We start from the raw sequence: 144,179 nt of genomic DNA, 5'->3' as shown, positions 1-144,179 counted from the left end.
AAAATGTGAGTACGTTTAAGTACTTGGGTAGTGTGATGAGTAAGGATGGAGGTTTGTAGGGTGAAGTGCTTGAAAGGGTACAGCAGGGAAGAAAGGTTGCTGGTTCTTTGAAAGCAGTGATAAGAAACAGGGAAGTGAGCATGGAAGTGAAAAAGTTACTACATGACAGTATTGTGATACCAACTCTAACGTACGGAAGCGAAGCTTGGACATTGTTGGAAGGACACAAGTCAAGAGTGAGTGCAGTGGAAACGAGTTTTTTAAGAGGAGCCTGTGGAATCACGTGGAGAGAGAGGCTGACGAATGAGGAGATAAAGGAGCGTTGTGGTGTGGATGTGGATGTGATAGGAAGCGCTATGAGGAACACACTGAGGTGGTTTGGCCATGTGGAGAGGATGGAGGGTGAAAGACTGACGAAGAGAGTGTATGTGAGTGAGGTGGAGGGGGGAAGAGGGAGGGGGAGGCCGAGGATGAGATGGAGGGATGGGGTGGAGAGGTATATGAGAGAGGGGGGTGTGAGTTGGGAGCAGGGCAGTGAAATGGCGGGGGACAGGGCGACTTGGAGGCGATTTGTTTGTGACCACCCCAAACGGGATTGAGGCGTCTGGCAATAGCTAGATAGATAGATGTTTTCAGTGAGGTCTCTGAATTTTTGTATTTGCTCGAATGATTTATTTCCGTGCCTGATCAGTGAGTTGATGTAGAATATTGTTCGTCTTATTGATATCTTATGGTCTCGTAAAGTTCCGTTATTTTTACATTCTATTAACTCCCATCAACAGTAACAGCCTTTGCATTGTGAAATGAGAATAACAGTGAGTTTATTAATATTTGTCTACATTTTCCATCTTTTTCCAGTCAGTAATCATTTTCTTCTACTGCTACCCTCTTATTTGTCTTGAATTACCTTCTTGTGTGACACTTTCCATGATGTTATCAGCTTACAAGATGTCTGTGTTATTAAAAATTGATTGGAGAAATCTATGGCATATGTTATAAACTGGGTGGGCCAGATTACACTACCTCGCAAAACCCCCATTTTCTAGTTCTGTAGTTTTACTTAATTCAGTTCGAATTTGGCAGTTCTGTCTGACAGGAAGTCGGATAACAGTTTTTCGATCAGTTCAGGTAACCTAGTTGTTAGAGCTTATGCTGTAAACCAGTGCCAAACTTTGTCATAAGTCATTTGCACATCTCTTAGAACGACATAAACCGATTTCCTTTAGCTCTTTCCCAGTGGCTAGTTTCATATGTTAGAGTTATTGCTGATACCTCTTTTTTCTGAGCTCTAAAGCCATACTGTGTCGGGTGTAGAAAGATGTTCTCAAAAAATAGAAGTATTCTTTTGCTTAATATTCTTTCAAATAGCATTCCTGGGAATTCCAACAGGGATATTAGTATATGATTCTCTTAATTTCTTTTTCCCTGGCTTTGGAATTAGTATTCAGGTTGACTCTTTCCATATATCGGAAAATATTCCGTCGAAAGTGATGCATTGAATATGTATTAATTTCTTGACGAGCTAAGGTCACGCATTCCATCACTTTTTTTTTTTTCTTATTAATACCGCTTTAACTGGGTGTCTCTTAAGGTTTTTACAAGTGCTTTTATTTCTGAAAGGGTGGTTTCTTTAGTCAAAACATTGTTATTTCCTAACTGGGATGTAGTATGGTGAGGAATTATCCAGTGCAAATTTGATCCAGGAAAATATTTACTTTTCTTTCGTTATTGTCATCAGAGTTTAAGTTTTCGTCATTTGATATTTAGAAGAAGTTTTTCCATGCATCTTTTAGTGTTTCATGTTTTTCTTTCTTTCCGTATATATTTCTCTTCGTTAATCTGAACAGTAGGGCACTGTTACTGTTTGGTTTCATCTCAACATGTTCTTTATGGCCCAGAATAACTCAAGGTCTGTATATGATTCTGTTCCATCGTTTTGATGTTGATTTAGTTTATCCTTAAACAGTCTTGGACATTCATTCCTTAGTAGTACTTTCATTGATTTAAATATGGCATAATTTTGGTAGTACCTGCCGATTCTCTGATGTAAGTATTGTTATTCACTATTCACTTTGAGAAATAGGCTTTGAAGTCGTCTCAAACATTCATTATTAGTGTCATGACCATGCAATACAGCATGAGGCCTTTAATGTACCTTAACCCCTTAACCGCGGGGCGTCACTTTCGTGACGCTCGGCTACAATGGATCATACCGCGGGGCGTCACTTTTGTGATTCTGTGTTATTTTGAATTATCCTGGGCTCTCAAGTGGTGGCTTGTATCATATATCAGTCCTGCCAATGTCCAACACTAGTCAGCACTCCAAATCTCATCTGTACTCCCATCCATTGTTGACATTTTAGCTATTTTACCCCCTTCCTGACTCCCCTCCCTACCTGCCCTCCATTACCCTCTCCTCTCACTTCCCACGTCGCGCTGCGCTACGGAAATTTCCCCCTTCTCTTTCCACAGATTTCATCCATTGAAATAAGCCCTATGCCCTATATTTTTACCCAATAATATATACCAAAAAAAAAAAAGGTAAGTGATAGTGTTATACTCCAGAAATTGCCTAATTATCACCTGACAACACCTCACGTGCATTCATTCGCTACATTACCACGGTAATTTCCCCTTTGATTTATGCCTTGTAATCGAAGTCTGTAATAAAAAAATATATCAGAAAGGAAGGGAGAATCCTAATTGACATTTACATTCACCTGGAACTTCTTATTTCTTTATTTATTGCCAAGATTTTCTACCTATAAAAAATTAGCATGTAAGTTAGCAGCAGTAAGCCTAAAGTGTCATTGTCAACCCTTCCCTTCTCAGATAATTTACCCCCTTCGTGACTCCCCTCCCTACCTGCCCTCCATTACCCTCTCCTCTCACCTCCCACGCCGCGCTGCGCTACGGAAATTTCCCCCTTCTTTTTCCACAGATTTCATCCATTGAAATAAGCCCTATGCCCAATATTTTTACCCAATAATATATACCAAAAAAAAAAACAGGTAAGTGATAGTGTTATACTCCAGAAATTGCCTAATTATCACCTGACAAAACCTCACGTACATTCATTCGCTACATTACCACGGTAATTTCCCCTTTGATTTATGCCTTGTAATCGATGTCTGTAATAAAAATATATATCAGAAAGGAAGGGAGAATCCTAATTGACATTTACATTCACCTGGAACTGCCTATTTCTTTATTTATTGCCGAGATTTTCTACCTATAAAAAATTAGCCTGTAAGTTAGCAGCAGTCAGCCTAAAGTGTCATTGTCAACCCTTCCCTTCTCAGATAAGCCGCGGCATTTAGTTCCTTGTCCTCCACTGCAGAGACAACATGTCGCACTCGCGCCCCGCCATTCCTGCCGCTTCTGAGCCCATTGCAAAGGGCCCCGTGACCTCTACCCCCAAGAAAAGTGTTGAGGCAAGCAGGAAAGGCCTCAGTGACTCTGCAGTGGCACGAGAACTTGCTGAATTGTCGATGATAATAACGGACAGCGATTTTGATGATTCCGGTGAATCGTGTGATGAGCCGGGTGAAGTTATCGCGCCAGAAACAGCGACAACAAGTGCTCCTACCAGTGAATCTGTGTCTAGCTCCAAGGGAAAGGAGCCTTTAGTGCAGGAAGGAAAAGAATTTGGGAAGGGAGTGAAAAGGCGGCGTGTTAGCCCCAGAACAATGCCCCCACATGACCCAGCCCGCCATGAGTCACGAGAGCATTCACCTCCCCATTCCCCAAGCCCCGCTTTACTCATCTCGTCATCATCGTCGGCTGAGTTATCTCCGGAGTCTTCGTTGTCGGAGTCACCACCAGCATCAACAGTGAAGGCCGGCCGTAGAGGTAGAGGTAGATCTAAGAGAGTGAGAAGTAGTGTAGCTAGTAGGGTAAGGGCTGCTAGTGCTGTACAGCAACCTAGGGTCAGTGCGAGTGACCTTGACCGAGATAAGCCTCCCTCTCAGCCAACCTCCACCACCACCACCACCACCATCCCTCCACCACCACGCCAGGGAATCCTGGACGCCTTCGCGTGGACGGAAGGGTCAGATTTTGTCCCCGAAAACCTGGTTTTCGATGAGAGCTCGTCAGGAGTTCAGCCTGCCTTCACTATGGACGAAAATGCTGAGTGTGTCGACTACCTTTTGGCCTTCCTAGATGACGAAGTCATGCAGCACATATGTGATGAGACCAACAGGTTCGAATCACAACGTGCTGCTAGTGGCACAGGTGCAGCCAAGATGCAACAGTGGACCATGCTGGGAGTGCAGGAGCTGTATGTGTTCTTTGCCCTCATGCTTCTTATGCCACACTCCAAGAAGCATGAGTTGGAAGAATACTGGTCCATGGACCCCTTACTACCCTCACCGACCTTCAACAAGTACATGGCCAGAGATCGCTTCCGGAACATCATGGGAAACCTGCACTTTGCCGATAATGATGTACCTTCCCAAACCGACCCACTCTGGAAGATCCGGGAGATTCTGAACAGAATGAAGGATAAGTTCATGTCATTCTTCCACCCATTTCAGAAGGTTGTCATTGATGAGTCCTTGGTTCTGTTCAGAGGACATCTTCGGTTTGTCCAGTACATTCCAAGCAAACGCCATCGCTTTGGAATTAAGTTCTTTGTACTGTGCGACTGTAAGACGGGGTACATCCTTGACTTCGTCATATATTCAGCCAGCACTGTCGATCTCGATAAAACACACCCCCTTGGCTTCTCAGGCTGTGTAGTGAAAGTGCTCCTAGAAAAGTATTTTGGTGGGAATCATGTGCTGTATACAGACAACTACTATACAGCACCGAAACTTGCCAAATACCTTTCTGAGCACGGCATTGGCTCCTGCGGCACTGTGAAAAGTAATCGTGCCAACTTCCCCAAATTCCCAGAGGCGGGAAACTCGCAGCGAGGAGACGTGCACCTACGCAAGTCTGAGAAGATGCTGGCAATACGGTGGCATGACAAGAGAGTCGTGCACATGCTCACCACCGTACATAAGGGGGAGATGAGAGACAGTGGGAAGGTCGACCGTAGGACAGGTGAACCTGTGATGAAACCTGATGCTGTGTTGGACTATAATATAAACATGCGGCTGGTGGACAAGTCCGACATGATGATTGGTGAGATCGACTGCCTCAGGAAGAATACTAGGTGGTACAGGAAAGTTTTTCTGCATCTCATAGATATGACGATGCTGAACGCCTTCATCCTGTACAAGATGAAGGTAAAGCCACCCAAGTCCTTCTCCCTGAGGTTGTTCGCCAGGACTTGTGTCCAGCAGCTGCTGGAAAAATATGGTAAGGTGCAAGCAGCAACTCCAAGGCGCCATCCAGTTACACTTCCCGACTGACTTGAGCAGAGGGCGTATATGGATCAGCACAGACTTGAGCTAATGCCTGCCACAGGGAAAAGGAAGGCTGCGATTCGCAGGTGTCAGGTATGTGTGCATACCACACGCCGCACACCTGAGCATAAACGCACCTCTTGGCAGTGCGCTGAATGCCAGGTTCCCCTCTGTGTAACCTGCTTCTTCGATTATCACAGCCAGAAGCAGTTCTAACAGTGCAAGTGTGGAAGCAGAATTATTTGGAAATAATGTGTAAATAATGTGTAAATAGCAGGTGAAAGCAATGGATGTTCAGTTCATATGATTGAACAGTGTATTATAGTTTCATCTTACTGAAAGTGACAGTGAATAACATATTGTAAGTAAAATAGAAGGGTAAATATTGAAAATAGAATAGAAAATGTAAATAGTAATGTAAGTAATTAGTAATATAAGAATATGAGTACAAATAATTTATGTTATAACAGTGAGAGTGAATCCGTGGCTCTCTACGTATTTTACTGACTGAAAAATAGAATGGCTTCAGTGACAATAAAATAATACGACTGAAGGAAACTTATGGAGAAAGACTCCAGATATATATAAGTGTGATATAGTAATAGAAATATAAAGTGTGAGGGGTTTTATGAATAATAAATGACAGAGTGCCTAGAGCGAACTAGCGCAAGTGCGGCGATCAGACGCGCTCGTAATTTCCATTGCTTTCACACTGTTTTTTTTTTAGTATGGATCCCAAACTACTTGAAAATGGTAGAATAGTGTTTATAGTGTTTGTATCTGGCTGTGGTAATCATATAACGGGTTGTCGGGAAGTGTAAAGTGGAGACTTAGTTACCCTACTTCAGAGGTCTCCACAAGTCCTACGGAAACGACGAAGGCTCAACAATCATTCCAGGAGAAAGCTGAAGGTATGTGCTATAAGCATATATAATTTTATTTTTCTAGGACTAATAACTGATTTTTAGCAAATATTTTTTGAGAGTCTGTCGGAGCCCAAATAACCCAGCGGGACACGCAAGTAATTGGTAAACAAGCCCGCGGTGTAGGGGTTAAAAAGCCTTGTAACATTTTTCTAGGTCTTTTTGTCTTCTGAATTATATTCTTCTGTTATTTTCTAGTAAGTGATCAGTTATAATTCTGAAAATATTCCAGTCCATCTTTTTATCCCATATCATGGTGCAATTTGTATTTTTATAGAGGTGAATAAAATAATAATCACAATTGCGATATGGTCTGCTGTCGTCATACAGTGGGATCAGGCTAAATATAAGTGTAATGATAAAGATAATATTTGGTGATCTTGCAATATTTTGCCTTTGTAGTATTGGAAGGTCTGATCCCATATGGAACCCCTTCGTTTCTTGAAATATATACTCCTATTTAGTCCTATCCCAACTGCCTTGTTGTAGCTACGGCCCAAAGTTGTGTTTGTCATCCACATTGCGTATTAAGTACGTTGGAATATTTCTGGAATGTTTCTGTAAATAAATCTGCGAATATCTGAAAAGTGAAGAGAATTATGGTTTTCTTGACCCCCCAGAAAAGACAAGAACCCCGAGAGTCAGCAGCATAACTAAGCAAATATTAACTGAGCTTCCAACAAGAGCAATAGGGATGATGGTAGACATAATATTAGTTAACGTGACCATACCACTTGGATATTTCACAGATATGTTAAAAATTACTCAGCTTAAAATTAATCCTAACCCTAACAAATCTCTGTATTATGTTCAGTACTACAGAGCGCTAAACTTACTTGAAGTTAAAAAAATATTGTAAAGAGCTATTTGTCATAGGCTGAAAGTATGCATGCAGAACAGCCACAAAATGAAATAATCCCAACATGGATTTAGAAAGAGCAGGGGTACATCAACTGCACTCGTCATCATCTATGACAAAGTGTCACAGGGATAGTGTGAGAGAGGGCAATGTTAAATCATACTTCGTGACATACAGAAAACCTTTGATGAAGTCTGGCACATAGGCTTGAAATATAAAGTTTTACAGCTTGGCGAGATGTGTAGCTGAGTCAGCAGAAAATGAAAATTACCGAGTTCGAAAGGCAAAGGAAAATAAAACTAGACCAAGCCAATTTTACTATCATTTCTATAGCTGTACGAAAAACTAAGGATATTGTTGAGAAGCGGGATTTGATAGTTAGGTACTCCAGAAGTTTCTCACTGTTTCCCGATGTTTCTCGTACCGTAGATCCGATACGAAAGTTGCCACTTAGCCTGCTATTGTGAGCGTAGTCATTTCATAAGTTGTACATTGATTTTTATGCTCTTTTTCTCAATAATATTTTATTTATGTCATTGCTTGTTAAATTATGTAATTTAATTTAGATTTGTATGCTAAATAATTTACAGTGTTATGCACAGGGCTTTCACTTTTAAGGTAAATACCTTAGATTGGGTAATTTTGACTCATCTAAGGAAATTTCTGAGGTAATGGAATTTCTAAGGTAATTCTGAGGTAATTCAGTGCAGTATGGTGGTAAAATGTCAGGCAATTTTGTTAGTTTTAAAGTACATCATGCATTCAGTATCATTATATTTTGTTTATTAAAAAAAATCTAATATAATGGCAACGAACAGCGTCAATAAACACGGTTACATCACATGGTGGCCGGGCCTGGCAGACCATACTCCGCACGGTACACGACTACGTCGAACGAGACTGGCTGCTTATCTCTGCTTTCTGGTACACTCGCACTACATTGTCCACGTAGCCAGCCAGTGCAGTTACTGCGCCGAGTTTCAATCCCAGGTTCGCAGGCTTTACAGCAGCAGTGTTATGGTGTACTGATCTTTAGTGTACTGTCTTTCCTCCTGCATTTTATGAAGTCTTTAGGAAACTGTTTAGTGAGCAGAATAATGGCAGTGTACTGATGATTAACAACAGAATGATTTTAGGTAAACATACACTTTCAGCCCGGACTATTGTACTTTTTTTTCTGAATAGTTTAGACTATTCTAAGACATTTATACTGACGAAAACACTTTCGTATTTTGCCACAGTAAATAAGGTAAAAATCGTCAAAACACATAAACCTAATCTACGAATATCAATAAATGACCGAACCTAAACTTACCAACCTAACCTAACCTAACCAAGTCAAATGAAAGTACATAGTCAAGTGGAAGTACTTAACCTTGACATTCTACCTAAAACATACTATTCTGTGCCGTAACCGAAATGCTCAGTGCTCAGCTTCTGTTGACTGATGTTAATGGAAAATGAAGATTCCCCAATCTTTCTAAAGTAGTAGGATGTGCATTAACCTTGCCACATTCAGCTTCTTCAGTAGAGAGACTCTTCATTTAAGACGTATTTAGACTGACCTGAGAAAATATTTAAAGGTACTTAAAGGTACACACTAAATATGGACTAAAAAGAATGGGTGTATCCAGTGCTCATTTGCAGCTGGATAACCATCTTCACCCTGCCATAAAGAATGTAGTAAGTAATGCTGCGGATGATAAATATAGGAAAATTATGTTGGAGAAATTTGGGTGATTTTTTTTCTCTTTGAAATGTTTTCTGGTTGTTGCTTAAAAAAAAAAGAAAAGAAAAATGATATGTTTAACTGAGCTAAGAACTTGAGTGCATTATCAACTAGAAAACAATCAGAGAGTGCATATCTCCGCCAATGTCATTCCAGGATCCGTGGGGGTATTGTGTGGAATACATAGGATCCAGATCCGCCCCCAGATTTTATCAGTTTTTCCTTGACCCATGGCCCAATAAACAAAATTTTATTGGAATTCATTGATAACTTTCGGAGATATTGTGGGGGATACTCCGGATCCAGATCCGGATCCATCCCCAAATTTAATCAGTTCTTTCTTGGCCCATGGCCCACCCTTCTACAAAATTTCATTGAAATTCATTGAGAACTTTTGGAGATATCATACGGACAATGAGACAAACGTTGGTTAATACATTACTTCCAACTTCGTTGGCAGAGGGAATAATCAAATATAAATTTCTTTTGTTCATAAATTTTTATTCTCCTGTTCCCGCTATTTTCACTTGTTCGTGCTCACACACACACACACACACACACACACACACACACACACACACCTATCTATCTATTTTATATATATATATATATATATATATATATATATATATATATATATATATATATATATATATATACATATATATATATATATATTTATATATATACAGTCTATCTATCTATCTATTGCCAGACGCCTCAATCCCGTTTGGGGTGGCCACAAACAAATCGCCTCCAAGTCGCCATGTTCCCCGCCATTTCACTGCCCTGCTCCCAACTCACAGCTCCCTCTCTCATATACCTCTCCACCCCATCCCTCCATCTCATCCTCGGCCTCCCCCTCCCTCTTCCCCCCTCCACCTCACTCACATACACTCTCTTCGTCAGTCTTTCACCCTTCATCCTCTCCACATGGCCAAACCACCTCAGTGTGTTCCTCATAACGCTTCCTATCACATCCACATCAACACCACAACGCTCCTTTATACCCTCGTTCGTCAGCCTGTCTCTCCATGTGACTCCACAGGTTCCTCTTAAATAACTCATTTCCAACGCTCTCACTCTTGACTTGTGTCCTTCCAACAACGTCCAAGCTTCACTTCCGTACGTTAGAGTTGGTATCACAATACTGTCATGTAGTAACTTTTTCACTTCCATGTTCACTTCCCTGTTTCTTATCACTGCTTTCAAAGAACCAGCAACCTTTCCTCCCTGCTGTACCCTTTCAAGCACTTCATCCTCCAAACCTCCATCCTTACTCATCACACTACGCAGGTACTTAAACGTACTCACATTTTCCAATTCCTCACCATCCAACCTCGCTGTACATTCACTGACTTCACCTCTCTCAAAGACCATCACTTTACTCTTCCCTACATTCACTTTTAGATTCCGTTTCTTACACACTCTCCCAAACTCATCCACCAAGCTTTGCAGCTCTCCTTCGTCTTCACTCAACAACACAGTATCATCTGCAAACAACAGTACAGGGAGTTTCCAAACACTATTCTCTCTCACCAGGGCCACTCCAACATCCACTACCCCACCTTGTACCTCTTTTACTACCCCATCCATGTACAGATTGAACAACCATGGAGACATGATACATCCCTGTTTCAACCCAACTTTCAAGGAGAAAAATTCACTTAGTTCACCATCCACACGCACTGCAGCCTTCGCACCATCGTACATACTTTTAACAGCATTCAACAACTTCCCATCTACTCCATATATTCTTAACACTTTCCACAATCCTTGTCTATCCACCCTGTCATATGCTTTCTCCAAATCCATGAAAGCTGCATACAACTTCTTTCCCTTCTCTACAAACTTTTCCACTAAAGATCTAAGAATGAATATCTGATCTACACAACCTCTTCCCTTCCTAAAGCCTCCCTGTTCTTCTCCAACTAATTTCTCTGTTCTTTCTCTAACTCTGTCAATAAGTATCCTACCATACACTTTTCCTATTATACTAAGAAGACAAATGCCCCTATGATTACCACACATCTTTTTCCCCTTTTCCTTTGTATAAGGGAATAATTATACCTGACTTCCAATCCTCCGGGACTCTACCTTCCTCCCAGGCCAATCTGCACATCTTCCCCATCCATTCTACTACTATATCTCCCCCATGCTTCAGCATTTCACCACACACTCCATCAATTCCTGGGGCTTTCCCCAATTTAACTTTCTTCATTGCTTCCACAACTTCTATCCTACTGATTTCTTCCTGTCTTCTCACCTCCCTCCTTCTCGCAGCCATTCCCCAGCCACTTACACTCGCATTACTTCCATCCTCTATGTTCAACAATTCCTTAAAGTGTTCTCTCCATCTGCTCACTTTTTCTCCCTTCACTAGTAATCTACCATTTTTATCTTTCACTCCCCTGCTAACTTCACTTCCACCCTGTCTTACTCTTTTCACCTCTTTCCAGAAGTATATATATATATATATATATATATATATATATATATATATATATATATATATATATATATATATATATATATATATATATATATATATATTATACATGGGATTTTAAAGGTAATTCTATTGCATCTAAGGTAATATTATGGGGGATTCAATGTGATCCTTTCTCTTTGTTGTGAGAGCCTGTTTATGCAGTGTAAGAAAACTCTGGCATGTTTTAGATGTCTCCGAGTTCGTAACTGTTGTAACCGATGCTCTCTCTCTCTCTCTCTCTCTCTGGAATACACTAGAACTGTGGAGAAATGTAAAAAACTCTAGAATATAGGAAGCTTATAAAAGGTTGGGGAGGAGACTAGAGCAAGTTCAGTCGGTTTTCAGTTCAGTTTGAATGTAGTGCAGTGTCAGTGAAGCTTGTGTATCATCGGTACTTGTGAAAATAGTAAAATGTTGTTGTCAGGCACTGAGTGCAATTGCAGTTAGTAAAGTTTGTATAGATCCAGTGCATGTGAAAACAGTGAAGTGAAGTTGGAAAGCATTAAGTGTAATTACTTGGAAAACAAAGACATTGAACTTAAGAAGCCAGTGTTTATGCACCACACCTGAGCTGATCTAGTATACTGTACACCGTAAGGCTGCCTCTAGGAAGAATAACCCACTGGGCAACGCCCTTCCTTACTGTACTACTGCTGTTGAAGCCTGTGGCAGTGTGGTGTGGGGACGTAACAGTATCATGGTTGAAGGTAAATGAGTGACATACGAAACTATAGGTAAAGTTCTGGGGTTAACAATCTGAAACTGGGGTATTCAATAATCTATCAAAGAACTGGCTGGTAGAGGCACGCAAGCTCTAGTAGAGCTACAGAAGCTAATATCCCTGCCAGAATATATTAAACTACATTTTATCAAAGCTCTAATCCTACCAGTTATAGAGTACCTAATTGTTCCTTTAACAGGCGGTGTAAAATGCAGCACTAAGATATACCTTCAGTGGAAGATAATCCTACAGACATAACACCATAGAACTACATCATGAATGTAGAGTTCCTTAAAAGTTCCAGACAAGTTTGGGAGAAATCTGAGCAGTCAAATGATATATATTACGAAAACTTACAAGACAGTTTATAAGAAAATGATCAAGGCTGGTTCCTGTAAGTGCTAAAGATACCTCAAGAAAACCCCCCTAACCCAATATATTTAGAAATACAGTATGTTCAGGTTAAATATGGGAGAGGAGAAAGAATATGAGTGATTGAGATGACCAGGTACAGATAGTGTGTCTAAGGAGTGAGTTGGTGTGACTGGTACTAATAAAATAGGAATAAAATTATTATTATTAACTATGAAATTAATGAGCTGTGAACGAGGTATAATAATATCATGAGACCTGGTCCAAGTATAAATCATTTGAAAGGTGCAAATAGAGTCGTTGAACCGAATTGTGTTGGTAGGTGTATCAAAAGGGAAAACATCAGTTAAAAATGTGTGTAAAAATTCAAATACTGTTTACAGAGAAACTTTGCTGTGTATTTACAAACACTCGTTTAACCCCTAACCACTGGCTGATGTGTATAGCTGTCACGATTCAGGGTGCGGCAAGCCACTGGCTGACGGGATATACCACAAGCACCTTGCCGTCACCATTTGAACTCATGGCCATTTTCTGTGACAACCATAGGGTAGGTAGGTACCCAAGGTACCTACCTACCTTATGGTTGGCTAAGTCTGTACGGCACTGGTAGAGTGCAGAGTGATGTCTTTCTAATCCTCCTCATCTGATTCCGTCCCTCCATGCGTGAGGCTGATTGCATCATCGACCCCTGCAAAAGTTCTGCCCTTACCATCGAGGAAAGGGCTCAGTGACTGAGTAGGTGTGTGGGAAATTGTAAATAGTAAACAGGTATGTGCAAGTTTTTTTTTTTTTTAATACGTAAGTGATGTGTAAGATACTATAAGTTATATCTAGTAAGTGTTATGAAATAAGTGTTTTATAATAAGTTTTACAAGTGCATTGCAATAAGTGTTACTGTTTATGGTTACGTGTGAAACAATGACTGGAATTACCTTGAGTAACCCTATCTAGTACAACGAAAGAAAATTAAAAGTGCATGAGAGAGAAAGAAATTATCTGTTTGGCTGTAACTAAATTTTTTCCCTCGTTACTCATAAAATAATGTTGAATATGTGAGCATTAGCGTATTTGTGATATGAAGTAAAAAAATGTAAGCTGTGTATAACAGTAATATTTTCACATTGCCCCTGATCAGTACAAATTAGACAATTTCTGTACAAGTAATTAACAGTCAACCATAGTGCATGAAACAGCCAGAGCATTTACTTCTCAAAGTTCAATTACCCGTAATCAAGATGTCAAGTCCAAATATAAGTGCCGTAGAAGAGGGAAATTATTATAAATGATGCAAGAAATGAGTGCTGAAATAAAGAGCTATTCTTTTCCCGTACAAATACGAGGCATGGTGGCACTATGAAACGGGTGGAAAACCCTATGGGAAGCCACATGGAAGGGGTGATGACTCATCCTTATGACGGTGAGTAAAGTGGAAAAAATTATTGGCATAGACCTATCCCGAGAGGCTGGGCTGTGTTACAATCACCACTCCAATCAGTGATGCCAGTGCTAGCCAGCAAGTCCAAGGCCACTGGCAGTGGCACGCAACTGGATTAGCCCGGCAAAACACGGAAAACCAGTCATCTTTAACTTATCCTTACTCATCAACGGGACCACCTGGAGACCTAAGGATACTTCCATTTGAAAGAGGAAGAGCTGGTGAGTCTCAAGTATACTTGTTTCTCTGGATATAATACTTTGGCAAATATTCGGGCTTGAAGTAAGGGTATTTTTCCTAAAATCTCAAAAATTCCTCATAAGGAGGAGTGGGCGATGGGGGAAAACCCCCGGTGGATAAGGGTTAAAGGCCTTCAGTGGCCTGTCCACTCGATGTCAAAAGGCCAGAAATGAGTCCTAACTCATGAACCAGTGGCCTGATTAGATTGGAAATTGTTTTATTCTCCAACTTTGGGTATTTTAAAGGAATCCTCCTATAACAAAAATCTCATTACATTCCGTACTTGTGGCTGTGTTACGGTAACTTCATTGCCCACAAAAGTGATCCACCTGAAGGCTGCCGAGTAGAAGGCCAGAAGTCATAACTCGGAAACCAGTGGCCTGATTGGACTTGAAATTTTTAATTTTTCAAGTTAGAACATTTAAGTGGTACTTTGCTCTAACAAAAATTGTGCTACAATGCGCCATTTTTGCTCTGTTGCGGTCACATCATACAAACCAGCATACATACAGAATACATCACTATGTAGACTATTAGGGTGGAGTGAAAATAGGGCACCAAAATCAAATCACGGAATTATTGGATGTAATGCCTACCAAAAGTTGCCACTGCTATTACTCATTATTGATATAAAATTTTACTGAAATAGGACTAAATTTTCTTCCCTCTACCATCTTTTTTTTTTTTTCAAACCTGTGGCACAAATGACACATACCCTTGGCGCTCATTGCATTACACAGTATTATATACAGTTATATATTATAATATGCAGTGTACATATGTACATGACCCAATAATGTGCAGCTTAAGCCTGCTAGCACAACACTTACAACAAATCTAAATAGTTACTGTGTGGTGCGATATTCACTCATAGTGTAGAGGTTGGCATCATAGGTTGAGAATGTATTCTTGGTCGAGTAAAGCCATCCCTTGCTTCTTGTCCAATAAACGGATATTGATGCCGCTGTGACTGCCTTTACACACTTCTCCACTTTGTGTATGACATAGAAAACTTGGAATTTCTGTGGCAAGAGTTGTTTCGTTATGAACCACACTTTCCAGGTCAGCATTGGAGATTGATTTTGTAAGTGGAGGAGTGTTGCCACCAAGATTTTTGGGAAATCTGATGTTGATTGCCAAAAAATCTGTAGATTCCCCAAATGACCATTCAGTGAAAACGACTATAACACACTCTGCAACATAATTGGGAAATGGAGGACTTGAATTTTGACATATTTCACAGCTCCCCCTAGATACCCTCAAATCTGACTTCTCCACTGAGCCCTTTCCTCGATGGTAAGGGCAGAACTTTTGCAGGGGTCGATGATGCAATCAGCCTCACGCATGGAGGAACGGAATCAGATGAGGAGGATTAGAAAGACATCACTCTGCACTCTACCAGTGCTGTACAGACTAAGCCAACCATAAGGTAGGTAGGTACCTTGGGTACCTACCTACCCTATGGTTGTCACAGAAAATGGCCATGAGTTCAAATGGTGACGGTAAGGTGCTTGCAATATATCCCGTCAGCCAGTGGCGTGCCGCACCCTGAATCGTGACAGCTATACACATCAGCCAGTGGTTAGGGGTTAAACGAGTGTTTGTAAATACACAGCAAAGTTTCTCTGTAAACAATATTTGAATTTTTACACACATTTTTAACTGATTTTTTCCCTTTTGATACACCTACCAACACAATTCGGTTCAACGACTCTATTTGCGACCGGAGGCCAGGGGAGGCCATTAGGCCTTGCGGGGTCTCTCTGGTGTTGGGAAGCCAGGCGTCTGTCTCATGCAGGGGGAATGTCGGCACCTCTGTCTGGCCGTAGGGCCCGGCAATAGGCCAGGGCTGTGTGGGAGAGTCAGTGCACCTCTGGTGTCTCTCTCCAGAGGCCGTGGGCCCGTCTCTTCTGCAGGAGGGGGGAGCAGCAATGGGCCATCTCAGGGGCAGCGCCTCTAAAGCGGCAATTGGCCGCCTCCTTCGGCAGGAGGGGTGAGCGGCAATAGGCCATCTCGGGGGCAGTGCTTCCTGAGCGGCAATTGGCCGTCTCCTTCGGCAGGAGGAAGGAGCAGCAATCGGCCGTCTCAGGGGCAGTACCTCCAGAGCGGCAATCGACCGTCTCCTTCGGCAGGAAGAGTGAGCGACAATCAGCCGTCTCAGGGGCAGCACTTCTGTACCCCCTCCACAATATGTCTACCCCCGATGTATATATGTCCCCCCCCAATGCATACATGCCCCCACTAAATTTGCTAGGTCAGCATGCTCTCCCACGCCTGAAGACGGCGTTATTGCATCAGTTCTTAGCAGACAGCCGACACGGGCAGACTGTTTTGCTGTGAGCTTGTAATAAACTCCTTATCTAGCTGTTTGTACATGGAGTTTCTATCACCAAAGTATTGCAAGTTACATTTGGTAGCAGCGGTGTTTCAAACCATCACATTCTGACCGCCTCCTTGGATTTTTAGTGATACAACAAGATACACGACGACTTGCATCTGCCAGCCTCGCCTCTCCTCCGTGCCTCTATACCTTGGCTGTCCTTTTCGAGTGTACCATTTTTCTCACCAGTGCTCACCTCTCCAACAACCGCACCCATACACCTTGTTCCTGACCGCACGTGTCGCCGTCGCTGACCTACGCACCTGTTGCACCTTTTCCCAGCACCTGTTCTGGACTCATCATAGCTCCTGTCCCTACGGTGCCACTTATCACTGTCTGCCCGCTGCCTGCCCACCACCATTCTCTGCATTTGCAACTCACCAGCTCTACACCTGCCTTGCGCCGACATCTGCCTCACCACCCAGCACCGGCCTCCGCCGCCACCTGCATCTGGTCTGCATTACGGAGCCTCCTAAGACTGCCACTCCCTGCCGGTGATTCATCGCGGCGTCTCTTCTCCTCTCCGCCCAGCTGTCTCTCCACCGCCGCCTCGCCCCGCCCCGCTCAGCCACCCTGCACGTCATACATCTCAACACTCCCATTTCTACTGTGTAACTATAGTATATCTTTCCTTTCTATAGAGATTATCCTCGATTTTCTCTACAGATTGGTTATTGTAAATATTCCATCTCATTTCCATTACCCCGTTTTCATCTTCACCTACGTTATTTATACTCCATCTCATCCTTCGCATTTTATTTAAACGATCCATGCCCGCACCTTCATTCATTTTCACACCTAGTGTATTCCATTCTCTCATTGTTATATATACATTTCCACCTACGTATCCATCTTCATCCTTTCATCTTCCATTGCCGCATTAAATGTCATACTTTCCACGTCAACCGCTTACCACCAGCCCTCTCGACCCGGAAACATCACCTGCTCATACCCCGTCTGCCGACTCTAACACAATCACTCATTTACGAAGTGGCAAAGAGTACCACTGCCCTGTACCTGAGACTCCCGTTTCACTTCCCGCAGAATCACTTACTACCCGTCCTACCCTCGTAAATCCAGATACCTCCTCCTCTACTCCTGCCTCTACACTCCCTTCTTCTTCCTCTACTCCTTCCCCTGTCGTTCCCTCTCCTGCCTCCCTTCATACCCCGTCTTGCCCGCCCTTAACTGCCACTACCTTCTCTCTCTCCCACACCTCTCCTGCCACCACTTCTACACTTCCAGCCATAGCCAACCCTCCACAGTCTATCTATCTCGACGATGCCAATCGTCCCAAATTTACCGGCCAGGACCCAACTTGGTCTGTCTATGATTTCCTCAGAGAAGTCGAAACCGAAATAAATAATAGACAAATTACTGAGGAATCACTCAAAGTAGCTTACCTCCTCGGTCGCTTGCACCACGGTAAATCAGACATCGGATCCGCGATCCATGCAGGACATTTTGATAGCATTCGTACCTTTGCTGATTTTCGTACGGAACTCATCAGCCTTTTTTGCCAGCATTCAAATACCGCGTCTCTCATGGGATTCATTAATCTCCTAAACCAACTAGATGAGGACTTGCGCGTCCCAGCGCAATATGCCAAGCTCCGCGAAGCTGCCGCCGCCATGAAAGCAACTAGTAGCGAGATGCTCCAATTACTGGTAGGCACGAAATGGTTAGAAGACAAGAACGGCGTTCCAATGCTTTCACTCACCAACTTTGCTGACTTAATTGGTTACCTCAGATTCCTTCACTGGCTTACTCCTAAACAGCGAGAGTTCGCCTTGGAAATTGGTTTCAGTCCAGGAGATAAAATTATTCAGGTCACTAAAGCCATTCATGAAAGAACAGGTTCGAACTACACGCGTCAGGGCACCACCCAACCCTTGGCCTCCTCAGTCTGTCACACCTCCACTACCCCAGTCCAATCTCGCTCCCGTCCCACCACACGCGGCAGACCTGCCACACATTGCTCTCCTACTGCAGGTCGTGATCAGTCTAGCGCCCGACGGAACAGACAATTTTCGATTCTTTGCTGGTACTGTGGTCATCCTGGACATCAAGCATCCAGTTGCGACCGTACATACAGATGTCCTCACTCCCAAACCAGACAGCGTACGCCTTCCTGCTCACGTCGTTCACACTGCAAATACCACAAATCAAGCACGACTCACGCCACTGAGGAATGTCGTTACCTCAACCGCCCACAGTTGGGGGAAGCGCCACGCCCGTATCGGACCAATATTACGTAGAACCAAAAACCCAACTCCCCATCCGCCATGTAGGTCCCATAATATCCTCGGGTTTAGTCATTCTCGGAAGCAGTCATCACATACCAACGTCATTCTTCTTGGACACAGGATCTATAGTAAATCTCATCTCCGAAAATTCCTTACAAATTATTCATCGCCATCACAGCCACGTCAGTTTCCTAGAACCACCAGACATTCGCCTATGTGGTGTTAACGGCTCAGAGTTTAAGGTTAAGGGAGGAGTCACCCTTGAAGTCAAACTCCACAGAGCTTTGCCCCCTATCCTCATTGAATTTCATGTCACTAATGACTTGCAGTATCCCACAGATGCCCTTATTGGTTTCTCCACCATGGCACAACATTCCATTGCATTATTACCTGCTTGTGGTAGTATAGACATTTCTGGATTCCCGGTTTACACAATGGAATGTCCCCGTCTTGTTCTTACGATCAAATCAGTCCTTCAATTACCTCTGTCCCTATCACTACCAAAAAGTCCAACCCAGCCCAAACCACCATTATCATCATCTGAGAATACAGAGATCATTCCTTTACTGACTGCGAGCAAGGACATAAATTCCTCAATGTCCCCTGATACATCATCTCAGCCCTCGAACATGGCTCTTACATCCTCTCCCGACAACACTATCGCTGACTCAGACATGTCTCAGTTACCTACCTCACACAGTCTGAATGATCTTCTCCAACACGCAGAGACGAAACGTGCAGTAACGAATACGTGCACAATTTTGTTACCGCATGAGTTCACCAAAGTCTCTGTTTGTGTTGCCGGTGCGAAAGAAGGAGTGGATGTACTAACCCTACCTGAGACGTGTTGTGTGAATGGCTTGACTTATGAGTCAGCGTGGTGTACAGTCTTAGAGGACAGTTTATGCTACCTGTACTTGCTCAATGTCACAAATGCTCCACTAAAACTTAAAAGTGGTGTAAAGATTGGAGACTTCCTAGTATACCCAGCGGCCGTAAGGTGTGCCAGGATTCCTCAATTCCTACTATTCAGACTGATGATACGCCAATCGGTGTATGTACTATTAACTCTATGGGATCTGCGCCGACGCATTCACCCGATATGCTCTCACATCTCACTTGCACAGATTTCCCAGAACATACGCCTCAACTTCTCGACCTTCTGACCTCGTACAGAAACGTGGTTGCCTTACCCAGTGAACCGATGGGTAGAACAGACCTTGTCAAACATACGATTGAACTACTCCCAGGAACTCAGCCGATTTACATACCAGCATATCGATTGCCTCACAGCCAGAGAAAGCAAACAGATCAAATGGTACAGAACATGTTAGACCAGGACATTATTGAACCCTCCGTCAGGCCATGGAATAGCCCACTTTTCTTAGTACCAAAGAAGGACGGCAACCTTAGACCAGTAGTCGACTATCGTAAGGTCAATTCTGTCACCGTTCCAGACCGTTTCTCACTACCTGTCCTCACTGATTTGCTAGAATCCCTTGGTGACAATAACGTAGTCTTTTCATCTTTAGACCTCCTCAGCGGGTACTGGCAGGTCGAAATGGAAGAGTCCTCTCGCCCAGTTACAGCCTTTAGCACCCCTTCCGGACATTTTCAGTTTAAGAGACTCCCTTTTGGTCTGAGAAATGCTCCTTCCGTGTTCATGCGACTTATCCATGCAATCTTCAGCGGAATGATGGGACACTCTCTTTTTGCTTACCTAGATGATATCATTGTTGTGAGTAAATCCATCCCTGATCATTTTACCAAACTCCAGCAAGTCTTTGAATGCCTTCAGCTCGCAGGCCTGAAAATCAATCTCAGTAAATGTGACTTCCTGCGAAAGAAAATCAAATTCCTAGGCCATGTCATAGATGCACAAGGCATTCATACTAATGAGGATAAAACTAAGGCGATCATTAACTTCCCAGAACCCACCACTACCGACGCTGTACGAAGTTTCCTGGGCCTCAGTGGTTATTATCGTCGCTTTATCCGGGATTACGCGAAGATCGCCGCTCCTCTGACCCACTTACTCAAGCAGAATGTGCCCTTTGTTTGGACTAATGACCAGTCACAGGCTTTCCAAAAGCTAAAGACAGCTCTTGTAAATGCCCCTATTCTGGCATTCCCTGATTATACCACACCCTTCCTTCTCTGCACAGACGCCTCAGGCACTGGACTTGGTGCCGTTTTGATGCAACTCGATGAAGCATCAAGGAAGCGCGTAATAGCGTATGCTAGTCGCACCCTTACAACCGCTGAACGTAACTACAGTGTCACAGATCTCGAAGCGCTAGCGGTAATCTGGTCCTTGAAGCATTTCAGAGATATAGTCTATGGTTATCCAGTGCATATCCAAACAGACCACCTTCCACTATGTGATTTGTTCAAGAATCGCAACCTAACAGGTAGACTAGCTAGATGGTCTATTATCATCCAGGACTTTAATCCCACTTTTCAGTATGTACCAGGCAAGTTGAATGTAGTCGCAGACGCACTCTCACGTCACGTAGCAGCAGCTATAACATCACTGCAGCCTGAAGTCACTGAAAATACTACACTAACGTCAGAAGTTGTTCAAAACTTTCAACGCCAAGACCCCATGTGGTCCAAAGTCATTTATTTCCTAGAATCTGGCGATGCCTCGACCTTACCTACTCTGCCAGTATCACTAGATGAGTTCATGCTAGATGATGATCTCTTGTACAGGAAAACACTGCTAACAGGCAAAGATATGCCCAATCGCGAAGTACGCCAACTTGTTGTCCCCACTGCCCTGATACCAAAGGTTCTTCATGTTGTTCATAATACTCCTCAAGCTTCCCATCCAGGTAAAGACCGATGCTTGTGCCAAGCACGTCTCAAATACTATTGGCCAACCATGCGCCGCGATATCAATGCCCACTGTGACTCTTGCCTCTCCTGCCACCGCCACAAAGGATCAACCGGCTTACCAGCTCCTCTCTTACAATACCCAATCCCATCACGACCATGGGAAACTGTCTCAATCGATCTCTTAAAACTACCTCTCACAGAATCTGGCGCTGAGTACTTGTTCGTAGCGGTCGACCACTTCTCCCGCTACTGTGTCCTCGTACCCCTCTCCGACAAGACCGCGAAGAGCGTTGCCTGTGCCTTTGTAGATCACGTAATTTGCCCATTCAGTACTCCTCATACCATTCTTACTGACAACGGTACAGAATTCAACAATAGCCTTCTAGATGAGATCTGTGGCCACTTTCATATCAGTAAGTGCAATGTCGTGCCTAACCATCCGGCTTCCAATGGCCTTGTAGAACGCCACAACCGAAAAATCTTAGAGTGCCTCAGACATCTAGGCTCCCATAGTTCGTCCTGGGATGACTGGATTCCCCAAGTGGCATCCTCCATCAATAGTTCCATCAATGCATCCATTGCTGAATCTCCCTTCTTCGTCCTCTTTGGTTTTGACAAGGACCTCACATACTCTCTCTTATCCTCAAAGCCAGAACCCATCTACAACATGGATGATTATGTTAAACTAAAATTGGCCAACTTCCAGACAATCCACCAGTATGTCCAATCCACTTTGGCTTCCTCTCAGGAGGACATGCTGCAGCGCCAACATAAGTCCGCCAGTTCCTATCACTATCAATGTAGGCGATCTTGTCTTTGCTCATTCCCATACGCGTTCCTCTAAGTTGGATGACAAATTTACAGGGCCCCACCGCGTCCTCACTCAACAAGGCAACAAATTTCACCTCCAGGACCTGTCTACTAGGGACACCAGATGGGTCCACGTCGATGACTTAAAGCACGCACCCCGTGGCCTCGTGTTGGAAGAGTCACTTACACAACCTCCTGCCCCCTCTTCCCCTCCTCCCGTCCCTCAGTCTGCCTTGTCTCCACCTATCCCTCAGTCTCCTTCATCTCCATCTCCACCTGCTCATTCATCAACCAATCAATATCGGTCCAAACTGCACTCTGCCCATCAACCTCTTCACGACCTCCCCCATTAACTCTACCCTGATTTTCTAGGTACGATGTTAGCGATCTCCCTGCTGGCAGTGCTGACCCTCCTGGGGTCAGGGTCAGGTCAGGACGATGGTGGAGTACGTCCCGGGGCCTTGGTCGGCTCAGGAGGCTAGGTCTCCTTGCACTACGATCTTGCGCCCCTGGCCGACGTAGCCATTGCCCTACCTGCCTACGCGCACCAGCTCCACGGAATCAGGAACCATCTCACGGCCCTCATGGGGACACACAACCCGAATCAGTATCTCTATAACCTTTTCCTCCCACTCTCCTGGCAGTTGCAATACAAAAGTAACAGATTCACTGAGCTCAATGACACATTTTCCATTTAGACACCCGTGGGTCGTTCTTGTGTGAAACAAAGTCTCTTCGAATTCGGCGGTGAGATTCTGAGTGGCTTGTTTGGCGTTGCTACAGCCCGTGACATTTCTGGCTTCAAATCTGATCTCACTCATTTAGCTTCAGCCCTAGAATCACAACGCCGAGTCCTTAAAATCCAACACACTATGTTACAGAAGCTCACAACCCAACTCAATGAAGTCACGTCCACTCTAAACAATTTCACCGATATCTTACAACCCCACCTTTCAGATCTCAACGTTATCTCTCAGTTCTTCTACCTCAAACTCAACATGGATAATCTCCAACTGGCCGTTGACTCTCTCCTGTCTCAAGTCTCTACCTTGGTTCGTATCCTGGTCGATGCTATCAATGGACGTGTCACTGACGACTTAATACCTGTCTCAGCTCTCCGTTCTGTCCTGGAATGGGCTCACTCCACCTTCGGTCTCTCCCCAGTCCTCCCTTACTCCTCCCTTGCATATTATTATCCTGTTCTCGAAGCCACTCTTCTCACCACATACGTCGTTGTCCATATTCCTCTCCGTTCTGCCATAACCTTTAACCTTTTCCACATCATTCCCTTCCCTTTCCGCCTCAACAACTCCTTGTTACAGGTATCTGTTCCTTAAGAATATTTCCTCCTCTCCCATGATCATCTTTCCGTTGCCTTCCTTTCTTCCACAGCCCTCCAGCAATGTTCCTCCCTTACTCCGACCTCTCGTCTCTGTGCTGCCCACCTTTTTGCTATCTTCCCTAGCAGTGCTACACCCTGTGAGTCTGCTTTAGTTCGCAACCAATCCATCTACTCGGCCTGTTCTTTTGTACCAGCTCCTGACCTCCCGGTCCACCATGCTCACCTCAACCATGTCCAGTACTTCTTCTTTGCTGTTCCCATCTCTGTCACAATCATGTGTCCTGGTTCTTCCGTTCGCTCCGTCCCCGCTAGTGGTCTCTACAAAGCACCTGACTATTGTACCGTCAAATCAAAGTCCGTCATCACTTACGCCACTCGCTATCACCAAGCTGTTCGTAAACACTCCTATGACATCTTTCAACCAATCGACATGCCTTCAACCCTACCTTCTGCCAACATTACCATCACCTCCCCTCACTTGCGCATGCTCACCTTCCTTAATGACAGTGATTTCATTATGGATCAATTTTATCTGGTCTTCAGCCGTTCATGGGTTCACCCAACAGTTGTGTTTCCCCCTGTGGTTATCGCTTTCATAGGTTTTCTACTCATCATCTGTGCAGTGCATTGTTGTGTCAGAAAAATGGAACGTCGACTCCAGGAAATCCGAGTCGCTACCGGCATAGTACGCCCTACACACGACGTAGACACTCCCCGTACTTAGTGCCCTCGCATTCCGTGACTACCATTGCCATCTAACATTTAACCAAACTGTGAACAGCACTCTGCCTACTAGAAAATGATGGTATTTCTTTCATGCATTACTGAGTGACAGTGTATTCTACAGAAAATCCAAAAAAAAAAAAAAATATGAAGGAAGAACAACAATAGAACTCTCATATCTACTCCTTGTTTATCATGTATCAAACTATTATTGTGTACTTCCCATTATGTTTATATATCCCTTCGACCCTTACTGGATTTGTACCTATTATTCCTTGTATATCTTATATGTATATATCCTTCTAATTCCCTCCCCTCAACATGGCCATGTCTCCCCTACTGCCCCTGTATCATACTTATCCCTTGTACGAACCTCCCCGGTCCTGCCTTACTACTATAATCACCCACCATTTAACTCCTGGTGTCAGGAGACACCATCTCAGCTACCCGGGGGAGTAGTGTACCCCCTCCACAATATGTCTACCCCCGATGTATATATGTCCCCCCAATGCATACATGCCCCCACTAAATTTGCTAGGTCAGCATGCTCTCCCACGCCTGAAGACGGCGTTATTGCATCAGTTCTTAGCAGACAGCCGACACGGGCAGACTGTTTTACTGTGAGCTTGTAATAAACTCCTTATCTAGCTGTTTGTACACGGAATTTCTATCACCAAACTATTGCAAGTTACACTTCCAGAGAGGCAATCGGCCGTCTCCTTCAGCAGGAGGGTTGAGCAGCAATCGGCCGTCTCAGGGGCAGCACCTCCAGGGCGGCAATCGGCCGCCTCCTTCGGCAGGAGGGTTGAGCAGCAATAGGCCATCTCAGGGGAGTGTAGGTGGAGGGGATTTCGGCTTGATGTACCATGATGGTGTGAAGTGAAGGGGAGGCAGGACGTGTAGGGGTGTGGGCGTATCGGGAGGGTGGGCATGAGAGTCGGCCGGAGCGGGTGGTGGTGGTTCTGAGGGTGGGGGTGGGTGGGGAAGTGGGCGGGTGAGGTTGGCAGGGTTCGTTAGTATGTGTTGTTGCACGTGTTGGGGCTGCGGCGGAAGGTGAGGTTGTAGGAGTGGGCGTGCGCAGGTGTGGAGGGGAGGGGGAGGTGGTAGTGGGGTGTTCTGTGGTGTGGGCGGGGCATGTGGGTGCGGGTGAAAATGGTGAGGCGGCGGAGGGAAGGGATGAGGGTGAGCGTGGTGAGGTTGGTGTGGCGGGTGAGATGTCAGGTGAGGTGCAGGGGGTGGTGGCGGCGGGGGAGGCTGAGGTGGTAGGGGGGATAGAGGGGGATGGCGAGGAGGAAACATAGCCCTCGTATGTAGAGGTGACAGGTGGTGCGGGAGCAGGGGCAGGTGGGGGGTGTGGGGTCGGGGTGGCAGAGGTGGGCGTGCGGAACAGGTGCATGTGGCGGTTTCGGAGGGTGCGTGGGGTGCCATGGTAATCCACGACAGCCTTGTAGGGGTTTGGAACATGGGTGATCTTGTGGGGTCCTGTAAAGCGGGGGGCGAGTTTGTGGGGGGTGGGAAGTTGGGCGATGACGACAGTATCGCCCAGGCTGAAAGGGTTGGAGGCAGTGTCAGGGCCAAGGTCCAGTGTTGTCTGTAAGTGGTGCAGCCGACTTTTCAGAAGGTGCAAGGGGTCCGTGGTGGGGGTGGCGGCAGGTGGTTGTATATGTTGGTGTAGTGGTAGCAGGAGAGGGGATTCACCAAATATTCTTTCATGTGGGGAAACCCCGTCCTCTCGGGAACAGGAATTCATGCCCCATTGAATGATCTTTACATGGGCCAGCCAGTCATCATCTTTTGTAGCTTCAAATGCTGTACGTAGTTGGTTCATCAGTGTACGATGACTACGTTCACATACGGCGTTTCCCTGTGGCCAATAAGGTGATGAATGGGAGATCTTATATCCAAATATCTTGGCAAGTTCCCTCCAGATTTTACCAGAGAACTCTGGGGCATTGTCAGAATGGATGGCTTGGGGGATGCCAAAATAAGGGAATATGTGTCGGAGAAGGGCATCGGCGACAGCGACGGCTACAACAAATTTTGAATATGTGTCGACAAACGTGATCACATACTTATACCCAGATTTGGCAGGGAGGGGGCCCACTACATTTATTGCCAGGAGTTGCCAAGGTTTATGGGCGGTGATGTGGCCCGAGGGTCTGGCGGTCCGGGTGACATCCTTCCCTAGCGCACATGCGCGGCAAGTTTGAACTATCTCCTTGGCGAGGGTGGAGGGGTTTGACGCCCAATAAGTGTCGTTGAACACTTGAACTAGCTTCTTGGTACCCAGATGGATGCCGTTATGGGCATGGAGGTGGCGTAGGGTGTCGAGTGCTGCATCGGGAGTTAGTAGAATGTGTCCGGATGGAGTTAGAAGATGATCGCCCTGTTGGCATAGTTTGGTGAACAGGTGGGCGGGAATCCAGGGCAACCGTTCTTTTCAGTGCCATAGGTGCAAGAGGTCCGAATCTGACTGTACTGCATGAATGGGAAGGCGGGAGAGGGCATTTGCGCTGAAATTCTTGTAGGATTTCGCACCACCTGACGAGTTGAGCATTATGCGAGTCCGACTGACGTAACCACTGGAGAGACTGATGGTCAGTGATGATTGTGACCTGGGTTCCGGAAAGGTAGGCCCTAAAATGTTAGAGGGCCCAGATTATGCCGAGGCATTCTCGTTTGGTTGCAGCATAATTTCTCTCAGGTGGATTTAAAGTGTGGCTGGCACAAGCAATAATGTGTTCTTGGCCGGCTTGTACCTGGGCGAGCACGGCGCCTATTGTGGTGAGGAGAAACGTCGGTGTAGAGGCGGAACGGGTGGGTATAATCGGGAAAAGCCACGATGGGAGCAGAGACGAGTTTGCCTTTCAGTTGTTGGAAGGCCTCTCGTCTTGCTTCAGTCCATACGAATGGTTCCCCCTTCCTGGTCAAATCGTGCAGAGGTTTCGCAATTTGGGCGAAACTCTTCACGAAACAATGATAGTAGGACGTGAGTCCTAGGAAGGCGCGGACGCCGTGGACGTCCTGTGGTGGTGGTATGTCCGCTATGGCACAGAGCTTGTCAGGGTCGGGGGAGATTCCTGCCTGGGAGATAACGTGTCCCAGGAAAGAGACAGTCCTGGCGGCAAAACCACATCGTACCATCCTTCTTTCTTACTAGAACGAAGGGGGAGGACCAAGGGCTGGTGGAGGGGGAAATGACGCCGGCCTCGATCATTTTGCGCAGTTGGTGGTCCTCTTTCTCCCTTTGTCAGGGGTTCTTGTGTCGGGAAGGCTGTCTAATCGGTGGGCCTGTCGTATAGATCTCGTGAGACAGGTATGTGGTATGCCCTATATCTGTTGGTCCAGTCATAAATAGGTCCTGGAAATCCAGGAGAATGCGACGTAAGGTATCTGACTGGTGGGCGGAGAGATGGTCATGAATAGGGGATAGGGGGCAGGGGGAGTGGGAGGAGGTTGGGGCACAGGTCTCAGCTTCCTCCATCTCTCCAATAATGAGCCCTTTCGGGAGGGTAAGGGGGGAAGGGGCGAGGCCGGCTATGTGGACAACGGTGTGGTGAAGGGGAAGAAAGGTGGGAGATAAAAGACAGGCAGAGAGGGCTCCCGAAGGAAGGAGGGGGGAAAATAGTACAGAGGGACCGGAGGGCCGGTTCAGGGGCACCCAAGCCTCATGGTGAGAAGGAATGGTAACAGAGGCGGAGACAGTAGCGGGGAAGGAAGGGGCCAAGGCGGTGGGGGGAAACACTGGGAAAGAAGGGAAGGGGGGCGGGAGGGAGGAAGGGGACGAATCCTCCGGCCGGGACCACGGCATGCAGGTGCAAACGGCCTGGGTAGGGCGGGGTAGGGGGTGAAACTGGAGCTGTCGGTAGCAGCAGTCAATGGTAGCTCCGAGTTTTTGGAGCAAGTCCAGTCCTAAAAACCCGTCGTAACTCCGGCAGGAGGAGTCAAAAACAATAAACTGCTGCTGGGTGGACACCGGCTGGTGGGTGTTGACCCGTACGGCCCGAGTCTCCCCATGGATGGGCAGGGGGCCATCCCCCGTGTCCAGAAGGTGAGTGGTGGTAGGGCGGAGCGGGCCAAAGGTCGACTTGTGATGGGAGAAATAGTGGCTGTATAAACAGGACCTGGCTGCTCCCGTGTTGACTAGCAGTCTGGCCTTCACACTGTTTAATTTCATCTTGTGATACACTGGGGGGTGATACTTAGGGGTAGTGGCCCCCGCCACCGTGGGTTGGTGCGGGGGCTGGCCTAAAAATCCAGCTGTCTGGGGCTTTCACTCTCCTGTTCCTGCCCCTGTTCACCTGCATAGGGCTCGTCCACAGGTGCCAGCTCGTCCTCTGGAGCCTCACCCTCCAAAGAGGACACCTTACGTGAACCCGGGGCTGTGGGTCTGCGGCAGGCAGCTTTGAGTTGGTCCTGTATATCATGTAGGGGACAGAAAGAACTGCAGGCCGTGAACTCCCACAGGTTGACCAAAATCAGGCTTGGATTTTCCCATGGGGCGGGTTGCCGGCGAGAGGGATGTGCCCTGGGTGGGCTAGGTGCCGGGGTAGGGCTGGTGTGAGGCATGGGCGGTCATGGCATGGTTGGAGGGGCCAGGGGTTGGGTGGGAAATCTCATCACCACACTGATCGGCTGAGGAGTAGGGCAGGCGGTCAGAAAGCGCCGTATTAGCTGGATGTCCCTATCCATCTCTCCAGTTGGGTCATTGATGGTAAAGTGTTGTCTAATGACATTCGGGAGCACTCTGAGTAGAGTGTTAACCCCTTAAATGCAGGGCATCACTTTCGTGACGCTTGGGAGCAAGGGATCATACTGCGGGGCATCACTTTTGTGATTCTGTGTTATTTTGAATTCACCTGGGCTTTCAACTGGTGGCTTGTATCATCTATCAGTACTGCCTATGTCCAACACTAGTCAGCACTCTAAATCTCATCTGTACTCCTATCCATTGTTGACAATTTAGCCATTTCTCCCCATTCTTGGCTCCCCTCCCTACCTCCCCTCCATTACCCTATCCTCTCACCTGCCCGGCCGTGCTACGCTAAGTAAATCTTCCCTGGAATTTTTCACTGATTTCATCCATTGAAATAAGCCCTATGCCCTATTCTTATACCAAATGATATATACAAGAAAGAAATAAGGTAAGTGAGAGTGCCATACACCTAGAACTGGCTAATTATCACCTGACAACACCTCAAGTGCACTCGTTCGCAAATTTTTGCTGTTTATTTCCCCTTGAAATATGCTGTATAATCTATTTTCGTAATAAAAATACATATAAGAAAGGAGGGGAGAAGCCTAAGTGATATTTACATTCACCTGGAACTACCTAATTATTGCAGGCCACCACATTGTATTCTACGCTAAGTTAATCTTCCGTGGAATTTTCCACTGATTTCATCCATTGAAATAAGCCCTATGCCCTATTCTTATACCAAATAATATATACAAAAAAGAAATAAGGTCAGTGATAGTGCCATACACCTGGAATTGGCTAATTATCACCTGACAACACCTCACGTGCACTCGTTCGCTAATATTCGCTGTTTATTTCCCCTTGAAATATGCCGTATAATCTATTTTCGTAATAAATATACATATAAGGAGAGAAGGGAGAAGCCTAAGTGATATTTACATTCACCTGGAACTACCTAATTTATTATGTATTGTCTTAGTTTCCTGCCAATCATTTCATTGCTACATATTAGCAGGTCTCACAAGGCTAAAGTTGGTAGTATTGCACTCACCCAAGCCAGGAGGCCAGGGTTGCCAGGTGCGTGCGTTTCGCGCCAGATTGGGCGACTTTGGAAGATGATTTACGCTTAAATTTGAATGGCTGCGTGTTGCGCTTTTTTGGGTGCTTTTTGAAAAGACTGAGAGCTTTTTGGGCGATTCTGTGTGGATACGATGTTCATCAAAATAAGAAAAAAAGTAAGAGGACACAACATATGCCTGATGTACTAATACTCGTATGACTCAGTACTCCTTGCCCTGCCACTCCCCGAACGCATTGTGAAGCCCAAAGCCAATTAGCATCTCTACCTGACCTGCCTTTCCATGACCCCAAGTGTGTGTGTGTGTGTGTGTGTGTGTGTGTGTGTGTGTGTGTGTGTGTGTGTGTGTGTGTGTGTGTGTGTGTGTGTGTGTGTGTGTGTGTGTGTGTGTGTGTTAGCCTTTTGTTTTAATCCTGAATCCTCAAGGCTCAAGGCTACGCCTTTCTAGTGAGTGTAAATTTAGTCTTCTTAGTCTCTCTTCATATGAAAAGTTCTGAATATCAATGTATCATTTTTGTCATTCTTCACTGCATTATCGAACGAATATAAGTCATCCCTACACGTTGCTACGACAGTGCTAATGTCCATCACTTATGTGTAGTACAATTAGCACCAGAGTCATAATGACCACCCTGTTCCTCCCCTACATCTACCTCTTTGTCTGATCCCCTCACACCCTTTACCAAGCCTGCCCAACCCAACCCTGATCCCATAATTACTGACGACGCAAAGCTCTCCCTCTGCCCCATCTGCCACTCCATACCTTCTGTATTATCCTTTCTCTCTCTCTCTCTCTCTCTCTCTCTCTCATCCAGATTAAAGTTCACTGTCTCCACTCATTACCCCTCCCCGGAGAGCAATTACCACCTCCTTGTAAATGTTTCACAGGCGCAGCCGTCTGACCCTCTCTCACCTGACCCCACTCCTCTGGTCTGACTTTTCGACCGCCACCTACTACAACTACTACTACTACTACTACCAACACACACACACACACACACACCTCTACGGGTTAATAATAGGGAAGAATGACAATAACTGGCTCTCACCACTCCCAAGATTGATGGAGGAGGTGTGTGTGTGTGTGTGTGTGTGTGTGTGTGTGTGTGTGTGTGTCTCATTTTGCTGTCTGTGCTTTTTGGGCACGTTTTCGGGATGGATTGGGCGCCAACAGCACCCACCGACCTGGCAACACTGCAGGAGGCCACCACTATCAGTTCACTGTCATCTTTCAAAGTGAAGGTACGTCTGTTTGCTCCTGCTAATTACCGCCATTTTCAGCCCCATGCAAAGGGCAATGTTACATTTACCCCCTACTAAACCTCGTGTGGAAAGAGGTAAAGGGCTGACAATTGATAAAAGAGTGACTACGATCTTTCTATTGAGTAAAACAGTGCAAGTGGAATTGTAAATAATGTGTAAATAATGTGTAAACAGCAAGTGAAAGTAATGAATGTACATATACGTGAACAGTGGAAAATAGTTTTATAAGTTACTTCAAGTGACAGTGCATAACACAGTGTAAATAAAATAGAAATGTAAGTAACGTAAAGAAAATAGAGAACGTAAATAGAAATGTAAATAAGTAGTATTATAAGAATACGAGTATATACCCTAGGAGTAATGAAAGCGAAAGTTTCATTCTAGCATGTATGAATACTATGAGTTATGAGAGTGAAGGTGAGTGTGACATTCACTCTCAATGCTAGTATACGAGTACAGGACGAGAAAGTGAATGTTACGTATTTTACAGAAAGAAATTGAATGCCTACAGTGACAATAAACTACTATTACTGAAGGAATCTTATGGATAAAGACTGTAGATATATATAAGTGTTATATAGTAATAGAAAATATAAACTGTGTGTTTTTATGAATAATAAATGACAGAACACCGGCGGCGAACTAGCGCAAGTGGGAAGATCACACGCCCTTGTAATTTTCATTGCTTACACAGTGTTTTTTTTTTTGGAGTATGGATTCCAAACTATTTGAGAATCATAGAATAGTATTTCTAGTGATAATATCAGACTGTGATAATCATATTACGGGTTGTCGGGAAGTGTAAAGTGGAGACTTTGTTACCCAACTTCAGAGGTCTCCACAAGTCCTATGGTCCTCGACGAAGGCTCAACACACACCCCAGGAGAAAGCTGAAGGTATGTGCCACAAGCATCTATGATTTTAATATTCTAGGACTAATAACTGATTTTTGGCAAATATTTTTAGAGAGTCTATCGAAGCGCGAATATGCCCGCGGGAGCTGCAAGAAAACGCAAAACAAGCCCGCGGTGTAAGGGTTAAACAAGTGTTGGTCCCGGGTCTCTTCATCTGCCTCCGGGTAGGCAGCGGTAACCAGGCGTCTTGCCTGAATCAGGGTATTGTCTAAATCCTCGTCAAATGAAAAACTATCCAATTTGGATAGAGCCACCACTCTCCGTAATGATGGGGTGATGGCTTGGACAGCGAACTTTGTAAAGTTCTGCCAGGTGAGCTCCGGGACGATTTTCGGTGCTATGTTCGCCGCCACTTTGCCCAATAGTGGGAGTGTGACTGCAATTTTCTGCTGGTCATTCTCAAAGCCAATATCCAGTAAGGGTTTGATTATTGTCAGATATGTGTGTATATCGTACTGGTCAGGGTCAAACCTAGGTAATTGTACGTGCGGTTTAGTTGCCATGTTGCCAAATATTTCTCACTATCTCTCTTCTACGCCCGGGTCAAGAACCACCACTGGCCACAAGTGTAATGCTAGGTGAAAAAGGCCCGACTCCTCAGTCCTAAAACACATAACATGTAGCGGGGTCCTCTTTCGTGACCGGAGCTTAGTGTAATGAAAGAGGCAGGACACAAAAACTCTAGGCAATAACCTTTTACACATATATTTCCACAGTCAGACACAGGACAAAATACAGATATTACAACACAAGAGTGACACAGAAACAAAACCTTACCTAGGATATTAGTATCTCACAGGATAGTGACTTAACCACTACGGTTGCCAATACAGAAAGTCTAGTGAACAGGTGTACAGGGATCATGGGCGCGCGTGAGAGCGCGGGAGGGGGAGTTCACACGGGGGGGGAGGGGAAGGACTCGTGACGAACCGGAACAGAGTTATAGTAATACTGGGAAAGGACACGTCTTTCTAATTCACCCTTAGTATCACTCAATAGAAAAAGGGTTTTGACATTTGATTCTAGCTTTCATTTATATTATGTTAGTTATGGGGAGGGGATGTTGTAGAGGGGGAGGGAATAGCGGGGCTCTAGATATTTATGGTAATACAAGGGGACGAATATTACTCTCACTTTCCATAGTTTTCTGACGACAAGGGACATATGTATATTTTCACTACAGAGACTTCCTCAAGGGGAGAGTTCTTACTGTTTTCTTACGAGGGCGTCACTTATGAGTCAGAGTTCTTGAGTCTCACTCACTGTTCTCATCCTTACTCACTCTCCCGTGATTTCACCCGCCCTGTTACTGAACATACATTTAGTCAATATCCCTGTAACATGTTTTCTAGGGCAACATCACACTTAACATAATTTCCGTCACTAGTCTTAGGGCAATACCACACTTGACATATATTCACTCATGTTGTGGGGGCGGCAGGGAGACATGCCGGCGTCTATTTGGCTAGGCTAGGGGCACCGCCAAGGAAAGGCGTGCCGAGAGAGCACGGGACGGCTAGCAGGGGCGTCTTTTCTCATCTAGAGCTGCACGTGGCGCAAGGGCCCGTAGTCTCCGGGCTGGGACTAGGGGTGTGGACCTCAGGGCTGGGGCCAAACAGGTCTAGGAGTCTCTGGCTCCTGTCTCGGCCAGAGGTGGAGGTCCGTCGCCGTCTCTTGGGCGTGGAGAGCTTGCGCCCAGGAGTCCTGGGGAGGGCCTGGGGAGGCTGAGGGCTGCAGTCCCCAAAATCAAGGGGGGCCGTCAGGTGGGGGCTGCGGCACCATCTCGTACTGGGGCCCGACAGGTGAGTCTTCTCCAGGGCCAGGCATAGGGACCGGAGGCCAGGGGAGGCTGTTAGGACTCACGGGGTCTCTCTGGTGCTGGGGAGCTGGGCATCTGTCTCACGCAGGGGCGATGTCGGCACCTCTGTCTGGCCATAGGGCCCAGCAATAGGCCTTGGCTGTGTGGGGGAGTCAGTGCACCTCTGGTGGTCTCTCCAGAGGCCGCGGGTTTGTCTTTTCTGCAGGAGGGGGGAGCAGCAATCGGCCATCTCAGGGGCAGCACCTCTAAAGCAGGAATTGGCCGTCTCCTTCGGCAGGAGGGATGAGTGGCAATCAGCCATCTTGGGGGCAGCACCTCTAGAGCGGCAATCGGCCGTCTCCTTCAGCAGGAGGAGTGAGCGGCATTAGGCCATCTCGGGGGCAGTGCTTCCAGAGCGGCAATCGGCCGTCTCCTTTGGCAGAAGGAAGGAGCGGCAATCGGCCGTGTCCTTCGGCAGGAGTGAGCGGCAATCGGCCGTCTCAGGGGCAGCACTTCCAGAGTGGCAATCGGCCGTCTCCTTCGGCAGGAGGGTTGAGCGGCAATAGGCCGTCTCAGGGGCAGCACCTCCAGAGCGGCAATCAGCTCTCTCCTTTGGCAGGAGGGTTGAGCGGCAATAGGTCATTCCAGGGGGGGCACTTCCAGAGCAGCAATTGGCCGTCTCCTTCGGCAGGAGGGTGGAGTGGCAGTCGGGCGTCTCCTGGGGCAGAAGAGGTGAACGGCAATAGACAGTCTCGGCAGAAACACCTTCAGTGCGACGCTTGGCCGCCTGACGAAGGCGGGAGCGGCAATCGGCCGTCTCCAGAGGGGCGCTGATGGAAACTGAAATATCAGTTCCACCTCAGTCTGATTCGGCAGTCCTGCTTTCCGAAAGTAGTGTCCTCCATCTGCTATGGTGACGGTGCGACGGCTGAGTGTGATAAGGGCGCACGGCCCGGGCTGGCTTATGCCGTTGTCGTATTGGATCCCCTAGTGTGGGTGTGGCTACTCCGTGGGGTCTGGGTAGGGGTGTTGGTGTGTTTCTGGGGGCACTACACTGTTTCTTTCTCACTGTGTTTCTGGGGGCACTACGTTGTTCTTCCTGTTTCTCTCTCACTGTGTTTCTGGGGGCACTACGTTGCTCTTCTGTGTTTCTGGGGACACTATGTTGTTCTTCTCTCACATCGTCTCTAGGGGCACTGATTTGCAAGCCACGCATTTCAATTTTATTAGCTGAATACCATATGAAACATTCACAAACACTTAATACCAACTGTATAATTAGCTTAGTTAGCTAGTGAGGCGTTATACCTATTGAACATATGTGCAATGACATATTTGTCAATTATAATCTGTACCTGCCATGTACAGCACTATACTGTAACACCACCACTGTGTCCAGCAGCGCCTTGTGGTGCCTGTAGTTAATAAAGCCACAAATCTTAAAAAAATAAATGAAATAAAATCTCTCTCTCTCTCTCTCTCTCTCTCTCTCTCTCTCTCTCTCTCTCTCTCTCTCTCTCTCTCTCTCTCTCTCTCTCTCTCTAATGATTGAGCCGGTGAAGGTTTATATCCAAGGGATGGTTGGGGTTGATTGCTTATGAAATGCCACTCAGGGATGAGTGATGCTGGTCACTCTCTTCTTAAATGTCGGGACCAACTGCCTAGCCCCAGGCTCCTACGTTCCTCATGGTGCAATGTAGGACTGGATGATGGATGGATGGATGGAATCACTAAAGCTAATAAGTATGTCATGATTGAACTATAAACGTACACATAATTTTTCAACGATGTAGGTAAAACATGTAAGTATAGCATAATTATTATTAGGACAGACCCGTATACATACAGCATAATGTTTCAACGATGATGTATAAGTTTTAGGCAAAATTAGGGTATATAAATATACGGTACTCTAAAGTTATTTAGGACAGAACCATATACATATAATTATTCAATGTATGTACAGCTGTTATGCATAAATAATTTAATAATATGGGAATACTGACGCCTCATAGCAGCAGGCGCGCATTTGTAAATGCGAACCTTAAATGAAAAAAAAAGAAGAAAAAAAATCCTCCGTCATCCGTTGCCAAATCCCTCCGCACCGAGCAACTTGTATCTTGTCTCCCATTTCTAGTGGGAGACAAGATACGACCGAAATCTTGTCTCTGGACTGTAGCGTGACTGTCCAGCGACAGATTTAGATTTTCCTGAGACAGTCGCGCATCAGTCTAGCGACAGTGTCGCGCAATTTTTGCTGGATTAAGTATCTTGGTGTGTACGTGACCCAGAGACAGTGTCTAGCGACTGTTTCGAGACAAATTTAGCTTTTCTGAGACAGATGCGAGACAGCCCAGAGACCATGTTGCGCGACTTTGTAACTTGGTGTGTACAAGGCTTTAAGGGTTCTATCCATGCAGATTCTTTTCTTTCATGACAGGCTTTACCTATACTGTATATCCATGTATCAATGTATCTGTCTATAGTTTGTCTGTGGCCAGACGACTTATCGCGGAGGGGAGACCACATGTAAATTGCCTCCGTGTCATCCTTTCTTCTGTCATCAAGCTGCCATCCTTCCAGTCACCACCACCCTCATTCAAATAGCATTCCAACCCATGTCTTCACTTTTACCTTGATCTCACCCGACCTCATCCATCTCCATCTCATTCACAAACGCTCACCTAGTCAGTCTTTCATTCTTCATTCTCTAACATGGCCAAATAATATCAGCATATTTTTCTCTAACATTTTCACGCACTTTCACAAAAAATTACAAGAAAATACAACGCCCCTGAACTTCATCATTTGCCTGTCTGCTAGTCCTAAGAGCATATTTTCAGTGACTGATCCTTATTTACTTAGGATAGAGGGATGAGAAGACTGGCCTGGCAGACCTGTCCTACTCGAATGGGCTCAGTGCTTATTGGTTTAACGGCGGTACTCAGAGTTGCACTGGAGATTTCGTAGCACCTTTTCCTTTCGAATTTATTCTCCTCACTACACCTCAGCATACTCTTGTATGTCATTCTCTCCGACAAGGAGAGTTTGTTTTCACCCTTGTTTGTTTACTTGTTCTCTCCGACAAGGAGAGTATGTTTCACCCTTGTTTGTTTGTTTGTTTATTAGTTTGTTTGTCTGTAAGCGAAATTCCTCTAAAACTAAGAGAGACTTGGACCAATCCGGTGGGTAGATAGCCCATGTCCCAGGGAACAATCAATTAACTTTTGAGGCCGATCCGGATGGTTTGGAAATTATGCCGCTCTTGTCGGAGAGATGCACTCCATTGAGTGCCCCTCTAGTTAATACAAGCATACATCGCTAAGGAAGCGATGCCACAAAGCCTCCTATGTTACGTACAATACGATCCCATGCCTTCAAAGCATTTGTAATGCTTCCTTTTTAAGCTACCTTACCCGGGACTTTACGTGAGATCAAAACACTGTTGATGAAGATAGGTCACTAGGCGGTTTGATTCTAGAAAAAGGGAAAGGTTGTCTCCTTAACGCATTCTTCTGAACTAGAGGGGCACTGAATGGAGCGCATCTCTCTGACAAGGGCAACTTAATTTCCAAACCGACCATCATAATGGGTTAGGTTTTCTTATCATTGATAAGATTTTCACACACACACACACACACACACACACACACACACACACACACACACACACACACACACACAATGTTTTCCGGATCCAGCATCTGTAATACGGTCCGGATCGGTCCCAAAATTTAATCGATTGTTTCCTGGGCCATGGTCAATCTACCCACTATTTTTGGTCCAAATCTCTCTTTTAGTTTTTGAGTAATCCTGCTAACATACAAACTAACGAACAAACAAACAGGGGTGAAAACATACTCTCCCTGTTGGAGAGAATCAAAACTTTTACGTAACAGAAAAGCTTCCGTCCACCTCAGAATTCCAATAGGATTCGGACGTTGCGCGTAAGGCATGTCGGCCTCCGAACTGGGAACACTACATAAAGATCATCACATTATCAGCATTATCATCATCACCATCGTCGTCGTCGTCGTCGTCCTCATCGTCGTCATCGTCATTCCAACCCAAAATTCCACCTAAATGATACCGTGAGGTAGGATTGAGACACAGGAGATGAGAAAAGCACACATGTTAATCAGTGTTTAAGCACTGTCAATTCTACCTTTACCTCAGAAGTAAATTTGGTTACATAGTCTAGCATTTTCTGTGTAAACTGAAAAAACGAGGCATAGGTATGGATAATGAATCGATATGAATGGACGAATTAAACACGTACCGGTACCGAAGACTATTTGATTAACATCAGGCACCCTTTCATAACTTCATAATTGACGAGATGACTTTCCACACACACACGCACACACACCCACACACACACATATATATACACACACATATATATATATATATATATATATATATATATATATATATATATATATATATATATATATATATATATATATATATATATATATATATATATATATATATATATATATATATATATATATATATATGTATATATATATATATATCTATTTATATATATATATATATATATATATATATATATATATATATATATTTATATATATATATATATACATATATATATATATATATATATATATATATATATATATATATATATATATATATATATATGCGCGGAAGAAGGAAACAAAGGCTAAGAGCTCATAAATTGTTCCCTCCAAGAAAAAAAAAAAAAAAAGATATCAGAGAGCCAAATTCAAGATCTGTTCATTTCGAGATGCCTGGACACAATGCATCTGAAAGACTGGAGATTATAGGCAATAGGATATACAGCCAGATGGAGATTGTTCCAGAGATGACTTGTTGCATACGTGAAGGGCTGGTAGTAATGGTGAACTCTTGCATTAGAGAGTTGAACAAAAAAAAAAAGAAGGATGAGAGTTCGTTGCTAGCCGGGTGCTGTGCACCAGCAGTAGTGGAGAAGGGATGCAAGCATACAGTTCGGAGGAGAAGTGACTACTAAAGTAGCGATAGAAAAGAGGTAAAGATGCAACAAAGCGGCGAAGAGACAGAGGCTGAAGGGAGCCAGCAAGAGGAGGAGAGTTAATGAGGCAAAATGCCTTTGACTCCACCTTGTTGAGAAGAGTTGTATTTTGTGAGCCTCCCAGCAAGTGTAAGTTGCTTGACTCCACCTTGTTGAGAAGAGCTGAATGTGGTGAGCCTCCCAACAAGTATAAGTTGTACTCTCTGTGGGCGAATAAAACCCGTGTATAAAGTCAACAACAGTGCAGGGGGAAAGTAGGCACGGAGTCAGCTTAGCACATCTAATCTCTTGGAAGCAGTTTGTACAAGATAGGTAATATGCTTTTTCCAAGATAAATCCCGAGAGAATGAAACGCCACACTAAAAAATGTACTCCTGCGGAAGATTTTGACTTGTTGAAAGATGTAAGAACTGAGTTTTTTAAGCATTAAAAACAAGATTATTCTTTCCCCAATTAGAGATATGAGCCAAGTCGGACATTAGGTGTGCCATAGCCTCATCCCTTGTTTGTTGAAGTAACTGCTGAGATGGATGGTGTGGGAAGCGAATGGAAAGGTGATAGATTGAGTCATTAGCGTATGAGTGGATAGGGTTAGATGTGCAGCTTAGAAGGTCATTGATGAATAAAAGCAAGAGAGTTGGCGATAGGACAGAGGCCTGAGTAACACCACTATTGATAGCTGTAGAAGAACGGTGGCCTCTACAATAGCAGCTATTGAATGACCAGAAAGGAATCTAAAGATAACTGCTCAGATAGAAGGATAGAAACCGTAAGATTTATGCCAGACTCGATTGAAAGTCTTTGGGGTGTCAAGTGCAATGGCAAAGCTTTCACCGAAATCCCGAAAGGAGAATGACCAGGAGTCTGAAAGGTAGGTGAGAATATCGCTAGTGGTGCATTCCTGGCGGAACCCATACTTATGATCACAAGGAAGGTTGTGATAGGAAAGATGCTTTAAAATTTTTTTGTTAAGAATGAACTCGAAAACTTTTGAAATACAGGATGTTAAAGCATTTGGATGATAGTTAGGGAGATACGAATGGTCACCTTTCTCTGGACAGGCTGAATGAGAGAAATCATTCAGCAAGCAGGAAATGTGAAGCTCATAGGCAAAGGCGAAAGAGGTTCCCTGGGCAGGTTGTAAGCACAGAAGCACAGTTCTTGGGGGCAACAGGAGGGACCCTATCAGGCCCATATGTCTTGTTAGTATTGAGGCCAGTGATGGCAGACAATACATCAACTGAACAAATTTTAATTTCAGCCATCAGGAAGTCAAAGAGGAGAAATGATGGAGGAACAGCACCGGAATCGTCTAAGATGGAATTGGTTGAGAAAGTCTGAGCGAAGAGTTCTGCTTTATCAGTAGATGTAATAGCCACAGAGCCATCAAAGTAGAAAAGAGGGAAGGATGATAAGGCAAAGTTTCTTGAAAGTTTTTTTTGGCATTGTGCCAGAGGGAGCAGGAAGAATTTGAGCTCAGGTGTTCGAAGCACTTAGTGTGAAAGAAATGATTTTTGGCAGAGCGACGAACAGACTTTAGCACGATTCCGTGCAGAAATATAAAAGAGATGAGATTCAGGGGTGGATTGGCTCCGGTGCCTTTTGCAGGCCTTCATGTTGTGAACAGAATTAGAACAACTGTAATTAAACTTTTTTTTTTTTTTAATTAGATAGGAAATGAGAAAGGAATGTATGTTTCCATGCCCGAGAGAATAACCTCCGAAATGCTCAAGGCAGACACAGATGGCACTCGGCCATGGAAGCAATAACCATTCCAGGAAAAATACTATATATTACGTAAAAATATGAAAATAAATTTTACTATAATCCATAAATACCATATACACTGATATAATCTTCAATATACATAAAAGCCATAAATCATGCAAACGTCTAATATTCATAGTACAGCGAGGGATAGTACTTGTGAATAAGATAAAAAAATGAATCTAGTGTTACAGCATCGGAGAGAATATATTCATGAAGGCTTAGATTAATGCCTGTTGAAATTATGAGGTGCATTAAGAAGACAATTCTCAGTAAGTACAAACTTTTCCGTTGACGACTACCTGCAGTCATCGGCTGACAACCAGGTCGCCTGTTGTACTTGTGGGTGAATAGGAACAAGGAGGAAACACTTTCGTCCAACAGCCTGAACGACCCGAGAACCTAACTTGGGTTTTTCCTGTTGTTAGCTAAATGTGCTAGCCAATGCACTCACGAATTCCTCTTATTTACAGGTGAGAGTGGATGCGAGAGCAATCTCAGACTCACCGAAACCCACTTTCCACCATGCACGCACATTACTCTGTGGAAACTCTCTAGGACCAGGAAAAATTCACTCCCTCCCCCCTCCACCCAAAAAATATAGCAGAGGAAGGAAAGGAAAAAACAAAAGAAATTTCATTGTTCCTCGAACGCGGAACAAGCTCATTAGAGAGTAAACATTGCCGGGAGAAAATACTTATTTAAAAATGACGAAGTAAACACAGGAGGCTGGCAGCTTTAAAGGACCCTCGGATGTTATAAAAAGTCTACAATCCACACCGAGAGTTAATTAAAAACTTTGCCGTCCTTGCCACTTTAGTGCTGTGGTTTCCGTCTTGATGATGATAATCATCATCATTTCATTATTATTATCATCCTAATTATCATCAACATTTTGACCCCTCTTTCCCAATGACAGTGGGTTGATGTAGAACCCACCGAACTGAAAAGAGAAATTACAATGTAAAAACTCGCATCAGCATGCACCGTGGAATGATCCACACACCCATCCACACATCATTCTAGTTCCAGGACTCCGAACTGCATCTCACCAAGAAATAATAATGATGGCACATTTTTATGACTTCACTGCCTCTTGATGCTTCGTTCATTGTGAGGCAAGGGAAATATACTCGTGCCTCATTGTGGCAAGTATCATTGTAAAAAAACTAGAGTAGAATTGCTCTGGGACCTGCGGCGAGGCAAGTTTGATTCATCATGTCAATTAACCTTATATAGAACCACTTTTATGTCTCAGTGGGCTTAAATAAAGAGCTTTTACTACAGATGCTGCTTGATGGCGCCACCACTGGTGTCAGCTGACAGCAAATTTCGATTCTCCGTGCCAAATAACCGTTTATGGGACCAATTTTATGTCTCAGTAAGCTTAAATTAAGCAATTTTACTACAGTTGTCACTAGGTGGTGCTGCCTCAGGTGTCAGCTGATGGCAGATTTGGATTCTCCTTGTCAAATTACCAGATATGGTACCACTGTTATGTCTCCAAAGGACTTCTTTTAACAAATCCGCCGGAAGCATAAGAAGAACGCTGGCCACTCATTGACCTGCTGGCTATCGCCGATGGTAAAAAGATGTGATGTGTTTTATTATATGTTGTCCTTCAGGGGCGTATTGTTAAACGTCAACAGCCAGTCCCATACTACCCCTTTCGAGGTGGCCCTCGAGTTACGCTATGATAGTCCAGTTAAGGGTAGAAGTTCAGAATACTTCTCATCGTTGAACCTACAGTCATCGTTTGCTGTTCGAACCTATGCAAGGCCACCATTTCGACTGGGATGATCAATTCATTTGACTTCCAGTTGTTTATCAATGTATTTTATATTGTCTGGAAACCCCCGTTTTTCTCCTGCTGTTAGGACAGCATACATTTAAATGCTTTTCATTTTACCTCAGTTTATAATTGCCAGTTCACTAATATGAATGCTGAGATGTGGCAAGAGATTAGCACTAGAATGTAAAGCTAGTCACGAAAAAAAACTGTATGGGAAATGTGCGGAGTCGTAGTATTATTCTGGTATCGAGCCAAGAGGAGTATCCGGTATACTACAAAATGAACAAAATCTCCGTAATTTATAATAGGATACTCATTTTTACAGACCATTCCAAATATTAAACCAGTGCTTCTTAAACTGGTGAATGATTCACCCAATAGTGAATTAAATTAGGCGAGTGAAACTAGAGTGGTAAATGACGGGTGGCTGAAACATGAAAGGTGAATGACTATATTTAGTCAGATATTTGGATATTTTCTATCTCTCTATCTATCTATATACCTAGGCTGCTTCCTCCAAGGAAAGGGAGACTGAAAAAAAGCATTGCCTTGAAAATGTTTAGTAAGCTCCTATTGTTTTTTAATAACAGTGGTGCTGGAAGTTTGTTATGTTTTTCTCCCTACCTGTGGTTTTCAAATTTCAAAATAGCAGGATTTTCCCACATTCAATTTTGGGGGAGACCAGGCGTGCTATGGAAGCTGGAAAGAGTAGATGGATATTCTGTTATTTTTTCACACCTAGTTTTCTTTGCATATTAGTAAGATCGTCCAAAACTTGAATTTGATAAGCATTTAAGAAATGAGTTGATTTGTGCTATTTCTTCTCATGTAACTATATAAATTATTTATAAACTTGTACTAACGGGATGGTCGGACTAAAATGACCAAAAACATAAAAAAAAAAAAAAAAAGTTGCGCGTGAATGAAATTTTGTGATAGAGACTCGACGGTGACTGACACTGAAATAGAGCAGGGAGCGCTGTATTAAATTTTCTTGAGGGGGCCCCTGCAGAATCGTTCCTCTTCTACAACTATTGCCACTATAACTACTACTACTACAGTACATCTTCTTCTGCTAGTACTATTACTGCTACTATTGCTTATTATTATTAGTCTCCACTTACTGTTGTTTTCGCAGGTACTATCGTTATTCTCGCCTCAGAGTCTCTTAACGATTCCAGGAGAACTGGAGACTATGCCTGGAATCTGAAGGCCCAGGTTATGTGTCATGGCATGAGCCATTGCTGAGAGAAAAAAAAATCCACATCTCCCTAATGGGGTCAAGTTCCCTGTAAGAAACAGTAGCAGACACATGCATTCTTCAACACCTTTGTCAAATCCCTTGCTGATGTTACACAAGAAGTTAAGTCTTCAGATCTTGTTTATACTAATCATACCTTACCGAATGGCGAAACTTCCTTATTGTGGCTACACTCAAAAGATATGAAACGAATAATTATTAGTACGGCATCAGCGTCATCCGACGATTCTAGGAGAACCAGAGACTGCGCAGGGAATCTGAAGGGCCCAGGTCATGTGTCCTGGCATGCACCATCGGTGATAGAAAAAACAAAATCCAAATCTCCCCAGTGGGTTCAAGGTCACTAAGAAATAGTAAGTGGAGACTAATGATTGTCTTGAGGACAGACTTCTAATTATTATTATTATTGTTATTATTATTGTTATTATTATTATTATCATTGTTATTTATTTTTCCCCTCAGTATTCTCTGCTGACATGTTGAAAATGTTTTCTCTCTGGTGTTTCATCGATCTACAAGGAACTGAAAAATTACACTGATGACTGCTACCTTTGCACATGGAATGGACGAGGATACAAGAATACTAAAAAGAAATTCCATATCTGAACCTCAAATCCTCCTTATGGGCTGTTGATCATGAAACAGATATACCCGTCCCAGTACCACCTGAAAACCTTGAAATCATTCATTGTAACTCTGACCAAGAGAGTAGTGGCAACAGAGATTATATACTCTTCCAGTGTGATATCAATAACACTGAACCTACACTCGTATGATCTGGTGAGAGGCATAGGCCTTCCATAGGAGTTTGCTGAAATTCTAGGCTCCAGACTTAAATCCAAAAATCTGTTAGCTCCTGGACATAATTTTCCTAGTACTGTACCAGAACCGAGGAAAAAAAAAAATTCTCCCATATTTTATACAAGAATATGATTTGGTTTATTGCACAGTTCCTACTGGATTAATGGAAGTTTTTGTGTCATTTACTGTGTTGATAATCGGAGACTGTTCACTAAGTCTTCGAAAGCATGTCTTAAGGCAGTTATTTTACACACTGGAAACACCTATGCTCCTTTCATGTAGCTCATTCAGTGCACCTCAAAGAAAGTTATGGAAACTTACTGATGATTTTAAATAAGATTGATAACAAAGACCACAGCTGGATTATCTGTGGAGACCAAAAGGTACTTTGTAGGCAGCTGAGACGATAGTCGGACTACACAAAGTTTCCGTGTATCTTGTGTAAATAGGATAGCAGGGACAGGAATCTCTACTGGTTAAAAACAATGGCCAAGTAGGAGACAACTTTCACCAAAGACAAAGAACGTAGTATGAGAATGCTTGATCCGAGCAGGTTCTTTTCCTCCTTTATATATAAAACTTGGCAAATGAAAGAGTATGCTAAAACTTTGCCACGAGACAGAGATGGCTTCAATTATTTATGCAAGTGGTTACCAGGTGTCACGAATTCGCGCGAGCGTATTTATATAAATTCGTGACATTGTACTTTGATGAGAAAACCACGAACTCTAGTGGAATTCCCACTGGGCATTACTCAGTTCAACCGTCCTTGTAGGCACTTTGGTCGGGATGGTTTTCAGAAAATTTGTCACTGTTTCATAAGTGACCATTCTTATGCACGACATTAGTGCTTTCACTGAGTGATTTTACTGCGTAATATATCGTTAGCTCGCTCTTTCCATTGACCGTTGAAGTTAGGCCATGCCCACTTCTGGTGAACATACCAATTTCTCACGCCTCTATGTCAAGCGTGACAGTTGGAGAGGGACTTTCATAAAGGATAGGTGTGCGCCGCAGCAAGGATTCCCAGGGATTCGACTATTCCCGAACTTTGGGCCTTGTAGCTCGGTGACGCCACTCCGCCCACTCACTAGAGTTAGCAGTTACTGAAGGTCGGCCGAGGGTGTGAAGGATAGCGCGTGTCTCGAGCTGTGGGTCGTCTGTGATTCTCAGAGATCGTCCATCTCTCCGTCGGCAGCCCAGTGAGTGTGGTCGTAGCTGCGGAGGAGCAGACAGGAAGATCATCTTGCAGTGTCTTAGTGACGACTCCGGTCTGCAGCCCCGTGACTCCACATCTCCAATTAACAGTATCTTTTTTCCTGTTTTCTAGGCTTAAGATCATTAGCTAGCGTGACTGATTGAGTGAGTGAATTTGCTTTGAAATTCCTGTAATGTAAATTTACTTTCTTGTAATTAATAAATTTACAGTTCTCTTTGAGCTCAATTAAATGTAACAATCTTGTTTGATTTCTCCACATTGAGCTTACTTAGTTTGCTACTCCCAGTTAGCACAAACTTCTTATATTGATCACGACTTGTAGTTAAGCCAGTTCTTTCATATCAATTTTTAAATCCGTTGTGCCAGCCTGGAGTTTGCACCAGCAAGAACCTATGTCTTTATTATTATTATTAATGATTGTCAGGGGGTAAGGACACTTTCTCAGAGGCCAAAATAGTACTAACAATACAGCATTCGTGAGTAATTAGTCTCCGATGTGTACTGTTGAGAAAGTTTATAACATTCTCGTCTTCAGAGAATTGGCAATGTAGGCCAGTATAAAGTAAAACCTACTTTATCCATAAGTCGATAGCCCTCGTGTCAATGGCGATCCACAGATATATATATATATATATATATATATATATATATATATATATATATATATATATATATATATATATATATATATATATATATATAACCATTAAAACTGGTTATTTATTTATAATCCTTGAAACCCCCCGTGACATCTGGCGACCTCATTCCAGGATATAACTCCTAGCTAAGTTGGTAGCAGTCTCATGCAAGGATAACTCCTAACTTCAAAGCAAAGTTATTAACGACGTAGTAATATACTCACTCACTCACAGCTAGTTATTAGTTATCATTACTAAAGGTTATTGGCACCAGCTTACTGGTGTTTACTGTTAGTTTAGCAGGTCAATTTCTGCTTCATTAACCCATGGAGTACTTAACTCGATTTTAGTATTTTTCTCTTGGTAACGCCAGACGGTTTTATTAGCCCCTGGGAAACCACCGGTACCCAAAGGGTTAATTATTGAGTCTTCACCAGTCAGTTGGTGGATTTCTTTTTCTCGTTTAGCAGTTTTACCACATAAAACTGGTCACCATCAGCTTGTGCCTGAACTCTTATTTAGAATTATTAACAATCGACTGTGAAACTGCACAGTTCGAACGTTAGCTTTAGTTCACTCAGACTGAGAGAGTCTCATGGCTCCTAACGTTTAATTTAGGAAGCCAAGGGTATGGGGTTTAAAGATCCCCAGGAAAGTGAGATTGTCTCCTGCTCGTATTCTTTTTTTTTTTTTTTTTTTTTTTTATGTGACCGACTCTGGGCATAGGCTTCACAGCCTGCTTTCAGGGCCCAGTAGTCCTCCTATGTACCGCACACCTCTACATGTCACCACTTCGGCGCTAACACCCACCGTCCATACTGAATACATGCTAGGGCTGTCTCATACAGGACTGGTGTATTGGTATTAGCGGGGGTATTTTTACGACATGTCGGCGGGTCTTCCGGTAGATCAGGAAAGTCTGATTTAATGATATTCAAATCCTTTAACTGTTCCCTGCCTCAGCGGGATTTGAACCCGGGTCCCTCAGGACTGCAGGCCAACTCTCTACCGATTGAGCCACCGCCTCCCCCTTTCTGGTAGCATCCCCTTTCTAAGCAGGTTCAATAGTGGCAGTTGTTATGCCAGAACTTCTGACCTAATGATAAGGGAAAGTTAGTTGTGCTAAGCATAGTTGCACCCTAATCTTAGTCAGGATGTTGTCTAAGAGCAACAGTCTGACGTTTGTTTGACCGAATTATAAGGAATGTTAGTGGTTCTAAGCATAGTTGCACCCTAATCTCAGTCAGGATATTGTCTAAGAGCAACAGTTTGACGTTTGTTTGACCTAATTATAAGGGTAGTGGCACTAAGCATAGTTGCACTGTAATTTTACTCAAGATGTTGTCCAAGAGCAAGTCTGACCCGGGAATTGCTACACACTTGACACCCGCGTTGGGGCCTAGGTATATTTGGCTGGGGAGGGATAGGAGTGGGGAAATGGCGGCCGGATATTCTCAGGGGAGTTTGGGCAATAGGGGCAGTGAGGGTGCGATGTTGGGGCCTTTCAACAGCATACCGTGCAAACGTCTCTCTTGTGAGCTCCCTCACAAACCCTTCAAAGGTTTTCTGAATTCCTGTTGTCATGGCGTGCAGGTGGTGGCAATTCAGAGCAGTGATATCTAGCAAGTGAAAGAACAGTTTCTTATACCACTTCATCGCGGTCCTGGCACACTCTACCGTTGATATCATGGAGTCTGACTGGTCCACCAGGCGCATGTTTATGTTATAGTCCATGACATACTCAGGTTTCCAAATGTGACGCCTCTTCTCGCTCCGGTAATCAATGGAATCAGTACGGTGCATCAAGGGGCGGTGAACCGTTGACAAGAGGCTTACTTCTCTATTATGGTTCCACACAGTTGCATGTATGTTGTTGGCTTTGAAGAACACAACCTCATTCCTGTCAAGTTTCCACCCTACCTTGACCATGTGACGCCGGTTCACCTTCACGGTTCCACAGATTCCCGTGTCATGCATGTGTAGATAACGAGCGAGAAGAGGGCTAGTGTACCAATTGTCCAGGTAGAGGACGTGACCACGATGAAGGTAGTCTTCTATCATTGTCTTTACCACTGCTCCCGACAGTCCAATACTCCGATCTTCTATTATGTCTGTCTGTGCACCGGTGTACAAGACTATGTCTTGCACATAACCAGTCCTACAGTCACACATAACAAAGATCTTGAACCCAAAACGGTGCCTTTTGCTGGGTATGTACTGCCTTAATGAAATATTACCTCTCCACAACACGAGACTCTCGTCTATGAAGAGGTCTCTATAGGGATAAAATGATGAACGAAAGGTTTGCCTCAGGTGATCAAAGACCAATCTAATTCGCCTCATCTTATCTGTGTTGTTCGCATTTGCAGGATCATCAGCATCATAGAAATGGAGGCGACTTAGAATTTGTTGGAAGCGATTACGGCTCATGACTTGCCCAAATATTGGTGTAAGCATAACAGGGTCCCTTATCCAGTAGGCCGGAATTCTATTCTTTTGTATAATACCCATCAAAAGGACCAGGGCAAAAAATAGGAACATTTCTGAAAGGGAGACAGGGTAATCATATATGATAGAATGCCTGCTCCTTGTTATCAATCTTTCACTCTCACGGCGCTGGGTGCTTGCAAAACGGTTGGTTTGGTCAACAATCTGCTCCACGAATGCCTCACTAAAAAACAAGTAGAAAAAATCCATCCTGGTGGAATTACAGTGAATTCCGGGAGCAATGCAGCCAGTGCGCCCTTGCTCAGTGAAGGGGTGAATGAGGGGAGAAAAATCACACCCATCCTCCCAATTCCATCCCACAAATCCCTCGTCCCCATCATCCCCATCACCGCCTTCGGCTGGGTGGGGAGGAGATGCTGGTGGGGGAGGTTGGGGAGGAGTGCAGAGGGCTTCCCCACTCTCAGTCCTCTTCCCTCTGCCTTTAACATTTCCCTTTCCCTTACCCTTACGGCCTTGAGGAACATTAGGGGGCTGTGGGGATGAAGTTGGGGAATACTGGGGAGCATAAGATGTGCTGGGGAGTGGTTCCTCCCCATCTTCCCCCTCCATCACAACACCACGTGATTTTTCACGCACCCTCACTCGCCCACGTGTTTGGGGATATTGGGGAGCATAAGACGTGCTTGGGAATGGTTCCTCCCCACTTTCCCCCTCCATCACAACCCCACGTGATACAGAACGCACCCGCACTCGCCCACGTGATACACCCCGCTGCCTCACACTACCTAGGGAGAGCGATGACTCACTCCCGTCACTCTCACTTTCCATGCTCCTCCCTGCACTTTCCCTTTCACTCCCCACTCCCTCCACGGCACTTCCTACCTCCCCAAACAAAATACTAGGCCCATACCTGCTCGTCTGGTGTGGTGTGCACTCGGGGCCACGATGAGTAATCACCTCACGTCTGTGCCACGTGGCAGCACGTCCCACGGCTCCATCCTCGTCCTCGTCCTCGTCATCAAATTCGGGTTCCACATCACGTTGGGGCTGGGCATAGGATGTTGCACGTGGCTTTCTGGCCGGCCGCCCCTCTCTAGCAGCATGGTAAGTCACGTACTGCTGCTTGCTGGAAGACGGGACTTCTTCATCACTGCTGGTGGTTTCCTCCTCCTCTGGCTGCACATAATCTTTGTCAACAACCTCGTTGTCCAGTGGGGAATCACTGTCGCCTGTAAAGGCGTCCAGGACGGCTTAAATTTCGACCTCTGAGAGACCTCTCTTGGCCATGTCTGAGCAGGACTATGCTAACAGGTGAGTGAATGAGCTGCGGGTGAGCAGGGGTCAGGCGGGGTCGCCGAGTGTCCCCATCTGGTGGCAGGTATGGGAAGGTCAAGCGACGATATGTACCAAAAATCAAGCGCGAAATTTGAAAATTGTGGAAATTATGCACTTTGCAATTGCCCGGTACGTCGCCGGGACTGGCAAATGTAAAATGTTGCAACATACCAATACGTCGACAGGACGGGGAGGGGGGGTTAACCTACAGTACCTATGTATGTACAGGCCCTGGATACAATGTGTCCTGAGGGGCAAACGAGCAAGACATCAGGTCTGCATCCACATTACCACTGCCCTTTCTTTCAACAGACTCAGAGATTATGGGTGTCGATTCAAACAGCGCAGGAAGGACACATCCCTGACTGGTGGTACATTCACACATGTTGCAGGAATGCACAAAGCTATCTATTTCTTGTCACATTCCTGTCCAGAAAAAGTCAGCACGGATACGGATTTCCTTTTGCCAATGTGACCTCTTGACGCTGAACAATGACCCCATTCTAACACTTCTCGTTGATACTTAGCGGGAACGACAAACTGCAATCAAACCTCGCCCTGGGGTGTTTGTGACTCATGGTACAGCCGTCCTTGTTTACGAAGGAACCTGGCTTGACTTCCCCGTGAATACTTAATCACATTACCCTCAAGTTTCTTATGCACTATGGCAAGTGTCGGGTGAGATTCCACAAAGATGAAGAACACCTGCTATGAGTGCATCGAGTGTGACGTGGGTCTCTGTATTCACCCATGTTTCAGCGAATATCACACCTTGATGCAATTCTAATATGGTGTGAATGCGATAGGACGCTGAAACTATGAAGTAAATGCGACAAACAGATGCTCAGTGAAATTATAAGTCCTGTTGATCTGAAAATATTAGTATAAAGTGCATACGGGTATAACATAAGTGCAAAAATAGTATGTAAGTGTATAAATATGATGTAAGTGGAAACATACCTAGCGAGGGTTTTTTGATGCGATATTCTGTCGCTCAGTGCAATAAATAAGGCCCGTAAATATGTAAATATTATTATGGGAAATGCAAACGGGTATAATATAAGTTCAAATTATTGTAAGTGCTGAAATATATTCTAAGTCAAAATATTCCTAGCGTGTGTATAGAGATGCGATTTCCTGACGCTCAGATGAATGAATAAGGTCTGTAATTATGAAAATAGAAGTCAGCAAGTGGAAAAGTGTGTAATATATGTGAAGAATTTGTATGTAAGTGTTTGAGTATTATGTTGGTCGAAACATTCATTACGAGGGTATTTTCATGCGATATTCTGACGCTCACCTGAATAAATAATGCCAGTAACTATGTATAATGCAGTATAGGGGTGTAAACGTGTGTAATGTAAGTGGGAAAGTATAATTAGAGTGAAAAAATAAAGTAGAAGATAAAACACGAGTGTTTGAGATTGTGCTTGCTACATGAATATGCGCTAGCATTTCGCTAAATGCCCTCGTAATGAATGTAAATAATTGAAAACATTTACAGTGGTGGAGGAAAGCTTCTATGTAAAGAAAAAAATAATAGGAAAGTGATAAAACAATTGGGTATGTTGAAATACGAGTCATAGCGAGTGCGATTAGTAAGCAGATGTGCACTATACTTATGCTGCATGTCATTGTAATGAATGAAAACATGTGAAAACATTTACAAACAGTAAAAATAGGTAAAATGTCAATGAAACAGAAGTATACAAATAGAAAAAATGATATGTTGACTGATAAAAGAAACTTAACACATAGCATGTTACCACTCGGACCTAACTCGCTATGCTCGTGCAAAGGTACAATGCTTATTTTTCATATATATGTGTTTGAAATTCATTTTATTGTTACTCTTATTGTTTATTAGTTCAAATTCAATAAATGTAGAGATGTTGTTTGTTGTTTCTCCCAATATTTCCTACCATAGAAAACGTGAGTGCCTCACACGTCAGTGATAGAATACGATACCTGGCGTGGGGGACCTCACCTGTTCCGACCACTTATGGACCATGGTAAGCCCTTTCTTAGTGATTTTCCATTGTTTCTCAACAAAAACGGAAGTTTTAGCCAAAAAATTTTTTTTCCAAAATGGCTCAGGATTGGGGGGTGTCAGAGGTGTGGAAAACCTCGGGATGTGACGGGTTAAGGGGAAAGTTCTAGACCTCCGCGGAGGCAATCCGAGGCTGTGTTTGAATTACCTTGTGGAGCATCTCGAGCTGTGGGCCTCTCTGAGGATTTCTGGAGAATGCACATTATCCACATGAGTGTTTACACCACGTTGGGTGTTAAAATGTGACCTGCCTGAGATCACATAGGGATTCTCAGCTTGCCGATATTAATCGTAAGTGTAGAGTTAGGTTTAACCAGTAAAGTGCCCATTCTGAGAGATTTAAACAATCCAGGGACTAGCACATTTCCTGGTTAATAATGTAGGTTTAACCAGTAAACAACTGGCTATCCTCAGAGATTTATGCAATCCAAGGACTAGTATGTTTCCTGGTTAACCCGTCACGTCCTGAGCTATTTCGCACTTCTGACACCCCCTAATCCCGAGCTATTTTGGAAAAAAAAAATTTTGGCTAAAACCTCCACTTTTGGTGAGAAACATCGAAAATTCTTAGAGAAATCGCTCACCTGAGGTTTAAAATACTCGATACAGGTAGCAGTACCTCCTTACCTTACTGGGTTTTCTATCAGGCTGACTCCAAAGAAAATGAGTTCTATGGGAGGGTAACTATTCCACACCACTCATAAACGGTATTTATTTATTTATTTGGTATGAATTTATATGTAGTACGAGAGTATATTGGTTTTCAAACAGTAATAGAGGCATTATAAGCATTGTTTCACTCACTAACTCATCAGCATACCTGACCTTTTTTGGCGACATTACCTGATCATCATTTCTGACTGTTTCTTCCTCTAATGTTATGTAAACTTTGTCCTCTATATTGTCATCGATTGGGGAATCACTCTGGCCCTGAATGTCTTTATTGGCCAGGCCACTGGTAACAGGTGAATTGCTGAGACAATGGCGTGCGGGGGGTGGAGGTTATGCAGTGTAAGGCATTGTCCCTGTCTGGCATCTTGTAGAGGAATAGAGGAAAGTGTCCCGCATGTACGTACCAAAAATTATACGCAAAAATTGAAAATTGTGGAAATTATGAACTTGCAATTGCGCAACGTATCAGTACATCGATGGGACTAGCTGTGACAAAATGTTGTGATGTACCCATACGTCGATGGGATGCCTCGGGCTAAGAATCTAGGTTCAACCAGTAAACTACAGGGGTCCTCAGAGATTTATGCAATCCAAGGACTACGTTTTCTGGTTAATAATGTACCCAATAAGAAAGTAATGGCGACCTCGAATGTACAAAGCTTTGGCTGTCACTCAAAGTTTTCAGCCAGGGTATACCTCTTGTAGTATATGCATTGACTACTAGGCTGAGGGTAAATGCAACTTAATAAAAATTGTTTGTCACATTGACACTTTTGATGCTCCACTCTGATTGATTTTACAGGTACAGTTGGTGGGTGAAGCAGTTTTGGTGTGCAGGTACAATGATAGGTGTAGCAGTTTTGTCGTACAGGCCAGCTGATCGTCTCTGCCACACGCTGCCACCTCTTATCCTCTGCCCTCGTTGCCTCTATTATGTTATTAATTTGTACTTGACCATTCTACACGTAGGTGCAGTTACACTACAACTGTCACACCTACACCGTGTATCACATCCACGACGCTACATAACAATTAGTTGTTAATGTAAATGTAGTGAACATCTCGCTCAATTTGACCTGAGTACAGGATTTTTCACTGTTGTCACGGAGTTTTTTCCTCAAGCTTGCTCCTATTAACGTAAATATGAGGTTTTTACGCTCATGGGCGACAGTGATTTTCTCCTGTAGCAGGATAGTACACACACAGCAGTGTGAATCTTGTGTGACTGAGTTAGGATTTATATGTATGTATATCGAAAAATTTTCTGAAGAAAAATTTGATTTTGATGGGGCGTAATGTCACGAATTTGTGCGAGCGTATTTATATAAATTCATGACATTGTACTTCAATGAGAAAACCACGAACTCTAGTGGAATTCCCACTGGGCATTACTCAGTTCAACTGTCCTTGTAGGCACTTCGGTCGGGATGGTTTTAAGAAAGTCACTGTTTCATAAGTGACCATTCTTAAGCACGACATTAGTGCTTTCACTGAGTGATTTTACTGCATCCTATATCGTTCGCTCTCTCTTTCTGTTGACCGTTGAAGTTAGGCCACTCCCACTTCCGGCGAACATACTAATTTCTTACACCTCTATGCCAAGTGAGGCAGATGGAGAGAGACTTTCATAAAAGATAGGTGTGCGCCGCAGCAAGGATTCCCTGGGATTTGACTACTCCCGAGCTGTGGGCCTTTTAGCACGGTGACGCCGCTCCCGTCCACTCGCTAGAGTTAGCAGTTACTGATGGTCAGCCGAGGGTGAGAAGAATAGCGCGTGTCTCGAGCTGTGGGTCGTCTGTGATTCCCAGAGATCGCCCATCTCTCCGTCGGCAGCCCAGTGAGTGTGGTCGTAGCTGCGGAGGAGCAGACAGGAAGATCGTCTTTCAGTCTCTTAGTGACGACTCCGGTCTGCAGCCCCGTGACTCCACATCTCCAATTAACAGTATCTTTTTTCCTGTTTTCTAGGCTTAAGATCATTAGCTAGCGTGACTGACTGAGTGAATTTGCTTTGAAACTTCTGTAACGTAAATTTATTTTCTTGTAATTAATAAATTTACAGTTCTCTTTGAGCTCAAATATAACAATCTTGTTTGATTTCTCAACATTGAGCTTACTTAGTTTGCCACTCCTAGTTAGCACAAACTTCTTACATTAATCACGACTGGTAGTTAAGCCAGTTCTTTCATATCAATTTTTAAATCCGTTATGCCAGCCAGGAATTTGCACCAGCAAGAACCTATGTCTGTATTATTATTATTAATGATTGTCAGGGGTTAAGGACACTTTCTCAGAGGCCAAAACAGTACTAACAATACAGCATTCGTGAGTAATTAGTCTCCGATGTGTACTGTTGAGAAAGTTTATAAAATTCTTGTCTTCAGAGTATCGGGGAAGTAGGCCAGCATAAAGTAAAACCTACTTTATCCATAAGTCGATAGCCCTCATGTCAGTGGCGATGCACAGATATATATATATATATATATATATATATATATATATATATATATATATATATATATATATATATATATATATATTAGTCATTTATAACCATTAAATCGGTTATTTACTTTTAATCCTTGAAACCCCCCGTGACACCAGGACTGTCGGATGCCAAGGCTATATTTGTCGGACCTGATACACGGAAACTTGTCAGGGACGCAAATTTTGAAAACTCTCCCCTTGTTATTAAAAAAGAACCTTGAAAGATGTCGTTAAAAACTTTTTAAGTAACTGGAAGGATCCAAACTTCAGAGATTGTAAGCAGGATACTAGAAAAGTTGAAGGTCTTAGGATGTAAGGTGAGTCAAAAAGTATATTTCTTAAATGCTCCTTTAGACTATTTTTAGGAACATCTGCGAGCTTTCAGTGAAAAACAAGGTAAAAATTTCATTAGGATATAAACAAGATGGATAAAACGTTTCAAAGAAAATTAAATGCTAACAGATGATCGACTGCCGATGTACACTGCACCGAGAGAAACCACCATAAACCTCCAAACGGGGAAATTCCAGGTTCAGTTTTGAAAAAAAAAAAAAGCATGGATTTTTAAATGAAAATATCTATATTCTGTTAGTGGTATGCATTTTGTTTACTTTTATTCGATATTTACAGCTGTACATAGATTTAGAGTCCCGCAGGATTGGAAGTCAGGTATAATTATTCCTTTGTACAAAGGAAAAGGGGAAAAAGAAGTGTGTGGTAATCATAGGGGCATTTGTCTTCTTAGTGTAATAGGAAAAGTGTATGGTAGGATACTTATTGACAGAGTTAGGGAAAGAACAGAGGAATTAGTTGGAGAACAGGGAAGATTTAGGAAGGGAAGAGGTTGTGTAGACCAGATATTCATTCTTAGATCTTTAGTGGAAAATTTTCTATAGAAGGGAAAGAAGTTGTATGCGGCTTTCATGGATTTGGAGAAAGCATATGACAGGGTGGATAGACAAGAATTGTGGAAAGTATTAAGAATATATGGAGTAGATGGGAAGTTGTTGAATGCTGTGAAGAGTATTTATGATGGTGCTAAGGCTACAGTGTGTGTGGATGGTGAACTGGGTGATTTTTTCTCTTTGAAGCTTGGGTTGAAACAGGGATGTGTCATGTCTCCATGGTTGTTCAGTCTGTACATGGATGGGGTAATAAAAGAGGTACTAGATAGGGTAGTGGATGTTGGAGTGGCCCTGGTGAGAGAGGGCAGTGTTTGGAAACTCCCTGTGCTGTTGTTTGCAGATTATACTGCGTTGTTGCGTGAAGACGAAGGGGAGCTGCAAGGCTTGGTGGATGAGTTTGGGAGAGTGTGTAAGAAACGGAATCTAAAGGTGAATGTAGGGAAGAGTAAAGTGATGGTCTTTGAGAGAAGTTAAGTCAGTGAATGTACAGTGAGGTTGGATGGTGAGGAATTGGAAAATGTGAGTACATTTAAGTGCTTGGGCAGTGTGATGAGTAAGGATGGAAATTTGGAGGGTGAAGTGCTTGAAAGGGTACAACAAGGAAGAAAGGTTGCTGGTTCCTTGAAAGCAGTGATACGAAACAGGGAAGTGAGCATGGAAGTGAAAAAGTTACTACATGACAGTATTATGATACCAACTCTAAAGTATGGAAGTGAAGCGTGGACGTTGTTGGAAGTACACAAGTCAAGAGTGAGAGCAGTGGAAATGAGTTATTGAAGAGGAGCCTGTGGAGTCACATGAAGAGACAGGCTGACAAATGAGGATATAAAGGAGCGTTGTGGTGTGGATGTGGATGTGATAGGAAGCGTTAGGAGGAACACACTGAGGTGGTTTGGCCATGTGGAGAGGATGGAGGGTGAGAGACTGATGAGGAGAGTGTATGTGAGTGAGGTGGAGGGGGGGAGAGGAAGGGAGAGGCCGAGGATGAGATAGAGGGATGGAGAGGAGAGGTATATGAGAGAGGGGTGTGTGAGTTGGGAGCAGGGCAGCGAAATGGCGGGGGACAGGGCGACGTGGAGGCGATTTGTTTGTGGCCACCCCGTACGGGATTGAGGCGTCTGGCAATAGATAGATAAATAGATAGATAGACATACATTTATCAATTTAGATTTTCCTTCACGTATAATCCAGTTCATGTGTAATCTTGAGTAATATTCTTCATCATTTTGTGATAACATTCTACGTGATGGAGGATAACTGGTGTGAATTATGGAATCTGCAACTTCAAAATACACTAATTAAGCAAAAATCGCTGCAATGACTTTATGTTACATTGTGGAAACCTGTGTTATAAACTAAGTTAAAATGAACAGAATATAATTGTACGTTGTTCATACAGTAGGAGAGAAAATCGAGTTCCTGGCAACAAGAAAAGAAATCTTGGTAGATAACTGGAAATCTAGTCACTTGATTGCCCCAGTCGAAGTGCGGGCCTTACAACGGTTCGATAGCCAAGAGGTGACTTGAGGTACGTCGATCACGTATTGCCATTAAGGATAATACTGTACGGGACTCAGGTAGCGTAGCTTCAGACTCTGAACCCCGAAGGTTGCAACTTCGGACTGACTGTAACCTTTCAGCGATTCGCCCATAGATGATCACGTCTATAAAAATTCATCACATCTGTTGTCACAATCCGATCTACCACTTTTAAGGTGTATTCCCTGCTTTGAAGATACTCTTGTCTCACAGAAAATGAAGTATCAAGAGGCAATGAAGTTATATAGATGTAACATCATAGCTTCTTGATGAGAAGCAGCCAGGAGGATCGGTGACTGAATGGTGTGTGGATGAGAGTGTTGATCATTTCATGGCTCATGCTGCTGTGGTTTTAAACACTTTGTACTTTTATATTTTTTCACCCCTTTTTCGTGGGTCCTACATCATCCCATCGTTAAGTGATAAACTGAGTCAGAATGATGATGATGAGGATGAACAGCTTTTCCTTCTTGGCCACCATACTACCGTGTCTTCAGCTATGATGATGATGATGATGATGATCATGATCATGATCATGATCATCATCATCACAACAGAAGACACCTTAGTAAAGTGAAAGACTGAAAGACTCTTCATTTTTTACTTCCTAGGGGAGTTTGTAGACTTTTTAACCTGCCCCGTCCCGGAGACGTGAATTCACGTCCTCACATGATGTGCATTCATATCCCGGAGATGTAAATTAACGCGGTAACATAGCAAGGTTCCTAATTTGCACAATTTTCAATTTTCGCGAGTGATTTTTGGCACGTATACACGGGACACCTTCCTCTACAAGATGCCAGGCAGGGACAATGCCTTACCCAGCATGACCTCCTCCCCCCCCTGCATGACCTTTTCTCAGCAATTCACCTGTTATCAGTGACCTGGCCAGTTAAGCCATGTCATGCCACGGTACGAAATTCAGGGCCAGAGTGATTCCCCAGTCGATGACAATGTAGAGGACAAACATTAGAGGAAGAAACAGTCAGAAATGATGATCAGGTAATGTGGCAAAAAAGGTCAGGAATGGTGATGAGTTAGTGAGTGAAACAATGCTTATAATGCCTATATTACCGTTTGAAAACCAATATACTCTCGTACTACATAGAAATTCGTACCAAATAAATAAATAAATACCGTTTATGAGTGGTGTTGAATAGTTATCCTCCCATAGAACTCGTTTTCTTTGCAGCCAGCCTGATAGAAAACCCTGTAAGGTAAGGAGGTACTCCTACCTGGATCGAGTATTTTAAACCTCAGGTGAGCGATTTCTCTATGAATTTTCGATGTTTCTCACCAAAAGTTGATGTTTGAGCCAAAAAAAAAAAAAAGGTCCAACAATGTCAGGACTGGGGCGTACCACTGCCCAGAAAACATCGGGATGGGGCGGGTTAAAATAAGTTTCGAAGCTCCTTTAAAACTCAGGCCAGCCTCCTATATTAACTTCGTCTCTTTTAGCTAAGTAAACCTATAATGAACTTGTTCGGCCTTCTAGGTGTAAGACGTTTTCTTTTTTCTTTCCTTTCATATTTTTTCCTGACATTGGAGAGTGTGCATAAGGTAAAGTGCGTGCATGGTGGAATGTGGTTTTGAGTGCGTCTCAGACTGACCACGCACGCACTCTAACCTTTAAAAAAAGAGTGAGTTGCTAGTCCTGATTTACCTTGCCTTCTCAGAAAATACAAGAATATGCAAACATTTTTGCTTTTGAGTAAAGCTGTTTCACATATTTCCTACTTTTTTTCTTTTCTCATCCTTTGTGTCTGAATCCTACCTGACTACATCTTTAGGTGAAAAAGTGGGATGGATGCCGGAGATGGTGATGTTGATCTGCATTCTAGACGTAGTGTTACCAGAAAAAAGACGGTCATGCCTTACGCATAACAGTTTGAATCCTACAGGTGGATGGAGGTTTTCCAGTTGTGAGAAAGTTTTAATTCATTCAGATGAATACGTGAAGGAGATAAGTTTTTTTTTTTTCCATTATGATAATCAAATCGCCAATAGTGACCTACGTTCGTCTATACATTATTGATCTTACCCGAGCTGCCGAGCGGCGTCACCTAAAAAACATGCAAAAACCAAACTTTCAAACTCGGAACTGTATTTTAAGTGGCATAGGAGGCTTCGTAGCACATATTCCTTTGCGGTGTGTGTTGCATATTTCACCTTAATATTCTAATGTATGTTTCTTTCAGCATTGTAAAAACGACGGTGTTTGTATTAATGACAAAAAAGAGGATCTTCAGGTATAATATTCTGAATGAATTCTAATGTTCAGAATAAAGTGCTAAGGAAAAGTTGATACGAAATATCCAGTGCCACGTATAATACGATCTACAGACCAACGAAAAAAGAAATCATTTGAGAAGGATAGGTCAACCACTCCAGTCAGCTCTTACCTCCGCCGTGTGTCAAAGTGATCAGCTATTTAAAATAGGCTCTTCGAACTAAAGAAGTTACAGTCACCAACAGGACTGGTGTATTGGTATTAGCGGGGGTATTTCTACGACATGTCGGAGGGTCTTCTGGTGGATCAGTAAAGTCTGATTTAACTAAATTCAAATCCTTAAACTGTTCCCTGCCCCAGTGGGGATTTGAACCTGGATCCGATAGGACCTTTAATTACAGCATGTGAAATTACCTGGAAAGACAGACATACTTATGATGAAATTCAGGATCCCTTGTTGTATTGGTATGGATATGCTGGAAAGACTTAGGAGAATTAGGCTACCCAGGGTTGATTTGGCCTCGTGAGAGAATGGAGAATGAGACTGACCAGGAGAGTGCATAGTTATGTGAGTGAGGTAGATGGGGATGGTGTATTTACTTAGTAAGACGAAGGATAAGGTGGAGGCATGGGTTGGATAGGTATATGAATGAGAGTGGTGCGAACTGACGTAAAGACAGTCTGAAGGCGGAGGACAGGCGGCCAAGGAGGAGATTTATATGCGATTCCCCCTCATTGATAAAGCGTTACCAATACCCAGAGACAGATAGACAAAGTGATAGAGCAGTAGATAGATGGAAAGATTAGACAGCCTGTCATTAACAAACGAACCTGCATGGATGGAAACTTAAGATTTTGGTTCTGACCTACATGTCAGCACTTAAGCTGATTACATCAAAGTCCCTCATCGCCAAGAGCCTGTCATCTGAACCATCCCCTTCCCCCTTTGCATCCCTTCCTTCTCTTGTCACGTGACGAACGACTACACAGGCACACACTATGGGACATATTCACAGGCGAAATTCTCAAACATCCTTACATACTCCCTGCCGCATAATTGTCATTAACTTTTGCAGCAGGGACAATGAAAGTTCAGTTTTTCCTTTGTCAGTTTTTCTTTCTGCAAAATGGAGTCTTACTTACGAGACATATGTTGTCATAATTAGGCTTCCATACTGTGATAGAGGGCTATTGTATTTGCTTGATTATATTTTTCATCTTTTTCGTCAAAACAGTTTCGATTTTGGTGATATTCAGTTATTCCCATTTCATTTCCTAGTAGGTACAATTGTTCCTTGGCCAAAAGCCTTAGACACCTTTATCACTGTATTTTTAACCTCTTACCTGTGGCAGTGTGTTTTCTAACCGACGTCATTGGTGCAGCTTATACGGGAAAGAGGGGGTCGATTCACTAGCTGTTTTGACCTAGTTATACTTAATCAAACATTTCAGTCACATAAACTTCAGTCATTCGACAAACCTTTGAAACAAACTGGCTGTCTGTTGGTTGCCCTGGGCCGGAGAGTGAATGAGTTAAATAGGAGGTGTTATTTAACAGTTGCCTAGCGTGGGTCACCCAAGAATGCACAATACAGCATTGTAAGAGCCTATCACGTAACGTATGGAAAGAAGTTTTGGAGGTTTTCCGTGCTTTATTGTACGCGAATATATATATATATATATATATATATATATATATATATATATATATATATATATATATATATATATATATAAAGGGCTACTGCACGAGTTTCTCCAAATAGATCAATTGATTGATGGATAGGAGTTTGGAGATTATGTCAATGGTGGATGTTTTGTTCCGAAAACCATATTGTCTATCACTAATTAAGTTGTTGAATTCAAGATGTTTAACAATGTGCTTATTAATTAAAGTTTCAAATACCTTACCATGAGAAGCTGTGACAGCTATTGGTCTGTAATCAGAGCGGTCAGAGGAACTTCCTTTCTTCAAAATTGGGTGGATATTGGCTTCTTTCCATGAATTTGGGAATGAAGAAGTACGTATGCATAGTTTGAATAATTTAGCTAGAACAGAGGAAAGTTCAGGGGAACACTTTTTCAAAAAAATTGGCGGAATTCCATCTGGGCTTGGAGCTTTGTTGGTAGGTAAATTGTCTAGGAAGGATTTTACGTATCTTCTCTGTATTTTAAGTGGGGCAATTTCGGGAGAGTCAAGTTCTAGTACTGGGACATTCTGGCTGGCATCCTCTATGGTGGAATTTCTGGCAAATGTACTGGCAAAAATATCAGCTTTTCCATGTGGGTCATTTGTACTGTTTCCATCTGAAGGTTTGAGTGGTGGAATGGAAGATGACTTGTTAAAGTTATTATTGAAAGAATTAAGAGTTGACTAGAATATTCTATTGTCATTAGGGTTGTTAAGTAGTTTTGATGCTTGCTTTTGAAGAAAGTTTGATTTAGCTAGATTTATTACGGGTTTTGCACGATTTCTAGCAATTTTCAATTGAGAGAGTGATTCAGGTGTTTTTGATTTTAAGTAAGAGTTATATGCTAATGACTTCTGGGCTGTTACTCTGGCACAGTTGTCATTAAACCATTTTGGAGAGTTCGATCTTTCAGTGAACTGTTGACTTGGTATGAATAAATCCATACCAGCTAGTATTAAGTCGTAAATGTGGGACTGGGTAGAATTCGGATCACTAGAGAAGAAAGACTGCTATGGAATGTCAGCAAGATAAATTCTAAATTCATCCCAGTTTACCCTGTCAAAGTGCCATCGGGTCACTCTGACAGGTTCAGAAAGAGGAGGTGTGGGGGGGTTAACTAATGAGGCTTTGATGAGATTGTTGTGAAAGGATCCAAGTGGTGACAGTACCTTTATCCTGTATTGATCTGGATTATTTGTCAAGAATAAATCCAAGAGATGGGCATTATGGTCTGGATTATCAGGTATTCTGGTTGGTTGCTTTACCAGCTGGGTGAGATTAAACGATTCTGCAAACAGCTCGCACTCTAGAACAGCGTCGTCAATCCTGGCAGAATGCATTAACCATTCAACATTATGTGTGTTAAAATCACCCAAAATGGTAATTTTAGTGCTAAGGGCAAGGTTAAGGTTCCTCAATTGTGTGGAAATGGAATGAAATACACTGGGTTCCGAAGAAGCATTGTGGGAGCAATAAACTACACAAATATATTTGGTAATATTTTGACAATTTAGTTTATACAATGAGTAATCAAAACTGGATGAAGTGAAGTTTAAAATAGTGCCAAATGCATACTGGGATTTGATATAACAACAGGTGCCGCCCTTGTTACGGATGTTTGTAAGGAGATGGTAACTGGGAAAACAAAATCGGGATACATCAGTAGAGAGTGAGATTTGTGGTTCTGTGAGGAAAAGGGCTGAAGGGGATATGGACTGAAGGAAAAAATGAACTGAGTTTAAATTTGTGGTAAGGCCACGGATGCTTGTGAAGAATAAAGCTGCAATTTCACCTCTTCGTTGACGAGCATTACCAGAAATAGCAACAGTCGCTGCCGGCACAGTCGCTTAATGGCGACCGAGAGGACCCTGTGCCGTCAGCCCTACCCTGCCGGTGGTGGCAATCCGAGGTACCACCTCATTTCATCGTAACATTGCAGCGGCCACTACTAAAGAGAGCGAATAGAAGATGTGATGTGTTATGCGCATGTAGTGTGCTGTAGACAGTAGAGGTATTAAGAGAGCATGCTGGCTTACTCTCTGTGTAAGTGAATGCACTGAAAATGTTCAGCAAAGGGGGATGATCAGGATCAAGTCCTGAGGGCTGGTGAAACGGGAGCTCCAGCTCTCCCTATCACCAGCTTGCCATCCACCTCGGGAGTACTGCTCTTTTCGACTGGTGCTACAGTCTACTCCTCTAATGAGGAAAAGAAGTGCAGTACATAGTCTCAGCAAAGTTAGTAACATTTTTTCCTTATTTTTCCACCACGTATTACTAACTATGAACTTACAAGGTCGTTTTCTGTCTCTATAAGTACTTATCTTTGGTCTTATGAAATTATAACAATCCAGAAGAACTTCATAGCAAGCATCACTTTCGCATTCACTAGTACAGGCACGTTGCACACTGCTGATTATTTATTTATTTTCTTCTACATATCAAACCAGCATATTTACCCAAATATAGTCAGTGGGGGCGCCCATCATCTACTTACTCAGTGTAGTGGTACTCTATATCGGGTAACTCAATGAGTGACAAGCCAAATCATTTCCTGTAAGCCAAGAAATCACTTAATACCTTTAAACCAACAAATACGTGTTTCCTACGTGTCAACAAGTGGGTTGGCGGAGGGTCAGTGCTGCTCCCAGGAAAACAGCTAACTAAAGTACAGTACATACAAGAAGCCTCGGATTCGGACAGACCAAAAGGTGACAACCAAGGACCAGACAAAGGATATAATACGGATTGCACCATGGAATGTAAGGGATGCGAATGATAACGTGAAAGAGAGAGAGAGAGAGAGAGAGAGAGAGAGAGAGAGAGAGAGAGAGAGAGAGAGAGAGATCGTCCAGGTGCTTGACATTGCAGAAGTGGACATATGTGGATTAAGTGAGCCTAAATGGTGAGGTGAGAGTGTATAAGAGTGGGAGTATGGATGAGGCGAATGCATGGGAGTAGGTGAGAATGAGAGGGCCAAAGAGGGTGTATGTACTGTTGCGTGCAAGAGATAGAAGGAAAATATAAGAGAATATGGATCAGTTGGTTCAAGGATTGTGTGGGTAAGGTTGAGACTGGAAATACAAACGTGGGAGACTGTATGTGTGTATGCGGCAACGCAAAATTGTGCAAGCAGGGTGAGAGTTATGGTCAAATGTGGAAGTGTGCATGGAAAAGTTTGTGAGGAATGAATGAGTGTTTTTGACTGGAAATATGAATGAAAAATAGGAAATGTGAAAATGGATTGAGTAGTTGGTGAGTTGGGTGTGCCTGCAGAAGTGGATGAGAATGGCAATGCTCTAGTGGACATTTGTGGGGGAGGGGATTGGTGATAGCCAATACTTTCTTTAGGCACAAAATGATCCACAGGTACACATGGCAAATGATGAGAAGGGTGGGTGGTGAACTGAATGAACGCAAGGCAATGATTGATTATGTGTGTGTAGATGACAGAATGAGAAGGTATATAATGGATGCAAGAGCTTACAGAGGCTGGGGGAATAGACTTTCTGACCACAACTTAGTGGTGGTAAAAGCCAAGGTTCAAGCGCAATGGATGAATAGAATAAGAGAAGGACAGAAGGAAGTAGTCCTTACAAGGAGGGTAGAAAGGTTGCAAGAGGACAGAAGAAAGGCAGAATATAAGAGAAGTGCAGGAGGAACTGGGTAAATGTGATTCAGAGCAGATACGGGAGGTAGAAGGTGTGTGAAGATTTTCACGGAAGGAATCTGTGCAGCATGTGAGATGGTGTGTGGGCTAAAGACGAAAGGGGGTGCAAGGAACAGTATGGTGGAATGAAGAGTGAAGCAAACTGTGAACAAGAAGAAAGCAAATAGTGATTGGATGGGAAACAGAGGCATGGAGGAAGTTGAAAGATGGAAGAAATAGTTAAATGAAGAGAGGAAGTGAGGTAATATGATTAGCAAGAGAGATTAAGAAGAGAGTAGATGAGGAGTCTGAAAGAAGTTTGAGTGTAAAGTGAAGGGAATGTAAGAAAATGTCCTGGAAGGAGGTAAAGAGCGTTAGACAAGGTGATAAAGACGTTAGTAGGAGAGTGAAAGATAAAAATGGTAAATTGATAGTGGAGAAAAGAGAACAGTGAACAGATGGAGAGAGCACTTTAAGGAAATGTTAAACATAGGCAATGAAAATAATGCGAGAATAAATGATTGGGGAGCGCCTGGGAGAAGGAGGGTGGTTAGAAGGAAGGAAGATTTCAGTAGGATTGAAGAAGTGGAAGCAATAGAGCAAGTCAAAATTGGGAAAGCCCCAGGAATTGATGGAGTGTATGGTGAATTGATGAAAGTTGGGGGAGAGATAGTAATAGAATGGACGTTGAAGATGTGCAGATTGGCCTGAGAGGAAGGTAGAGTCCCTGAGGATTGGAAGTCAGGTATAATTATTCCCTTGTACAAAGGAAATGGTGAAAAAAGAAGTGTGTCGTAATCATGTTTTTTTTTTTTTTTTCTTAGTGTAATAGACAAAGTATATGGTAGGATAGGCCTACCTACTGAGTTAGGGAAATAGCACAGGAATTACAGAAGAACAACAAGGAGGTTCTAGGAAGGGAAGAAGTTGCGAAGATCAGATATTCATCCATTGATTTTTTGTGGAAATGTTTCTAGAGAAGGGAAAGAAGTTGTATGTGGCCTTCATGGATCTGGAGAGAGCATATGACAGAATGAATAGACAAGGAATATCGAAAATATTAAGAATATACGGAGTACCTCGGAAGTTGCTGAATGACGTGAAGAGTATGGATGAGGGTGCTAAGGCTGCAGTGCATTTGGTTAGTGATCTGAGTGAATTATTCTTTCGGAATGTTGGATTGAAACAGGGATGTGTCATATATCCATGGCTGTTCAATCTGTCTATGGATGGGGTTAAAAAAAAGAGATACAAGGTAGAGCAGTGGAAGTTAGAGCAGCCCTAATAAGAGAGGGCAGCACTGAGAAACTTCCTGTACTGTTGCTCGCAGATGTTACTGTAATGTTAAATTAAGGTGAAGGGGAACTGCAAGGCTTGGTGAATGAGTTTGGGAAAGTAAGAAACGGAATCTAAAGGTGAATGTAGGGAATGGCAAATTTATGGCCTTTGAGGGAAATGAAGTCACTGAATGCATAGTGTGGTTGGATGGTGAGGAGATGGAAAATGTGAGTGCTTTTAAGTACTTAGGTAGTGTGACGAGTAAGGATGGAAGTTGGGAAGATGAAGTACTTGAAAGTGTACAACAAGTAGGAAAGGTTGCTGGTTCTTTGAAAGCGGTGATAAGGAATAGGGATGTGAGCATGGAAGTAAAAATGCCATTGCATGATAGTATTGTGATACCAGTTCTAACGTATGGAAGTGAAGCTTGGACCTTGCTGGACACAACTCAACAGAGAGAGCAGTGGAAATGAATGGAGAGACAGACTGACAAATGAGGAAGTGAAGCTGTGTTTTGATGTGGATGTTGATTTGATAGAAATGAGTAGGAAAAATATACTGAGGTCGTTTGGCCATACCGAGACGATGGAGAGAGAGAGAGAGAGAGAGAGAGAGAGAGAGAGAGAGACTAAAAGGGAGAGATTATGTGAGCGAGGTGTAGGGAGAGACAGGGAGAGGGAGGCCGAGGATGAGATGGAGGGTTGGAGTTGAGAGGTATATGAGACTGGGGTATGACCTGTGGGGAGGGTAGTGAAATGGAGAGGGACAGAGCGACATGGAGACGATTTGTTTTTGACCGCCCCTTATAGGATTAATGCATCTGGTAATAGGTATAGGTGTATATATATATATATATATATATATATATATATATATATATATATATATATATATATATATATATATATATATATATATATATATATATATATATATATATATATATATATATATATATATATATACAGTGTGTGTGTGTGTGTGTGTGTGTGTGTGTGTGTGTGAAAAAAATATTTGAAACAGTTTTCTAATTTTAACCAAACCTGTTGGAATGGTAGAACGGCACCTGGCTATTGTTTTTTTTTTTTTTTTCTTTTTTTAGATCAGTATATCAAGTTAAGTTCACAGGATTAGATCAAAGTTTGGCCTACCAGGATGAACTTGAAGACTTGAAGGGTTGAGTGTAAGACTAGAACAAGGGGAACAGATTTTGAGAACAATCAGTCAAAAATCAAAGTCATAAAGGAAGATCAAAAATTCGGACCGTGTGACCGTGTGCAGAAAAAAAAAAAAAAAAAAGAACGAAGAAGGAACTATAACAGCTTGGATCTGATTTGTACCAATCCTGGTGAGAGTGAATCAGCCAGTAATCTGCCGCACTGTCTACAAAAGCAAAAGTTCATAGGTGATATAACATGGCAAGGTCCACTTAAAAACATCACACCTGAGTGAAACGGTACTTTATGGTATGATTAAGGATAAAGGAATGATAAAGAAGTTTTATGTTGAGAACAGTTAGTCAAATATCAAGACAACAGGAAAAGGTCAAAATTCAGCTAAAACAATTTTGACCCAGTTTGAACCAAACCTTCTGAAGGGATAGAATAAGGTAAGAACAGAAGGATCTGATTTTGAGAGTAATCAGTCAGCAGTCAAGGTCATAGGGCACAGTCAAATGTTCGATCCTTTGACCAATTGCTAGAAGAAGGTGTTACACTTTGCGAGTGCTGCTTTATATATATATATATATATATATATATATATATATATATATATATATATATATATATATATATATATATATATATATATATATATATATATATATATACATACATATATATATATATATATATATATATATGAGCGATTGGTGAAAAAGGTAACTAGATCTGATGTGAGAGGTGTAAGGCTGAGAGGGAGACCACGAATAGGATGGATGGACAGTGTGAAGAGAGCGTTGGATGCGAGAGGGATGTCTGTTGAGCAAGGAAGAGTGGCTGTGCGTGACAGAAATAAATGGAGAGAGATTGTGAATGAATAAGTGATGACGTAGCCCTGAGGGGATATTCTCCCGCATTTGGTCTGATCAGGTAGTCAGGTCAGGTGCGGGTAAGGAGATGGGTCTATTATGATGTGGCAGGGGTAAACCAGCTCTGCTGTTGGGCCCTGCTGCGGATGTCACTGATTGCACTGCGCAGTTGACCCTTGTGCGGTGTGATGCAGTGAGGATCTGTTCCTTCTCCCCTTTGGGGCTAAGATGCGAATGAATGTGTTTGAATGGATGATTAATGGGGAGTGTGTCGTCCTGTCTCGGCTACCTCCCTTTCCTTGGGGGAAGCAGTCTAGGTATATATATATATATATATATATATATATATATATATATATATATATGGGGAAGCAGCCTAGGTACGGTATATATATATATATATATATATATATATATATATATATATATTAGCACTCTGGAACGACAGCTGGTACTGTAATTTGAGTGTGCATGCATGCTTGTGTGTCTGTGTTTGTGTGTGTGTCTGTAAACAGGATACTTCAAATTTTTTTTTTATCCGATATTAATAATACTTTGTGTATACGTTTATGGTTAGGCATGGGGTTGATCTAATTTTTTGGGAATAAGAGTTCAATGATAGATGTCACATTTCTTTGTCAAAGTATGACTTTCCAAGGTAGAATTATACAGTTTTTAACAAATTTAGACTAAGTTTGATGGAACGTTTTACATTCGGGCAAGAATCAAGGGATTTGGTTTTGAGAAGAATCAGTCAAAGGCCACGGTCACATGGCAATGTCAAAATTCGAAATTTGTGTCTGTGTGTGAACAAAGTAAATGAAGCAGTCTTGATTTGATTTGGATCCATCTGGTAGAAGCATTGAAGATCAGCCGTGGGGTTTACACATATGTTTAGTTCAAAGTGAAGGTCATACAGTAAAATTACATAAACAGGTTTTATGCAGGTCAACCAACCTTTGTGGAAAGGTTCTCAGTCAGGTAAGGAAAAAATTGCTTAAATTCTAAGAATGATCAGACCCTAAATAAAAATGTAAGAAAGGTAAAATGTCAAGGACAGCGGGTAGGGTCAGCACCAATAGTTTTAATTCGAATTTGACCAATATTTGTGGAAGGGCTTAGGGCCAAGAAAGATGGAAGGGATTAGTTTTTGAGAATAGCCAGATGCTGGCATTGCATTCCCTGAGTGTTTTTTTTTTTTTTTTTCGTTTTTTTTTTTTTTTTTCAATGGAAAAACAAGGATACAAGAGTGCAGCATTTCCCATGTCTATATTTGCTGCGAGAAAAAAAAAAAAAAACATTCTAAGTTACAGCAGGGAATCAAACATAAATATGTCCGAGGATCCCACCCCAGGACTGTAAGATAAGGGAGAGGTTCATCTGGTAAACAGAGGGGTAGGGAGAAGGTAAATTTATGAGAGACATGTGGTAGTACTAACGTCATATATAGACTGTCATAATTATTTTTTTGGGGGTACACCAAGATGATTTTATTTAGCGTAACCCTTAACGCTCAAGTCTGTCAGGTTGAATCCTTCCCGAATGCATTTTTTTGTCAAAGGTTGCCTGTTTTCAGCTAAATATAGCCCAGCAACTAAAGCAATTAGAAATGACCACTCTTTCTTCTCTTTATTGTACGTGTTCCAAAGTCCCTAGGTGGAAGCATTATGGAAGCAGGAGGTTATGAACGGAGGTAACTTTAGGGGTTACAGCAAGCTGTATTCATATAAGCTGACAGGTTGGAGACTAGGGCGAGCCGGTCGCGTGCTGGTCTGGGCCAGATGGGACTGCCCAGGGCCGGCTCGCGGTTGCTCGCACTCCCCTTTGCCCCATTAGACCTTCCCAGTCCTCTTCACCTGTTCCTGCTATTACCTCATAAATTAATTTCTCACACCCTGTACGAGCAGCTTGCTCATTTTATTCAACCAATTTTTACAGCTGCTCCAAGGTGCCACAGTCATAAGGTGTGTAGGAGGGGAGAATACCAAGTCATATGCTGTACATTACAGTACAAAGTACTTACTACGAAAAAATTACTTTCACTTTCACCTGAGCATGTTTTCTGTTCACGTGATGCAAAAGGCTACTTTAATTTTTTTTTTTTTTTTTTTTACCTGTAGTTTTCCTTGTTTTCTAGCATCTTGCCTTAAAGGGCGCTCATTTCAAAAAGCTTTTACTTCACTCTAGGAATTGCAGTAGGCTATATTTCAAGTTGTTTTTTGTCACAACACATATTTTTACAAATACTGTCAGGTTGCTTTCATTTTCACTTGGTTCGTTTTGTATATATTAAGGTTAATACACTACAGTACAAAGGCACTGTACAGTTCTTCACCCTAATTATCACTTTCACTTTTACTCCAAAACTTATTTCTATGCCATATGATAAAAGACGACTGTACAGTACGTGCCCCGAAATATCAATTCTAGTTTTCAGTCCAACACTTTTCTCTACCAGATGATACAAAACCACTGTACAGGTTTGAGCATAGCACATATTTTCAGTACTGTAGTTTTTCTAATAGTCTATAGTTTGCATATATTATTTCTACAGCATTACTTCGCTAAATGAATATCAGTCCTTACTTTTGTAAGCACTTCTCTACACTGAAATATTCCTCATATCTATATACCACTTGTTTTTTCCCATGTTTATCCAGATTTACACTATTTTGGTTAGATTTCCCCACCGCCTCGTAAAGTATCAGGCTGGGACAGTGTAGATGGTGGTAAGAAGGTGGTGACACACAGTTTCACAAAGGAAATGGAAAGGAGGCTGGGGGTCGCAAAGGGTGGCCAGGGCACGTCACCTTATGCTCTGTATTGTAACGCCCTATCTCAGACGTCGTCTCTCCACTCGGTAATGACGATACTGTCATCTCTAAAACTCTTCCAGTCGAACTGTCACTCATTTCCTTCCCTGCGCGAGTGGGAGGCATGGCAGGGGTGGAGGTGGCAGGGACCAGGTGGATGCTCTCAGCGGCAACTGAATCGGATTATGCAGAATCAAAAATCATCATTCCTTCCCTTCCTGATTCTCGTGGAAGACTGGCAGTGTAGCCCACCCGCCTCCCATAAGACTACGAAATGCACTGGACACCACACTGGTAGAGGACAGCAATGTGGCTATTTACATCTTTCGAGCCGCCCTGAACACCAGTTTATGATGGCTATGGCCATCATCCAAGCTTTAGGGGTTAAGAGAGCACCTTAGCAATGGAATGTTAGCGGAGGCTCTGTTTAAGCTTTGCTTTGAAAGTCCCTTTCTAAAGCGAATGAAACAGCATCGGGATATCAGAATAAATATAATAGATTCAAGGACCTACTCCCTTAAAATATAGGTAATGGATGCTTCCCAAGACGTGCTGGCTTCATTTTGATGGAGATGGGATGTCTGAGAATAAGAGAAATAATCATTATTGTTCAAAAATAATGACTGCAATTAACACTGAAATTAGGTACGAGAATGATATTTCAATTGACTCTAATAATATTAATGCCAATAGTAATGGGGTTCATAATAGCAATGCCAAGAGTAAACTGATCCATTATATCCATTATAATACTTTTAACCAATAGGATCCGTAATAGTTGCAATAGTGATGGGATACGTAACAGTAATGCAGTGGTAATGCTATTCATACTTGTAATGCTGATAATAATGGGATCTGCAGTAAGTATGTAATTGTAATGGAATAGTAAAACTGAGATGTCCAGATCATGAAAGGATGAAAAATTGACAGCCATATCAATAGAGGTGATAGAACGAAAGTGTTATCTATCCCTTAATGGGTGTGCCGACTACACTTTACTGAGTGTGGCCAGCAACTATTCAGGAAGGTCAGGCATGTTCCGTCTTCATCAAATGCTTCCGAAATTATCACACAAATTGTGAGTTTTATCACATCTTTGCACGTTTGCTTGTAGTGAGGCGGGTCTAAGAGTTAAAGTATGTTTAGGGTTAATATTAATTACCTCAGAACGTTGAAATCTTTCCTGTTTTGCTCTTGTTGTGACCAGATGGTTTTGTTCAACGTGGAGGAGCACCCACGCAGCGAAGGGGCAAAAAAGGCAGTACTGTACCTAATACCTCCAATTCAAAATGTCGCTACTGAGCTAAGTGTAGTGGTTCGGTACTAGTCAAAAGTATATACAACATATTTCCACGCAGTAAAAGAGTTCAGTCCCTCGCCTCACAAATTCAGCCCAATTTTTACAGTAGGCGCATAAATTACTTATATATTTATTACTAATTCTTTCACATCAGATATTAATGGTTGGTGGTGGTGGCCATCATCCACTCACTTGACGTAGCACTTCATATTTCTTCCATAATTATCTTTATCATTCATTTTCTGTCTGTTCTCCTCCCTTCCTTTTTCTCCTATCCTTCATGTCACTTATTATAACTCTTTTTTTTCCAATTCAGGTTGCTATGCACTGACAAGCCATATGGCTTCCTGCAGCCCAGGAAACCACTTGCGACCTTAGGCAATAACCATAAAACCAAATAAATGGAAGATGTAAAGCCTACAATTGTGACCTGTTACCTGAGTGGAGACAGACAAATGCGGCATTTCTCCGGTAACCAAATCTCGCGCCTCGCTGTGGCGCAGAGTTGTCTGCCGCAAGCGAGCGATGGTTCACTGCAATGATGGCAAAGCAGAGACGGTTGCTTGTCTGGGGTTAACGGACCTGGTCGACTAGACAGACCAGGTTAGTCAGCAACAACAAATGGCAACAAAAATTTTAAAATCTGACCTTCGCTTACTTCACGCACACACACACACACACACACACACACACACACACACACACACACACACACACACACACACACACACACACACACACACACACACACACACACACACACACACACACATTTATACAGCATTCTGGGCTTTGACGTGTGGTTACATCCCCCAAGCAAAACCATTTATACCTGTACAGTTTTATATTTATATGAACACTTATGGTCGAGACTCCTCTTATCTGGGCTACAACCAGACAATTATACTGGTACAGAATTGGAGTCAGTCACTGAAGCCTTCTAATGCTAACATTGTCTCTTAATCTCATGGTCCTTTCTCCACATGTATTTTATGTGGGCTAACACCAGGCGAGTTTCTTCAGGCGAAAATAGGTAAAAAAAAAAAAATACAGTTCATATGTGTGATATTGCTATCCAACACACACACACACACACACACACACACACACACACAGTGTCCAGTAATCTTCTAAGACAGAAATGTTGCAATATTTTCTTTTCGCCAAACTATGTTAATCTTAGCCTTAATAAACGATTTCATTGAACTTAGAATGTCCTCTGGTACTCGAGATTCAGAGTAAACCTTCTTTAAAAGAGAAAACGGATTGGAATGATGGTGGGTGGTGATAGTATATCTGCAATTCACTACAGCTGTTTTTCTTTCACTTCACAGTGCTGTAGTATATAGATAGTCATGATGTCATGGTATTGCTCTCCGCTTCCACACTCAGACACTGTATTCGTGGCCAGTTTTTCATCAGATTATCTGCATGAGCAGTTATGGAAAAAAAAAAAAAAATTCTTCTGCCACTAATTGCCACAACGTAATCAGCTTTGCATAACAATTCCACATCTGCATGTTATGAGTCCTAGCGCAGTGGTGTTGTGAGCGTGGTGTGCCCTCTTCTCTCTCTCTCTCTCTCTCTCTCTCTCCACTTTTATATCTATGCACGAGTACAGGGGGTTCGTAAAGTCTTTGAATGGTTTTAAATATTTGTTCAGCCAAAACCATTAGGGATAGAATGATGCAGGTTTTTGCATAATAGGGAGTACACAATAGAGTTTTCTTATATGAGTTACAAAATTTCAACGTGGGTTTCAGTTTACTTGAGTTCGCTGGAGTTTAGATGTGCGCCAATTGCACAACGAGAAATTTCCAGGCAGATGGATTGGGCGTGATGGGCCGATGTCGTGGCCACCTCGGTCTCCTGATATTACCTCCTTAGATTTCTTCCTTTGGGGCTATGTAAAAGATGAAGTCTACAAAACACCTGTTCCAAACATCGACATCCTTCGTGAACGGATAACGAAAGCCATACTTAAGGTCATCGGTGATATGCTGGGGGTCATATGGCAAGAAATCGATCGTCGTATGGATATGCTGAGGGCCACAAAACGAGCCCACATCGAACTTTTGTAACTCATATAAGAAAACTCTATTATGTACTCCATATTATGCAAAAAAAAAATGCGTCATTTATCACTAATGGTTTTGGTTAAATACTTAAAATCACTCAGGGACTTAACGAACACCCTGTATATCAAGTAAACTATTGTGTGTGTGTGTGTGTGTGTGTGTGTGTGTGTGTGTGTGTGTGTGTGTGTGTGTGTGTGTGTGTGTGTGTGTGTGTGCAACCAAAATTGGAAAAAGGAATTTGATGAAATTTGACAGAACGTTTGAAACTGGGCCCCAGATGGGTAAGTTTCAGTTTCATGTTGACTGATATTTTTTGAAAGGGTGTTTTGGACTCAAACAAGTGTACGCGCGTGTGGAAAAGGTGGCCTAGCATTTCCCTGGATTTTTATGGTCTTTGGAGAGAGAGAGAGAGAGAGAGAGAGAGAGAGAGAGAGTTGTTCATCTACAGTTCGATATCTAGTACTGCGCTGACGGTACGAACAGACGATTTAATTCAGCGGAATATGGTGGCAGGTGTGGAAGTGGTGGTGATGGTGGTGATGTTGGTGTTAGTAGCTGTGATGAGTGTGGTGGTGGTAGTTGAGGTGATGGTAGTAATGGTAATGGTGGTAACTATGATGTTGGTGGTGGTGGTAGCTGTGATGATGTTGGTGGTGGTAGCTGTGGTGGTGGAGGTGGTGGTGTTGACAGTAGCTGTTCATAAACGACAGTCATTCGGGAAAGTGTTTTGTGGCCCTATCAGACCAAAAGACATTTGCTCGAAGCGAAGCATGGTTCAGAGATAGATCTTATTAAGATAAGTGCTGAGCGACCCGATGGGGACGCGTGGCTCTTGTTTTATCTCTATACCATATCCCTATGGCACATTGGAACCAAAATTCTCATCAGTGTCATTTCACCGTATGGCTGGGTTTCCTTCCTCCCTCTCTTCAATCCTATTTCTGATTCCATTGTGTTCTAGAATACGTGTGTCATCGTATTCAGTAAGGAAATCTAAATATTCCCTCAGACTGTGATAAGCTACCCATCTTTTGCCATCCAGGTCCATGCTGTTAGTTCTATTTACCGAAGAGTTTGGGATAAATAGGACCATGTTGAAAGGCCTTCTGGTCTACCTGGGAATTATTTAATCAGACTTACATATTTACATTTTAAGTTGCAGTTCATCAGCTCTTTTCGGTGGATTAACGCCTGGTTCACATTGTTCCTGCTGCCATCGAATTATTCTGTTTAGTTCAGAAAAATCTTATTGTAGAGAAGAAACTACGGAAGGATATAATTATCGATCCGCCAGTTCGAATTTTTTTTTCTGTGTTGAAGAAAATATTCTGAGAGCAACAAGGAAATTTCAAAAGGCGTTACTGGAACGAAAGGCTTAAAGTGGGATTTTACCTTCAACATCAGGATTCAAGATCATTTTATTCGCTTTCGATAATTTCCTAACCTGCTACTCGTGAGCTAGAGCGAGTGTTATATTTTGATCAGCATTTCCCTCCCACTCCAGCCTCTCTCTCTCTCTCTCTCTCTCTCTCTCTCTCTCTCTCTCTCTGGCCAATATATCTCACAAAATATCTCGAAAATCTTTCAGCACGATTATAACCAGACTTTCTGGAAAGGCCGAGAGCAGTCCCCTGAGAAAGCTTATAGCCTTTGAAATTATTAGATTAAAGGTCAAGAGCACAGAAGAAGGTCAAACATTCACTTAGCAAAATTAAACAGTATTTATCCAATTTCGACTTTTCTTATTGAAAAGGTTGAGCGTAAGGAAACAATGAAGTTATTCAGCTTTAAGAGAACTCAGTCAAAGTTCAAAGCCACACTGCAAGGTCAGACTTCGTCTAGTGTCTGATGATTGATAACGAAAGTTTTGAACCGACATTAACCAAACTTGGTGGAAGGATTTGAGGATCAGCAACTGAGTATGCCTATTGGTTATTAGAACAGTTGCTCAATGATCAAGTCAAGGAAAAGGTCTCCTGAAACAGTTTTCGTTTGTTTTAGTCTTAATTTTGTAGAACAGTTGAGGATAAGGCAAGAGTAAAAGTGTTTGATTTTGAGAGCAATCAATCAAAGGAAAAGATCACAGGTAAAGGTTACATTCTACAGTTACAGGTCAAGGTCAACTTCATCAGTTTTTATGATTTATATCAGACTTGGTAGCAGCGTTAAGGGTCAGGGATGAGTGAATGAATTTAATTTTTCCTCATTCTTCTGCCTACGGGTGACTTTACACTCCCTATTCTGTCTTTCTTGCCTTCATTCTTTCCTCCTCCTCCTGCTTGTGGGTGACTCTACACTGAGTGAGAAGCCAAATTATTTTCTGTACACCAGGAAACCATTTACTAAGCTGGGCGGTAACCATATAGCCAAATTTTGGCGCCTGGTGGTTTAGTGGGTAATAATTGCGCTCCAGTCGGATTGAGCCGGTGAATGTGATATCCAAAGGGTGGATGGGGTTTATTGCTCATGTAATGCCACTCAGGGATGAGTGAGACTGGTCACTCTCATCTTAAATGTCAGGACCAACTTGCCTAGCCCCGGGCTGCTACGCTTCTCATGGGGCAATGTAGGATTAGATGATGAATGAATGAATGATGAAAATTAATCAGAAGTTAAGGTTACAAGGCAGGGCCAAAGGTCGAAATGTACGTCTGTGTGTAGAAACAGGTCAGCTCTGGAAAAAAAAAATTTGTGCGAGGAAGAAGGAACCAAAGGCTGAGTCCACATGAACGTTCCTTCCAAGGAAAAAAAAAAACAATACAAAAGAGAACCAAATTCAAGATTTATTCATTTTGAGATGCCTGGACACACTGCTTTTGAAAGACGTGATTATAGGAAGTAGGAAATACAGACAAAGGGAGACAGTTCCAGAGTTGACCTGTTGCATAAATGAAAGACTGGGAGTAACGGTTAACTCTTGCATTAGAGAGTTGGACAGAAAAGGGATGAGAGTTTGTTGCTAGACGGGTGCTACGAGCCCGTCATAGAGGTGGAGGGATGCAAGCAGACAGTTCAGAGGAGCAGTGACCATTGAAGTAGCGATAGAAAAGAGATAAAGATGCAACAGTGCGGTGAAGAGACAGAGGTTGAAGGGAGCCAGTAAGAGGAGGAGAGTTAATGAGACGAATAGCCTTTGACTCCACCCTATTGAGAAGAGCTGTATGTGGGGAGCCTCCCCACACATGAGAGTTGTACTCTAAACAGGGGCGAATAAAACCCGTGTCTAAAGTCAACAACTGTGCAGGGGTAAAGAAGGCACGGAGTCGGCTTAGCACACCTAATCTCTTGGAAGCAGATTTAACAAGAGATGCAATATGATCTTTCCAAGATAAGTCCCATGTGAATGAAACCCCAAGCATGTTCAAGGATGACGCAGGATGGAGCTGGATATTATTAAACATTAGTGGGTACTCCTGTGGAAGATTTTGACGGGTTGATAGGTGTAAAAACTGAGTCTTTGATACACTAAAAACAAGATTATTTTTACCCCAGTCAGAGATACGAGCCAAGTCAGACATTAGGTGTGCCATAGCCTCATCCCTTGTTTGTTGAAGTAACTGCTGAGATGGACGTTGTGGGAACCGAATGGAAAGGTGAATGGTGGAATCATCAGCGTACGAGTGGATAGGATTAGACGTACAGCTTAGAAGATCATTGATGAATAAAAGGAAGAGAGTTGGTGATAGGACACAGCCCTGAGGAACACCACTGTTGATAGATGTAGGAGAAGAACGATGGCTGTCTACAACACCAGCTATTTAATGACCAGAAAGGAAGCTAGAGATGAAGCCACAGACAAAAGATAGAAACCATAAGAGGGCAGTTTGGAAATTAAAGATTTATGCCAGACTCGATCGAAAGCCTTTGAGATATCAAGTGCAATGGCAAAGCTTTTGCCAAAGTCCCGAAAGGAGGATGACCAGGAGCCTGAAAGGTAGGTGACAAGATCGCCTGTGGAGTGTCCCTGACGGAACCCATAATGATGATCAGAAAGAAGGTTGTAATAAGAAAGATGCTTTAAATTTTTTCTGTTAAGAATGGACTCGAAAACTTTTGAGACACAGGATGTTAAAGCGACTGGGCGATAGTTAGAGGGTTGGGATCGGTCACCCTTCTTTGGGACTGGCTGAATGAGAGCAAACTTCCAGCAAGAAGGAAAGGTACAAGTTGCCAGACAATGGGGAAAGAGTTTACCTGGGCGGGATGTAAGCACAAAAGCATAGTTCTTGAGGACAACAGGAGGGACTCCATCAGGCCCATATGCCTTGTTAGTATTAAAGCCAGTGATGGCAGAAAATACATCAGCTGAAGAAATTTTAGTGTCAGTCATGAGGAAGTCAGAGGGGGGAAGTGATGGAGGAACAGCACCGGAATCGTCTAAGGTGGAATTGGAGGAAAAAGTCTGAGGAAACAGATCTGCTTTATCAGTAGAAGAAATAGCTACAGAGCCATCAGAGTAGAAAAGAGGATGGAAGGATGATCAGGTAATGTTTTTAGAACTGTCTCCCTCTGTCTGTATTTCCTACTTCCTATGATCTCCAATATTTCAAAAACAGTGTGTCCAGGCATCTCGAAATGAACGGATCTTGAATTTGGCTCTCCTTTGTATTTTTTTTTTTTTCTTGGAAGGAACAATTTGTGGGCTCTTAGACTTTGGTTCCTTCTTTCTTTCATTGAAATATATACAGATATAGAGAGGAAAAAACAGACACAGGGAGCTCGACAGACAGACAGGCATAAGAGGAGAGGGAGAGGAAAGTTGGAGCTGGATTGATTATAGGCAATTATTTTAGGCCTACTTTATGACCTTTTTTGGGTGGGCCATAGCACATTCATTTGGTTTAATGGTACTTATTTTCGTTCTAATCAATAATGTTTTTTGTTTATGTATTCATGTTTTGCCATAAAACGGGTTGAGAGCTCAGCAGAATAAAAAAAAAAAAAAAACTTACAAAACATAAAATATAAATCCGGTATTAATTATTATTAATTTCATAGATATGACCAAAATATTATAAGAATCACAATCTACACTCCAAAACCTTTCATAGAAAAAAATTAACGTACTACCATAAAAAAAAAAAAAAAAAAAAGTTAAGGCTGCCAGAATACTGCTGAACTTTGAACCTGTTTTCTGGCTTTTTACGATTTGGCGTGAGATCATCTTACATCACACGACCTCTCAAATATAAAATGCGTCATGTTGCCGCAAGGGTGAAGCACTTCAGACCGACAGTGTATATATATATATATTTTTTTAAGTTATCGAACCGCCAGACCTTTCCTTTACAATTCCTTTGGGTCATATAAAATAATCTCGTTGCAGGAAAAAATGTACATGAATGAGATCCATCCATCCATCCATCATCCAATCCTACATTGCCCCATGAGAAGCGTAGGAGCCCGGGGATAGGTAAGTTGGTCTTGACATTTAAGATGACAGTGATTACAAAATGGCTTCAGCTATAATCGTGCTCGGTAGGTATCCCGCGGGAAATATAACCTCGCCTAGCCACACTGTGCCATGAAGGAACCTCCCCTTACCATTCAGCCTTATTGCTTTGAAACACACATTACACTGGCGAGGAAAGCAATAAACTGGCAACCAATTAACACTAAGCTCCGTGGAAAGAGAGAGAGAGAGAGAGAGAGAGAGAGAGAGAGAGAGAGAGAAAGTAAACAAAGAAACAAAAGAATAATGAACATCTAGCACTAACCCAGAATATAGTTTTATGGCATTATGGCAGAAGGAAGCGGGGGAAATAATTAGATTAAATATGATGTGAAAAGCAGTAAGTACAGTGATAATATTGGAAAAGAGAACAATGGGAGAGTCACCAAGAAAATCAGTAACCCGTGCGGGGCGACGCAAAGAGGACAGGAAGGAAAGGGGAGAACGGGAGACAGAGCATAGAGAGGGGGACAAGAGAGGGGCAGAAAAAGGAAAATAGAGAGATGCAATAAGGAGGACAAGAGGAAATAATGAAAAAAAGTAATGGGGTGGGGGAGAAAGAAAGAGAAAAGATGTGACCGGGAAGGATGATATATTTTTGGATGAGACAGTGAAGAGATATCGAAAGAGGGGAAGGGAGAGGGTGAATGAGGGGGTAAAAAGGAAGATACGAAGTGTTGTTATGGCGAGAGTAACAGATGAGAGAGGGTTTGCTAGGAACGGCGTAAGTAGGATACTGGGAGGCGGACGAGGAAGCATGAAAGGGGAAACGGATGGAACAATAAGAAAAGGGAGGGAGGGCAAAAAGAAGGGGAGAAATTAAAGGGAGGGAAGGGGAATCGGGGCAGCGCTAGGAAGGCGGGGAGCTAGAAGGGAGAGGAGGGGAGTGGGGTATGACAGGAGCGGGAGGTAAAGAAAGAGGAAGAGAGTAGGCGAGAGGGAGATGGAGGAGGCTAGGGAGCGATATGAATGGAGGCAAAAGGGAGTCAATGTCCTCAGTGATGCGCGTAAAATTTTCAGCCACGATACCAGATATATATATTAGTAGTGGAGAGTCTATTTGAAACAAAAAAAAACGATGTTAACTGCCCTGCTTCCATGTCAAATGTTTCCCTTGTGATAAAGTTGGTCGTATTCTAAGTGCCTTTGAGGACTTGGCAAAACCTAGTCCTTTGATGTTTGATCTGTATATTATACCTCAATATCTTCTTGTCTGTTCATGATACGATCTGTGTCGATATTAAGGCAATGTAAAGAGCATAATAAGAGAGTGCTAAAGACGTAGTTTGCAAAATGAATAACTAAGGCAGAAGTGTTACGAAACCCCCTACGCCTCCTAGAATGCGGGCTTAAATTTTTCACAGGCGACTTCCTTTTGGTTGATCTGATCTTTATTAATAGGTCAGGTCGGTGAAGACCATTCAAGAAAAACAACAGTGTGGGTCACAACAAGAGTACAACACAGTTTATGCGGTTTGAGAAAGAGAGAGAGAGAGAGAGAGAGAGAGAGAGAGAAGGGGGGGGAGTAGTACGGGCTAGAGTTATTGCTACTTTGATGGACGATAAGGCGGAAAGATGGAACAGACAGGTATATGATTGACGGGGTGGGGGGGTGAGCTGAAGGGAGGGCAGCCTGATAGTAGAGGACGAGGTGGCGTGATGTTATTTCGTGCTTGGCCACCCACACCAGGATTAAGACGTTGGACAACAGATAGAGACAGATTTGGAAAAGAATCAGTAAAGTTAAATATAGTAAGAAACACTCGTATGCAGAAATTCCAAGCTATTGAAGTAGAAACTCGAAGGCTTCGATAACTCGCTTAACATCTCGATGTCAATTCCTACTGACAGAAATTTAAATTTCTCATTCCGTAAGCGGGACCGAGAGAGGAATTTTCCCATATTTTTATCCTGCTGGGACACCCGTTGAGGAGAGAGAGAGAGAGAGAGAGAGAGAGAGAGAGAGAGAGAGAGAGAGGATGGTAATGTTTGTAATTATAATAAATTATAATATGGCATTATAGTATACAATTTTAGAAATATAAGGAGGGAGGAACAAGACGCGAAAGAGTGCTAACACAACAAACACGTCACTCTTCTCTCTACCGTCATGCTGGTATTTTCAATGCCGGACCAAGGACAAATCCATCCCCCCCACTGAAAGCATATTCTAAATTTGAAGCAAAAGGCCAGAAATGAATCATAAATCGGGAACCGGAGGCCCGAGTGGACCGGCAATTGTTTTATTCTTCAAGTTAGAGCATTTTATCGGTACCTTGTTCTAACAAGAACTGCGCTACGTTGCGTCGTTTTTGCTGTTACTGTAACAAACATTCAGACATCGGATCATTATATTATTGATGTGTGAGTGACTGTGTGATTCCAAATATATACGTAATGTATCGGGAAAGTTACAAAAGCACATTTAACACAAAAAATAAACGAAACAGTCTGGAAGGTTGTTGATCCTGAGGCGAGACCAAGAATTAAGGACAGTGGTTCTTAACCTTTTTACTACCACGCCCCCTCGGGTAGTTGGTCCTTCCCTCCACGCCCCCCTCGCACATTCAACTAAACTGATTAAAAAAAATCCCTCCCAGATTTTAAGGAAAAACTGAGAGAGAAAAAAAAAGGGATGTTTTTGGTCTTTTTACTGAGCATGAATCCTTTGCAAACAATATGTCCGGCATGTTTAATGAGGTTACTTTCTTACTAATTTAATGAGATACTTGACACTGCTTCTTAGCTACCAGATCTTGAATGCGTGGTCGAATGCGAGAGAGTGCACAACGTAAGTCCCCTTCATCGTTCAGCCGGTTTCTGTACTGGTCTTGACAGCAACGAGCATGGATAATGCAGCTTCACAAATATACGTGGATCCAAACATTGTCAGAATCCAAAGAGCTTGATGTGAGATCAGAGAGTAAACAGGAAGATCCAGTTCTTTGAAGTCTTCCCCAGCTGAGGAGTTGAACTTTAACTCAAGAAACTTCTCTTGCACTTCATCCGAAACATCAGCTACTTCACATTGAATTGGGGTCCTGATGGATTTCCAGGCTTCACGCTTCTCATCTGTATCTGGGAAGTATCTGATGAATTCTGCTTTCAAGTCAGTCAGTTGAGTAACTGTGAATGAGAGCAGAATCCAAGTTAGTAATACTGGCTGTATTTCCATTTTGAATTCGATATTTCCAGAGGTCGAGTTTGACCATGAAGGCTCGAATGGTGTCATGGTGCATGATGACGTTGATGTTTTTCCCTTGTGGTGTCAGACTGATTGCATTTAGCGCTTCGAAGATGTCCATCAGGTAAGCTAGACATAGCAGAAAGCCTTCAGACTGGAACTTGTCATGGAGGTCTGCCTTCTGCTGTGACTCTAGAAATATTGCTGCTTCTTCTCAAAGTTCATAAAGCCGTCCAAGCATGTTTTATATTTCTTTCTTAATCATCTTGACATTAGCCACGCTCTTGTTAAGAGAATTACAAATATAATTAGAGAAATTCCTACTCTTTAAGGGCTTGCGCCCCCCCCCCCGAATTTATTCACGCCCTCCTAGGGGGGCGCGCCCCCCAGATTAAGAACCTCTGATTTAGAAACTTGGATAACTTATCATTCCAGAAACATATATGTGAAAGACTTTTGCTTGTGAAGTGGAACCAGTTTATCGAAATCTTGAATGGTGCGTCAATTATTAACAGATTACGGTGGCCATACCATCGATAGTTCTTCTATGCTTGTGTTTCCATTTCAGTGTTTCTAGATCTCTCCTCACGTTCATCATTATCAGAAAATATGCCTTGGAATACTGATGATGGTGGTTGTGGTGGTGGTGATGTTGATGATGGCTACGATAGTTCTCCAGCTTTTGTACTTTCATTATCTATGTTTCTGATTTTCCTCTTACTAACGAATTAAGCTTAGCATAATGATGATGATGGTGATGTTGATGGTTATCATTATTATTATTATTATTATTATTATTATTGTTATAATTATTATTATTATTATTGATGATAATGATGATGAGGATAATGATAACGATGATGAGGATGATGATAACGATGATGATGATGATAATGATGATGATGATGATGATGATGATGGTTACTATTATTATTATTATTATTGTTATTATTATTATTTATTATTATTATTATTATTATTATTATTACTATTATTATTATTATTATTATCATCATCATCATTAGTAGTTCTCCTACTACGGTACACTCTCCTCATCTGATGTTTTACCCAATACCTTGCTTCATCTCTTAGGTGGAATGTTATTCATCATGATGATGGCGATAATGGTGATATGATGATTATGGTAGTTATGTTTATTATTAATTTATTGTTATTAGGCCTATTATTTTTAATAATAATAATAATAATAATAATAATAATAATAATATTATTATTATTATTATTATTATTATTATTATTGTTTGTATTATTATTATCATTATTATCACTCGCTTAAAGGTCTCTTTCGGCGGCCTCCGCTCTATGTCAGTTCCTATTTTCAGTCGAAAGGCAACAGAAGTTTGAATTATTCATGCCGTGGGCAAGACGGAGCAAGGAATTTTCCCATATTTCTATCCTGCTGTGATACCGTTGAGGAGAGAGAGAGAGAGAGAAAGAGAGAGAGGCAGGATAGTAGTGATTGCTATTAACGGTATATTAAATTATACTATAGCATTATCGTATACAATTTCAGGAGTATAAGGAAGGAGGAAGGAGAGGAGAGAGAGTGATAATACAACAAACAGGTTACCCTTCTCTCTTTCGTCATACAGGTAATATCAGTGCCGGACCAAGGTCAATCCACCTCCTCCCCTGAAAGTAAATACTAAATAATGAAGTAAAATACTAAAGTTTAAGTAAAAGGCCAGAAATGAGTCATATATTGGGAACCGGTGGCCCAACTGTACTGGAAATTGTTTTACTCTTAAGGTTAGAGCATGTTAACATACCTTGCTCTAACAAAAATTGCGCTACGTTCCGCCGGTTTTGTTGTGTAACGGCAACAAACAGAAAACATACAGAAATTGGATCTTTATACTGTAGTATTGATTATTACATTTCGGTAGTTCTCGTACTCCTGTACTGTATTTACTCCTCATTTGATATTGGACCCAATTCCTTGCCTCATCTCTTAGGTGGGAATGTCATTCATGATGATGACGATGATGATCATGATGATGATGATTCTCCTACTATATATTGTATTTTTTTTCCTTTGTGGATTCTGAGAGTGGAATGAAGATTGAGATGCTTATGATTTTAAAGACGATGATAATGATGATGATAATGTTGCACATAAAATGCGAGGGGATGGTGTGGGATCCGAGGATTGTGTTAGGAATTTTAGATAACATGATATTCTGGGTGACAAGGAGAAAACTATCAGGATGAATGTAAAGAAAGTTGAGATCTGAAATGTACGGTGAGCTGATAATTGGTAACACGTGGAACATCAACGCACACAAAGGGGGTTTTGTAGTCTGTTTTATATACAGGTTCCGCCTTGTGATGCCAATAGGAAGCAACGAGGGTTAAATGTAAAGGGTGTGAGATGGGAAGATGGAGGAAAATATGATGAGAATAATTTTAAAGATTATGGAATGCAGAAAAAAAATCCAAACGGAGACACTGAATGGAAGGCAGCCTATGACTGTGGACTTGATGCAAAATTACGTGTGTGTGTGTGTGTGTGTGTGTGTGTGTGTGTGTGTGTGTGTGAGAGAGAGAGAGAGAGAGAGAGAGAGAGAGAGAGAGAGAGGACGAAATGGTTTAGAAAAGGAAAACAGTGAAAAACGTAGTGTGTATTTCCCTTGTCCCTGTTCATCCAGCGAATAAATATGAACCGGGGTGTAACCTCAGCTGATTTAAATCGTTTTCTAGTTGATTAGTAGGCATGAAAAATGTACGCAGTAGTGGTATGCTGGAACAGAATCCGAAACAAAGGCTCTACTCTAGGGACATAAACTTGGCAAAGATTTTCGTCTTATTTATGCCTCCTTTCATGTAGTCGAGTTGCAATAAATGAATATATATATATATATATATATATATATATATATATATATATATATATATATATATATATATATATATATATATATATATATATATATATATGTGTGTGTGTGTGTGTGTGTGTGTGTGTGTGTGTATTATAAAAAAGCTCTATCTCCCTCCCATAGCACCTCTTTGATACTCTTACGTCCGCGTCCCACACTGCCACAGGCTCCAACAGCAGTAGTTCAGTATAGGAAAGACGTTGCAAGTGAGTTAATCTTCCTAAGGTCAGTCTTTAAGTGCACAGCACACAAGATCAGCTGAGCCGTTGTAAATAAACACTAGCTTTTTAAGTTCACTGTCTTTATTTTGCAAATAATTACACTTAATGCTTTCCAACTTCACTTGACTATTCTCACATGCACTGGGGCTATACAAACTTTACTAACTATAATTACACTTAATGCTTGACAACACTTCACTATTTTCACAAGCACCGATGATATACAAACTTCAGTAACACTTCACTGTTTGCCAACAACACTTCACTGTTTTCACAAGTACTGAAAACATACAAACTTCACTGACACTGCACTACACTCAAATTGAACTGAAAACAGACTGCACTTGTTCTAATCTCTTATCCATCCTTATATATACTTGCATTACTCGAGAAACTTCTAACACAAACTCGACGGGGCAATACTGTAGCTAACAGTTACCAACTAGGAGACAACCAAAAGATGGTAGAGTTCTATAACATTACATAACACTGTAAATTATTTAGCATTCTGACACTGAATTTCACAATTAAACAAACAATCACGTAAATAAAACATTATAAAGAAAAAAGAGCAGAAAAATTAATGCATAACTTATGAAATAACTAGGCTCACAAACAGCAGGCAAACTAGCAACTCACTCGTACCGGAACCAGCCTACCCTAAACATCGGGAAACATCGAGAAGCTCCTCGCTACCTAACTGGCAAACCTCGCTTCTTAACACTACCCCTCTCCCCAATTCTTTGTCGTCCCGACAAAACTACACAATATATACAAACATGTACTTTAATCCTAATGGAACATCTAACTATAAACAAAATAATCCTTCAACTTATCAGGTCTTCTTCTGTCACTTCCAACGATATCCTTGCTCCTCCAAACAGTCCACTCCTCTAGGAAGGTCTTGGTCCTCTTCCCGATTCACTTCTCTTGGGAAACTGTCACCATCCTCTTGTATTTCAGCTCCTCGGGCCTCCTCAACATCCTCGGTTGCGGGAGAGCACTATTCCTCGGAGACGTCCCAGCAGTACTGTCCTGGCCCATGGTACTACCACAGACAGTTCACGTGCACCACCTTTGAGCGAGACTTCCTGCTTTCCCGAATCCGATATGTTACATCTGATAGGCGGTCCACCAAAGTGTAAGGCCCGTCCTATGGGCTCTGCAGCTTTGGTGACTGTCCCCTCTTTCGCTGAGGATTGTATAACCAAACTTGGTCACCATCCTTGAAGCTCACCTCACTTGCCTTGGCATCATACTTGCACTTCATCACTTCTGAAAACTTGAGGGCTCCTCGCACTTGATGATGTACCTCAGCCAGCCTTTCCTGAAGGTGCTTTGCATAGCCGGTGGTGACTGTAGGCAGCTCTTCACTAGGTGGTGTTCCTATTAACAATTCAACAGGTAATCTAACTCATGGCCCAACATCAGTTTTGCTGAGGTGTAATCGGTAGACTCATGGGTTGCAGGCCGATATGCCATCAGCAACACAGGTAATTTCTGGTCCCATTCTGTTTGTCCATCGATGCAGTACTTGACCAGTTCTAGTCATAGGGTCCAGTTGAATCTCTCCACCATCCCATCTGACAGTGGACTTAGTGGGGTCATCCTGGTCTTCTTGATCCCCAGTAACTTGCAGCACTCATGGAACACAGCAGACTCGAAGTTTCTACCCTGGTCTGAACGTTGCTCTTGTGCCATCCCAAAACGACAGAAAAATCTGTCAACCAACACCTGAGCAAAAGTCGCAGCCTCTTGATCAGGTATGGCATAGGCTTCTGGGCACTTTGTGAAGTAGTTCATGGCAACACATATATATCGGTTCCCTCTTTCAGTGAGTGGCAGAGGTCCAACAATGTCCACTGCGACTCTGTCCATCGATGCACCCACTTGGTACAGCTGGAGAGGGGCACAGCCATGTTTCTTTGGCCCCTTCTTGGCACAGCATACATCACAGGCCTGATACCACTCTTCAACATCTTCACGCATGCCAATCCAGTAGAACCTGTGTCACAGCCGGCTTATAGATGTCTTCACTTCCAGGTGCCCACTAGTGTTCTGGTTATAGGATTCGTCCAAGATCTTAGACCTCATTTTCTTCGGAACCACCAGTTGCCAATACTTGCTGAGACCATCAAGTATCTTGCACTGATGCTCCAGTAGCCTGTTGTTCAAACGAAGTAGGTCCCACTGACTCCAGTAGCTCTTGGTTGCAGGGCTTAACCTGGACTCTTCTTCCCAAGATGGTTGCATTGTACTCCACTGCAGCCACTCTGGCACTGGTTGCGAATCTGCATCCTCTCCTCTACCGACATCTGGCCTGGAATTTCCATTGCACCACCCTTGAAGCTAGTAGCAAGCTGCACTGCCCTCCCATACTTCTGCTGCTCATGCTTAACATCTACTTCCTCCTTAAGCTGTTGCTGTTTTTCCTTCATTTCCCCCATGAAAGCATCTAGCTGTCCTTGCATCCTCAGTTGTAATTCCCTCTGTTGCTCCTCTGATGCCTCTTGAAGTTGCTTATATTGTTCTTTTTATTCTTCACGTTGTGCCTCTAGTATTTCCCTATTTGCCGTCAATAATGCACCTTGTTCCTTTACTAGTTCTTTGAGTTTCTTCTGTCCTTCATTCAGTGCCTGTAGTTGGACACTCCGTGCTTCCATTAGCTTCATGATTGAAGCCAATGACACTTCGTCTTCCTGCCAAGCTCGTGATCTTGTCTGCACACACCCTTGCTCCATGTCGAAGGTAGACTCACTGCAGCACTGAAATTACCCACACTCCTGACACCAGTGTTGCATCCCCATCCCACACTGCCACAGGCTCCAACATCAGTAGTTCAGTATAGGAAGGACATTGCCCAGTGAGTTGTTCTTATGGTCAGCCTTTAGGTGTACAGTACACAAGACCAGCTGAGACAAAAATAACCACTGGCTCCTTAAAGTTCATTGTCTTTATTTTCCAAATAATTCCACTTAAAGCTTTCCACCTTCACTAATCTCACAAGCACTGGAGCTATACAAACTTTACTAACTGCAATTACACTTAATGCTTGACAACACTTCACTATTGTCACAAGTACCAATGATATACAAACTTCAGTAACACTTCACTGTTTGCCAACAACACTTCACTGTTTTCACAAATACTGAAAATATACAAACTTCACTTATACTGCACTACACTCAAACCGAACTGAAAACCGACTGAATTTGGTCTACGGTAGCCTCTTATCCATCCTTATATAAACTTGCATTATTTGAGAAACTTCTAGCACAAACTCGACAGGGCAATAGCTAACAGTTACCAACTAGGAGACAACCAAAATATGGCCGAGTTTTCTTACATTACATAACACTGTAAATTATTTAGCATTCTTAAACTGAATTACACAATTTAACAATCACTTAAATAAAACATTATAGAGAAAAAAGAGCAGAAAAATTAATGCATACTTTACAAAATAACTAGGCTCACAAACAACAGGCAAACTGGCAACTTACTCGTACCGAAAGCAGCCTACCGTAAACATAGGGAAACATCTAGAAGCTCCTCGCTACCTAACTGGCAAACCTTGCTTCTTAACAATACTATCACCTTTTACAAGCACTAATCGTTTGCTGCTAAACGGTACTCACTAAACTCATTCATTCGGGACGAATGCATGGACGCCCATGGCCAACACAATGGGGTAAAAGCAAGGTGGTAGGTTTGGTGGGAGACTTGTGGGAATGTAGTCAGTGTGACTATGAGCCACAGGTCGAACTCTCACCACGCCCGTTGTACTGATTGAGGGACAGAAGCCGCCATTTCTTATCCATTGTTCATGGTGCTTCTTATGCCTTGTTGTATGGCAATGACTATCATAGGCAGATTGCAATGTATGTAATAGAACGACGTAATGAAAAACATATTAAATACGTCCCGAATGAACTGTGTGAAGCAAAAGAAAACACCGCAGTCAAACTGATCTAGAATACCTCACTGTCCCCTGCCACGCCTAGTATTGTATCAGCCAATCAGCAGCAACCTTCAGACTGTTTCTGGGCTCCTCGTGACTGGCTTCGGCGAATGGGGTAGAGTGAGCATTGAAGATGGGGAGATGGCAATATTATTTGCAAGTGAAACGACTATACAAACTCTAGGCGGTTTGGAAGTGTACGGGGGATTAACGTAACAAGGCTTGGCTAGTGGCTGCCACGGCAAGGTGACCAGCTGTAAGTTGAGAGGTCGCATAAGAAATATTTATTTGGTGGCAAAGCAACTAGATGGACCCATGCCAGGATTCTTTCACCCAACGCAGAGTTTGTGGGAAACTCTTGTAAGAAGCTTTTGTTGCAATACTTTGCTCCGTTAATGTACATGCAAAATGATCATTATATATATATATATATATATATATATATATATATATATATATATATATATATATATATATATATATATATATTTATATATATATATATATATATATATATATATATATATATATATAGATAGATAGATATATAAAGCTAAGTAATACATTAATTATATAACACAATTAATGATAGTATTTTCTCAATAGCCGTAGATTTCTCTCACGTTTGTGTTATTTCTAGTTTCTTCGAGAATCATCATTACGTATGTTTAGCTTTAATTAACCTGTCACCGGACTATTTTAGTCAACTTGGGTATTAGTAAAGATAATTAATGAAGTAGGTATAGCATTCTTTCACCAGTCAGAGAGTTGATGGCGCACAGGCCTAAGTCCATCGGGAGCTTGTACTGTTCTCTTCACATTTTATTAGGTCCATCTCCCTGCGATTTAATTCGGTTTAAGAGAGACGTTTCATACTAGGGGGTAAGATACTTTCCATTAACATTTGCACTACTAGTTATCTCCCTTTGGTTGTGCTACGTATATCAGTGCGCTTTAAGAACTTATGTTACTTATTGTAATTAAAACATGATTCTTTTACAGGGCATAAAGTTATTGGCGTAGGGCTGCAAGCTCCTTAGAGGCACACATTGCTTATGTGGTGCATCAACGTGAATTAAGGATGGTATTTTTTCCTGTGTATTTTTAGAGCACAGTTTGGTAGCCTTCTGGCCATATTGTAATGCGTATTTAAAATGCTAAATAAAGAACGATCACAAACACATACACAGGGGAGAGGAAAAAGAGAGTATAAAGGTTGAGCTGATTTAAAGATGGCCAAAGACATACCATAAACAAGAAGAAGAATGAGAGCATATAAGAGGAATCATTAATAGATAAAGAAAACAAATACGGTAGAAGAACAAGGTGTGAAACGGAGAGAATTAGAGAAACGCCTCAATAAATTATATAATACTAGCAGTGGTACCCGGCATTGCTTGGGCCAAAAAGCCGAACACTCTATTCCTATTTGTTCTAGGTCAGTCTTTCTTTCTATTCCAGAAAGACCATGTACAATGCTTTCGAAGAGGGATTATAAGAGGTGCAGGAATTTTCTATTTCAGCTTTCGCAGACTAACGCACAGTGTTTGTAAACTCTTATTTACTATTACCTCAAATGACCTCTGACTGGTGGCCTCAAATGACCTCGGAGGTCAACCTGACATAGCCTATGTCCGAACTGGTGGTCATGCGAGTCTCCATGCCAAAAATAGGGCTGCTGGATCCAGTCGTTCGAACGTGTATTACTGGTGACCTCAAATGACCTCCGACCTGTGGCCTTAAATGACCTCAGTCAACCTCACATAGTCTATGTCCTAACTGGAGGTCATGTGAGTTTCCATGCCAACAACTGGGCTGCAGGGGTACCCGGCGCTGGCCGGGCCAAAATGGCGAACACTCTGCCGGTGACCCAGATCTGAATTTTAACCCCCCTAAAACCATGCTTGGGTCATCCTCATTCAGAATATATATGGGTCTCGGGGTCTCTGGCCATTGGTTTGGGCGTGATTGAAGGACAAACAGTCAACGTGGCTCTTTTATATGTACAGGTTGTATATATATCACCTTTCTTTAGCTATAACACTTACACAGAGTCACAGAAAAGAATAACAAGTAAGAAATGCGAAAAACGCGGTGTGGGATGACGAAAATCAGAGAGCAAGTGAACACAATGGCTAGTGATTGTGGCTGATGTTCTGCCAACAACACAGTCTGCTATAAAAATCCTTACTCTTCTCCTGCTTCTCTTTCCAACAGCCTTGGTAATTCAACCTCATAATGACGTAGCAATCGACACTGATGCCTTTGTGGGCCGTATTCCAATTGGCTTTGGAAACAGAGTACCACCTCTTCTTCTGCGATGTATTCTTTACATTACAACTTAAGGTTCTCTTGTAAGTTACCGATCCAAACGATGTCATATTAACGAAATACAAGTATCATACAAAAGAATATTATTGTGTAATATATAATGTTAACCGCTACGTGACATATACTATTAAGCCTCCTACGCCGCTAAAAATACAGACCTATTTTGGGGGGATGCTTACCAGTGTCATCTGCGATATGTGCTTCGTATTCATCAGAAACAGAAAAACAAGAGAGACAACAGGACTTTTGTTGCTGATAGTACAGTCAGGATATAAGTTCACTTACTGTAAAACGCGCCTGCTTTACACTTAGGACATGTCTGTTACCTCAGTTCCTGACGCATTATAACAAAGAGAACCTTGAATGGATTGAGAAACATATCAAACCTCTCTCGGATAGAATTATTACCCAATAAAGGAAAGTCAGAAGGGAAAAGGTTGAATATTAGGAGAACTTTTGTTCTCAACTGTACCTCCGCAGTTATTGGTGGTCTGGCCCACCCAACAACAAACAATTACTCGGGAATTTGGTGCGCTGGGAAAATAAAGAGAAAATGGTTCCTTGTCGCTGTGGTAAATGGACCAGAGAAACTCAAGGGTCAATTCCGCTTCTCTTTCTGCCCCAGCACTTCACTCATGGACGGATGAAATAATACTGGACATAGGAAGAAGAAGAAAAGATGTTTTATTATTACCATGTGCGTAGTGGCTTTGGATTTTTCGTAACACCTTCCCAAGACCTCCCCCTCCCCCTTTTTTTTGCATATTTGTCAACAATATCCTTATGTATGTTATTGTTGCAAACCATATCCATAATGAACCGCTATGAATACAATGCAAGCGAATAATGACGCTTAATATGCAAATAAATAGCTAAGAAAGATGTGCTGCAAAGTCTTCAATGGTAGTCAGAATATGGCCCGTCATCCATAGCCAGGGATGGAAAGGTACTGCTCAAACGAGGAAAGAAAGAAGACTAGGTGTTGTGGCAATCGACTGCACGAAAATTCATAACCTTTTCTTGGTCGAGATAACGCAGGAATTCTTTCTTAACTAACGCCAAGCGATTTTATTCGGCTTTGAATACTTTTCATAAGCCTGGCAACTACTACTTTTTACGTTTCCCTGTTCACGTTCATAACAACTCTTACATTGCAGTAGAGTTATGGTTAGCTAATTTATTATTAGTTTATTTTTTATAGTGACTACAGAATTCTTAGAGTATGAAAATTGGATTCGTTAACTCTCTCATGTCAGGGACACTTCTAATATTCCATTGTAACCAATATCAGACTTTTTTTTTTTTAGCTAAATATTTGTAGGAACCTAAGTGTTAAATATCCTCTTAACCTTACAGTCATTCCCAGTAAAAGCTCAGAGGGGAGAGAGAGAGAGAGAGAATGTCCTTTTTTTCCACACGTCTACATCAAGCCCACACATTCTGGTTGACCATTGAATTTTATTACCAAAATTTAAACCAGATACATTCAGGCCACTAATAAGGCTAGAGTACTGAGAGACAGAATATACTTCACTCCGTATTACCGGGGCAACATGAACACTACCGCATATAGGACACATCATATCGCTGGAACTCTCTCAGCCACAATTTCCACAATACAAGTACAGTATATGTAATGATTCACAATGGCTCTCTGTCTGCTTTTTTCTCTGCAGTGCAGATCCACAGATTTCAAGATAAAAAAATATGCTGTTTCATAGATAAAGCAGAAAGTAATTAACCGGTAGCAACGAAACTACGTTTGGTGGTTCAGGGGATGAGACACAGCCCCTGACCCCCATCCTGGCCCGGCAAGAAAACAGGCTACCCACAAGGTTTAATTGAAGGGAGTTAATAATGTATGAGTATCCAGTTCTGGACCTCGGTTTGGTTTCAGACACTACAGGAACTATACTTTTTTTTTTTTTGGGGGGGGGCAGTCCCCATCCTCGACACATGATGATAATAACCACAGGTTTTACGACTGAGAAATGAAATTCCGTGTTCATATAGATACAGGCCTAAGCAGGCCATGGACACCAGAGTAACTAAACGTTCATGCTGGGGGTAGAGACGCTGCCGCCAATCTGTCTCCTCTGCAAACACGCATAAATTACCTATCCATAGCATCGATGGGTTAGCCACGTTACGGACGAATTTACATAGTTTAGGGAGATCTGCTATACTGAAAGTATTAATGAAGGCCATATGTAGCATCTCCAGTTCCAAAAGCCTGTCTTAAGAGGAATGAATTTTCGGGAGATAACAAGAGCAAAATCTGAAAGTGTGTAAGAACAAGTGGTGCCAGGCACAACAAGCCTCGCCCGACAGCAGTTATTTTATTGCTGTCAAATACTTAATCGCTACTGCCATTTATTGTCAGTATCTGTGAAGAGGATGGAGAGTGAGAGACTAACGAGGAAAGTATATGCGAGAGAGGTGGAGGGGGGAGGAGGGGGAGGGCGTAGGAAGGAGTGGAGAGGTATATGAGTGAGGGGTGTGTGTGCTGGGAGCAAGGCAGTGACATGGCGTTGGACAGGGCAACATAGAGGCGATATGTTTTTTTTTTTTTTTCTTATGCGAGAAAGAAGGAACCAAAGGCCATGAGCCCGCAGTAACAGTTCCCTCCAAGAGAAAAACATAATACAATATAGAGCCAAATTCAAGATCCGATCATTTCGAGATGCCTGGACACACTGCTTTTGAAAGACTGGAGATCATAGGCAGCAGGAAATACAGACAGAGGGAGACAGTTCCAGAGTTGGCCTGTTGCATAAATAAAAGACTGGGAGTAACGGTTAACTCTTGCATTAGAGAGTTGGACAGAAAAGGGATGAGAGTTTGCTGTCAGACGGGTGCTATGTGCCCATCGTAGAGGTGGAGGAATGCAAGCAGACAGTTCAGAGGAGCAGTGACCATTAAAGTAGCGATAGAAAAGAGATAAAGATGCAACAGTGCGGCGAAGAGACAGAGGTTGAAGGGAGACAGTAAGAGGAGGAGAGTTAATGAGACGAAAAGCCTTTGACTCCACCCTATTGAGAAGAGCTGTATGTGGGGAGCCTCCCCACACATGAGAGTTGTACTCCACACAGGGGCGGATAAAACCCCTGTATAGAGTCAACAATTGTGCAGGGGTAAAGGAAGAGCGGAGTCGGCTTAGCACACCCAATCTCTTGGAAGCAGATTTTACAAGAGATGTAATATGATCTTTCCAAGATAAGTCATGAGTAAATGAAACCCCTGTAGAACTACATATTATATAGATAGATAGATAAATAGATAGATAGAGAGATAGATAGAAGCAGGGAGTCAGATGATGAGAAGTGTTGTGTCTGCGAGAATCGAGCAATGCTAAACATGCTTACACTGAGGAAAGCTGACGACAACGGCCAGTAAGGAGATGATGCAATTAGCTGTCAGCAGTCCTCTCGTGAATAAAGACCTAGTCCATCCACGAGGAACACACGTGACACACCCCTGCTACACCAGAATTTAGGAAAGAGAGGGCAGACGGAGATTAGCCACAGAAGAGGCAAGAGAGAAGTAGACAGGCCTCAGAGGAGACAGGTGACGAAATACAGTCTACAACACAACTCTATAATCTTCACGTAACTTCAAGCAGCAACAAGAAGAATATAAAACAAAGCAAGTAAAGAAGAGGAAAAAGGACCACAAATACCTCGAGGAAGAACAACAAAACAAACGAAGAGTGAGACACGACTCATAACCACCAGACCTCACCCTCCTCTCTCTGCTACATCCACCCAACCCCCAACGCTTACGCAGGAGTGCAGAGGTCAATACATGCAGCAAAACACCAAGTCCATATTCACAACTCGTCTTACTCACCCGTCTTTACTCAAGTTACTCATCGCTACTCATTCACTCACCACAGCTACCAGTGTGGGAAGCCGACGTCACCATGTGCTGAGACGACAGCACGCCAATCAACCGGCGAAGAACAACGCTATCACCACGTGCAACACCACTCACACCATTTCCCACCACGGTAAAAATTAGTGAGTTACATAGTTACTTCATTCATACAATACACAGTGATAGACAATAAGCTTCTGCACAAACATATAAAACGTGTTGTATAGTTACAGCTTAAATATACATACTTACTTCAGTACCATTATCTGCATAACTCAAACACTTAATAATCACCAACAATAAATATTTTACACTGTATATATTCATTCATTTATTATAACATTTATTTCCTACCAACGAGTGTTACCATTTATACCTACATAAAATACGTGTTTCATACATACAGCTATACATTATTATATCTACAAAGTAATAAAGAAAATATACCATCACAGTTACTCAATGAGCAATTAAAAGAACTGTATTTAACATTTATTAATTAAAACTACCTTGTGGAAACATATAATTTAAGTTACAAGGTAAACTAGAAAAAAAAAAATGGCCAACACAAATGCCGTTAGCAAGAGTGAACATCTTCAACACAATCGTGAAGACAGTGATTTCCACACAGTGCTGACACACATATTACCCACGATAGGTACAGGTGAACAACAGATCAGTGTGTATAGTTAATACTGTATATAGTGTATATATTTTATTATATAAAATAACAAAATATGGGACTATATAATATCATTTTATAGTATCTGTGCAATATAAACTAAACTTTAAAAAAGTATCCCAAGGAAATTAGCCAGTAATTATGCAACCATGAACAACATGGAAAAAGCATACACAAGCAAAGAGAAACAAACTATAGAAAATCAATACATACAAAAAAAAAAAAAAAAAGAAAGAAAGAAAAGTAAGAAAGAAAAAAGAGAAATAGAGTAAGATCACATAACAAACAAATGAAAATAAGTGTAAGTGTTACTACATATGCCAAAATACCACATAAACTACAAACAAAAAAGCAAATTGTTGTCTCCACAAACAAGTGGCATGGCACATCATCACTATCATCGACCGCAGCATATGTTAGGACTGCAGTTATTACAATTATGTTACTCCATATTATAACTATGTAACTACAAACAATATGTACCATTTATGTAAGTTACATTAACAAGATGTAACTTTTATGTAACTTTGATTACAATTATGTAACTACAAACGATATGTAACAATTATGTAACGACAAACGATTGCATTATGTTACACTTATTACAATTATGTAACTACAAACGATATGTAACAATTATGTAACGACAAACGATTGCATTATGTTACACTTGCTACAATTATGTACCTACAAACGATATGTAACAATTATGTAACGACAAAACAGTTACATTAACAAGATGTAACTTTTATGTAACTTTAACTACAATTATGTACCTACCAACGATATGTAACAATTATGTAACGACAAACGATTGCATTATGTTACACTTTGCCAATTAACAGTTGCATTAACAAGATGTCACTTTTATGTAACTTTAACTACAATTATGTAACTACAAACGATATGTAACAATTATGTAACAACAAACGATTGCATTATGTTACACTTTGCCAATTAACAGTTGCATTAACAAGATGTAACTTTTATGTAACTTTAACTACAATTATGTAACTACAAACGATATGTAACAATTATGTAACAACAAACGATTGCATTATGTTACACTTTGCCAATTATGTAACAGTTGCATTAACAAGATGTAACTTTTATGTAACTTTAACTACAATTATAAGGCCAAGACACTTATGTAAGAGTTGCATTAACAAATGTAACTACAATTATAAGGCCAACACAATTATGCATTAACACAATATTTTGTAACAATTCATAAAATGTTACAATTATGTAGTACCACAATGTTAGTACAATATTATAAGTCATACAATTATAGCACAATTCTGTATTACCAGTATCATCATACAAGTTAGGTGAAATATTAGACATTACTAAAGTGATAACTCAAATATGTAATGTATAATCTAGCAGTATTACCATTGCACAATTATATGCGTACGTCTGTTGTACATGCACGTCTTACAAAGTGTTATACAACAACCATTGCATTTATTCAAATATGTATACAACTTGTTTAAATGTATTATTACTGAATAATCACTATTTACTATATTATATGTATACAATATTCATACAATTTACTTTTACAATATTATGTATTTCACTTAATTAGCTTATAAGTTCATTATAATATATATATAATATGTATTAATATGTTATGACTATTAAATGTCGATGGTACGCCATTTTTGCGCGGCCGAGCAGTATGTAGAACTACATATTATATAGATAGATAGATAAATAGATAGATAGAGAGATAGATAGAAGCAGGGAGTCAGATCATGAGAGGTGTTGTGTCTGCGAGAATCGAGCAATGCTAAACATGCTTACACTGAGGAAAGCTGACGACAGCGGCCAGTAAGGAGATGATGCAATTAGCTGTCAGCAGTCCTCTCGTGAACAAAGACCTAGTCCATCCACGAGGAACACACGTGACACACCCCTGCTACACCAGAATTTAGGAAAGAGAGGGCAGACGGAGATTAGCCACAGAAGAGGCAAGAGAGAAGGGGACAAGCGATCCTAGAGACAGGTCACGGGAGAAGGGCTTGGCAATTAGAGAGAGAGAGACAGATAGCGAGACAGGGAGGTAGCTACCCGGGACTTATACTCGTTCCGTGTGAGAGACTTGTTAATATTCCAAGACAAATGAAAATAGTCCCATACTATTCTTTACCTCTCCTGTCACTACATGACACCCCAAGCATATCCAAGGATGATGCAGGATTAAGCTGAATATTATTAAACATTAGTGGGCATACCTGTGGAAGATTTTGTCGGGTTGATAGGTGTAAGAACTGAGTCTTAGATGCATTAAAAACAACCATATTATTTTTACCCCAATCAGAGATACGAGCCAAGTCAGACATTAGGTGTGCCATAGCCTCATCCCTTGCTTGTTGAAGTAACTGTTGAGATGGGCGTTGCGGGAACCGAATGGATAGGTGAAGGGTGGAGTCATCAGTGTATGAGTGGATAGGGTTAGATGTACAGCTTAGAAGATCATTGATGAATAAAAGGAAGAGAGTTGGTGATAGGACAGAGCCCTGAGGAACAGCACTGTTGATAGATCTAGGAGAAGAACGATGGCCGTCTACAACAGCAGCTATAGAACGACCAGAAAGGAAGCTAGCGATGAAGGCACAGATAGAAGGATAGAAACCGTAGGAGGGCAGTTTGGAAACTAAAGATTTATCCCAGACTCGATCGAAAGCCTTTGAGATGTCAAGTACAATGGCAAAGCTTTCGCCAAAGTCCCGAAAGGAGGATGACCAGGAGTCTGAAAGGTAGGTGAGAAGATCGCCAGTGGAGCGTCCCTGATGGAACCCGTACTGACGATCAGAAAGAAGGTTGTGATAGGAAAGATGCCTTAAAATTTTTCTATTGAGAATTGACTCGAAAACTTTTGAAATACAGGACGTTAAAGCAATTGGACGATAGTTGGAGGGTTGGGAGTGGTCACCCTTCTTTGGGACTGGCTGAATGAGAGCAAACTTCCAGCAAGAAGGAAAGGTATAAGTTGACAGACAAAGGCAAAAAAGTTTGCCTAGGCAGGGTGTAAGCACAGAAGCACAGTTCTTGAGAACAACAGGAGCGACCCCATCAGGCCCATATGCCTTGTTAGTACTGAGGCCAGTGATGGCAGAAAATACATCAGCTGAAGAAATTTTAATGTCAGCCATGAGGAAGTCAGAGGGGGGAAGTGATGGAGGAACAGCACCGGAATCGTCTAAGGTGGAATTGGAGGAGAAAGTCTGTGCGAAGAGATCTGCTTTATCAATAGAAGAAATAACTATAGAACCATCAAAGTAGAAAAGAGGAGGGAAGGATGAAGAGGTAAAGTTGTTAGAAAGGTTTTTGGCAAGGTGCCACAAGGAGCCGGAAGAATTCGAGTTGGAGAGTTGAGAGCATTTAGTATGGATGAAATTATTTTTAGCAGAGCGAAGAACAGACTTAGCACGATTCCGGGCAGAAACGTAAAGATGTTGTGATTCAGGGGTGGGTTGGCTCCGGTACCTTGTAGGCCCTCTCCTTGTTGCGGACAGCATTAGAACAAGCGTGATTAAACCAAGGGTTTCTTGCGTTAGTCAAAGGATATGAGAAAGGAATGTATGCTTACATGCCCGAGAGAATAACCTCCGTAATGTGCAAGGCACACTCAGATGGCTCCCGGCCATGGAAGCAATAATCATTCCAGGGAAAATCAAAGAAGTACTGCCTGAGGGCCTCCCAGTCCACGGCTCCAAAATGCCACAGACGACGTTTCCTTGGAGGGTCCACAAGCCGTACCGGAGTGATAGGACAAGTTAAGATGATAAGGTTGTGATCGGAGGAGCCCAACGGAGAGAGAAGATTAACAGAATAAGCAGAAGGATTAGTTGTAAGGAACAGGTCAAGTATGTTGGAGCTCTCTCCAAGGCAGTCAGGGATACGGGTAGGGTGCTGTACAAGCTGCTCTAAGTCATTAAGGATAGAAAAGATGTAGGCTTGTTCACCAGGTGGATCAGTGAAAGGAGAGGAGAGCCAAATGTGGTGGTGAACATTGATATCTCCTAGAATGGAGATTTCAGAGAAAGGAGAAATGGATAGAATGTGTTCCATCGTAGAAGTAAGATGGTCGAAGAATTTTTGATAGTCAGTAGAATTAGGGGATAAGTAAACAGCACAGATATATTTAGTCAGAGAATGACAGGAAAGCCGGAGTCAGAGTGTAGAGAATTCAGAAGGATCGAGTTCAGGAACACGAGAGCAAGATAAGTCTATCTATCTATCTATTGCCAGACGCCTCAATCCCGTTTGGGGTAGCCACAAACAAATCGCCTCCAAGTCGCCCTGTCCCCCGCCATCTCACTGCCCTGCTCGCAACTCACACCTCCCTCTCTCATATACCTCTCCACCCCATCCCTCCATATCATCCTCGGCCTCCCCCTCCCTCTTCCCCCCTCCACCTCACTCACATACACTCTCTTCGTCAGTCTTTCACCCTCCATCCTCTCCACATGGCAAGATAAGTCGTTGCGTATATATACACAACAGCCACCTTTGGCTTTGAAATGATTATAGAGAAAGTAGGTGGATACAGAAAAGGGTTTGCTGTCAGTTGCCTCAGACAGCTGAGTCTCAGTTAGAAAAAGAAGGTGAGGTTTAGAGGAGGAGAGGTGGTGTTCAACATAGCGATAGTTAGAGGAAAGGCCGCGAATGTTGCGGAAATGCAGAAGAAGAGAGTCAGACAGTGGTTCCAGGCACCTCGAGTCGTCACCGGGAGAGGGGCGGATGGTGGGGGCATTTATGGTCCCCCCCCCCTGGGGACTCCGAGGCTTGGTGATGAGACGCCATAATTTTTTGAATTTTGGAAAAGGAAGTGTAGTGTGTACTGTGCATGTAGTTTGGTGTAGATAGTTAGAGAAATTTGTACTGGAGAGCATGCTGGCCTACTCTCTGTGTAACTGAGACACTGAAAAAGTTCAGCAAAGGGGGATGGTCAGGAACTAGTCCTGAGGGCTGATGAAACGGGAGCTCCAGCACTCCCTGTCATCAGTTTGTGGCCACCCCTTTAAGGATTGAGGCGTCTGGTAACAGATAGACAAATAAACACAACTGAAGAGTGACACAACTGAAGTCTAGGGTAATGATGCAAATGTTTTCAAGTTACGCCCTCTGAATATCCTTTCAAGGTCACTCATGATCAAAGGTCATGGTGCCAAATGAGAGCTCAAATGAGACTCTCTATCGTGATAATAGTAAATATCTCTATCTTCAAAGAATTTCGAGTTATATCTCCCTGAATATCCGTGACCTTGAATGTGATCTATCAAGGTCACTTATGGTCAAAGGTCATGGTATCGATTAAAAACCCATGTGGGACTTCCCATATGTTGATAAGAGTAAATATCTCTATCTTCAACGAGTTTCGAATTATGGTCCCCTGAATATCCGTGCCAGTGACAGCCCATATTACGATTTCCTGCGTGTACTTTATTGTAAATATCTCTATATTCAACTGGTTTCAAGATATGGCCCTTTGAAAATCCGTGACCTTGATTTTGACTATTCAAGGTCACTTGATTACCTCCAAAATTTAAACACTCTCTTTTGAGACCAGTGCCCACATATCCTGAGAGTTTCATGTAATGTCATTCAGCCGTTTTTCCGTATTGTTGCTAACGAACAAAGATACAAACAAGCAAAGAAACGACCAAATACAATACCTCTTCGGACTCCATCCGAGCGAGGTAATTAATACCCATGGCTAATGACTTCGTCTGTTGATAGTTCTCTCACTTTGGTACTTTCCTTGTTTTAGAATCCTTCCTCACCCCAACCACAGGAGAGAGAAAATAGAAAGATGAAGATGATGATGATGATAATGATGATGATGATGATGATGATGATGATGAAATCGAGATGGAAAAAGTATCATATATGACGTTTCCTATGCACACGAGCAAATGGGATGATAAGACATATTTCTAACTAGTGAATAGCCTGCAGTATATGTTGATTCCATGATTTCAAAATGGTTCATTGATGCAGTTAATTAAATCATTTTGAAGGATAAATGCTGTTATCCCACCGTTATGCGATACATACCCGGAAGCCGGCGATAACCAGGAAGCAAATCGGTCATTTGGCCTGTTATCTTGTGGCATTACAAGCTGGAAGGCCTAATCAGTTACTAATGATTTTTGAAGTTTCATGTTGGAGTTATTGACGACTCGATAACTCCAAGCTTTTAGTGAATGAGTTTCCTCCCTTTTGAAGCCATGAACATTTTGATAAGAATGACTAAACGATATAAGCCAAATTCATGTTGCGAAAGGGCCAATACTGTGCACATGGAAAGAATGTAAGGTTTTAGAGGAGGCAAAAGTTGTTCCTTCTGAGGATAATTAACAAAATAGAAAGCCAAATTTAAGTTAGGTTCATACTGAGATACGTGGACACGTTGAATTTTTCAGACTGTCAGTTATAAGTAGCTGGGAAGACAGGTTGAAGACAATATTCAGAGTTTACCAGTTGCATATACTAAAGGATGGTTGTATCGGTCAACTATTTCATTAGAAAGATGGACATGATTCAGAAGGACATAGCAACCCATCTTGCTATCTGCCAAATTTTTAAAGTATCTTTATACTGCCTGATGCTGCATACTGTGAGAACTTTCATGCATTTCTGTCCGGAATCACACACACGCACACAGTCACACCATTCTACATTACATACTCTTGCATCTCTCTCTCCCCTTGATTTCCCATGGTTTTTAAGTTTGATGCAGCAAAAGGTTGGCTGGATGGTTTACTACAAAGTGGTCTGTTGTTTAAAGTGACACGAGTTTGATATCATGTTAGGGGAGGGAAAGAAATGATTATATGAAAATTGTTAAGAAATCTTGACTGATCTTCGACAATTCTCGCCGACGCGTCAAAATACTATCCACCCTAAAGCCATCATACCAGTCCTGAATGTGCAACCCAATCGTTTGTTCAGTACGGACTGTAGGCATTAATGTCGAACTGTGACAAGTGAAACTGAATGGTATGCAGAAGCACTGCTGGTCTTTAGAGAATGGGCAGGCAAGTTTATTTTAGGAGCTGACATATAAAAAAAGAAACCTCAATTCCCAACAATCGATACACCCGTCTGCCTCCCTATTTTTTCTCACACCCACATCTTTGCCCTTACCTTCACCCACATTGCTTTCCACATCCTGTTGTATTTCCTCCCTTTCACAATGCTCCCCTCATCTTGTATGTTCACCCTCTCCCTCACTCTAACTCTTACCCTTATCCTCAGAACTCTCCCCATCTTCTTGTATTCCCACTTTTACCCACGTACCCCCACTCTTATTTTCAGCCATACCTTAGTCTTGTTTTCACCTCACAACATACTTCTATTCCCACAATCTTATGTCATCCTCACCCTTATGTTTCACTCTTCCCATCTTATATCATCACTTTCACCCATTATAGTCTAACCTCTCATTCAGAATGCATTTTCATCGCTTCTGTAAGTTCAAACATTTCCATAATTTCTTCTGTAATATTGTTTCAATTTTTTTCTCCAACACCACCATGGTTTTATTCAGCGAGTACGGGGATTACTTTAAGCAGATTTGGGAATTTCTTAGATCCTTTTTGTTGACTTTTTTTTTTTTTTCAGAATCTCTTTATACCATAAAAGCATTCTCACCACATGTCACAAAGACTTTGTAACTTCTTGTAATGATGTTTTATATATATATATATATATATATATATATATATATATATATATATATATATATATATATATATATATATATATATATTGAACTTGTGGACGAGCGGTTCTTATACGTGAGTAGCTTGTAAGTAGATAATCTTCGTTCCCTTTTTATCGTGCAATGACAGGAGAGGTAAAGATGAGTATGAGACTATTTTTATTTGTCTTGGAAATATTAACAAAGTCTCTCACACACGAGTGAAGTATAAGTAGAGACCCACGACCCACTAGCTACCTCCCTGTCTCTCTCTCTCTCTCTCTCTCTTCCATGTTGCTAAGCCCTTCTTCCTACTACTGCCTGTTCTATGGCCTGTCTCCTGAGCTCCGCTTCCTAAATTCTGGTGAAGCAGGGGTCGTGTCACGTGTGTTACACTGTGGTTGGAAAGTTCTAGAAACCTGTGTGTGAGTATGTGTGTATGTGTGTGTATGGTCACGAGGCGCTGTCGTGTGCCTATAAAGCATTCCTTGAGTTAAGAGTGTGTAAGCATGTTTAGCATTGCTCGATTCTCGCAGACAGAATACCTTCTCATCATCTGACTTGCTGCTTCTATCTGTCTGTCTATCTGTCCATTTATCTATCTATCTATTATGATTTGTAATTATAATATGGAGTCCTGACATTGCTCGGCCATGCCGCTGAAGGTCCTCCAACAGCAATCATCATTGACATATGCTAATCTATTAGTACATAATATTGATTATAATATTATACACATATAATATTCATAGTAAATTGCAATGATCTAGTAATATTACATTTTAAACAAGTTGTATACATATCTGAATAAATGCAATGGTTGTTGTATGACATTTTGTTAGATGTGTATGTATAACAGACACAAGCATATAATTGTGCAATGGTAATACTGCTAGGTTATTACATTACATATTGAGTTATCCCTTTAGTAATGTCTAATATTTCACCTAACTTGTATGATGATACTGGTAATACAGAACTGTGGTATAATTGTAAGACTTTACATAGTATTGTAGTAACATTGTGGTAATACATAATTGTAACATTGTGAATTGTTACATAATTGTATTGTAATTGTTATACTGTAGTAACATTGTAGTAATACATAATTGTTACATTTTATGAATTGTTACATAATATTGTGGTAATGCATAATTGTGTTGGCTTATAATTGTAGTTACATTTTGTTAATGCAACTGTTACATAATTGTGTTGGCCTTATAATTGTAGTTAAAGTTACGTAAAAGTTACATCTTGTTAATGCAACTGTTACATAATTGTTACATATTGTTTGTAGTTACATAATTGTAGTTAAAGTTACATAAAAGTTACATCTTGTTAATGCAACTGTTACATAATTGTTACATATTGTTTGTAGTTACATAATTGTAGTTAAAGTTACATAAAAGTTACATCTTGTTAATGCAACTGTTACATAATTGTTCACATATTGTTTGTAGTTACATAATTGTAGTTTAAAGTTACATAAAAGTTACATCTTGTTAATGCAACTGTTACATAATTGTTACATATTATTTGTAGTTACATAATTGTAGTTAAAGTTACATAAAAGTTACATCTTATTAATGCAACTGTTACATAATTGTTACATATTGTTTGTAGTTACATAATTGTAGTGAAAGTTACATAAAAGTTAGATCTTGTTAATGCAACTGTTACAGCATCTCTCTCTCTTTGTGTGTGTGTGTGTGTGTGTGTGTGTGTGTGTGTGTGTGTGTGTGTGTGTATGTATCACCATGCTGACAAAGTTTCAACGGCGGATGGGTGTCTGTAAGGCGAGTGAAACATGTGAAAGTAGAGATTAGGTGTGTGTTAATGTTTGTATTTATCACTTGTATGAACTAACGTGGTGCAAACATAAGCAAATCACATGAGAGGACATGATGCCAGCACTCACTACAAAGGCCCACCTCGTCTTGGGTCTCTTCCTCTTGAGTCTGGACGCATACATCACAAGGTGAATGCTTTACCAAGCAAGCCACAACAGCTGTTACATAACGTGAAAATGTTATTCATAGGAAAGCACTGTACTTACTAAAATTTATGATTTTTCTCTGCAAATGCTAAAACATCTAAAAATTTAAATGAGTAAAAAGAAAGATCACAAAAACCCAGAATATAATGAAATCCCCATAAAGATATCTCCCAATGACGGGGATATTCCTCAGGCCAAAGAAATTAAGTCCCTCCTCTATTTCTCAGCTCGGCATTTCTCATCCTTAATGACATATTCCTATCATTATCCCAAGCCACAGCAAAATTTATAACCAAAGTAGAAAAAGTTTTCCAGTTTCCCTCCCCTGGGCCGCCAACGGGCCTTAATAAACATTTTGGAGTTAGTAGAATACTTTGAGGACTTTATGGAAAAAGCCAACCTCCCCAGGATGTCACAGCTGAGGTGAGACAGTAGGTGTTGACGCGAGGTATTGTTTCCTCAGCAAACCACACACACACACACACACACACACACACACACACACACACACACACACACACACACAATGGTTTAATACAGAATGTAAAAAATCAACAGAAAAAAAAAGATTTGCTGTGGAATAGATACAGAAGACACAACAGTGAGAGGGCATATAACAACTATAAACAGGCAAGAAATTATTATAAAAGGATACGGAGAGAAGCTCAATGACAGTTTGAGGATGACATTGTAAATAAAAGTAGTGATGAACCTAAGCTATTTTGCAGCTAAACACATAACAAAGCGAAATATAAAGATAAAATACAGTCCATTATGGAGGAGGGGATCATCAGTACAGAAGAGAAAGATATATTGTGAAGCATTGAAAAAGAATTTCTAATCATTTTTTACAGAAAAAAATTATTTCGAGAGAGATGATATGTAACATGCATGCCCACACATATTACCAGATATAGAAATATCAGAAAAAGATGTACAGGAAAAGTTAAGTAATTTAGACAAAGGAAAAGCAAATGGTCCTAACGAAATTTTAGGTTGGGTGCTACATGAATGCACAGAAGAGTTAAGCAGACCATAGTATTTAATATTCAAGGAATCCTTAGGTAAAGGTAAACTACTTTATTTTTGGAAGAAAGCAAACATTGTTCCCCTATTCAAGAAAGGGAATAGACAAAATCCACTTAACTACTGACCAATATCACCAACCAGTGTTGTAAGTTAGATACTGGAAAAACTAATAAGAAATGTTTGGGTAAACCATCTGGAAGAACACAATACGTTAACAGAAAGGCAGTTTGGTTTCAGAAAGGGAAAATCATGTATTACTAATTTATTAAGCTACTATGATCGAGTTGCAGGAACATTACAGAAAAGAGAAGGATGGGCGGACAGTATCTATCTAGATTTCAAGAAAGCATCTGACAGAGTACAGCACCAAAGACTTTTATGGAAATTGTACCATCAAGGAGGAATCCGAGGCAAACTGTATAGTTGGATGCAAGATTTTCTCAGAAAAGGGGAAATGAAAACAGGACTAAGGAGAAATTACTCATCATGGAGGGAAGTGACTAGCAGAGTTTCACAAGGCTTAGTGCTGGCACCAATTATGTTTTTACTGTATATAAATGACATAGTAACAATGAAAAGGAAAGCTATCTAAATATGTTTGCTGATGACGCAAAACTACAAAGAAGAATTGCTAACACAGACCCTTGTAGCGAGCTACAAGAAGAATTAAATAAACTTCATAAATGGAGTAATAAATGGCAAATGGAATTCAATGTGGGAGAGTGTCATGTAATTAAGTTTGGTAAAAGTGGAAAAAGACCAGATTGGGATTATAAGTTAGGAACTTCAACCCTACACATATCAGAAGGAGAGAAGGACCTTTGAGTGATTATCAATAACAGATAATCTCCGGCTGACCACATCCGTGAGAAGGTACATAACATGTGTACACTGCTTGCTAATATGAGAATAGCATTCATATACTGAATATAAATGATGACATGCAGAGAAAGATAATAACATCATTTAACAGACTAACCCCAGAGTATGCATCAGTAGTCTGGAATCCTCATCTCAAAAACACATAGATAAGACTGAACATGTGCCAAGGGCAGCTAAAAGATGAGTACCAAAGTTAAGGTATGTAAGCTACAAAGAAAGACTAGAACAACTGAATCTACCAGCACTACAGGAGAGAAGAAAAAGAGAAGACCTGATTATGCAATATAAACGCATCTCAACAAAATAGAAAATAGACACAAATGGGTATATAACCTATGGGGAAGCATCAGCAGGAGGACCTTGCAAAAACTGCATAGAAAGAGAGGGGATATGATGTAAGGCAATTCAGTTTCCCAAATAGGGCAATTGATTAATGAAATGCACTACCGAATGAAATAGTGTGTGCCAAAACTATTCATAAACTTAAGGATGTGTATGATAAAAACGGTTTAATTCACGGGACAGTACGAGACTGACTCATTGCTGTAAAGATACAATTAGGTAAGAACAATTAGGTAAGAATTAGAGTAAGAACACACACACACACACACACACACACACACACACACACACACACACACACACACATGTATCCCCTAACCGCTGGGTGTCGGTTTGAACTGATGGCAAAGAAGTGCCAGATTCCCGCGGGTGTCGGTAGGAACTAACACTGTGTTTGCACCACAGTTTGAAGTTGCCGCCACTTATCTCATCACCAAAAGCTAGGGAGAGATTCCAGCAGCCGAGCCAACCACACCTCAGTCACCTCTCTGACTCTGACAGGGGTTTAGACGGTTTTTCATTAATCTTCTTGTCCAATTCCGTTCCTGCCCCACGTGGACTTTTGCCTCATCCACCCCTGCCAACCCTCTTTCCATGGATAATACGAAAGGGCTCAATGATAGTGCCAAAGGGCTTGCCTTGGATGCCACTGTATCTAGTTTATCTAGCAATGGAGAAGTTTTCATGTTGAGAGCAAAGCCATATTCGAGGCTGCAAGCACACTCACGAACACATCCTACCTCTTGTGCGCAAATTAGTCCTCTTCCTCACGTCCTTAGTCATTGACGCGACGACCTACAGACTTGGGGATACTTTCATTCACAAGAGGAAGAGTTGATTAGAAATATGGTCCTTAATTTGTTTCCCTAACTGCTGTAGTTTCTGAGATATTAAAGTTTGAAAACAGGTTATTTTCGGAACCCTTCCAATGCAGGGAGAAAGAGCATAATGTGGCGCGCAGTGTGAATAGCCCGGCATTTGAGGGATATACTTTCTACATTAGGGTAGTCCTCAGTAGTACACCTAACCAAAAATGTAGTTTTCTATAAGTGCTTCCTTATGGAATAGTTCATAAAGATAAGAAAATTGTTGGTGCCAAATAGTGTCCGTAAATGACTTCATTAACTACTGTCACTTGTGCCATGAATTTTGTGGGTTTTGGTCTCCAAGTCGGGGACGAGCTATATTGCAGTTTTTGATACTGAAACGAAAACTATAGGAAACTTCCCTTTTTTCAGTGGGATAATTAAGGAGCAAAAACACTTCATTCCTGTTATTCTGGCTTATTGACAATCTGACAAGTAAAAATGAAATGCCACAAAGGTATTATAAACCAGCTCATTTCACAAGCAATAATTAATGCCGGGAGTAGCTAGATGGAGTTCCTGCTTTGCTCATGCTAGAGAATTGGTGAAGATGGCACTCTAGAACTTGCAGTAGATATTGATGTTGCTGTTCGTCTTTCATGATGACTTGATTATAGTCCTGGATAAGAGCTACTCCATGCTCGGCAAAGTCATTTACAAAGTAAATTGAGCCCAGAACCTGTCGTGCTGACTGGAAAGAAGTTGTCCTTCCATTCAGCAGGGGCTCTTTCCAAGTCCATGTTAAACCTCAGCTGGCAGTGGAACTACATATAGACTGTGCATAATTACTGAAAAATTGCGGGGAGACTATATATAGATGCTGCCCCAAAAAATATCCCCGGTAAATCCTAACAGAGACTATATATAGTCGGCAATGTGTAAGTGCCCTAGAGCCACGAATATCCCTAACTGGCATCATACGAGTCACAGGTGGCTTATATAAGGCTGCTCATTCAGTGGCCCAGTCACTCTGTTCCCAGCTCTTAGAGGGGACACAACTCTCCTTTGTTTCTCCTGTACTCCTTAATATCTAATTTTCTTTAGATTTTTGGATATTGTAGACATAATCATGTCCCACACAAGGAGGGACATTAGTGATGATGAGATACAAGTTTTTCAAGATCAGGATTTGGATGATGATTTCAATGATGATGATAGTTGTGATTCTACAGCAGACAGTGATGATGATGACATTGACAGTGGTGATGAATCACAACCTGAGATTGCAAAGGAGCCAGATGATAATTTGTCAAGTTCAGAAGTTGATGGCAAAAATGACCGTACTCCAGTTAGGTGGTAGAGTCATTCTCCAGTTAGTAGAGAACAGTTGCCATTTACTGGAGACACAGGGGTCAAAGTAGTTTAGCAAAATTCTCAGGACTCACTGGAGATTTATATGTCTTTTGTAGAGAGGGATATAATATAATATTTAGCGAGAGACTCTATCCATCTATCTATCTATCTATCTATTGCCAGACTCCTTAATCCCGTAAGGGGTGGCTACAAACAAATTGCCTCCATGTCGCCCTGTACCCCTGCATTTCACTCTCCTGCTTCCAGCTCACACCTCCCTCTCTCATATACCTCTCCACTCCATCCCTCCATCTCATCCTCGGTCTCCCCCTCCCTCTCCACCTCACTCACATACACTCTCCTCCTCAGTCTCTCCACATGGCCAAACCACCTCAATGTGCTCCACATGGCCAAACCACCTCAATGTGCTTCTCCTAACGCTTCCTATCACATCCACATCCACACCACAACACTCCTTCACTTCCTCATTCATCAGTCTGCCTCTCCATGTGACTCCACATGCTCCTCTCAAATAACTAATTTCCACTGCTCTCACTCTTGACTTCTGTCCCTCCGACAAGATCCAAACTTCACTTCCATACGTTAGAGTTGGTATCACAATGCTGTCATGTAGCAACTTTTTCACTTTCATGCTCACTTCCCTGTTTCTTATCATTGCTTTCAAGAAACCAGCAACCTTTCTTCCTTGCTGTACCCTTTCAAGCACTTCACCCTTTAAACTTCCATCCTTACTCATCACACTACCCAAGTACTTAAACCCACTCACATTTTCCATTTCCTCCTCATCCAACCTCACCGTACATTCACTGACTTCACTTCTCTCGAAGCCCATAACTTTACTCTTCCCTACATTCACCTTTAGATTCCTTTTCTTAAACACTCTCCCAAACTCATTCACCGAGCTTGCAGATCCCCTTCGTCTTCACTTAACAACACAGTATCATCTGCAAACAACAGTAGAGGAAGTTTCCAAACATTGCCCTCTCTCACTAGGGCAGCCCCAGCATCCACTGTCCTACATTGTATCTATTTTATAACCCCATCCATTTACAGACTGAACAACCATGGAGACATAACACATCCTTGTTTCAATCCAACCTTCAAATAGAAAAATTCACTCAGTTTGCTGTCCACATGTACTGCAGCCTTAGCACCCTCATACATACTCTTCACGGCATTCAGCAACTTCCCCATCTACTCCAAATATTCTTAGTACTTTCCACAATCCTTGTCTATCCACCCTGTCATATGTTTTCTCCAAATCCACGAAGCCCGCATACAACTTCTTTCCCTTCTCTAGAAACTTTTCCACTAGAGATCTAAGAATGAATATCTGATCTACACAACCTCTTCCCTTCCTAAAACCTCCCTGTTGTTCTCCAACTAATTCCTCTGTTATTTCCTTAACTCCGTCAATAAGTATCCTACCATATACTTTTTCTATTACACTAAGAAGACAAATGTCCCTATGAGTGAGAGAAACAAACAAAAATGCTGTCAAAGTCTGTGAAAAAATGAGAAGAACGGGGAATATTAGGTGAAAGAGTAGGTATCTGATGTGGGTGAAAACTAATGTGAGTAGATGTATACCTTTTTGGGTTTGGTCATTTTACAAGGCATAGTGAAGAAGCCTACGATCTACTCATACCACTCCACCAAGCAGATGATTGCAACACCCTTTTTTGCGACGTTAATGAAATATATAAACTGTTCCACATTGCCATAGAGTCTAAGTATAGATTATGTTCAAACCTTAACCTGATGTAGAGTCTAAATATACAGTAGCTTATGTTAAAACCTTATATATAGCTTATGTTAAAACATTACATAATGAGGTGTAACTGTATTTATTTTCAAATCCTATCGTCGGGGACATCTGTATATTTTATATATATATATATATATATATATATATATATATATATATATATATATATATATATATATATATATATATATTTTAGGTATATATATATATATATATATATATATATATATATATATATATATATATATATATTTTAGGTGCTTCTTAGCAACTGCTGCCACCGGCTAAGAGTAAAATGTCGAATACCTAAAAAAATCCAGCTTGAGGCAGATATGATGAAATTTGCTACAGCCTTATCAACGATGGCTTCCTTTGCTGTTAGGCCAACATGTCCTCCTTGTTGAGGATTCTTGTTGTGTTGCCCCTTGAGTGCGACCACCATCTTACAGTTAAGATTGAGGGGAATTTTCCCGTCGAATATAGCGAGTCTGGGTCACTCAGCTACCACTGGTGATTGGTGTTTTTTTTTTTTTTTTTTGTTAACGACCGCGGCAATGCTGATATCAGGGTAAGAGTGCAGTCCTTTCAAGAACACTAGATCCCGAGCTGGAGCAGTAATGGGTGATGGAGCATCGAACATGACTTTGAAATACAATACTCCATTAAATGTCACAAATCGTCTCAGGCCAGTGAGCTCATCAGCAGTTATTTGAAACTGAGCTCAGAAAAAATTCATCTTGATTCCGTAGATCATGCAGGTTATCCACCTTGCATGGGGAAAGACACCTAGCCAGAGGAAGTTGGAAGATGCCCTCGGTGGACGTCCACCAAAGAAATCAGTGACTAACTCAAGAAGTTCACGGTAATCATCTCTAGGTTGAGCAATTTCGAGTTCCTTGATGTAAAATGACACATGTTCTTCGCAAATGCTAAATGCACTGGCCACAGAAGGATGCAATTCAATGGGCATCAGTGAGCCTGGCTCAAACTTCTCTTGATCGATGGTTTTCCAGCTTGATTTGAAACGCTTGAATATGACTATATCCGCATCAGAAGACAGGCCAAAGCACGCTGTTGCTGCAGAAGAGTGCACACATCAAATACTGATCCAGTGGTACTAGATGCCGAATCAAAGCTCATACTGACCACCTTCTCTGATAGCTCCCAGTCCTTGAGACATTGTATCACAGCATTAGCTGTTGCTTGTCCAGTCCCCGTAGAAATCTTCGGTACACCAAGAAGCTTTGCTGTTCCTCTTGTGTCAGTGACATTGACAGGAGCACGGTCAACCTTCTCCTTTCCGTCATCTGGAAGGAGTTTCCCATCCCGGTGGATGATTAGGCACCTATCAATAACAAAAGATTCCCAGGATCTTCTCTGTGATCGCCTTCCACTGGATTTGCCTAGGTCTCCTAACTGACTACCGATTAACTGTCATCTCTGAGCATTCGTGACCCAATGCAGAAATCCAATGGATAATACGTGAACTGCCGGTCGAAGCAGTCAGCTCCGGCACAACAATGGTCTTTGCGGAGCACGACCCCTTTGCGTGGAAGGAATGCCACCACTCTCGCTATCATTGGCTTCATCACTGCTGCTGTCACTGCTGTTCGGAGAGTATGTCAAATTGACAGTCTCGTTATTTTATTTTATTTTATTTTTTTTTTGTGGCTGCAGTCTCTTTGTCATTGACTCGATACTTTGAAGAGCCCACTCCCCTTTTTCTGCTAGGACTCTGCTGACGCTTACTAAGAAGCCCCATCTCCTTGGCTCCTTTTTGCGCTCTAAGGAATTTGCAGTCCTCTGGGACTTTAATCAGCTGAACAGCCTCGACGTGGGTGATATCAGATACGAGTACATCATTGAGACTTGCTTGAAACTCACTTTCTCTCTTTATCTGTGGTGTTCATCATCGCGTTTTTCCCCTCGGGGATAGACTGGTACTGCATCACCTCCTTTTCCAACTTAGAAATGGCATTCTGCTTTTCTGCAATTGAGATTCATGCCTTCTCCCAGGTGCACATTGTTTCGCGAACAGCTTGAAATGCTGTACACTTTGCTTCTAACTTTTCGCATTGGTGTATCTTGAAATACCACCACAGGACATCTCCTCAAGATGGGAGATGATTTTCTGGTATCACATCATCCAGCTGGAAAGTCAATCAACCACACATGATCCTGTTTTCACCTCGTACATGCCATGACAGGACTAGATAAGTCCTCAAACGAAAACCTAGGAAGAGACCAAACACGACTGTTAGTTACAGTGTTTAGTTCCTACATGATGTAGCACTACTTAGTATTTCACCATCACGATACCTTGAGAATTTAAGTCTTACCTTGTGTATCGAGGTTCACTGGAGACGGTGTTTTGATACACCAGCTTGGGACGATGTAATTAATAGTGGGAATATCCAATAATTGATAAAAGTCTTGTGGTTTATCATTTATATACGCTGTGGGTGTGGCTGTCTAGGCCAAGCCAGAATATAATAGAATGATCTAGAACGTACTACCATGGGCGAGCTGATTTAACACCATTAGGTTAGGTTATGGTATTATAACTAAATCATCAAAAACATTAATTCTAATTTAATATTCTATATCTAATTAAACTGAAAGTTGTTAAATCTAAGATTTAGTAGAATCAATGGCGTACTGTAACACTATTCTCACCTATGTCTCAGTCAGCAGATACGGGATAATGCAGGATGACGTGACAGTGGTAGAAGTTAATGAAAATGAATGAAAGTTTGCGAAAGACAGTATTTCAATGAGTGCTAATAAAATATCGCTAAGCGCTTTCGAAATATTCATAATGAGTTTCTAGGACCATCCATATATATATATATATATATATATATATATAGTCTTACCTTGTGTATCGAGGTTCACTGGAGAGTCATTGGTAGACATCAGGAAGGGCATCCGGTCATAAAATGCTACACGCTCCAGTCCAAAAGTCCTCTACCCTGGGGCAACGCCTTAGCCCTTCAGGGATACCAGGCGTAAAACCAAAAAAAAAAAAAAAAAAAAAAGGGGTGTGTGTGTGTGTGTGTGTGTGTGTGTGTGTGTGTGTGTGTGGTGTGTGTGTGTGTGTGTGATGTATAACCAGGATCCGTATCTGCCTCCCAGGAGCATCCGCAAAATTCTAAAATCTGCCTTTAATCCGCTTCCGCACCAAGGGGAATAGGATGTCATGGATATAATAATTTAGTTTATTTTAGTACTGTAGTAAAGAGATGGAAAGGGGAAAGCGCGAGGGAACCATGATAAACGGACGCCTTGTTAGAGGGGCAAAGGGAGTGGGGGACGAAAATAAGAAGAGTGAAGGAAAGTGAGGCAGGGAGGGAAAGGCCAGGTTAGTTGTAATGAGGGAGGAAGCAGGAAACAGCAGGAGAGTAAAAGGATATGAAGGAGCAAAGCGATCAGGATAATAGACTTGGATAAACAATATCAGCTCCGGGGAGTGGTAAAATTAGAGAAAAGGATCTATAAATATCAAGCGAGAGAGATGAGGACATAAGGAGATTAAGGGGAAAGACAGACGAAAGAGCTGTTGAATGGAGAATAGCTTGAGAGGAATTAATGTAGTCAAACACTGGGAAAGGAATAAAATGAGGAAAAAAGAAGAATGGTAGGGAGAGGTTATTTATAAACTTTACTACCGAAGTGGAGAAAGAAAGGGTAAAATAGAAATAGATGAGTGTAGGCGAGTGGGAAATAACTGATTGGAGATAAGTACGAGTAAGCTGGGGACAAACAGGAACGTGGACTAACAGACAATGGAGAGAGAGAGAGAGAGAGAGAGAGAGAGAGAGAGAGAGAGAGAGAGATGCTTTACGAAAAATAAAGTATTTCTGTACCTTTACACAATAACAAGAAGCTCTCATCTTTCTCGCCAAGAAGCATTGACTGTTAATCTGTTATGTACGAATCCAGTGTATACTTCCATACCTATCTGGTTTAGTGCCTGTTTCCTCCTTTCTATCTAATTTTCATCTGCCAGTTTGTCCAGGAAGCTCTTGTCTTAGCCCATCTCGAAACCTTTTCATTTCCGGAGCAATTCTTCAATTATAGTCAAGTTATATATCTATATCTATCTGTCTATCTATCTATCTATATCTATCTATCTATCCATACATATATATATCTATCTATCTATCTATCTATATACCTAGGCTGCTTCCCCCAAGGAAAGGGAGGTAGCCGAGACAGGACGACTCACTCTCCATTTACTCATCCATTCAGACACATTCATTCGCATCTTAGCCCCAAAGGGGAGAAGGACAGATCCTCACCGCATCACACCTCACAAGGGTCAACAGCGCAATGCAATCAGTGACATCCGCAGCAGGGCCCGACAGCAGAACTGGTTTACCCCTGCCACATGATAACAGACCCATCCCCTTACCCGCACCTGAACTGACTAGCTGATCAGACCAAATGCGGGAGAATATCCCCTCAGGGCTGCGTCATCACTAATTCATTCACAATTTCTCTCCATTTATTTCTGTCATGCACAGCCACTCTTCCTTGCTCAACTGACATCCCTCTCGCATCCAGCGCTCTCTTCACACTGTCCATCCATCCTATTCGTGGTCTCCCTCTCAGCCTTACACCTCTCACATCAGATCTAGTTATCTTTTTCACCAATCGTTCATTATCCATTCTCTCCATATGCCCAAACCATTGCAACACCCTCTGCTCAACTCTACCAGCCATATCCCGAACAACTCCAGTTCTCCATCGCACTTCATCATTTCGCACTCGATCCATACGCGTTACTCCACACATACTCCTCAGACATCTCATCTCCATTACATTCAAACTTTTCCTCTCTGCTACACCCACATTCCACGTTTCAGCCTCATATAATGCAGTCGGTACCACAACACCCTCATACAGCCTTCTCTTTACATCCATTCTAAGCGAACGACATTTAAACACTTTTTTCATTCCTCCCAGCACCTTTCCTACTTCATTTATTCTAAACTTCACTTCTGCATCTATTCTTCCATCCACAGCAACATGTGACCCTAGATATTTAAAACAATCTACCTCCTCAAGCAACTCACCATTCAAAACTATATTCATCCCCCTACCATCTATCAACCTCGTACACTTCATCACTTTACTCTTATTCTCATTTACTTTCAATTTCCTCCTTTCACACACCCTTCCAAACTCCTCTACCAACTGTCCCAATCTCTCCTCTGAATCAGTCACCAGTGCAGTATCATCTGCAAACAGCAGCTGCTTCAGATTCCACTCTCCTCCATCAACATTTAACAGACTCAGACCACCTAAAACTCTTGCATTCACCTCCCTTACAACACCATCCATGTAAATATTAAACAACCAAGGCGACATCACACATCCCTGTCGCAGCCCCACTCTCACGGGAAACCAATCACTCACAGCATTTCCCACTCTTACACACGCTCTACTATTTACATAAAAACTTTTCACCCCTTTTAGTAACCTACCATCAAGTCCATACAATCTTAAAACAGTCCACAAAGCCTCCCTATCAATTCTATCATATGCTTTCTCTAAATCCATAAATGCCCAAAACACATCCTTGCCTTTCGCTAAATACTTTTCACACACTTGTCTCACAGCAAACACCTGATCAACGCATCCCCTCCCTCTCCTAAAGCCACACTGCTCATCACTAATCACTCCCTCTGTATATATATATATATATATATATATATATATATAGAGAGACATATATATATATATATATATATATATATATATATATATATATATTGTTATGGGGGTGTATATTACGGTGCACTCTTAACCCTTAATTAAGCACCAACAGGGACAAGATAAAGTTTGCATGAAAACTAACTTAACTTTACTGTACCCTATATCATACACAACCAAAGAAGAAACCAGGGTTCGTTTTACAAAAGAGAGGATTCATATAGGCATCAGGATAAAAATATAAAACAAGTTATTTCTTACCTAACCAGAATACACTCAGTGGAAGCTAAGTACTCACAAAGCTCGAGGAAACGTGGAGACTTCGAAGGTTAAATCCAGATATAAATCACACACTAGTGTAAATGGAGGACTGAATAAAAAATGGGAAATCGTGCACAAACAGTGTGTTTTTAATCAAAGTCACGTATTGAGCAGTGTTGGGGAAAAGTGCAGCACAGTGTGAGAAAAGTGTAACGTGACAGTAGATGTGACAAAATGTGTACAGGGATGTGTGTACAAAGTGAGATAAAAATTTGTCTCTTCACACTTTCCTGGAGCTTATAAAGGAGCTTACTCCGCCTTTCTCAGCTAATTAACCACTAGGATGTCTTAAAAATAATCTCTGTCCATACAGAAACAATAGAGGCACCTGCTACCAATGAGGGCCTCATACACTTCAGACAGAACCAATTGCATGCCATCAAGAATGTGACGAAAGCGCCATTTAGGCTTCTACTTGGCAAACATCCCTACTTTGCTCCTCCCACATTATGTCACACCCACAGTTCTAGGACAAGAGGAACTTTCTGCTAATTTGTGAGAAAAACATCTGGTGTCTTATCAGTTAAGAAGGCAAAAGTGACCGCTTGGTTTTACCCTTACAGGCAGCAAAACTGATAAGAAAAAGATTTTATGTTATTGATGGCTCGCTTCTCTCCCCTTTCATTATCACCTTATCCTCTATTTCACTCATTCACTACTGGGGTAACTACGCCTGTGACACCTCCCTTCCTGAGAGAAGAAATTTCCCAAGGGGAAATTTCTGGATACTGTACAATCAAGTTCTGGACAGGTAATCTGCTAAAACATTACTAACACCTTTTACATGTCTTACATCAAGGGAGTATACTTGCAAAAACGGGGCCCAGCGGGTCAATCTAAGATTTTTGTCCTTAAATTGGGACAAAAATTTCAGAGGATGGTGATCAGTGTACACTGCAACATCACCTGACCCATCGGGTTTTGGAACCACTATGACCGGGGAGCACCGCTCACTTTGACAGGACTCGATTAACCCCTGCTGCAACATGTAGTTCAGCTTCTCTCGAATGATGGTCTGCTTCTAAGGACTAGCCCGGTAGGTGACTGCTTTACAGGGCTGGCATCTCCAACGTCCACGTAGTGCTGTGCCACTTCCGTCCGTCCTGGGGTGTCCCGGAAGACATCAGGGACCTTTGGGAAGGGCAACAAGCTCAGCACACCGCTCTGCAGTCAAGTGGGAGAGTTTATCAGTCAGTGTACTCAAAGCTTCCTGGTTTTCTTTCCAACTGGTCATCTGGTCCAAAGTCAAAGGGCAGCCATCGTCCTCCGCCAACTCGGCAGCCGACACCACACATGCAGTACTAAGGGAGTCTGCAAACTCGACAGCCGACACCACGCATGCAGCACTTGGGGGGTCCATGTCTCGCCTGTGGTACTCCTTCAACATATTTATATAGAACAGTCTTCGTTCCTTCCTCCGGTCTGGGGTTAAAATGACATAATTTACTTCACCTACCCACTTTTTCACTAGATAAGGGCCTGCAAAACTTGCCTGCAGAGGCTGACCATGAATGGGAAGCAAGACAAGAACTTGATCGCCTGGGTGAAACACACTGTGCCTAACTTTCTTAGAGTGGTCATACCACCTCTTCATCTTCTGAGAGGACTCCAAGTGTGCCCTGGCTAGTTCCATACTATAGGCCAGTCTTTCTTTAAATTTTGACACATAGTCTAGCAAATTAATTTGGTCATCATCCGTGACCCATTGTTCTCTAAGGAGTTTAAGGGGACCTCTTACTTCATGGCCAAAGATTAACTGAAATGGGTAATAGCCCAAGGACTCGCTCGGTGCCTTTCTGGTTGCAAAAAGTAGGAGAGGCAAACACTTGTCCCATTCCTTTTCATCAACACAGTTTTCTGAGCATACTCTTCAAAGTTTGGTGATACCTCTCTAATGCACCTTGACTCTGAGGATGATATGCTGAGGAAGTGATTTGTGAGATTCCTAACTCAAGGGTTTGTCTGAACAGTTTGGAATTAAAATTACTGCCTTGATCCGACTGCACCTCCTTAGGGAGACCAAAACGGGTAAAAAAGGTTACCATCTCCATTACAACCAATTTAGCTTAAATATTTCTCAAGGGAATGGCTTCAGGATATCTAGTAGCCATGTCTAACATTGTGAGGATGTACTGGTGGCCTGAAGAGGTCTTAGACAAAGGGCCAACAATGTCCACAAGGACTCTAGTGAATGGGGCCTCAAACACAGGTAGAGGAATCAAAGGAGCCGCAGGGATGGGCTTATTGCTCTTACCGACTAGCTGACAGGTGTGACATGACCTACAGAACCGGGAGACATCTCGACGGATTCCAGGCCAGTAAAAATGCTGCCAGATGCAGGAGAGAGTCTTCATCACCCCCAAGTGGCCTGTTAAAGAAGAGTCATGAGCAATGAACATAATTTTTTGCCTGTAGGGTCTTGGAACCACCACCTGATGTACAGTCTCCCACTCGTTATCATGAGCAACATTAGGAGGTCTCCACCTTCTCATTAACATATTATTTGGTCTTAAATAATAACACTCTGTCAGTTCAGACTTCCATTCATCTTCCCTAACTGCTGGGTCAATTAAAGTGGCAATCTCTGGATCAGATCTTTGCATATCAGCTAACTTTGCACTTGCATCAGTTTGGGGAGAATCATCAACCTCTGAGTCTTTTAACTGGGCAAAAAAGGTATCACCAAGCCTAATATCATCATCGGCATTGCCAGTGCCTTTACTGTCAACATTCTCATGGCTGGCTTTTGCCGTCATAGCTCTAGTTACAGCACATGCGGGAAACAATTTAGGATATATATCTTCCAACTCTTTAGTCCTATCCTCACTCAGGGGAGTTTTTGACACACAGGGAACAGCACTCACCTGTCCTCCCGCCAGGTCATTACCCAAAAGGAAAGTGACCCCTTGTACAGGAAGCTGGTCAACAACACCCACACGCACTGAACCAGTAACTAACTCTGACTGGAGCTTCACCTCAACTAGGGGAACAAATACAAACTCAGCTATACCCTGCAACAAGACACATTCATTAGAGTCAGCTACATCAACGATCCCCTTCAACATTAGTGACTGTGAAGCTCCTGTGTCTCTAAGTATAGTGACTTCCTTACCACCTTTTCCATCAACTGAAATTAACCCCTTAGAAATAAAGTTAGCAAATAAATGACCTGGGAAGGAGTCACTTTGAGTACTGCTTGGGGGAGGACACTCTGATGGAATCTTATCACCACTCTCACCTGAACCTGACAGCTGCACTGCTCCAGTCTTACTAGTGTCTAACAATGGCTCTACAGGAGTCTGTCTATCCACCACTGACGGCTCCAATCTGGCCTTATCAACAATATGCACCTGCTGGGGTTGTGTCTGACTACCGCTAACAATATCTGTGGGTGGCTGCTCTCTGTTGGTGTCAAAAGATCCCCAAGAGTTTACTAAAGAAATTGGTTTTGCAGAGGGATTTTTCCCTCGTTTTTTCCAACACCAATCCTCCAAATGCCCCGTTTTCTGGCAATACTGGCAAAACCTGACACTTTTTCTTGACCCTCTGGCAACACTGTCCTCACTTACTTTTGTAGAACTAACATGCTGTGGGGTTGCAGTGTTCCCACTAGTGTCACTTGACATTAACATGCCTTTACCAGAAGAAGGGATCACAAAAAATGGTTGGTTCACTCTCCTACCCTTAACAAATAACTGGGGCTTACGTTCATGCTTATGAATAATACTATAGTTATCTGCTACAACAGCAGCCTCAGCTAGGGTATCTAAATCTTTTTCCACTTGTTATGTAGCTACATCCCTATCTATCTTACCAGTGAAGTTCTTCAAGATCATTAATTCTTTAAGTTTACAGAAATCATCAACTTTCTTAGAATGCAACCATTGATCAAATAAGTCTGTGAGTACTCTAGCATATTCCATGTGAGTCTGATCTCTCTGTTTAAAGGTGGATCTAAATATAAGTCTATATGCCTCTGGCACGAGTTCATATGATTTGAGAATGGCATCTTTTAAACAATCATAGTTGGCACTTTGATCAACAGATAAAGAAATATAAGCCTCTTCAGCCTTTCCTTTCAAAACACTCTGCAGCAGTACTGTCCAAGTGTCTTTTGGCCACGAGAGACGACCTGCTACCTTTTCAAACATATGGAATTACTTGATGACATCCAGCTCATTAAAGGGAGGTACTAGCTTAATGTTCCTAGCAACATCAGAAGATTCCTTGGTAGATGAACTACCAGCTCTAGGTAAACTATCAGGGTGCTTCAGTCTGAATTCGTGATCCATTTTCTTTTGTCTCATTTCAGCCTGTAATTCTATTTCCCTCATTTTGGCTTGCACTTCAAGTTCCCTCAGCTTAATTCTGGCTAACTCAAGTTGCACTTTGTCACCAGTATCATGAGCAGAAAAATCACTAGGGCCAGGTATCTCTGATGCCAAAGGCTCAGGGTCAACACCTTGTGCAGTATCAAATGGCTCAGAACTAGCTACAGAGGACTCACTTTGCTCAAACATGTGTCCAATATTAAATGAAGTAACTTAGTCTTAGTGACTGAGGCAGGAAATCTCAACTGTATGGCCTGGGCAAGCAATATGAGCTCGTGTTTTGTGAGTGTTTTCACTCTGGTTGGGAAAGGCTTAGAATCCAAAAATGCTTTCACATCACTATCACTCATTAGGGCCATGATTACTGATTACCGTTAAGTAGGTAAGAGCAACCACTGTGTATGTGGCCAAGGTTGCCAATATTATGTGAAAGAGCTATCCTGGCGAGGTCGTCAAATTGTTATGGGGTTCTACATTACTGTGCACTCTTAAATCTTAATTAAGCACCAACAGGGACAAGATAAAGTTTGCATGAAAACTAACTTAACTTTACTGTACACTATATCATACACAACCAAAGAAGAAACCAGGGTTCGTTTTACAAAAGGGAGGATTCATATAGGCCTCAGGAAAAAAATATAAAACAAGTTATTTCTTACCTAACCAGAATACACTCAGTGGAAGCTAAGTACTCACAAAGCTCGAGGAAACGTGGAGACTTCGAAGGTTAAATCCAGATATAAACCACACACTAGTGTAAATGGAGGAGTGAATAAAAATTGGGAAATTGTGCACAAACAGTGTGTTTTTAATCAAAGTCACGTATTGAGCAGTGTTGGGGAAAAGTGCAGCACAGTGTGAGAAAAGTGTAACGTGACAGTAGATGTGACAAAATGTGTACAGGGATGTGTGTACAAAGTGAGATAAAAATTTGTCTCTTCACACTTTCCTGGAGCTTATAAAGGAGCTTACTCCGCCTTTCTCAGCTAATTAACCACTAGGATGTCTTAAAACTAATCTCTGTCCATACAAAAACAATAGAGGCACCTGCTACCAATGAGGGCCTCATACACTTCAGACAGAACCAATTGCATGCCATCAAGAATGTGACGAAAGCGCCATTTAGGCTTCTACTTGGCAAACATCCCTACTTTGCTCCTCCCACATTATGTCACATCCACAGTTCAAGGACTGTGAGAAAAACATCTGGTGTCTTGTCAGTTGAGAAGGCAAAAGTGACCGCTTGGTTTTACCCTTACAGGCAGCAAAACTGATAAGAAAAAGATTTTATGTTATTGATGGCTCGCTTCTCTCCCCTTTCATTATCACCTTATCCTCTATTTCACTCATTCGCTACTGGGGTAACTACGCCAGTGACAATATATATATATATATATATATATATATATATATATATATATATATATATATATATATATATATATATATATGAATGTATGTGTGTGTGTGTGTGTGTGTGAGTGAGTTTCAGATGCAAAATCTTATCTTTCACTGTTAATTATCTAGGCTCCAAAGAGGAGTGATTCATCTCAGTTTTTCCGGAGCTAGTGGTGCTGGGACAACATATCAATTTTGCCACTAGATGATTTATTGATGATCATGGGCCGGTCAGATTCTTGGACAGACTGTTTCCTCCTTGTACTGTACCTATTAACCTTGTAGTACAATTGGGGATCTGGGTATAATATCGACTGTCGATGGTCGTGTTCTATGGGAAGACTTGTAATGGCAATAATTTGTTGGTAGTCTTATTCATTATTAGTATTCTGGCGTCTGTAATACTTTACTCTTGCTATCTATGGACTGATTTACTCATTTAAGAAAACCACCATAATAATTAATGAGTTAATGAAGGCTGTAAATAACTTCCAATTCGAGACGTGTCCCTCAAGTTGAATAAAATTGTCTGATTAAGGAAGAATGGAATAACTGAAGCACTGGGTTGAAGCAGTGAATGACCCTTGTGCAGTCGTTAAAATTTTTTGTCTTTCTTTTTTTTTTTTTTATCTATTCATGTGATCCTGGACCATAGCTCTCCTCTTCTCACTTCTACTTGAGTGGAATCCATATATTGATGTTTAAATTTGGAAGAGAACGTTATCCATATTTACTTAACCCCAGATACGTGATTATCCAGCTGTATTACCGCTGAATGACAGGCTGACCTGGAGAATATTTGTGTTTGCTCGAAAGGTATATACAATTTTTTTTTTTTTTTCATATAAAACAATTTTTTTTTTTACAGCTTTTTGTGAACAGTGCATCAGTCAGCTCTAGCTACCTAATATGCTGATGGTGGTGGTGATAATGATGAAGATGATAGAGGATAATATTAATTTCTTACTCGCACTTTACACTAAAAATTATGTGAGAATTTAGACATCATCAAAGTTCAGTTCTGAGGCTGGTCAGATCCTTGTACAAAACTTGCTCCTCATTTCTCCCAGTTCATCCAGTTCTGCACCTTTGGATCGTGATGTAACACTGACTACTGCGGGTCACTTTCAGTGGAAGATTGAAAACTACAAAAATATATTGCCTGACTTACTGTCCCTCATGGAGTCTCGGCAGGTCACTATTCCCTAAACTTGCTTCTTCCTTATCCAGTCTGATTTTTTGAACCAGAATTATATCCCAAAGTCAGTAGAAAATCTCTCTCTCTCTCTCTCTCTCTCTCTCTCTCTCTCTCTCTCTCTCTCTCTCTCTCTCTCTCCATCGATTGGGCTGTGAAGTGTATATAAATATGTCAATAGTTTCGATAATGTGTGGCTGTGGGGCCTGTTCATTGGTCACTTTGTCAGCTGCTTTCTAGTTTTGTGGTTACCTGATCCTGTATTAATAAGAAACAGAGTGTAGATGATGATGATGATGATGATGATGATGATGATGATGATGATATTATGTCTTTTAACCCTACAAATGAAGTACAGTATAAACCAATACTAAGTTGTGATATTATCAATATATTCTGTTCCAGAACGTAGGATACCTGAAAAAATAGTATCATGTGGCAATTCCTTTTTTTCACGAAGAGAAAGCTTACAATACATCTTCCAACCAAATTTCATAAAGAATATACAGCATCACTCACTGTCCTAATTATTACCTTACTTTGATCACTGCAGTCGTCTTGTGTCTGGACTGTATTCTCGTCGGAGTGCCAGCTGGTAGTGTGTGGGTAGGCAAGTGCAGATCGTATGTGGAAGAACCCTAGTGTGATTCCTGGCGGGTATGTTCTCCCCAGCAGGACTATTGCGGACTGTCGCCTGTCGAATTCTCGGGGGAAATCGGTATTAAACATAGTTGAAAGTCTGTTGAGTCTTGTGTAATCAGCAGGCATTAACCTGTTTCTTCTTTTCGTTGGCCTAGAAGTCTCTACCGAATTCTCTGGGACTGTTGGGCGTTTACATTATTTACTTTGACTTAGATTCCTCATTACCATAAGGCTTTTATGCACGGTCACGACTTTTTTTTATCTAGGAACACGAAATTTTGCATACTGCTAAACGTTCAGCTCAGCCTGCTTTTAGGCAGGGGTGGGATCTCCGATTTCCATCCCATTGGGAAGACCGGCCCCTCGGTGGACAATGCAATTATTATTATTTTTTTTTGGTTGAAACACGAAACTTTGCACAGTAATATACTTTCACTAGAACCTGAGTTTATGAGGGTGCAGCCCCTGGGGTTATTCCCTCTGCCTACCAAGTACGAATACATAAATCGTTTTCCTCTAACCTTATTACAAGGGTAAGTGTGGTTATTAAAAATGTTCTTTGTCTTCTGACTAATATTATTATTGTTCCACACTCAAAACTCACTCACAGATATTTCCCCACAAGAGTAGACACAGCTAGCTGAAGTCCCTTGTCCCTCCTCTCAATCCCACATACTTAACCCGTAACATTGAGATTAGGCCAGCAAACTCTCCTATATAAATTCCTCTAGCTGTCAACACCAAACCACATGCACATTACACAACACACTTTTTATTCTAAATTATGAAAAAAAGCATCTTGACACCCAGTGTTGGAATCCCAAGGGAGTGGAATATAAAAGCCCCCACCATCTGCCCCCCTCTCTGTGACGGCCAAGAGAGATGCCTCGAACCACTGTCTGACAAACTTCTTCATTTCTGCTACATTCATGGTTTTTCTATTAATTTCTATCTGTTGAACACCACCTCTCTTCCTCTAAACCTCACCTTCTACTCCCAAGTATGACTCAGCTCTATGAGGTGACTGATAGCAAACCCTTCTCAGTATCCTCCTACATTCTCTATACTCACTTCAAAGCCAAAGGCAGCTGTTGGGTATATGTGCACAACAACATTATGTTGTTCTCATGTTCCTGAACATGAATATTCTGAATTCTTTACTTTCTGGCCTTGGCTATCCTGTTATTCCCCAACTAAATATATCTGTGCTGTGTACTTATCCCCCGTTTCTACTGACTATTCGAAAATTCTATGATTACCTTACCGCAATGATGAAACACATCCTGTCAATTTCTCATTTCTATAATATCTCCATTCTAGTTGATTTCAATGTTCTCCACCTCCTTTGGCTCTCCTCTCCTTTCACTAATCCACCTGGTGAACAAGCCTAGCCTACATCTTTTCTATCCTTAATGACAGAGTGGCTTGTACAGCATCCGACCCATATGCCTAACCACCCTGGGGAGAGCTCCAACATACATGACCTTTTCCCTACAACTAGTCCTTCAGCTTACTGTTAATATTTTCTTTCCACTGGGTTCCTCCGATCACAACCTTATCACCTTTACCTATTGTCCTGTAGTTCCAGTAAGGAGAAGCAACTGTGGCACTTTGGAGCTGCTGACTAGGAGGCCACCATGCAGTTCCTCTTTGATTTTCTATGGCATGATCATTGCTTCCATGGCCGAGAGGCATCTGAGTGTTCTTTGCACATGGAAGCATACATTCCTTTCTTTATCCTGTGACTAATGCAAAAAAAAACTTGGTTTAGTCACTCTTGTTCTGATGCTGTCCACAACATGGAGTATGCCCACAAAAAGTACTTGAGCAAACCCACCCCTGAATCTCATCTCTTATGTTTCTGCACGAAATTGTGCTATGTCTGTTCTTCCCTTTACTAGAGTTAATCTCTTTTTTACTAAATCCTCTGAACTCTCCTACTCATATTCTTCCTGCTCCTTTTGGCACCTTGCCAAAGACCTTTCTAACAACTGTACTCCATCATCCTTCTCTTCTCATTTCCTCTCTGGTGTCCCTGTACCTGTTTCTTTTGTCGATAAAGCAGAACTCTTTGCTCAGACTTGCTCCTTCAGTTCCACCTTAGATGATTTCGGTGCTGTTCCTCCACCATTTTCCTCCTCTAACTTCCTTGTGGATGACATTAAAATTTCTTCACTTAATATGTTTTTGCCATCACTGGCCTCAACACCAACAAGGCATATGGGTCTGATGGGGTCCCTCCTGTTGTCCTCAAGATGTGTGTTTCTGTGCTTACACCCTGCTTTGGGAAACTCCTTGGCCTTTGTCTATCACTTTGTATCTTTCCTTCTTGCTGAAAGTTTGCTTTCATTGAGCCTGTCCCAAGTCAAGGTAACTATTCCCTGCTCTCTGACTACCGCCAAGTTGCTTTAACATCCTGTATTTGTAAAGTTTTAGTTTATTTTGTAAAGAAAATTAAAGCACGTTTCCTAACACAACTTTCTTTCTTACTGTCAGTATCGATTTTGCCAGCGACGCTCCACTGGCAATCTTCTCACCTTGCATAATGATTCCTGATCACTTTTTTTTTTCTTTTTATCGAGACTACGGCGATAGCTTTGCCACCGCAACTAATATTTGAAAGGCCTTCGATCGAGTTTGACAAAACTCTTTAATTTTCAAACAGCCCTCTTATGCTTACTATCCTTCTGTCTGTGCCTTCTAGCTTCATTTCTGGTTGTTCTATAGCTGTTGTTGTAGACAGCTTTAACCCACCCCGTCCCGGAAACGTGAATTCACGTCCTCACATGATGTGCATTCATATCCCGGAGACGTAAATTAACGCGGCAACATGGCAAGGTCCCTATTTTGCACAATTTTCAATTTTCGCGAGTGATTTTTGGCACGTATACACGGAACACCTTCCTCTATAAGATGCCAGGCAGGGACAATGCCTTACCCAGCATGACCTCCTCCCCCCCCCTGCATGACCTTTTCTCAACAATTCATCTGTTATCAGTGACCTGGCCAGTAAAGCCATGTCATGCCATGGTACGAAATTCAGGGCCAGAGTGATTCCCCAATCGATGACAAACATTAGAGGAAGAAACAGTCAGAAATGATGATCAGGTAATGTGGCAAAAAAAGGTCAGGAATGGTGATGAGTTAATGAGTGAAACAATGCTTATAATGCCTATATTACCGTTTGAAAACCAATATACCTTCGTACTACATATAAATTCGTACCAAATAAATAAATAAATACCGTTTATGAGTGGTGTAGAATAGTTATCCTCCCATAGAACTCGTTTTCTTTGCAGCCAGCCTGATAGAAAACCCTGTAAGGTAAGGAGGTACTCCTACCTGGATCGAGTATTTTAAACCTCAGGTGAGCGATTTCTCTATGAATTTTTGATGTTTCTCACCAAAAGCGGATGTTTGAGCCAAAAAAAAAAAAAAGGTCTAAAAATGTCGGGACTGGGGCGTACCACTGCCCAGAAAACGTCGGGATGGGGCGGGTTAAATCTCTCCAAGAGGTATAAATAGTGGTAGTCATCAGGGCTCTCTCCTATCACCAACTCTCTTCCTTCTAATCATCAATGACCTTGTAAACTATACATCTAGCCCTATCCATTCATATTATGATGTGTCCACCCTTCACCTTTCCCTCCACTTCTCACAGCATCCATCTCAGCAATTACTTCAACAAACAAGGGATGGCATATTTAATGTCTGACTTGGCTCTTATGTTTGAGCGGGGAAAAGTAATTTTGTTGATTGTGCTGCATCAAAACTCAGTTCTTACATCTTTCAACCTATCAAAATCTTCCTCAGTAGTATTCTCTATTTTTAACACCGTCCAACTCAATCCCGGAATATATTTGAACATACTTGGGGTTTTATTACCTCTGCCAACGAAGTTGGAGGAGGTTACATATTCACCTATGTTTGTTTGTTCACACGATATCTCCAATAGTTCTAAATGAATTTCAATGAAATTTAGTGGAGGGATAGGCCATGAACCTTGAAAGAATTTATTAAATGGGGGCGAATCCGGATCCGGATCTATCTATTTCTCTATCTATCTATCCATCTGTCTATCCGGATTCGGATTCTGTGTATAATATCTCCAAAAGCTCTCAATAATTTTCAATAAAATTCTGTGGAAGAGTGGGCCATGAGTCAAGGAAAAACTTGTTAAATTTTGGGGAGGATCCGGATTCTATATATTTCAAACAATATCTCCACGGATCCGAATTCTATGTATTCTAAACAATATCTCCATGGATCCGGATCCGGGCCCATTATTATGGCAGTGGCATTTGGTGGAGGTATGCACTCTCTGATTTCTTTCTAGTTTTCTCTGGATTTATCTTGGAATGATTATATTACTTTACTGATTTTTTTTTTTCTTTTGTAAAATCTGCATTCAAGAGATTAGATGTGCTAGCCGACTCCATGCCTTCTTCATCCCTGTACAGTTGTTGACATTATACAGGGGTCTTATTCGACCATGTGTAGAGTACAACTCTCTTGTATGGGGAGGATCCTCACATACAGCTCTCTTTAACAAGGTGAGTCAAAGGGTTTTCGTCTCATTAACACTCCTCTTTCTGGCTCCCCTCAAACTGTGTCTCATTGCCGCAATGATGCATCTTTATCCCTTTTCCATCACCGCTTCAATAGGCACTGGTTCTCTAAACCACTAACCAAACTTTCATCCCATTTCTGACCAGCTTTTTACTGTAAGAGTTGACTGTTACTCCCAGTCCTTCACGTGTGCAAAAGTTCAACGCTGGAGCTGTCTTCCTTTTTATTTTGCTAATGCAATGACCTCAGGTCTTTAAAATGCTGTATGTCCAAGCATCTCAGAATGAATGCATCTTGAATTTGGCAGTCTGCCATCTTGTTCTTATTTCTTCTTAGACCCAGTCATGTGGGTCTCTAGCCTATGGTTTATTCAACTTTACATAAAAATAAAACCTGGATACGCTGCATAGAGGACGACAGCTTTGGCACAGATGATCAGTGTCCTATGAAGTCCTGAACGGGGTACAACATTACATATAAGATAATAACGGCAATTAGCTAAAAATGTGCCTTTAATAATTCAATCAATAAAACCATTTCCAATACGATTTAGTTTCCACATTATGTCTCCATATCCTCTTCTTCGTTATTTATTTATTTATTTATTTTTTTACGACTGGCATGGCTCTGAAAAGGAACGACTTCATGCACTGACACCAATATAATATGTTGTTTCTCCAGGGTTATACAGACCTCCCTCAACTAGGTCCCTGTGTTCCGTGTTCCGAAAAGGAGGGTGCTTGACTCCAGAAGAAGGATAACTTCAGCCTGCGGTTTGCTGGATTGAAAGATGAGCCTCGGAACAAAACAGCTACGATGATTGGTATTAATGCATATAGACGAATTGAGATGTTGCATGCCAAAATAGCAGGGAAAAGGTGACAAAAGGTCTCATAATCGCACATGAAAGGGCTCCGATTCTAGTGGACCCACGAGACTCGAACAACTCTTCAAAGGCAATTTGTTATGTATTGATTCACCGTCAAACGAAAATGCTTCAGAACTTCCAACTCGGTACAGACAGACAAGTAAAAAATACACCTTTGTACAGAAGGGATTATTTTGAGATAACATGTTTTTCATAGTCTGTTATCCAGTTATTATTAACAATGCAACTACTGTAGAAATGCTACTCTGTGTCTGTCTGTCTGTCTGTCTGTCTGTCTGTCTCTCTCGTTTCTAAATACATAAATAAGTGAATATACGGTATCTATATCTACATCTCTATCTATCTATCTGTCTGTCTTTCTGCCTATCTATCTATCTATCTCCATCCATCCATCCATCATCCAATCCTACATTGCCCCATGAGGAGCGTAGGAGCCCGGGGCTAGGCAGTTGGTCCCGACATTTAAGATGAGTGACCAGCCTCACTCATCCCTGAGTGGCATTGCATGAGCAGTCAACCCCAACCACCCCTTGGATATAAACCTTCACCGGCTCAATCCGATTGGAGCGCAATAAATACACACTAAACCACCAGGCGCCAAATTTGGTTATATGGTTACCACCCAGCGTAGTAAATGATTTCCTGGTGTACAGGAAACCATTTGGCTTGTCACTCAGTGTAGAGTAACTCACAGGCAGAATGAAGAGGAAAGAATGAAGGAAAGAAAGACAGAAGAGGATAGTCTATCTATATCTATCTATCTATCAATCTATCTATCTATCTATCTATCTATAGATAGATAGATAGATAGATAATCATTATGTTTCCTAGGAAGACTTGAGAGCGAGGAATATTTGGAGAACGAGGCCGCGTGAATATGTCGTTCATTTTGTTTATGATGCCGAGAGACGTTTTGTGTGTGTGTGTGTGTGTGTGTGTGTGTGTGTGTGTGTGTGTGTGTGTGTGTGTGTAATTCAGTCCTCTAGTAGTGAAGGGGTCAGTGAAGGCGATAACAATATATCCTCTCCATTTGCAAAATTGTTTACTACGTTGAATAGAATCATCTGGTGGTAGCAAGACTTTCATATGAATGAAATTACCGTATTGAAGTTAATGAAAATATCTGCCACTTAGGAAAATGTGGTAAGAAAAACACAAAATAATAACTTGTTGATGCAGAAAGAATAAATCTAGAAATTTTCCTTTGTTGTCTCGCTATTTCATTCTTTTCTTGGGGAAGCGAGTAGGCGAGAAATACTAGGGAAATACTAGGCTGGTGTCGTGCAAATAATGGTCCGACTCTGCCTTTATCACTGGACTGCTGTTATATCCTCAACTGGAGAGATGTAGGGAGGGATCTCTGAGACAACAAGAGGTTTACGCCGGAAGATAATTGTTTTATGCATTGTCACTGGAGTTTGAGATGACGCTTTACAGCGGTAGCTGTATATCCAAGCGGCTCCACTTTACTGTTTTACAAACATCCACAAACTCCTTCCCTATTCCTCGAAAGGATGGTAGTGAAATGCAGAAGTGCAACTTCAGCCTATAACACCACTCGACAAATTTCCACTTTTTATCAAGTTCGGAATTGAAAATGGGTGACTTTGGGTAAATTGACGGTGCTGATTACAAATATGTTTTTCCTTTTTCTCTATTACGCACAGATTTCCTGAAATCTAGCTTTGATATTTTTCTTCCACTACCGTAGTCAGAAATCAATATGTTCCTATCGCCTGGTTATGCCGGAAATATATATTTTAATCGAGAAATATTAATAGGGATGTAAAGGTAATATGGAGAAACAAAATCGTGTTTTGTTCCACCGCTGTATGTAAATGTTCGAAGTGAGAATCAGGGGCACCTGCTCCAGATGCCTCTCTATCTTCATCCTCATCTGAAGTCTGGAAAACACAATTATTTGTTGGTGGCCTAGGAATGGGAAGGTCCTCCATGTGATCAACCGCTCCTATTGCCGACGGAAAACTTTGATAAACAATTCTGTTTTTGTTTTTTGGGGTAAATCTCACAACTTTTGTTATGCAAAAGTATCAATCTGTTGTGTCGTGACTAGGCTCTCTCCACAACATGGGAACTGCGAAAGGCATCCCTGCTTTCCTTCCTGCTAGCCATTCACGAAGAGAGTTGGAACAAGTCACGCAGCAGATATGGGGCGCCCGTCGTTTGTCTTCGTCGCCAATTTTAACGCCAAAATAATGTAGATAAGCTGTCTTTACAAGAGACGTGATCTTCCGCATCAGCTTCTTTGGAGTGAAACTTACACATATATAACAGAGAGTATTAGGATCATTTACACATATTGTCAGACCATAAATCCTAAATGTTTTTTTAGGTATAATGAATTTACACAGACATACTTTAGATAGTGGATGTAGACAACTGACAATGTATATGATCGATGGTATACACCGCAAAAAGACGTATAAAGGGCACGAAAAAAACGATGAAAAGGACAACTGTACTATAGTAATGCGTGTGAGGGAAGTGAGTTCAGAAAAACTGTACCTGCTAGAGTTAAATGAACAGCATATTTGACATCAGCGCCACGTTATTGTCTTGGGATACCCATTTTTGTCTCAGAACTGAAATTCTTGTCAAGTAGTGTAATTAACTAAGTTAACGTTTCAGACAAGTCTGGGCTAACAACATTAACATGTTTTCCTCGTTACCTCATACGAAGACCAATATGCCTACGTAAAGATTTTGTTATTGCACGAATTCGCCAGTTTCGGTCCAACTTGCACCCTTCTCTGTACAGTAAATGAAGAGGGTGCAAGTCAGGACTCACAATAATCGCTTTATTAGCATGTGGGAATTATTTTGCCATCTGATCAAAACACAACAGTGTGAAATGAAAATTCACCTCATGCTTGCCTAACTATCTATCTATCTATTGCCAGACGCCATAATCCCATAAGGGGTGGCCACTTGACTTTGAGTTCTTGCCTAACTATTCAGCTGAATTACTTGTCATCTCTTACTACATCTTTTATTGCAGGAAAGTTGTTGGTGAACTAATATTAATACTTCAGTATGAATAAAATATTCTGACGTTAGAGAATAGTCATGCTGTCACGCAAGATTTAAAAACTCAATCTCTAACAGTGGTAAAAAAAAATATGAGAAGACATCACCACTTTCAGGACGTTAGTCTGTTGTACAACGCTGACGTATTTTCATATCTAATTTTTTCTTTACAGATGATTTTATTCCCCTTAGGAGAGGCTTATTTCATCTGGATGGGTTGGTATGGGCAGAATTAACCTTTTTAGTACGAACAGTCTTTCGTATGCTGAAGGGAAATCGCCAGATGTACAAGGAATTAACAAAAAAATATTACCGTAATCAAGGCATTAAAACGATTTCTTGCCAGTCCTTCCTGACATAAGCTTCCCAGTAATACAGCCTAAGACAGTCTTGGCGTGGCTCCAGTCAGCGGTGTTAACTAGACACATGCCATTCATCTTCTCCATAGTGAGTGGGAAAAAGACCGCAGCGGTAACACAAAGCACCTTATCGCTCTCAGGCTTTTATGAGAGTCGTATTATAGGTGGCATAAGATGTTTCGAAGCACATATTCCTTACCGACTTATTTTGCTTATTACGCCTTAACACGGTCATGTATGCTATTTATGTAGCTTTGATATCGACATAGTTTGCATCAGCAACACAGAAAGAATATTACGGTGCAATGTAGAATACATCATTAAGGAAAAGATGTTACTGACATATATCCAACAGCACAAATAATACGACCTTCACTCTCCAAAGATTAATACCGGGTGGTGTCTGGCGTTAGCTGATATAGAATACTAGATTTCCTCTTGTTCATGGCAGATATAAAATTATTACAGATGGAGCCCACTTAATTTTTTATCTTGCTCTATACATAGGATACGATGCCACACATCTTCATATGTCACGCCTTAGACCCCTATACCCACCATCCATACTGAATCCATGATGGTTTTAGTGGCAGCGTTTATACAGCAGATTTATCTATAATGGAGGAGAGAAGCATCATCGGGGTGTAGGACTGATGAGGGCACCTAGGATGGCTAACTGTATATTGGGATACTGGGCAGTATCAGACAGAATTCTACTGGTGCAATTAGCAGGAAGGACCATTAATGTAAATATTATCCAAGTGTAAGCTCCAACTAGTGATCATTCGGATGAAGAGGTGGAAGAGTTCTGTGAGAAATTAACCCGCCCCGTCCCAACCACTTTTCCACCACTGACTCCCCCCAATTCCGACCAATTTTGGATAAAAATTTTATTGGCTCAAACCTCCGCTTTTGGTGAGAAACAATGGAAAATCACAAAGAAAGTGGTCACCGGGGTCCATAAGTGGCCTAGACAGGTATTCCTTCATTACACCTGGTACCGTGTTCTATGGAGGTGCTCTGCGGCTGTCACGTTTTCTATGGTAGGGATTAGTATGGGAAACCATTCACAATAGGTAGATATTTATTTATTATAACAAAAAACATGTAGTACACGAGTATATATATTTTAATCGAGAAATATTAATAGGGTGAAATAAGCATTGTTCTATCGGGCAAACCAAGTGAAATCGCCCAAACTGTTCACCGATGATTCGCTAACATTGTTGTTTCATCATACATTTCATTTTTTCAACTTACATAATACTTTTCCAATAACATTATACCCTTTTACACTTTAGAGAACTGTTTTCACATATTTACAGGCCTTATGGTAATATTTAGCGTAATGTTAGCACATATTTACATAGTGAGTGAACTTGCTGTGACTATTGTGTCAACTCACATTCTTTTTTTTCACCTTACAAAATACTTTTCCAATAACATTATATCCTTTTCCACTTTAGAGAACTGTTTTCACGTATTTACAGGCCTTCGGATAGTATTTAGCGTAATATTAGCGCATAAATACATAGAAGGTGAAGTCGCTATGACTGTTGTTTCAACTTACACTCTATTTTTCAACTTATAAAATACTTTTCCACTAATATTACACCCGTTTCCACTTTATATAATTGCTATCACATATTTACAGACCTTACTATTCTACTGAGCGTCATATTATCGCATATTTACACAGTGAGTGAACTCACGATATCACATGTTTCAACTTACACTATTTTTCAACTTATATAATACATTCCCACTAACATTACACCCGTTTCAACTTTATATAATTCTTATCACATACAGGCCTTACCACTATACTGAGCATCATATTATCGCATATGTACAGACCTTACTTCTACAGTGAGCGTCATATTATCGCTATCACACGCAGTATCAGTAATGTAGGAAGTTGTTTTATTCCTTGAAACATGGCTCAAGGCACAACGCTACGTTGCAGTCTACACACTCATATCTTGTGTCTTTTCTTTGAGTGGCTGGTCTTACTGTTAAGTGCTTGCATACATGGCAGCGGCACTGGGGTCTAGGACGGTTTGGTTGAGGAGGGATGCTGCTCGGGTAGTGGCGTCCTGCGAGGCATAGGGGAGTCTGGGCGGCACTGGGGGTGCGGGTGCGGTGTGGGGCCCTGTCCTGTGCGTACCTGGCGATAATTTCACGGGACACCTCCCTCACAAACCCCTCAAAGGTCTCAGAGATTCCCGTTGTCATGGCGTGGAGATAGTGTGCGTTGAGGACTGTGATGTCGAGTTAGTGGAAGAAGAGCTTTTTGTACCACTTCATCGTGGTCCTGGCACACTCCAGACCGGAAATCATGGAGTCAGACTGATCCATTTACCTCATGTTGATACTGTAGTCCAGTACCAACTCCGGTTACCAGACATGGCGCCTCCTCTCGCTGCGGTGATCCACAGAGTCTGTGTGGCGCATCAGGGGGCGGTGTACAATCGACAGGAGGCAAACTTCCCTGTTGTGGTTCCAGAGAGTGGCAAGGATGTTGTTTGCCTGGAAGAAAAACCGCCTTGTTCTTGTCAAGTTTCCTCCCAACCTTGACCATATGGCGACGGTTTCTCTTTACTGTACCACAGACTCCGGTGTCGTGTTGGTGGAGGAACCAAGCGAGAAGAGGGCTAATGTACCAGTTGTCCAGGTACTGCAAATGACCACGATGAATGTACTCCTCTATCACTGTCTTCACCACGGCCCCTGAGAGTCCAGCACAATAATCTTCTATTATGTCTGTCTGTGCGCCAGTGTACAAGACTATGTCTTGCACAAAGCCGGTCTTACAGTCACACATAACAAAAAGATCTTGAACCTGAAATGGTGTCTCTTGTTGGGTATGTACTGGCAAAAGGAAATATTGACTCTCCACACCACAAGACTCTTGTCTATGACGAGGTCTCTATAAGGATAAAATGACGAGTGGAACATTTCCCATAGGTGATCAAAGACAAGCCTAATTCTCCTCAAGTTATCTGTGTTATTGGCATTAGCAGGGTCGTCTGCATCATAAAAGTGGAGGCGGCTGAGAATTTGCTGGAATCGATTACGACCCATTACCTTACCAAAGAAAGGTGTGCTGGTCATTGGGTCCGTGGTCCAGTATGCAGAAATTTGATTTTTTCGTACTACACCCATCAAGAGACCCAGGCCCCAAAATACGAACATCTCACATAGGGTTACGGGATAGTCATATAGCTGGGAGTGCCTGCTTGTTGTACCTTCATGCTCACTTTCACGGTGCTGGCTGCTTGTAAATAAGTTTGTTTGCTCCACTATGTGGCCCACAAACTCCTCTCCAAAGAACAGGTGGAAGAAATCCACCCTGGTGGAGCCCGCGTGGATACCTGGAGCCGTGCACCCAGACCGCCACTCTTCAGTGAAGGGGTGAATGATGAAGTGAAATTTCTCCCATCATCCCAGTCCTACAACTCACTACCGTCTCCAGCCTCATCCCCATCATCGCCTTTGTCAGGGTGGGGAGGGGAGGGTGGTGGGGGACGTTGGGGACGTGGAGAATGGTGCCCCTCCCCACTCGCACTCCTCTTCCATCTCCCATTTCCTTTCCCCTTTCCCTTCCCTTTCCTTCCTTTCCCCACATAATGGGGCTGTGGGGAGGAAGTGTGAGAATATTGTGGGGCGAAAGACGTGCTAGGGAGCAGCTCCACCTTGCCTCCCCGCTGCCCATGCACACCATGTGCTTGTACTGGCTCCCTCACACCACTTTCACTTTCACCGCTCACTGCCGCCACACCACTTTCCCTTTCACCCCTCACTCCCGCCACATCACTCACGCCTTCCCCAGACAACACAGAAGGACCATACCTGATTTTCTTTCTCAGCACACCTTCGGATCCTCGCGGTGAAATTTTCTCCCTCCCCAACCATGAGGTAACATCACATCCTAAGCCGCCGTCCTCGTCCTCGACCTCACCTGACTCTCTGTCTAGGGGCTGGAGAGAGGTCCGTGCATGTGTATGGGGTCCAGGCTGGCCTTCCCTCACCTTATGGTACGTAACATACCTCACTTTCCTCAGCAAAGGGACCTCCTCATCATTGCTGCTTATTTCCTCCTCAGGCTGCACATAATTCCTATCCTCCACATCGTCATCCAGTGGAGAATCACTATCACCTGTGAAGGCGTCCAGGGCGGATTGAATTTCGTCCTCAGAGAGACCTCTACACGCCATGTCTGGCCTGGGTCACTGCAAACAGGTGAGTGACCGAGACAAGGGAGCAAGCGGGTCATGTGGGGTCTGGGAGCGGGCCCACCTAGTGGCAGTTAGGGGAGGCTTGCCTGAGTGTGCGTACCAAGAATCACGCGCAAAATTTGAAAATTGTGCAAATTAGGGACCTTGCAATTGAGGTGCGTTTATATACATCAATGGGACTGGCAGTGACAAAACGTGTGGACGTATATATACAGTATATCAATGGGACGCGGCGGGTTAAGACAGACTAAGAGGCAATGTAAACCACATGAGATAACAATCATTATGGGTGATTTGAATGCCAGAATAGGACTGGGCAGACAAGAGGATGTAGTAGGACCGTTTAGTTTGGGAGAAAGGAATAAGAGGGGTGATAGGGTGGAATGGTGCTGTATGGAGATCCAAGTTATTATGAACTCATTCTTCCAGCATTACCCCAGGCGGTTATGGACATGGAAAAGTCCAGGAAGGCAAGTGAAAAACCAGACTGACAACATAACAATCAACAAAAGATTCGGAAATGCCATGGCCCAGTGCAGAACCTACCCTGGTGCAGACTGTGGACAATTAGGCGACAATTTTCCACTGGTAGCCGAATTAAGAGTCAGATTTAAAAAGGTGAAGAAGAAACAACAACAGCCAAGAAGAGACTGGAGTGTGCTACAAGGGGAGGAAGTTAAGGCAGCCTTCAAAGTAGAAGCAAAGAGTATACAGAAAGATAAGAGGGCACAGTCGCGCAAGTCTCTGTGGGAAAAGTTTAACTCGGGGAATGGTGGCGTCGCCCAACGGCCGACAGCAGACGCAGAAATTGTGATAGCAGTCTTTTGTGCTGGCTCACGCCACACCAGTGTTTAAGGCGAATGTTAGCACGTATGTGGGCTGTAACAATATAATAAGCTCCATTATAGCCTATATATATAAAATGATGCACTAATTTGAAAATCTTACTAAATATTCTGCAGGAGAAAAGTAGTAAATAAATCAAATGAGAGTGGCGCTCGTCACTGACACCTCATACCTCTCGACACACTGGCCTCTGTCTGTGGTTTACATCTTCATTTACAACTCCTAGCACTAAATCAAGTGTCATTCAAAGGCTGAGACGTAGGGAGTAAATAATGAGATATACGAGTATCAGGCCAATCTATTAAGAATTTGAAACTCTCCATTGCAAATAAATGATAACAGTACTGTATCTGGAGCAGCATTATCATGATTTTAAGAAAATATCTGTACCGTCTGCATGTATAGCTATGAATGCAGACAGAGGAAACATATATATATGTTCCCCAGTTTAACATTCTAACTTAACCTAACCTAACCTATCCTTTTAACCTAACCTACCCTAAACTAACCTAACCTAACCGATCCTTGGGAACATAGGATCCTGGGAACATAGGGATGACCTCAAGAGAGAGAGAGAGAGAGAGAGAGAGAGAATCATAAAGAAGAGGGAGAAAGGGAGGGTTACCAGTATATTATCAGAAGAGAAATATATAATAGTGATCAATATATACCGGTAGCTGAAGATTATCTCTTGGTTCAAACTACTCTGTTAAATATTTCAATCTCTCCATAATAACAATCATGGAATAATGATAATGTCAATGTCAATATTAATCAAAGCACTTTTGCTGCATATGAGTAATTATTGTACCAACAGTGTATTTTTTTTTTACAACAAAAAAATAAAAAAATAACTGCAACTTTTTGGAGGTGGGGGTGTAATGTCAAACCTTATAAATGTATATACACGGTTGATGGGTTTAAACTAATAGTTTAAACCATTTTTTTTTTTTTAACCAAATCTCTGTCTCTGTCTGTCTGTCTGTCTGTCTGTCTGTCTCTCCTACAACTAAATTTAAGAAATTTTCAATTGCAAAAGTAAAAGAGGTCTTCCATGTTTTACTAAACCTTAACTTTGTGATTAGAAAGCATGTGAGACAAGTGTTGCTGACTGATAAAAGTTGATACAAGCATGTGAGACAAATGTAGCTGGCTGATAAAAAGTTGGCTGATAAAAGCATGAGAGACAAATGTTCCTGGCTGATAAAAGCATGTGAGACAAATGTAGCTGGCTGATAAAAGCATGTGAGACAAATGTAGCTGGCTGATAAAAGCATAAGAGACAAATGTAGTTTGCTGATATAAGTATGTGAGACAAGTGAAGCTGACTGATAAAAGTTGATACAAGCACGTGAGACAAATGTGGTTGGCTGATAAAAAGTTGGCTGATAAAAGCATGAGAGACAAATGTAGCTGGCTGATAAAAGCATGAGAGACAAATGTAGCTGCCTGATAAAAGCTGATAAAAGCATTTCAGACAATTGTAGCTGGCTGATAAAAAGCTGTTAAAAGCATGTGAGACATATGTAGCTGGTTTAAGCTGATAAAAACATGTGAAACAAGTGTAGCTGGCTGATAAAAGCTTGCTTTTAAACTAAATCAGGAACCGTATTTTCACCTTTTTATGTCCGAGTTCATGAACTAAGTGTCTTCGAGGTGTTCAGCACAAAAAACACAACTTCTAAACACAGACTCGGATGTTCTCCCCAGGAGATCAGCCCTCCTCGAATTCAGGACCCATCTCCTTAAGTTAACAACACTCAGTAACCATAGTAGTCTATAGATAAAACACTGAGAAATTACACAGCATGAAAAACATAAAAAGAGCCTGATACCCTAGAACAACGCCCAGTAACAACTTGTAGTGTCTAGATAAATCACGGTGAATTAAATACCAAAGTAACAATGAGAGAATAACCAACCAGATCAACATTTCTGATAATTTCTTCAGTGTGAACTTAGTTTAGAAAAGATGTGATTGTAAATATATCACTCACCTTTCCTTGTCCTTTGAGAATCGAAAAAAAAGATAATCCCGGCCTTTTTTGCATAAAATTTCTGCAATTAATAGCAGCACAGAACTGACTGCCTGGCATAATGTTTATATACATTCTCCAGATCTGTTTCCGCGCCCGCCACTTGGGACTCTACTGTCACCCAGAGTTACACGGAGATGGTGCGACTGTCCCTTCTTCTCCTTCTCTATACTCTTTGGTAGAAGTAAGAAATAGGTATGATATGTTGGAAGACGATATTGAGGAAGGTGAAGAAGTTGAGAGAGACTGGAATAATATATGGACTCTATTGCTGGGAACAGTGGAGAAAGTGGTGCCAGAGGATAGGAGGAGAGCAAAGCAGAGGTGGATGACGGAGGAAATTCTGACTCTGATGGTAGAGAGAAGGTGCTGTAAAGGGAAACGATGGAGATATGAAGAACTGGATAGAGAAGTGAAGAGGAAATGTCGTGAGAGAAAGGAGGAATGGTGGAATCAACAGTGCCAAGAAATCGCGCAACTTGACCGGATGCACCTGCAATGTAGGATGTATGAGAAATTGAAAGATATCACTGGTAAGAGGAACTCAACAAGAAGCTCAACAATAAGAGATAAACAAGGAAATGTATTGATGGAATTATCAGAGGTTTTGGAAAGATGGGAAGAATATGTAAAGGAATTGTTTGACAATGGAAGAAGTGAGAGACCTGAGATCGTGGGAGAATTAGAAGGACCATCCTTCTTACAAGAGGAAATAGAAGAAACAATCAAAGGTGTAAGACAAGGAAAATCTGTTGGAGAAAATCATGTTTCAGTTGAAATAGTGGAGGCAGGTGGGTATTACATCAAGAAAAAGATAACCGATATGG

The sequence above is a fragment of the Coenobita brevimanus genome, chromosome 14 (assembly GCF_032717465.1).
Source record: "Coenobita brevimanus isolate Jiangsu-jjx chromosome 14, ASM3271746v2, whole genome shotgun sequence".
NCBI classification, from domain to species: domain Eukaryota; kingdom Metazoa; phylum Arthropoda; class Malacostraca; order Decapoda; family Coenobitidae; genus Coenobita; species Coenobita brevimanus.
This window is presented reverse-complemented; position numbering follows the sequence as displayed.